Source organism: Eublepharis macularius, chromosome 4 (assembly GCF_028583425.1).
Source record: "Eublepharis macularius isolate TG4126 chromosome 4, MPM_Emac_v1.0, whole genome shotgun sequence".
Classification (NCBI taxonomy): Eukaryota; Metazoa; Chordata; class Lepidosauria; order Squamata; family Eublepharidae; genus Eublepharis; species Eublepharis macularius.
This window is the reverse complement of record NC_072793.1, coordinates 183,850,586-183,993,776: the sequence shown is the minus strand read 5'-3', so window position 1 is coordinate 183,993,776 and position 143,191 is coordinate 183,850,586. Positions and strand designations below refer to the sequence as shown.

The 143,191-nt window shown below is 45.7% G+C and overlaps 6 protein-coding genes across 7 annotated transcripts; all 6 read right to left on the bottom strand.

The window, feature by feature from the left end:
• Positions 1-20,866: 20,866 nt before the first annotated feature.
• On the bottom strand, positions 20,867-30,028 carry LOC129328173 (zinc finger protein 664-like). 2 transcript variants are annotated; one of them, XM_054977028.1, is made up of 5 exons: positions 29,889-30,028; positions 28,455-28,538; positions 26,364-26,490; positions 26,043-26,147; positions 20,867-23,284 (listed from the first exon to the last, which is right to left on the bottom strand). In XM_054977028.1, exons 2-5 carry the CDS (start codon positions 28,467-28,469, stop codon positions 22,074-22,076), a joined length of 1,458 nt encoding a protein of 485 aa, XP_054833003.1. In that variant the 5' UTR covers positions 28,470-28,538; positions 29,889-30,028; the 3' UTR covers positions 20,867-22,073. The 2 variants fall into 2 exon arrangements, with proteins under 2 accessions (XP_054833003.1, XP_054833004.1); XM_054977029.1 differs by having other exon boundaries at positions 26,055-26,147.
• A 10,396-nt stretch (positions 30,029-40,424) lies between these two features.
• On the bottom strand, positions 40,425-47,611 carry LOC129328171 (zinc finger protein 665-like). The gene is made up of 4 exons (XM_054977027.1): positions 47,571-47,611; positions 45,925-46,051; positions 45,142-45,234; positions 40,425-43,867 (listed from the first exon to the last, which is right to left on the bottom strand). Exons 2-4 carry the CDS (start codon positions 45,956-45,958, stop codon positions 41,892-41,894), a joined length of 2,103 nt encoding a protein of 700 aa, XP_054833002.1. The 5' UTR covers positions 45,959-46,051; positions 47,571-47,611; the 3' UTR covers positions 40,425-41,891.
• A 4,765-nt stretch (positions 47,612-52,376) lies between these two features.
• On the bottom strand, positions 52,377-54,663 carry LOC129328094 (zinc finger protein 239-like). The gene has a single exon (XM_054976854.1). The coding sequence runs from the start codon at positions 54,637-54,639 to the stop codon at positions 53,548-53,550; it is 1,092 nt and encodes a 363-aa protein (XP_054832829.1). The 5' UTR covers positions 54,640-54,663; the 3' UTR covers positions 52,377-53,547.
• Positions 54,664-72,045: 17,382 nt separating this feature from the next.
• LOC129328016 (zinc finger protein 420-like) lies at positions 72,046-115,078 on the bottom strand. Its single transcript, XM_054976757.1, has 9 exons — positions 115,068-115,078; positions 111,533-111,584; positions 110,504-110,587; positions 106,810-106,936; positions 89,800-89,904; positions 87,202-88,511; positions 86,763-87,061; positions 73,110-73,265; positions 72,046-72,941 (listed from the first exon to the last, which is right to left on the bottom strand). Exons 1-9 carry the CDS (start codon positions 115,076-115,078, stop codon positions 72,086-72,088), a joined length of 3,000 nt encoding a protein of 999 aa, XP_054832732.1. The 3' UTR covers positions 72,046-72,085.
• LOC129328093 (zinc finger protein 501-like) lies at positions 101,890-110,602 on the bottom strand. Its single transcript, XM_054976853.1, has 2 exons — positions 110,504-110,602; positions 101,890-103,259 (listed from the first exon to the last, which is right to left on the bottom strand). The coding sequence occupies exon 2, from the start codon at positions 103,222-103,224 to the stop codon at positions 101,920-101,922; it is 1,305 nt and encodes a 434-aa protein (XP_054832828.1). The 5' UTR covers positions 103,225-103,259; positions 110,504-110,602; the 3' UTR covers positions 101,890-101,919.
• A 13,719-nt stretch (positions 115,079-128,797) lies between the features above and the next one.
• On the bottom strand, positions 128,798-137,117 carry LOC129326967 (zinc finger protein 420-like). The gene is made up of 4 exons (XM_054975312.1): positions 137,077-137,117; positions 134,168-134,294; positions 133,263-133,367; positions 128,798-131,947 (listed from the first exon to the last, which is right to left on the bottom strand). Exons 1-4 carry the CDS (start codon positions 137,089-137,091, stop codon positions 129,942-129,944), a joined length of 2,253 nt encoding a protein of 750 aa, XP_054831287.1. The 5' UTR covers positions 137,092-137,117; the 3' UTR covers positions 128,798-129,941.
• Between the last annotated feature and the right edge of the window lie 6,074 nt (positions 137,118-143,191).

Sequence of the window (143,191 nt, the reverse complement as noted above, 5' to 3'; positions counted from 1 at the left end):
GCCAAATTGGGAGAAGTAGCAAACACCCAAGAAGATAGAATTAAAATTCAACAGGACCTGAATACTCTGGAGAAGTGGGCAGCTGCGAATAGGATGCAATTCAACAAAGACAAGTGAACAGTATTACATCCAGGCCACAAAAATGGGAAGCACGAATACTGGATGAGGGATACACTTCTGGGCAGTAGTATATGTGAAAGGGATCTTGGGGTAAGAGTGGACTGTAAACTGAATATGAGCAGTCAGTGTGATGCGGTGGCAAAAAAGGCTAATTCAATCCTGGGTTGTATCAAAGGGGCCATAGTGTCAAAATCACAGGAGGTCATAGCCCCTCTTTATACTGCCTTGGTCAGGCTGCACTTAAGAGTATTATGTGCAGTTCTGGAGGCCTCACTTCAAAAAGGATGTGAACAAAATTGAGAGGGTGCAGAGGAGAGCGACGAGGATGATCAGGGGTCTGGAGACTGAGCCCTACGATGAAAGGCTGAGGAGGGCCTTGGGAATGTTTAGTTTGGATGAGGTTGAGAGGGGACATGATTGCTCTCTTTAAATATTTGAAAGGCTTTCATTTGGAGGAGGGCAAGGAGCTGTTCCAGTTGGCAGCAGAGGGTAGGACCCGAAGCAACGGGCTTAAATTACATGCACAAAGGTACCGGCTGGATATTAGGAAGAACTTTTTCACGGTCAGAGTAGTTCAAAAGTGAAATCAGCTGCCTAGGGAAGCGGTGAGCTCCCCCTCACTGGCAGTTTTCAAGAAGAGGCTGGATGAATACTTGTCAGAGATGCTCTAGGCTGATCCTGTATTGGGCAGGGGGTTGGACTAGATGGTCTGTAGGGCCCCTTCCAACTCTATGATTCTATGATTAGGTGGCAATGCCCATCCCCCACTTTAACACAGTGTATATTAGGAGTGTAACAGGTAGCAATGTCCATCCCCACCGTAACCCAGTTGTATTAGAAGTGGAGCAGGGGGCAATGCCCATCCCTCACCTTAATCCAGCTGGCATTAGGAGTGAAGCTGGTGCCAATGCCCACCCCCCTTCACCCAGCTGGGATCACAAGTAGCAAACCAACAGTGGAAACCAGACTGGAGGGTCCAAATCAATAATTATCACACTAAAGTAAATATTTGTTTGTATATTCAGGCTCTATACATGCTGAAGAGATGCAAAGTTTGCAGTTTAAGATTGAATTGTTGATGGTGGTTCTGACGAGGGACTCCTGATGAAGCAGAGGGAAACAAGTTGGACATCAGCCGGCCCTTTGTTGAGTCCACGCCAGACACAGGCTTTGATACCTTCTCAGCTACCTGAAACATACAACTAGACTTTATGAATAGCCTTGTGTACACCAACAAGAATTATTAGCCTTGTGTGCCAAATATTCAGTTTTGTGCAAAATATTCAGATATTGCTATTATAGCTGTGTTAAAATTGTCCTTGTCAAAATTACTAAAGTGTGTATTATTCACTGTATGGAATGTAAATTATTGTTCTGTATTTTGGAATAGATTGTTTAATATTTATATTGAGGTTCACTGAGCGCAGAATATATGAACAAATATTTTCTTTAGTGTGGTAATTATTTATTTGGACCCATTGTATTTTTTCCCCACAACAGGCTTTGTTTCTAGTAAAATCATAAAAAGTAAAAATTACATTTGATTTTGTTGTATTGTGCCAATTACCCATAATCAACCCTATTTGATGTTAGTCTCTGGAGGGCCTGGAAGCCTCCTAGAATTACAGCTGATATCCAGGCCATAGAGATCAGTGCCCTTGAACAAAATGGCTGCCTTGGAGGGTGGACTCTACGGCATTATGCCCTGATGAGGCCCCTCCTCTTCCCTCCCCATATCCTGCCCGCTCCAGGCTCCACCCCTCAACTCTCCAGGAATTTCCCAACTTGGAACTGGCAGCTCTCAGCAGGACACTGACCCCTGAATGCCACTCCATTCAGCCCTAAGAAGCATCGAGGCAACAGTGGCTACTGGAGCCTCCGCCCAGTGACTCACCCCCTCCCAGCCTACTCAACCCTCAGAGGGGTTTTAGCACTCTCTGGCCTCTGTTAGTCTCTTGCCTTTAAACCTTCCAGCAGGGGTCTCTATAAGACAGCTATGACTTGACGGCACTTTCCACCCCCACCCGGTTTGAAGTTCAAAAGGCTGCTCTGGAGGTAAAAAGTTTTCTACTTCTGAAAGGAAATGCATTCTGAACCAGAAGCAGAGGCTGGATCTCAATGTCTTTTCCATGCTGACACTAACAGCAGCCCAGAAATGGCTGCCTTGCTTACTGTGGGGAAGGAAGGAGGCTGAGAGGGGGAAGATGCAAGAGAAACCCTTACCCACCTCCATCGCTCTCCTGTGTGGACCCCCAGAAGAGCGGCCTCTGCCTCAGATCGGAGTGCCCCTTTTCTGCCTCGTAGAAACCAGCAGCCTCTTCTGACAGCCCCTGGAAGAGGAGAGAAGGAAGGGGGAGAGGAATTAGGAACGGAAGAGGAAGCATCTGGGAAGGGGTGGAGAAGGGAAGATTGGCAGGCTGATTTCTTTAAAAGCTGGGCATTTGAGCAGGGGGGATTTTTAGGACAGATTATTCCATATTTTGCAGTTGTGCATGAAAGTATCTCACCTGCTGGCCGTGATTCTCACTCTCTGCCTGGCTCAGCAGGAAGCCTTCTGCCAGGGCCACTGCCTGGGAACTGGTCTGCGGATGGCATTCCCTGACCCAGCTCTCCATCTCTGGGGGAACGACGGCCAGGAACTGCTCTAGGACCACCAGGTCCAAGATCTCCATCTTGCTGTGCCTTTCTGGCTTCAGCCACTGGTGGGAAAGATGATGAAGGCGGCTGCAAAGCTCTCGGGGCCCCTCGGCCTCCTGGTAGCGGGCGTGCTGGAAGTGATGGGCCTCCCCTGCTGAGCTGGTGGCATCCTCATCCGGAATATTTTGCACAGACCTTTCCCAGAATTCCCCACTGATCGCTGCCTCTGTGGCCTCAGGGCCCCGTCCTGCTTTTGACCCAGCTGAATTCTTTGTTTCCATCTTGGCTCTGGAGCTGTGGAGGCAGAAGGACCTCTGTGCTCCGGTGCCACAAAGTTCCTTTTGAGTGACAAGACCGGCCAGAGGGGCCCCGAAGTCCTGCAAAGGCACGAAGAGACCTTGCTACTAAAGGCAAGGAAACTCTGAAATAGCCTGCTCTCCCTCCTCTGTTAATTTACGTATCCCCTTTTTAATCTAGCAAATGACAAGAAGGGATGTACTTTAATTTATGATCTGAAAATAGTAACTGGATTCACAATTTGAGAAAAATAAAAGGTGGCAAGTGGACAGTACAAATGTATAATATATCAAAAAGGAGTTAAATCACGTAACAGACAGATTGCCAGCCCAAGTCCATTTTTATTGAATCTTCATCAGAACATTTCTGTTTTGTCCTGTTTATTCAAACCACTTCTGTTTTAAAGACAGACCCATAAAGCAAAGGCCAGAAATTAGTCAGCAAACACAAAAGCTCTCATTTTAAAGGACACGTTTAAAAGATTTCACAACAGAAACTATTAACTTGAAAAAGTCCCCCACCCAAAACATGACTTATTAATACATATATAAATATAAAAGGTATACACTTACGCCATACCCTCAAATTAAAAGAAAAAAAACTTACATACAAGAAGAAAACAGCCCAGTTCAAATCAAGGAGCCAAAAAAGGTCTCTTGCTTCTGGTGTAGGATAACATCAGCCTGGCCTCAAACGAGGACTCGGCTTTTTGTATAGGAGCTCTCCTCATCTATGCTGAGCTTATAGAATCATAGGGTTGGAAGGGACCTCTAGGGCCATCTAGTCCAACCCCCTGCACAATGTGGGAAATTCACAACTATCCTCCCCCTGACTGCCCCAGTGACCCTGCTCCGTACCCAGAAGATGGCAAAACCCCTCCAAGATCCCTAGCCAAACTGGCCTGTGCAGAATTGCTACCTGAACCCAAGGTGGCGATCAGCCTTACCCTGGGCATGTAAGAAGGTCCACGAGAACTAAGCACTGCTGTAGCCCTTCCTGCCCTCCCTCTCGTGATCTGCCTAGGTTCACAGAATTCGCATTGTGGCTAGATGGCCATTTAGCCTTGTTGTAGAAATTGTCGCTCTGCAACTGGGGACTAGTCCACCAGTTGCTGTCGGATCGTTGCTTGGGTTTGCCTCTTACCGTAGGCATGTAAAGAGTGCAACCTCACTTGATCTTGCCCTAGTACTAAACTGATGTCTCTGCAAAGAATAATATGCTAGCAGCAGGAAGGTCTTTAAGCAAAACTGGAAGTTTTTATTTAAAAAGGCAAAAGAGAATACAAGCAGAGAAACAAGGCACCAAGATCAGGGCCTCATCTCTGCTGAACACTAGAACACTACAGAGATAGATACAGAGTACAAAATCATTAGTTAGACATAACAATAATGCAAAACAATTAAGATATCTTCCCCCCCAATCAAGGGCCCTTGAGACCCCCCCCCATCGCAGAGAGTGGAGACCCTTTGAGGTCTCTGTCCTCCAACAAGAGAAGGGTCCCGAGTATCTGGTTCGTCCCTCTTTTATAGGGAGATATCAAAGGCTTGCTTCATTAACATCCCAATCAATTACATTGTCTTTGTTCTTGAAAGACAGTTCCGTTGAGGGTCTTTCATGTAAACACCAGTCTACACATCCTTTACCTCTTAAGATAGACTGCATCTTTGATATGCATTGTAAGTTACAAAGGAATGTTTACACACCACTAGATATAGTTTTGGAATATGTTTGTCCTGGTGTCCTCTTAGTGATTTACATGCAATGGCCAGAAGACCCTTCAAAGGTCTCAAACAATTAACTTTTATGGCCTTATCTGTTCCCTGTCACAGAGGGTCACCTCTCAGTCGTCTCCCCTCCAGGCTAAACATCCAGAGCTCCTGAATGCTGAAGCAGAACGTGGAAGTTGTGTTTTGGGTACTTATCAGGGACTCCATCCTTGCTCGCTTTGCAGACCAACCCCGGAGCTTTCTGCGCTCGCCATATTTAACGGTAGTTGGAAGGAGCAGCTTTGTGGATACCCTGGAGGGCCCAAAAGACCAATAAGCGGGTTCCTGATCAAATCAAGCCTGAATTCTCCCTAGAAGCTAAAATGACCAAACTGAGGCTATCCTACTTTGGTCACATCATGAGAAATCCAGATTCTGTGGAAAAGTCAATCATGCTGGGGGAAAAGGAAGACCTAAAGCCAGATGACCGGACTGGCTAAAGGAAGCCACACACACACACACACACGTTTGCAAGATCTGAGCAAGTCATTTCCTCAACAAGTCTTGAGCATGCCCTTTAGGGCTCGCTGGGAAGCTGCTGGACAGGGCAGCCCTGCCGTTGCCAACCTCCAGGTGGCGCCTGGACATCTCCCAGAATGACAGCTGAGCTCCAGGGGGCAGAAACCAGCTCCCGGGAGTCTCTGGGAACTGCTCAATCCAGCCTTTGCAACACCAGGCAGCCCCCCGTTAAGGAGCTGGGGAGGGGCTTTTAAATCCGGCTCCCCAAGACACGCCTGATATCCCTGATCTGCGAGCGGGAGGCGCAGGATCCGGCCTTGGGAAGCAACACCCAGGCGGGACTTCTGCCCCCTCTCTGGGGCGTCCTGTTTGCAACGGAAGAAATGCAGCCCGTGCAAGGCTGCGCGCCCCAAGCCCACCGCCCGGGCCGCATTTTTCACGGCTCCGACCCGCTTCCCCGCCCCCCGCCGCCGCCAATACATTCGCAGCTCACCGGCTCTGCGCTCGGGCTGCTCCACTTCCTTGCAAGAAAACTGCAGACTCTTTGCAAAAAAAGGGGAAGGGGAGGAGAGGGGGAGGAAGCGCCTGACCCGCCTCCAGCCGCCGCCGCCGCCGCCGCCGCCCCCCCTTACAAGGGCGGACCAGATCGCCCATCGCCGGCCAGGCGAAGCTCGAGGCGGCGCTCGGCTCGGCGCGGCTGCAAGTTTTATTGCCTTTCCAAAACTCCCCAGCAGCGCAGCAGTGGAGACAATGAAATGCTAAGAAGAAAGGGAAGAGCGCGCACGCACACACGCACGCACCCTGGTCTTTTAATAAGTCAACCCGGCGAGCCGCCGGGCTTCCTTCCTGCGGAAGATCGACGGGGGGCCGCCCTCTCTGCAAAAGGGGCTTTGCGTTGACTTTGGCAGGAGGAAATGCGGGTTCCGTTTTTCTAGCCAGAGGCCTGGCCGAGCCTTTGGCGAACTCAGGGCGGCTCCTAACTGAAGACCAACGCCATTGGTGGCACAATGAGGTGTCGAGAGTCCGCCCAGCCCTTCAGAGAGGCGGAGGGGAGATCAAATCCCTCTTCTGGGGAAGGTTTCCAGGTGGGGAGGAGCGAGGCAGAGGGGTTGGAGGGAGGGGTGCCAACCTCCGGGGGGGGGGGCTGGAGGTCTCCCAGAATTGCCGCTGATCTCCGGGACAGAGGGAGCAATCCCCCTGGGCTGCTTTGCAGGGTAGGCTCTCAGGCATTGTACACTGCTGAGGGCCCTTCCCTCCCCAAACCCCACCCTGTCCAGGCTCTACCCCACGAATCTCCCGGGATTTCCCCACCTGGAGCTGGCAACCCCAGTTTTTGAGGTGAATTCCATCATGACTCTTTCCGGAGTAAATTCTCTGTGTGAAGGAGAAAGATAAAAGTTGAGTTAGGAAGGCCAAGGCATCTGTCTGCCAAAGGGAAAATTCGTTGTAAGGGGCAGAAACAGAAATGAGCATTTAGACAGAAGGGGGGGATGGAAGCGGCCATCAGTTCAAACAAATAAGTGAAGTAATGAAATAGAATGGAATAAAAAGTGCTCAATGAGAAGTAGTCTAATTTACAGATAATTAAGTGACAAGTGATAATTAAAAGATGTTATAATTAACTGATAGGGCACAAAGTTGATAGTCTGATAAAACACATTAAAAACGGCCAATTAAAACTTCTTAAAAGAGGGTTCTGTAGGCCTGTTAGCAATTAGAGAGAGTAAAGAAATCCAAGTCTTTGTTTAGGCCAGGCTCACATGGAAGTGGTTAATTTTGTCATGAGTTCAAATTTACCACTTTCATGTCACATATTTCCTTCAAATCTGTGTATGTTCAGGGATATTTAAAAAGTTCCCCTACCGGATAATATGATTTCTCACGTCAGATTTGTGTCCATTGATTTTCTCAAGCAGAGACTGAAATGTTTGCCCAATGCAGACAGGGTCCATCGCAAGGTTTGGTTCCTGGGTTTATGTTGCTGTGGGGTGGTGCACGGTTGCTGCTGAGGAACCATTTATGTTGCCTGTAAACAAGGAAAGACCTACCTGAAAGGCTTGTGAAAGAGAAATATCCCTGTGCAGGAGAGGTTAAAGGTCATTGATAGTGCATTGACGTGGTTTCAGCTGTGAGCTGTAGGTGACAAACGGTGGTGTTCAGTTGTTGGCTCCTTTGGGCCTAACTGAGCCTGCAAAAGCGGGGAGGGCGGAATACAAATGTAATAAATTAAAATTAAATTAAATTAACTTGTAGCACTGTGTAGTCCACAGGCCAAGAGACAAAAATTGACATATCAGTATCTGCTAAGTGGGCAAAATTTCTTCACGTGTTTCTGGAAGGGGTATATCTAGGGATTCTGTTTTCATGATTGGTATCGTAAGCTTTTATGATATCATCAAGGTGGCCAGCACCCCTTTCCCCTGCCTTTTCTAGTTTGAGCGGTAACTCACGAACCAAGTGACCAATTTCAAGTTTTAAAGAAGCTGGAAAACTACTAAATCCCCCTGTAAATAACCAACACTAATAATGCCTCCATCCATTTCCATTTTCATAAGAGAGAAATCAATTCAATTTCCACCCACATTTTTGGACAATTAAGTGTATATGATGCTTGGCCTAATCAAGAGCAAGACAGAACAGAGTTTCACTAAAGGCCGAGCGAAGATGGCACTGCTGCTCCAGTTGTGGACTCCAATCCCAGATGTTGTTGACTCTGGTTCCATTTGGGAGATTGGTGTATGTGTGTGGGGGGTTGTTACTGGTGCAGAATTGGTCACTGGCTTCAGAATGAAGGTGGGAGTTGCCATGCAAAACACAAAAGGAAATGGAACAGCACCTTAGCCCCATAACCCCCTACTCATCGCTGCTTTTTGCACTGGAAGCAATGCTTGTCTGGGGCAGGGATAACACTTTTTGATAACTGATTAAAGTATTAAGTAAGAGTACATTTACAGCAACAAACGGTATCCAGTAACACAGTCTACAGTCCCTATCCTGGGATCAATGCTTCTTTCTTAGATAATTCTTACAGCACGGCCGTAATACCTGCGTAAGAAAGCCCTCCTGAATAGTTCAGTATTGCACAGGTAGTTGAAAACCATGAGAGCAAGAGCTTTGCTGACCTCTTCAAGCAGACCCTTCCATAAGGTAGGGGTGAAACAGAGAATGCAACGGTTTGCTGTTGAATTTGTCCCTTTGAATGGTGGTGCCTGTAGAAGGTCCTGTTCTGACGAGTGAAGCTGCTATAGTGGAGCAGAGGGAGAGAGGCTGTCCTACTGATAGGAAGAGCTTTGTATGGGATTGCCAAAACCTTGAATTGAGCCCAGTAACTTATAAGTAGACAACCAAGTGACTGTAGGATGGCAGTAATTTACATGTTCTGCCTAGAGATCTGCAGGGTCCAGCTCCAATTGGAGTCTCTGAGTTGACTTCGAGGGGAAGTGATGTAGAATACATTATAGGAATCAAATCTCCATGTCCCCAGGCCATGGATCCAGGTGCTGGAGTCTGCTGCTCTAGGAAGCCAGCTGCGGGGATTTGCAGAGACTGGAACTATCATTGAACCTCCCGGCAACATCACCTGAAACAACCAAGAAGGAGACTGGGATTGATGCCAGCCGAATCCAGCTGCATCCTGCACCCAGTGAGTGAGATGCCAACCTGCCTGGGTAGAAACCCTGCAGCAACAAGAGCAGGGAAACCCCAGGTAGTCAGAAACTGGAAAAGGAATGCCGGGAATATACAATCAACAAGGTCTTCAAAATTTATAACCAAATTTTTAGTGCAAAGCGTGCAAAAGTGCAGTGTGTCAATCAAATAAATATAATTTATACATACAAGTAATAAATAGGAACATTCATTAGTCCGTATTATTCATAAGCGAGCAAATAGATGGGAGCTGCAATAATGCTCCCGCTGGAAATAAGCGGAGAGTCTTCAAAGAGAGGGAAAAGTGATCACAGTCCAAATCAAGATGAAAAACTGACGTGCCGACGGGATTATGCCTGCATATTATACCATTCCCGTTTCGTATTGACAACTTCCTCCTGGGCACAATTATTGGACTGAAATCGATTTAAAGTCAGTTATTAGTTATTAATTACATTGTCTTTAAATCAGTAGTAAATGAACATTGCTTAGTAAAAAACTTACAGATCACCGTCCTGATAGTCTCCAGCTTAAACAGCTCACCATAAAGTATTCACATTGCTGGCTTAAATTACCCTTTATCACGGACATGTGTTACAAAGGGAGAGGGCTCTGGTATATATACAAACACTGGCATCATTGGCTCATTATGAACATCATCCTGTCATTTAAAGAAACATGGACCAGTACATTGATACAAACTGCTTCACATAAAAATACATACACGTACATTTACAAACCTACACATACAACAAGAGGTCAGGTTAACCATAGGAACAAAATATAACCATATGTGAGGAATACGGAAAGCAAACGGTGCTGCTCTAACTCATAGGCCCTACTACCCCAAAAAACACGAATAATCTATCTCATTATTCAACCCGTGTGGTGCCAAACTTCCCAATTGGAATATCCATTTTGTTTCTAGTTGGAGCAACCTCTTAGGGCTATCTAGAGTGTAGGGTTCCTGGATCATGTCCACTACTGTGACTTTAAATTCCTGAATCCTGTGGTGACGTTCCATGTAGTGTTGTACCAATGGTGCCTCAGTAATTCTATTCCTGATCCTTGAGAGATGTTCTTGGATTCTGGTTTTAAGGGGCGTGTAGTGCTACCCACATATATAAGAGGACAACTACATTGGATTACATAAACCACATGTGATGTTTTACATGTAGAAAACCATTTGGTCTACCTGGTCCATCCCTATTTCTTCAAATTTTGCCATGTGGCTGCACACATTGCAGTCTCCACATTGGAAATGACCCCTAGGGACTGGTCTATTCAGTCCACTAGTATCACTCTCCTTTTTAAACTCAGATGTAGTCAACATCTCTTTAAGGCACCTCGTGCGGCAAAAGCCGATGGCTGGGCTGTCCTCACATCCCACAATATCATTAAGTAAATGCCAGTGGCTGCGCACAATTTTGCAAATCGGAGTTGCTAGTGGTGTATAGTCAATTGCCCACTTCATTTGCCTATTGCCCATATTGGTCTTGGGGGAGAGTAATTCTTCATGTGGGGTTCTGATTGCTCTTTCTCTAGCAGCAGAGATTGCAGGGAGCGGATAGCCTCTGCTTGCGAGAGTGTTTCCAAGTTGAGTACTGCTCTCACAAAAATCCCTAGGGTTAGAGGAGTTACATTTAAGCTTTAGGAACTGGCTGACCAGAATATTAAATTTTAATCGTTTGGGATGGAACGATGAATAATGAAGGTAGGAACACCTATCCGTGGTCTTTTTAAAGGGACGTACACCTAATTTACGCTCATTGATTCTGTATATTGTCACATCCAGGTAGTTGACATTTTCTGCACTACCTCGCCAGGTGAACTTAATGTCCTCACTAATGGTATTAATCCACTGGCCAAAGTTCTTTGCCATGTCTGGAGTTTCCACAATTGTGATAATACCGTCAATATAGCGCTGATAATACACAATCTGGTCCCTATATGGATTAAAATCCCTATTTAGGATATAGTCCTTCTCCAACTGTGCCATATAGAGGATGGCGATACTGGGTGCAGCAGCGCAGCCCATCGCCACCCCTTTAACTTGATAGTAATAGTCTCCATTGAATTTGAAATAGTTATATTCTAATATAGTATCTAAGAAGAAAAGGGGTGGTAGGGCACTGAGATGTTCTAGATAATAAAGCTGACTGCACCACTGTCCTCGCCCCCTCATGGGGGATCGAGGTGTATAATGACGTTACATCAAGTGTCATCATAAAGACTGAGCGGGAGATGACCAGTGGTTCTAATGTAGAGATCAGATACATGGTATCTCTTAGGTAAGCATCAGTTTGGACCACCAATGGCTGGAGAAAATAATCTATGTAATTAGATAGGGGTTCCAGTATGGAATTGGAGCCCGAGATAATAGGCCTCCCAGGTGGTGGGAAACCAGTCTTATGAATTTTTGGCAGCAGGTAAAATACTGGGGTCCGTGGGCTCCTATTCTGCAAAGCCTCATACTTTTTTTATCTATTTCATGGCTCATTAAACCCTCATCCAGAACAATCTTAATTATTTGCTGGATATGGGATAAAGGATTGGCAGCAATTTTCTTATAGTCCGTGGTGACAGATAGCTGTCTGGTGGCCTCCTGAATATAATGAGCAGTATCCAATATAACAATGCCCCCGCCCTTAATCTGCCGCTTTATTTACAATATTTTTATCTGTTCTAAGTGAATTCAATGCTTGCCATTCACATTTATTCAGATTATTGGTCCTAAACCTACCTACCCTTTCTAGATGGGTAGAAACCCTGAGCAATATAGCCCACTGTGGTACCCTAGGAAAAGCATAGGCTACAGCCGCTGTTGCTCCCTCTTCCTTTTCCCTTTCTGTCTTTTAAAGCTGCTCATGGTGACCAGCGCCCACTTTGCTACCTCTGGATTTTTGGGGGGATGCTGTTCCTTTAAACCCTAGTGTGGCTTGAGCACCAGATGCTTCCAGTCAGCTCAGATCGCTCTGCTTCTTACCCCACTAACCTGACATTTCTGTTTCCAAAAGACTTGCAGGCAAGAAGCCGCAGCCCCATGCACTGTACCCCGAGATGAGCAGCAGCAGACTCCTCTTCCAATGACACCACCTGCCCCCCTGATGCCTGCCCTTGCTGTGCTGACCCGATGTGCCATTTGTGCCTGATGCAAGCCCTCTAGAACCTGGTAGCCACACCCATCAAGAGCCCCATGCCTCTTATCCCAGATACCTGGAGTGAAGCAAATATATCATTGATCCCCAAAGAAGGACAGAACTTGACCAATGTTAAAAACTACAGACCTATCTCTTTACTTAATAATGACTACAAGATTTTCGCAAAGATCTTGGCGGAGAGAATAAAGGGATGGCTAGCCGAAGTTATTGGAGAAGAACAAGCAGGCTTTTTACCAAATAGACAAATCAGAGACAACCTAAGGACAGTCATAAACGCTATAGAATACTATGACAGGCGATGTGATAAGGAGGTTGGTTTCTTTTTTGTAGACGCTGAAAAAGCATTTGACAATTTGAACTGGGACTTTATGTTTGCCACCATGGAACAGCTACAAATGGGGGAAAGGTTCATAAGAGCAGTGAGAGAAATTTATAGAGACCAGAGTGCAGCAATTGTGGTGAATGACGAGCTGACTAAAAAACTGATTATTGGAAAGGGTACAAGACAAGGTTGCCCGCTATCCCCATTGTTGTTTATTTTGGTTCTTGAAATTTTGATGATGCAGATTAGAGAAGATAATGCAATCCGTGGTATAAAGATAAAAGACTTTTCCTATAAGGTCAGAGCGTTTGCAGATGATATAATGTTAATTGTGGAAGATCCAATCGAAAACATGCCTAAGGTAATAGAAAAAATAAAAGAGTTTGGAGACTTGGCAGGTTTCTATGTAAACAAAAAGAAATCAAAGATTTTATGTAAGAATATGATTAAACAAAAGCAACAGTTATTAACGGAAATAACAGACTGTGAGGTAACAAGTAAGGTGAAGTACTTGGGAATTGAATTGACTGCAAAAAATATAGATCTATTTAAGAATAACTATGAGAAATTATGGACTCAAATAGAGCATGATTTGATCAAATGGAATAGGCTGAACTTGTCATGGTTGGGAAGAATTGCAGTAATCAAGATGAACGTGTTACCAAGAGTTATGTTTCTGTTACAGACGATACCAATCATTAGGGACTCCAAGCAATTTGATAAATGGCAGAGGAAAATATCAGAGTTTGTGTGGGCAGGCAGGAAGCCTCGAGTGAAAATGAAAGTGTTACAGGATGCAAAAGAAAGAGGGGGAATGCAACTGCCCAACTTGAGACTTTATTATGATGCAATCTGTCTGGTATGGTTGAAGGATTGGATCACATTGAAAAATCGCAAACTGCTGGCCTTAGAGGGATACAAAAAATTATTTGGATGGCATGCATACCTATGGTATGATAAAGTAAAAGCAGATTCTATGTTCCTGCATCACTATATTCGGAGAAGCCTCTTCACAATTTGGAAGAAGTACAAAGAATACCTACAAGAAGGAATTCCCTCCTGGGTGGTTCCATATGAAGTAATAGATCCAAGAACGGTCGATAATGAACAACAGTGTTTAACGTATAAGGAGATAACTCAAATAGAATCCTTTAAAATAAGAATAAGAACGCAACAAGAGATGTCTCCAAACTACGACTGGTTTCAATATAGACAAGTTAGAGATCTTTATTACTCAGACTGTGCGAAGGGAGGGATAAGGATGGAAGACTCAGAATTAGAGAAAGTAATTTTACAAGAAGACCAAAAGGAAATTTCTAAGGTCTACAAAGTGTTGTTAAAATGGTATACTGAAGATGAGACAGTCAAAGTGCAAATGGTGAAGTGGGCTATAAACTTTAACAAAGAAATAACAATGGAGGCGTGGGAATACTTGTGGAAACATACATTGAAAATCACGACATGTACCAATATTAAAGAGAATATTTACAAAATGATTTACCGTTGGTATCTGACGCCAAAGAAGATTGCGCTAGGGAACTCGAATATGTCTAATAAATGCTGGAAATGTAAAAAACATGAGGGATCAATGTATCATATGTGGTGGACTTGCGAGGTAGCTAGGCAGTACTGGGGGGAAATAATAAGAGTAATGAGTGAGATTTTACAATTTCAAGTTAACAAGAACCCAGAACTCCTGCTACTGAACTTGGGAATGGAAGACATCCCAGCACAACATAGGACATTGATATTCAATATGACGGCAGCAGCCAGACTTTTGTATGCGCAGAAGTGGAAAGTACAAGAAGTGCCAACTACTGAGGACTGGATTTACAAATTGCTGTACATGGCGGAGATGGACAAAATGACAAGAAAACTGAGAGACCTTGATCCAGGGCAGTTTAACACGGACTGGGGAAAGCTGAAACAATATTTGGTGAAAAAATGGGAGGTGGGAGGAGAACTGTGGCAGTTTGAAAATTATTGAGGTACACAGGAGGAGAGAAGTGACTATACCGAGGGGGTGGAGAGTTAATGGAAAAATTCTAAGCAACTTTATATGATTTTTAAGTATTATATTAAGTAGCAATAGCGTTGATACTATGTGAATTAATGGGATAGAAATTAACTAATCTATATTTTTTGGAAAGATAACCATATAACATAGAGTGAATATATACATACATACGTAAATTCAAAGATAGGTCTAATTGTTAGACTTATGGTATATGTATAGATAAAGAACAACATATAGAACAGAAGCCTAAGTAAATGACAATAAGTGTGTATAATAAGTATGTGTATAGAAGTATTGGAATTGATGTATAAAGGGGGGCAAATTGTTTGTCCCATATTGAAGAGAATAGAAGGAGTAAGATAAAACACAGGTTATCAAAATGAATATTATTAGTAGTTTTAATGAAGAAGATAGATTAAGAGGATTTTATTTATATGACAATTTATATGACAATTTATATGTGAAAGGAAGTGGAAATAGTGCTTAGAAGAATCTGAAAGTATATTATAATAAACAAATAAAATAAATATGAAGGAGTAGAGCGAAAGTGGATAGGGGGTTGGAAAACTGTTGGAAGTCAATAAAAAGGGGGGGAAAGGGAGGGGGTTAGAATTAGAAAAAATTAAAGAATGTGATTATAATTGTTATTGTATGTTTCTAAGCCAATAAAAATTCTTTTTTTTAAAAAAAAAAGAGCCCCATGCCTCTCCAAGAGGGCCCAACAAAGCCGACCGCTGGCTGGCCCCACTGTCTTTCCAAGCCTGCTGCTGTTCCAGCCCCGCTGCCTCGCAAAGCCCTGCGGCTCTTGCCAAACTGCTCTTTCAACCACCTGCCTCATGAACTCTTTGCCTGAGCTGCAATTTGGCTGAGCGGCAATTAGGAAAGTGAGTCTGCCTTGCAGCTGCAGTGCCTTAAATTGCCTGGAGAGCATTTGGACTCTGTTGTTGCTGGAAGCTACAAGCCACCCTTCCCCATTTTGGTACCAAGTGTGTGTGGGGGGGTGCCTTGACAAACTCCTTTGCTGTTTGAGGTTGCCGGCTCCGAAGATTTACAGCTCAAGTTATTGAGCTCTTGAACGGCATGGCTTTTTGAACAATTTTTGCTCTGGACTATCTCCATTTATTAGTGGGGGCGGGATTTAAAAACTCTCCATCTTCCTGCTTGTACAAAGTTGTATTTTCTGCCTGTTTCACTGTTGTGTGTGTTTAATGATTGCCTTATTGTTACCTTGCCTTTTTGTTTTGAAATTGTTTCATTTACTGCTTTATCGAATTTGATTTAGCCGTATTTGCCCGTTTTAAGTCAAAATAGTTTTTCTTGCTTTGCCTTAGATTTAGAATGTTTATGTTGCTGATTTTAGGTTAGACCCTTTGTTTAAGTTGCTCTTCGACCTTCGTCCACAGACCCCATTCTCTCACTTTTTGATTGGATCTTTTTTTCCCCCAGGTACCAAAAAGATGTTTGTTTAATGTGGCTTTCCAAGTCGCCCCCTTTTCCTTACAGTGACAGCTGACGGTTCCTTTCCCTAATGCTCTTCCTGGTTTCTTCTTTCCCTTGATTTTGGACCCGAGACCTTGAGTTCAGCTGCTGCCGGGAGCACTGCAAAGATGGAGTTGATGGGGTTTTTGATGGGGTTGATGGGGTTTTTGAATCATCTCAACAACATCCACCTGAACATACAATTCACAATGGAGAAAGAAATTGAGGGAAAACTCCCATTTCTGGATACCTTGGTCATTCGCAAAGCAAACTTTCAGTTAGGTCACAAGGTCTACAGGAAACCAACTCACACTGATCGGTACTTACACAAAAACTCCAATCACCACTCCCGACAGAAAAGAGGCATAATGAAAACATTAGTGGATCGTGCAAGACGGATATGTGAGCCACACTTTCTCAATGAGGAAATTAATCATCTAAACCACGCACTTCAGGCAAATGGCTACTCCAGAAATGAAATCCGAAGAGCAATCAAACCCAGGATGAATCAAACAACCAAGGAAAAACAGTCTCCTACAGGAAAAGTGTTTTTGCCATATATCAAAGGAATTACTGATCAGATGGGAAAGCTTATGAAAAAGCATAACCTCCAAGCAGTATTCAGACCCACCCGAAAAATACAACAGATGCTACAATCAGCAAAAAACAGTAGAGACCCCCTCACCTCTGCAGGAGTATACCATATACCCTGCAGCTGTGGACAAGTTTACATCGGGACCACAAAGCGTAGCATCCAGACAAGAATAAAAGAACATGAAAGACACTGCAGACTTGGACAACCGGAAAAATCAGCAGTGGCTGAACATAGCCTAACTCAAACAGGGCACAGTATCTTATTCCAGGACACCAAAATACTGGACAACACTTCCAACTACTTTGTCAGACTGCACAGGGAAGCCATTGAAATTCACAAGCATAAGCAAAACTTCAACAGGAAAGAAGAAACCTTAAGAATGAACAGAGCATGGTTTCCAGTTCTGAAAAACACCAGGCTAACAAAACACTCTACACCCGACAATAGCTCTGCAGAGAAGATTAGCACATCAAGCACCAATCCATATGCAAAAGAACCTCCTCAGGATACAGTGAAGCCTCCAGCCATTAGCATTCCACACCCTGGGAAACTCTTACAGGATGACTCAGCTCAATCTCACCCCTCCTGAATAGATATAAATGACCTGCCACATCTTTTCCACACTGTGACACTGAGAGATCTCTATCTTTTGGTGCTACACCTCTGAAGATGCCAGCCACAGCTGCTGGCAAAACGTCAGGAACTACAATGCCAAGACCACGGCAATACAGCCCGGAAAACCCACAACAACCATCGTTCTCCGGCCGTGAAAGCCTTCGACAATACATTAAACAATCATATATTGCTTCATTCTACAGGATTCCGTGGTGTGTGTGTCTCTTATTGTGATTGGTGAGAGGGACACCTAAGGCACAAGTTTGTGCATAATACCTTAACCTAGCTGGTATTAGGAACGGGGCAGATAGCAATACCTGCCCCCCTTCAGGCTTCAGGTGGCAAAATTGACAAATAGAATATACAGCAGTAAACGCTGACTTATTTAAATCGACCCTGAGTTCGCGCAATAAACATATGAATACACAAATTAGCAACAGAACAAAATGTATTGGAGCTAGAACATCCTAGCTCAGTCATACAAACATATGTACACTAATTACAATTTGCAACAAAAGTTGCCAATTAGCAGATATCCAAGTGTAAAGTCTTTGCAAAAATATATGAACGGCTTAGCTCAAGAAGAGATATCTGAATACAAAGTCTGTCTCCCGCTGTATCGACAGCTGGAAAAGGGGGGGATTCCCAACTTCTCCCTGGGAAATCCTTTGTTGATTAAAGCTTCCAACAAGATTCCAGTTGTTGTCCTGTTTTGTAATCCTCTTTATCACAGGAAATTAGGTCATTTCTGCAAAGTAGTATTGTGTAAGAAATCTGCCAAATTCATAAACATAAGTATTGTATGGCATAATAGTCTCATGTACTCACTGCGTCCCAGCACTCAGAATCATGACCACAAATAATGCTTGGTCACTGGCTGGTGACGCCCACCTTCACACTGAACCCTTTTAACTAACTGGAGCCACTTCCCGTGGATACATTTAAAGGTACAGTGTGCCCCTGCCTGTTTCATGCCTCTAACAAATAGAGTATTAATTGGGAAACATTCCCTGCAAGGACAGGATCCAACATATACAGTTCACAAGAGACATGAATAATCTATACTGGTATTCAGGCCACCTGAACCCGTACACTCTAATTCATATGCCCAGTACGCTTCCCTTCTCAACAGTTCTTTGTTAAAGTCCACAGATCGATCCGCTTGCAAAATTTCTACAATTGAAAACCTGAACTGTCTCTCATTATCATGATGGTCCATAAAGTGCTGAGTGAGAGGTGCCTCAAGAGATCTAGTCCTGATCCTAGAGATGTGTTCTTGAATACGGATCTTGACTGCAGTGGCTAGTACTGCCTATATAAATACGGGGGCAACTGCATTCAATTATGTAGACAACTCCTGTGGTGCAACATGTGGAAAAATGCCTCAGAGTGATTTCCCTTTGGGTGGAACTGACCCTGAAGGTCAGTCCGGTAGATGCCAGTTCACAAATATTGCACTTACCACACCTAAAGTACCCCACTGGTCTCACATCCGCTGTCAAACTGTAATCAAAGCGGGAATGGACCAATCTGTCCTTGACATTAGAGGTGCAGCGAAAACCCACTGAAGGTGGAAGACTACACCTTAAATTCTGTCTCAAGTAGTGTGGATGATGAGAAAAGTAAATACAATTTCCGGTCTGTTGCCTTCTTAAAGGGACACAGCCTATGGTCAGTCATATTCCAGGGTGTAGTATTCCACCTTCAGTGGGTTATGGTGGGTTATGGTAAATTATGTGGTGGGTTATGTGGTGACAAAAAAGAATGACTGCTCCTTTCCCTACCGAGGTGTAAATGAACAGAAGAGGAAATGGCTGTAACAGTTTTGGCGGGCTCTGAGTGCCCCAGGAACTAAAACTTGTGGGGTCAGGCACTATAATTCCCAAGATGAACTTCTGTTAAACCATTCTAAGTTCTAGCACATACTGATTAACTGAGTAATATATTCAGCTTGCTATGTTTTTTGCTGATAAGCAAGAGCTGAACTGTCTGAAGCTTCTCCTACACAACAGAAAATTATATGGTTTCTCCATGTGTGGATTCTTTGATGGCAACTGTGGCAGAACGGGTGCTGGCTCTCAGTCCGGGCAACTGAGCCACCGTCAATGGCCTGCTAGCCCCGCTATCCGCCTCCCACCATCCCTGGTGAGCGTGGCTCACCTTCTTCATTGCTGCCACCACTCACTGATTTGTACACCGCCTGACTGAGGGGCAGTGAGACCCCTCTGGCTGAATTTCCCTACTGGGAAGTGAATTTCCCAATCTTTGGGTGGGCCCTGGAGAATTGGCAACCCATCAAGGTCTGGCCTGATCAGTTTCTCCTGGGCTCCCTCCCTTTCTGTATTGTGCCAAGTGGGGGAGCTTACGTAGTCAGAGCACCACAAGGTCCTTTATATTCCAAAAAAGTATAATTTATTAACTATATACAGAACACTATATACAAAGCAGGTAAAGGCACAACATACAGGGGTAGACCCCCCCCGTTCAGAACTCATAGGGCAGAAAATCAAACTGAAGAGAACCGCAGTCTGCTTTCCCTACCACACTGTTCCCTACTCTACCTTAAGGGGCTGGTGGTCTGAGGGAAAGTTCACCTTTTATTTCCCTTCTGCTGCCTCCCAGGCCCTCCACACTTAGGGCCCAGGCACCCGGGTTTCACCCAGCAGCAGGAGCCTCTCCTTCTTCAACCAAGAAGGAGCCTAACTGACGTTTTTCCCCTCAGGATCGGCTGAGTCTCCCCATTCAGGCTCCACCCCTTATTTTTCCCGCCCTTTCTTGGCCCGGGGCAGCTGGGAGTTGTAGTCCAGGAAGAAGGGTGTCCCGCACCAAGACTCCTGCAGGCCTCTCCCTGGCCCCACAGCCCATCAAGCCTCAGGGGGAACGTTTCCTCCCCTTTCTTTAAAGACAGATTAACAGCAACTGGCACTCATTTCACCCCTGGTAACCATTTCGTTACAGCAACCAAGTTGATGCTTCTTTTTAAAGCCTTTGTCACACTCCAGGCATTTATATTTTTTTTCCACTTTGTGAATTCTTTGATGGGAAAGAAGGGCTGAACATCAACCGAAACTTTTTCCACACTCAAGGTATTTATATGGTTTCTCCCCAAGTTAATATGGTGGTGTTTAGCAAGCTTGCTTTTCAGAGAGAGAGAAGCTCTTTCTACACTCCAGGCACTTTTATGGTTTCTCCCCTATATGGATTCTATGATGCAAAAAAAGACCAAAAGTGTGTCTGAAGCTTTTTCTACACTGCATGCATTTATATGGTTTCTCCTGTGTGAAGAGAAGCTCTTGCCACACTCTAGGTATTTCTATGGTTTCTACCTTGTATGAATCCGGTGATGTTTAGTAAGGTTGCTATTTGAAGAGAAGCTCTTTCCACACTCTAGGTATTTCTATGGTTTCTCCCCTCTGTGAATTCATTGATGGTAAGAAAGACCCGAATTGTTTCTGAAACTTTTTACATACTGCAAGCATTTATATGGTTTCTCCCCTATGTGAATCCTATCGTGGTTAGTAAGATCACTGTTTGAAAGGAAGCTTTTCCCACACTCCAGCACTTATATGGTTTCTCCCCTGTGTGAATTCTTTCATGGTAAGACAGACCTGAACTGTGTCTGAAACTTTTTCCACACTCCAGGCAAAAAGAAAAAATAACATGCTCTGTAATGTTTTCTGAAAAAAACTTTTAAAAACAAATTTTATTTGTTTAAACTATAACTAATAAACATAAATGATAAAAAACACAACAATCTAAAAAGAATCACACTAACAATACAGGTCAACACAAAATAACACGCAAGACAAGCAGCTAATAATAAAAGAAAAGTACAGTTTAGAAAGATAAGAAAAAGAAAGGGACAAAAACTAAACTACAAACTGAGTTCCAATTTTCTCCACAACAAATATATACTTTCAAAAACTTGCTTATTCTATGTTAAGCATAAGAGCCCTCTTTTTTATTGTTCATGAGTCTTAATCCATAAATCCAGATAGCATCAAATCATTACTATTAATTTCATGTAAAAAGTCTGTAAACGGCTCCATTCAGCCTAAAATGTAGATGTTTTTTCTCTAATAAATGAAGTAAGTTTTGCCATTGACGCAAACTCCAAAACTTTTATCCACCATTGTGAGCAATGTTGGGGGTTTCCATTTTTGTGTGTACAATACTCTTGCTGCTGTGATCATATATAAGAACAAAGCTCCAAAACTTCTTTCCAATGGGCTATCCATCATTCCCAACAAAAAAGTCTCAGGTTTCAACTTGAATTTTTTTTTTATTATAATACTTTGATCTAATAGTGCCAAGTACTAGATTTAAAGGAAATAGCATTTCAATTTTTTTCTTCTATGAATCTGAATGTTAACATTTTGATTTTAATTGGCTAAATTAATAAACGATGGCTCAAAGTACATGGTGAAAATACTCCCTGGATCATTCACTAGCTCCAGATATGATTCAAAAGATGGGTGATGCTCTTTGCAGTTAATTCGACTTGCTGGAGAATAAAATGCCAAAAGATTTCATGGATTTGAAAGCAGAGATGATTTGTGAACTATTTTTTGATGGGCAGTAAGGGCTGGACTTTGACTGAAGCTTCTCCCACACACCAGACATTTATATGGTTTCTCGTCTGCGTGACTCCTCTGATGTTTAGCAAGTTCGCTGTTCGAAGAGTAGCTCTTTTCACACTCAAGGCATTTATATGGATTCTCCATTGTATGGATTCTATGATGGGAAGAAAGTGCTGCACTGTATCTGAAGCTTTTCCCACACTCCAGGCCCTGATATGGTTTCAACCCTGTGTGGATTCTTTGATGGTAAGAAAGATCCGTACTGTGTTTGAAACTTTTTCCACACTGCAGGCATTTATATTTTTCTCTCCTGCGGAGAGTAAGTTTTGCATTCTGACTGAGCTTTTCCCCACAATCCAGGCATTTGTATGGTTCTCTCATCTGTGAACTATTTTTAGATGGGTAGTAAGGGCTGGCCTGCGACTGAACCTTATCCCACACTGCAGGCATGTATATGGTTTCTCCCCTGTGTGGATTCTTTCATGGGAAGCTAGTTCATATCTCCGTTTAAAGCCCTTTCCACATTTTAGACACGTATATGGCTTCTCCCCTGTATGAATTCTTCGGTGGGTAGTAAGGCTTCCACCGTCACTGAAGCTTTTTCCACACTCCAGGCATTTATATGGTTTCTCCCCTGTATGAATTCTTCGGTGGGCAGTAAGGTTCCCATTGTGAGTGAAGCCTTTTCCACACTCCAGGCATTTGTATGGTTTCTCCCCTGTATGAATTCTTCGGTGGGCAGTAAGGTGTTCACTCCGTCTGAAGCTTTTTCCACACTCCAGGCATTTGTATGGTTTCTCCCCTGTGTGGATTTTTACATGAGAATCTAGATTACTGTTCCATTTAAAGCCTTTCCCACATTCTAGACACTTATATGGCTTCTCCCCTGTGTGAATTCTTCGGTGGACAGTAAGTTCTCCACTCCAAATGAAGCATTTTCCACACTCCAGGCATTTATAAGGTTTCTCCCCTGTGTGAATTCTACGGTGGGCAGTAAGGTTTCCATTCTGAGTGAAGCCTTTTCCACACTCCAGGCATTTGTATGGTTTCTCCCCTGTGTGAATTCTTCGGTGGGTAGTAAGCTTTCCACTCTCACTGAAGTTTTTTCCACACTGCAGGCATTTGTATGGTTTCTCCCCTGTGTGAATTCTTTGGTGGACAGTTAGGTGTCCACTCAGACTGAAGCATTTTCCACAATCCAGGCATTTATATGGGTTCTCCCCTGTGTGAATTCTTTGATGGGAAGTTAGAGTTTGTTTCCATCCAAAGGTTTTTCCACATTCTAGGCATTTAAATGCTCTCTTTGTATTATGGGTGTTCCAACGCATAGTCGTATCTGCTGTTTCAGAAAGTTCTTCTGCACTTCCAGGGTGCTCTTCTCTATTGTCTCCTTTGGATATTTTCTGAAGGGGTAGGATTTCTTGAAAACTGTCCCCTTGGAAGACATCACAATTTTCCTTCTCGTTAAGTGGGTTTGTTCCCTCCACCGCACTCAATGTATCACAATATTCAATGTTCTCTTCCACATCTGAATACGTGTGTTCTCTCTCCATCACTGGATATTCAGTTGCTGACTTCCACACACCATCTGCAGAAAGAAATAGAAACCTGGTATTAACATAAACACAAAAAAGAGATCCTAGAACTAAATGGTTATATGATAACTTATATAGTTGTCAGTCCTTGGCAAGTAGTTCCCCAAGTTCTCCACAGCAAACACTCTGGTGTTTTGGTTGAAATAACTTTATTAGAGATCCATCAGGTTCAAGGTGCTCATACAGAGGTATTGGCAGAAGTGATATGAATGGGAAGAGCAGTGTTAGTTATAGGATAGCTTGCCGTCCTCAGGACAGGGACTGTTAGGATTTGGATGTAAAGATGCCCAAGGGGGGGGGACACGAAGATGGGTTTAGGCGAGACAGCAAAAGAATGAAATCATTTTCGTTCCCAAGACTGATACATTTCAAACCAGTTCCAGCCAGCCTTCAAGGACAGTTGCTACACTCGGCTGGGAAAGTGAAAGTAAGTATTTGTGAGATAACCTGCTAGTGTAGTACCCCTAAGAAACATCCACCCGGCCCCAAGGGTCATACAGAACACGTATTTCATTCATGGCTCAGCACAGAACATACAATTGCATTCATGGCAGATATGCAGTCAAGAATTAGCCTTGGAAAGCAGTTTCTCAGGAACCTTCTATGCTCCTTTGCAAGAAGTATGACTCCAGACATTTAACATATTTATACTGAGCATGTATTGTCCGAGAAGGCTGTAAATTCTAAAGAAATATTTGCATTAGCTCTAAAGAATGTGTATAAACTGTGTGCTGACCTCTGATCTTCTGTTCTGTAAACTATTAAGATTTAAGGGCCTATAATAGTCTCTGCTGTGATTATGTGGTACGCATATGTTCTAATGAGGGCATCTGCCTCTGGTTTTATTAATAAATTAATAAATAAAGCTCATAGGTCTTTATGCATCACTATTTGGTGTCAGGAAAATCCTGTTTTCCATTTAACTGTCACAAAGAAGAGATCTGTCAGCACTCAATACCATCCAGCATTCCCAGTGTTAGGGAAAATTTTTTAGAGTACACTGCTTTTCAAATTACATTTCCCTTAAAGCCAACTTCCTCAAGTAATCACCTCCAAGCTGGTCTCTCTTCATCCAACATCCTGCCTTGTTATCTGGACCTAGAGAGCTCTTGCTTCCCTTCTCAGGTGCTGAAACTACACCCACCCAAGACCCCTAGAAACAGGTATTATGGACACCAAAAGTAAAAGATATTTTAGCTTTATTAAGCAAGTCCAGTTATAACGAGCATATACTCCACAAGAACCACATACACTGAACATGAGTCAGCAGCGTGATGTGGTAGCTAAGAAGGCAAATGCGATTCTGGCTGTCGCAACAGAAGCAGAGTGTCCAGATCACACAAAGGGATGGTATCACTCTACTCTGCTCCGGTTGCACCTCACCTAGAGTATTGTGTTCAGGTTGGGGCACCACAATTTAGGAAGGATATAAACAAGATGAAACATGTTCAGAGGAGGACAACTGAGATGGTGAGGGGTCTGGAGATCAAGACCTATGAGGAAAGGTTGAAGGAGCTCGGTATGTTTAGCCTGGGGAGGAGACAACTGAGAAGTGATATGATAACCAAGTACTTGAAGGGCTGCCATATAGAGGATGGCACAGAACAGTTTTCCGTTGCCACAGAAGGTTGGACCAGATCCAACGGGATGAAATGAAATCAAAAGTGTTTTCGGCTAAACATTAGGAAGATCGTCCTGACAGTTATTGAGGTCCTTCAGTGGAACAGGCTTCCTCGGGAGGGGGTGGGCTCTCCTTAGAGGTTTTTAAACAGAGGCTAGATGGCCACCTGACAGCAATGCTGAGTCTCAGATCCTGGACAGATCAGGAAAGGGAGGGCAGGAAGGATTACATCAGTGCTTGGTTTTCGTGGCCCCTGATTACTCACTCAGGGAAATGTCAATCGCCTCTCTGGGGTCAGGAAGCAATTTTCCCCAGGCCAGTTTAGCTAGAGATCCTGGCATTGTTTTGCCAACTTCTGGGCATGGAGCAGGGGTCACTGGGGGTGTGGGTGGGAGGTAGTTGTAATTTCCTGTATTATGCAAAGGGTTGGACTAGATGACCCTGGCTGTACCTCCCAGCCCTGAGAGTCTATGATTCGATAAGCACATGCCATAGGAAAATAAAAGAATAACATTCTGGCTAGAGGCTAACTAACACTTTAAACACTTGCTACCTATTTCTCTACAATTATTGTTTGGCATAGTATGCTTACCCACCAGCTAAAGGAACTCCAGTCTGCCCCAGAGGGTTCTCATCAAGTTGGCACAAAGGCAGGGAAGCAACAGCCCTCTCGCACGCTGAGCTGAGTTGCAAAGGTCCGCAACGGGCCCTCTTTTCTGGCCTCATTGCATCTCTGAATAACCCTGTTAGCCAATCTGGACATGCTTGCTTAATTAGCAGTGCTAGAATGAAGAAATCAAGAAGGATGAACAAGGGCTGTTTCCACTAAACTCTCAAGGATAATTCTCCTGAGAAGAACAAAATTCAACAGGGGCATGTAGTCTTGCTGTATCTAAGGAACACGGCTGGGAAATGGACTCGCCAGAGAGCCTCTGTCTGAAGAAACAGCTTTAAAAATGGATCAGAAAGGGTAGAAGGAGGAAGATTCCGATTTTCATGATCTACACACACCTCTCAGCCTTCACAAGCCATCTAAGTGTTTCTGAGGAGAAGCAACTGTGAAGATAAAAACTTGGAAATATACCAGCCCATGGAAAGAACCACAAGCAACACAAAGACCCACTACAAACCTAGGCAGCTACCTGCAAATTCCTCTTCTTCATCAGAGAACCCGATAAGCAGCTCCTCCTCTTCCTCCAACCTGGATACGAGGTCCGGTTTGGGAATCACAAGTCCTTTCATCAGAAAAAGAAAAAGATGCCCTTTCAGGTGGTCCAAAGACTGCTAAGCAGGGGCTCCCTCTCGGTAAGGAGAATGCAGAACCCCCCACGCATCAGAGGAAGCTTCAGGGAGGGGGGCAGCGATCAGACATCGGACACAGCACAAACCAGCCCACCTCCTTCCTCTTTAAGGAGCATGAAGGAGGCAGCCCGGGAGAAAAGGACCCTCACCCAGAGATGCCACGTTCCCAAAATTCTCCAGCATGACTTCCTTGTACAGGGCTCTCTGGGCCGGGCTCAGCAGGCTCCACTCCCCCTTGGAGAAATACACGGCCACCTCTTCGAAGGAAACGCAACCCTGAAGAAGAAAAGGGAAAAAATTAAAAATAAGAGGAGGGAGGAGGTGTTAGCAATGTATGGCTAAATCCTAACTCTAAAGTAGACATTTTTGGAAGTTTTGGGCTTTGCTTCCCACCTTTGTTTAAGGCTCCCTGGGCCTGAACTGCAGGCTGTTCACATGTATAGGCCTTGCTTCGCCCAAAGCAAAGTCAGCTCTTCAAGAGGACACCTTGGCTCAGAGACACGAGTCCTACCTGGCTGCCAAAAGTCACACGAATAGGGTTGGTTTAACCGGGCAAAATATTTACTCTGAATAATGTCAAAATGCCCCAAAGACAGCATTGGACTGGAACATGGATTTGGAATCCACCCAGAAGCTGGGTGGCTTTGACGAATTAAAATGTTTTCTTTTTCTTTAATCATGGCAAGCAAACCAGGAAACCTTAAAGAGCTAAAGATGCAAATTATATCTGTAAAGGTAAATGTTAAAAGGGTAAATCTTGTCATGTATTTTGAAGCTCACCTGCCAGGTTTCTAACTGTTCCAGGGGGTCTCATTTTAGTTCAAATGGTTAAGTGGGCAATAAACTGTAATAGAGTAATAACGATGGGGGCATGGGAACATTTATGGAAGAATACGTTAAAAATTTCAACCTGTATTTCTATAAGAGAAAATGTTTATAAAATGATCTATAAATGGTATTTGACCCCCAAGAAATTAGCGTTTAATAACAATCAAATGTCAGACAAGTGTTGGAAATGCAAAAGGCATGAAGGTGCTTTCTATCCTATGTGGTAGACATGTGACAAAGCTAAGGCCTTTTGGTCGACAATAGTAGAAGTAACGTCAGAAATTTTGCAGAAGAAAATTAATCAAAATCCGGAAATGGTATTGTTATGTCTGAATCTAGAAAAGAATGATTGTAAAGACAGAGCCTTGATTTTCTACATGGTGACTGCAGCAAGAATATTATTTGCACAATATTGGAAGAAAGAAGAAATACCCAAAGCAGAAGACTGGATACAAAAGTTATTGTACATGGCTGAAATGGATAAGTTGACACGTAAATTGAGAGAACAAGATCTTAAGGAATATATAATGGACTGGGGGAAATTTAAAAATTACTTGGAGAAAAAGTGGGCCCTAAAGGGAGAGTTATGGTCTTTTGACATTTATTGAAATGAAAGGACTAATTATATCTTTACCTATAGATAATTTAGAAGATTATGCAAAGTAGTTAAGTAAGTTACTAGGGATATAAAGAAGTAAGATACGAGGAAGTTTAATGATGGATGGGGGGTTACAATGCTGTTGGAAGTCGAACAAGAAAAGGAGGGGTGGGAAGGGGTGGGTGAAGAAGAATATAAGGGGAAAGAGATACTAGGATCGACTATCTATGTATGTATTAATATAGTAGCCAGTTTGGTGTCGTGGTTAAGACCACCGGACTCTAATCTGGAGAGCTGGGTTTGATTCCCCACTCCTCCACGAAGCCAGCTGGGTGACCTTGGGCGAGTCACAGTTCTCTGGAGCTCTCTCAGCCCCACCCACCTCACAGGGTGATTGTTGTGGGGTAATAATAACACTTTGTAAACTGCTCTGAGTGGGCATTAATTTGTCACGTGTGGCTTGGCTCTGTGTCTCCCTTTGTACTTAACCACTTCCTTTGTTAGCAACTTAGAAGGCAACCACAAGAAACATCTTCGAGAAGAAACTGGCTGATCGCCAAATGTATCCGCAGGCGTCCAGCCACCATCTAAAGTGCCCCAAAGAATCCATTGTCCACAGACAAGCTCTACACTACAGCCACATCCATTCCAGTCCCTCTGACAGACACACTCACCGGCAGGATCTACAACAGGTATTTTTGGGATTACTGATATAGGAAGGAAGGAAGCAGATGCAGAAAGCCAGAACGATATCCACAGAAAGCCTGCTAGTGGAACGCCTGCCCTCCGGTACAGGTGTCCTCTTCCCTCTTACCTGAGCTGGCTTCATGGCAGCTCTTTTCACCAGATGGAGGAGTGTTGGGAAGGCGTCAAGAGTGTTTCTTGGCTGCCTGGAAAGCTGAGAAAAACAGATGATTGAAAACCCTTTAGGCTACACAAACATCTTCTGCGCCTGCGTCTTCAGTGAGGCTCTATCTGGATTTGTGTCACAACAGAATTCAACGTCCTGATGTATTGTCGAAGGCTTTCACAGCCAGAGAATGATGGTTGTTGTGGATTTTCCGGGCTGTATAGCCGTGGTCTTGGCATTGTAGGTCCTGACGTTTCGCCAGCAGCTGTGGCTGGCATCTTCAGAGGTGTAGCACGAAAATCCACACCAACCATCAACGTACTGAGTTTGTGCAAGGAAGGCTCCAGAGTCTCTACCCTATCATCTTACCTCTGAGCCACCCCTTTTGTTTGGGGAAAGGCCCCATGTTCCTCACCTATCCATCCCCTCCCCTCCTGGTCACGTTACCTTACAAGCCTGCTAAATCTATTTCTGGGCACTGAAGAATCCCTGCCAGAAGTAGGGGCTGGAATGGGACTGCTGGACTGAAGGTGGCAAGGAGAGACAGCAGCCCTGGGCGTGGCAATTAAACATTTTCCTTTCAATCATGAGAGAACTCCTCCCCCCAGACCGAAATGTAGCCCTACAGGGTGAAACTTTTGGACATTGTCTCTGCTTGTCTAAATTAGGTCAGAGACTGACATCTTCGAGGCATGCTGGATGGGGCCTGGTCTCTTTTCTTCTGTCCAGTTCCTCAAACAGCTGGCCCTGAAAAGATCTTGCAACTCTGGTTCATAATCATGGGAAACCATGCCCCCCCCCCCCAAATCTCCATGCCCCCCCCAATCTCCCACCCTTCCTGCTGCTCTGCCGCTTTCACCCCTCACCCCCTTCCCCAGCCCAAAAGGGCAAGCAGGACCCTTTTCTATTCGTGCCTCTCGCAGGTCTTTATTCCCCTGCTGTTCTTGGGGATTGCATAGAGTGGCTCTGAGGCTGCAGGGGGACCCCAGGGCAGCGGAAGGAGTAAATGCAAGGGAGGGGATTCCCCCCCAAATTAATAGCTTCCCCGTTAACCCCATATTCTCCCTTTCCCATGTTTCCTGAGTCTTGTGTGGACTCTCTAACCTGGGTTTGGGATGCTCACCCAGAACCACAACCAATTTGAGGAATTAAGCTCTGCTAGCCTGGAAAACTGACACACTTGCCAACGGGGAGGGGGGGGGGGAGCAGAACGTACTATTTTGGGATCTTTTACCTGGATAGTTGGAAGGCGAGCACAAAGGGCCTCTAATAACCCCAAAACAACCTGATCTTTCCCCAAGAAAGGATCAAAATGTATTGAGGCAAATGGAGGAGTAGAGGAATTCAAAAGACACTCGAGCGGAGGAACTCTTAAGGGAGAAGCGTATGGAGACTTACAGGAAAGGAGAGAAAGGAGGCAGGGTCAGTGCCAGGAAGGGAGCCCCTCTGGCTGCTTCAGAGAAATCAGATTTTGTGCTCAGGAAGACATCCGCGACTCCCTCTCCCGTCCAAAGCTATGGCCCTTCATCAGCATTGCCGGCTCCTGCAATGGCTGCCACAGTGAATCTGGCCAGGACGGAGTCCGAGCAGACAGCACGCACGGGAGGGGGGGGGGGGATGACACCTCTCCTTTTCCTCCGCCTTGGCTCTTGCATTGCATCCACCCCCACCCCCATTTCTCCTCCCTGCAAAGCCCCTTTGAGCTCACCCGATCCCCTTCCAGCCGTGCAAGCAGCAGAAGGGACTTTTGCACATTGGGAGGGCAGGAAACTCTGCACAAACACACCCCTATGTCAAAAAGAGTCCAGTAGCACCTTTAAGACTAACCAATTTTATTATAGCATAAGCTTTCGAGAATCAAGTTCTCTTCGTCCCAGTTTTGATCAGGCATCTGACGAAGAGAACTTGATTCTCGAAAGCTTATGCTATAATAAAATTGGTTAGTCTTAAAGGTGCTACTGGACTCTTTTTGATTTTGCTACTACAGACTAACACGGCTAACTCCTCTGGATCTATAACACCCCTATGTGCCTCTCTAGGGCTGCAGACTCTCTTGTTTTAACCCTTGGAGAGGGGCTCCCTACTCAAAAACTGACCAAGGGGAGAGAGAGGAAAGGGCAGAGAAATGAAATATGGTATCAGGTACATTGGATATCCTACATGGAAGGTTCAGGTGATGCTGTGCCTATTCGAACAGGACAGCGGAAGGTAAGAAATTTTGTTTTCCCTGCAAATTCGTGGCCTGTTCTGCCTCAGGCCCAATCCAGAAGAAGAAGACAGAGGAGAGGAAACTGAGTTACATTATTCCAGTAGAGGGAAGATGTGGATACAAGAACAATAAAAGTCCAGTGAAACCAATCGTTCTTCAGAGAGATGAAAAACATTACATAAATTTTTATCACCTTGGGTTATTTATGTATTCAGTAAGTTATTGGTTGAGTTAGTTACGTGTACATATGACTTAGCATCATTCCATTGGTTTAGCATAATTAGGGGTTGTCCCCTTACTCAATTAACACTGTAAAAGTTGTTTATCATTTCAAAGAACAAACACCCTTTCTGTGGCAACTCTGATATCGGTTCAAGTATCCATTGGGCAGATGTGTGCCATTTTCACAACTAGCCCGGATCTGTTCCCATCCTTGATGTAACTAGCAGGACAACTACCCGTTGTTAATTCATTCCATTACATGATATAGGTGCTGGGCAAAGGACATTTCCCAGCATTCCTGAAACAGGCTTTAATACAAGTGCCCCAATCTATGGCAGGATGATAATAATAATAATATTCGATTTATATACTGCCCTTCAGGACAACTTAATGCCCACTCAGAGCGGTTTACAAAGTGTTATTATTATGTATTGTCGAAGGCTTTCACGGCCAGAGAACGATGGTTGTTGTGGGTTTTCCGGGCTGTATTGCCGTGGTCTTGGCATTGTAGTTCCTGATGTTTCGCCAGCAGCTGTGGCTGGCATCTTCAGAGGTGCAGCCCCAAAAGACTTTTGGGGCTACACCTCTGAAGATGCCAGCCACAGCTGCTGGCGAAACGTCAGGAACTACAATGCCAAGACCACGGCAATACAGCCTGGAAAACCCACAACAACCATGTTATTATTATGTTATTATTATGACCAAAGTGTTAGTATGATGACTATCTATCTCTTGCAGTGTTGCCAATGAGGGGACTAAGATTCTACAGGCCTGGATCTTAATTGTTTTGTTCTCACAGATTCTAGAAATGCAGTTTCATTTTCTACTGTCAGCACTTTTGTTAGCTTGCAAGGACAAAAGAAAGATGAGAAAGGGGCTTTTCTTAGTGTGGCTGTGTAAAGACAAAAATTATAAAACATGATTACATTTACATTCATATAGTCATATTTCTGATACATGTTTGTGCTATATCTAGAGTTGCATAAAATATCACTCAGGGACTCTGAGGGACTCTGCTTATTAAGAATTTAGGAGGGGGGCCAGGGCTGCATACCACATCCCCTTTCTAGCACTGAGCAGTTCCAAATTATAAGGATTCATTTATTCATTCATCCTATTATATAATTGAGTAAACGTGTTTCAGACAACTCGCTTTATACCCTGGTGCACCACCAGAGGGCGCAACCACAGAGGGAAGCCCAGGCAAGGCACCGTGTCCCTCCAGAAAACGTGCCATGGCAGGAAGGTCAGGCTGGTATTAGGAGCAAAACAGGCGGCAATACTCACCCCCCACCTTAACCCAGCTAAAATTAGGAGCGGAGCAGGTGGCAATATCCACCCCTGCCTTAACCCAGCTGATATTAGGAGCGGAGCAGGTGGTAATGCCCAACCAATGCCTTATCCTAGCTGGTATTAGGAGCAGAGCAGATCGTAATGCCCACCCCCACCTTAGGTCAGCTGGTATTAGGAGCGGGACAGGTGGCAATGCCCATCCCCAGCACTTTCCACAACCCACAGCAACCCAGCTAATATTAGGAGCAGAGCAGGCAGCAATGCCCAACCCCACCTTAATCCGCTGCCCTCTCTGGCTGCCATATCAGGACCAACTGGAGAATGGGCACTCAAAGCATTATGAAGATTATTTCTGAGGCTTGAGAAATTTGGATGCATTTCACCACACAATAGTTTTACGTCTGGAAAGGGCAACTTGATCTAGTTGGAAATGAAAGATCCAATCTCAGAATTGGACAGAGAGTTTCCAAATCAATATTTACATATCCCCAAACATAATCCTCATATTCATGTTCAAAATTCCTGTTTAATAAGATACATTCTTCTCTTGATCCGTCACCCCCCACTCAGATTCCACCAATGTATATGTGGAATTAGGATTTCCTTTTTGGCTTTGCTCCAGTGTGTATCACTTTGCACTTCCTTATGCTGAATTTCTCCTCTCATTGTGCTGCCCAGTCACCCACTGGGAAGAAGTCCTTGCGTCCCTCCTTCCTTTCCACTTGTGTTTTCACAATGAGGAATTTTCCAATCATCCAGCCATTCCTTATGAAGCAAGATCCCCCCCTTCCTTATCCCTCCCTTCCTGGCCACATTTCTTCCCAGCCTTCTGGTCAAATCCATCCCTGGGTGCTGAGCAATCCCTGGTCCTGCCAGAAGCCCCCCACTCCCTCCTCCCCTCTGAGGGAGGCCCAGATCCTCTAGATGCCCCACCCCATGAAGAGAGGCCATGAGACAGGGAGGCCCTGAATTTGGCAACTCCACATTGTTTCTCTGCATCATGGGAAAACTCCTCCCTGCACAAAGAAATCTAACTCTGCAAGGAGAATCTGTGATTTGTGGGAAATGGGGCAGAGACTGGCATCTTCCATGGGATTGGGGCCTGGTCTCTCCCCTATAGCCCCCAGCCTTGCTGCTGGACCTGAGGAGACCCTGTCCCTCTGGATCCAGATCTGGGGGGGTTGGCTGGACGTGACCCCCATCGCCTCCCCACACACCCAGAGGAGCAGAAAAGCCACCCAGAAACTGAAAGGAGAAGGAGCTCCACACGGAGGATGGGACATAGGGCCCCCTGCCTCCTGATTGGCCCCCTATGTTTTCAGCCTCCTCCCATTGGCTCTCTCCAGTGCTTGTCTGAGGCTCATGTACCGACTACCTGCTTTCCACTCAGGATTTTCCCTCCAAAACCATAGAAGGTGGGGCTTACAGGCTTCAGTTTCCTGACTGGCTCTCTCACTTCTCAGCATCATCCTATTGGCTCACTCCACTGCCAGTCCTAAAACAAAAAGAGGCTCCTTCCCCTCCAGCCTAAATTTAATTCTCTGAAATGTTCCCTGAGAGAGAGAGAGGCTGGGGGTGTGGCCTTGATTCCCATGGGAATGGAAGCATTTTAGGAGAGCTCTGTCTTCCTTAACCCCCAATCCCCTGTAAAATAAATACTCCTGAACTCAAAAAATTCTTACTATGATAAAACAAGCCTCTAAGAAAAAGAAGTTACAGTCTAAGATTGTTAAAGACTTAGAGCGCTGTTTTTCTGTCACGAGAGACTCCAAGCTGGTGAGGAACAACAGTGAAGAACAACATAAAATGGTGGCTGAGAGAACACAGATCACTGAGAGCGGAAGCACAAGTGACGCCTGACACAGGTTGGACACTTGTCAGCTTCCCTCCAGGTTTGAGGGGAAACGTAGGCAGCTTGGCGGAATGTTGGACAAGTGACAGTTGAAAAGTCCATTGGACAGCAGTCAGAGAGCCAAGCTGCAAGACCAGGACACCTACATTTCCCATCAAAACTTGAGGGAAGCTGACAAGCGTCCAACCTGTGTCAGGCGTCACTTGTGGTTCAGCTCTGAGGCACAGGTAACTCCCTCAGAAATTACTCTCGATCCCCAGTTGCAGTATTTGGAACAAAGATTATTGAATCAAATGGCCAAACTGATACAACCTCTAGCAACTCATTTATCAGAAATAAGAATAGAACTGAATAAAACAAACCAGAAATCAGAATTGGCTCTAAATTTGTGTCAGGAATCTCAAAGTGATATAAAAGATCTTCAACACCTGACTGAGTCTTACCAGGAAAGAATTCTCAGTCTTGAGATAAAGGCCCAGCAGAGGAACTTAAAGCTAAGGGGGGTGGAAGACACATTTGCCACCAATGAAAATCTGAAGGCAGCCCTGACAATGTGGCTAGTCAAACACTTCAAGCTGGGAGAGAAGGCCCCCCCTTCATTAACAAAGCCTACAGGGTTGGCTCAGAGAGGCTCTTCAGAAACAAGCTGAGCCCAAGGGACATTATAATCGAGATTACAGAAAACTCAATGTGACTGAAATTATTGCAAGAAGCCAGAAGTAAGGGTTTTATCCCTCTTAAAGGAGCTTCAATACTCATTTTGAAGACCTGCCTAAAGAAACCTTGACAAAACGAAAAGAACTGAAACCTATAACTGAAGCTCTTAGACAATCTAACATACGCTACAAGTGGCTGAATTACTGCAAAGTGTTAGTGATTATTCAAGGCAAGCAATACACAGCATCGGACTTAGAAACGGGGGTGGAGCTTCTGACTGCTTTGGGAATAGAAACACCCATGGAGGTCAGCAGGAACAGCAACAAGAGGAAGCAGACGTTAACTCCATCACCCCTAAAAGGGAGCAAGATCCCAATACGAGACAATTAAAACAAGCTTTAAATATCTATATATAAAGAATGAGAGACTTATAGTTGTGATTTAATAGAAGTCAGGAATAGTCAAATATTGAAACGGGTATGATCACCGGGGTGGGGTGGGGGAGGGTAAAGTTCTGCTAAGACAGCTCTGGGGTTTTTTTTGTTTTGTTTTTTTTAATAGCTCAAGGCTTGGGGATCCCCCCCCCCCAAAGCTAGAGTCTAACTCTAGCTTAAGAGCTATTCTTGGGGAAACTGGGTAGTTTTTTGTTCTTAAGTTTTTAAAAGTTTTATTAAGTAATTTATAACTAAAGATCTCAAATTAATATAAGGGAAAGGGAGGGTGGGGGGAGTTAACGTTTGCACCTTGCAAGGCTTTGAATAAGTTTTCCAGGTTACACAGGTTTACAACTAATTATTTTTAATACTGATCAATTGTTATTGATTGCTATCTAAGTAATTGCAGAATTTAATAATTTGATTAATAATTACATAACTATTGGTTTAAATATATTGATTAAGAAATTGATTAATATTTATTTATCTATTGAATTAATTATAGTGACTAATTACTTGATTATTATATAACTGTTTGAGTAACTACAGTGTTATTTATATTACCAAAGTACATTTCTTCCATATTATAATATTATATTATATATAGATATATTTCTAATATTTAAATAGTAACCAATTAATTTAATACACTATTTAATTGTTATATAGTTATCAATTGTTGTAACAGGAAACGTTTTAAGGGTTGTTAACTACAAGTTAGAAGTTAGAACTGTATGAATATCCCTAGTACTTAATATTAACTTCTAATAAATGTATACATAGAAAAACAGTCATACAGAGTATATACATAGTAAGACAAAAGATTCAGTGAAATACAAAGAGCTTTGCTGATTTTTGACTTTATTATTAGAGAGGATCATTTTTAAATAAGTTGGGTTAGGGTAATTAATTTGGACAAAGCAAGACAACACTACTGCCTCAGTTTACAATCGTTAGGGTTGTAAAAAAAGAAACAATTGTTATCACAGTTAGGTAGTTTTTCATTAGACAAATTTGAATATTTAAATAAGGGAAATAGTTGAAAATTTAAAAAAAGTTAAGCTAATAGAATAACTGCCGATAAGTAAAAATAGTGATAATTTACAGCTAATTTTGATTGCAGCAAAAATATATATTTTAAGTGTAGTAGTTGAACAATACTTTAATACATTCCAAGTATAATAATGTATTGCACTTTTAAATTTATTTAGGAATAAGTATCACAGTGGGGGGAAAGAAGATAAGGAGGGGGGAAAGGAAATGTAACAGGTAATACATTACCCTATTAATCTAAACAAAATTAGCCATACACAATGCAACCAGCATTAAAAGTCACTTCCCAAAATGTGAGAGGATTGGGAAATCCAATAAAAAGAAGGAGAATAATTTCCAATTTGGCACAAACGAAATCACACATCATAATGATGCAAGAAACCCATATGAACCCTAAAAAGTTTGAAGAACTAAAAGCAAAATGGATACAAAACCAATACCATGCAATGGGAAATTCCAAATCACAAGGAGTTGCCATATTAATTTCTAAAGAAATAACTTTCAAATTAAAGAATATGATGAAAGACCCAAGAGGACGATATATATTTGTGAAAGGATTAATAGCAGACCAAATGGTAACCATAGCATCATTATATGCCCCAAATGAAAAACAACTAGAATTTATAGAAAATACATTACAAAAGCTCTCTAACTTTTAAGAAGGAATTACTTTAGTGGGAGGAGATCTGAACTACATAGTAGACCATAAGTTAGATAGGTCACACTTTAACATCGGTGTAAAAAAAATGGAAATTTAATAAAACCAAATTGGCAACTATATTAAACAAAAACCACCTGACAGACACGTGGAGATTTCTCCACAACAGGGAGAAAAGTTATACCTATTACTCGGCAAGACACAACATATATACAAGAATAGATTTTGTACTGGTATCTGAATCGCTAAGCTCCAGATTAGACCATTCTGAAATTAGCCCTATAATTATATCTGATCATGCAAAAGTCTCATGTACAATAGTTAATAACTCTGATAAAAAAGAAGGAACTAATTGGACTTTGAATAGAGCATTAATTACCAACGAAGCTACAGCGAAGGAAATTGAAAATATATTAAAAACCATAATAGATGAAAATAATAAACCTAACACCAAACCACACATACTTTGGGACATGATCAAAGTAGTAGCAAGAGGACACATAATGGCACTATCCTCAAGGACTAATAAGAAAAAAAGAGAACAAAAAAGAGAAATTGAAAATAAAATAAAAATTTTAGAAGAAAGACATAAGGCTACAGGTAATAAGAAAGTTTATCAAAACTTAACAAACCAACGGAGACTATTGGAATCCCTAGAAACGGATAAAATATGAAAAAATCTCATTTATGTAAAACAAAAATATTGGCTGAACACCCTCAAATCTTTAAAACTACTCTCATACAAAGTCAAAGAGAAAAATGCAAAAACGAATATCGAGATAGTAAAGGAAGATCCCTTATAAAATCTAATGACAATTAATTCTTTTGAAACTTACTACAAACAACTATATTTGACAAAGGAACCAAAACTACAGGATATAGATACGTTTATAGCCTCAATAGACAAACTCAAAAAACTATCAGAAGAACACTGAAATTATCTAGATAGTCCTATCACGTGTCAAGAGATCTCAGCAGTCATTAAAAATATAAAAAATAATAAATCCCCGGGACCAGATGGATATCCGCTGGAATTTTATAAAAGGTATTGTAATTTAATTGAACAACATCTTCAGAATGCATGCAATAACTTTAGAGAACATGGTTTGTTGCCCCCAACGTGGAATATGGACTTAATAACAGTAATCCCCAAGCAAGGAAAGGACAGTACAAAAACTTCATCATATCGACCTATATCGCTCCTTAATCAGGATTATAAAATTTTCATGGCTGTAATGGTACATAGAATAAACTCATTTATACGTATATCCATCCAAATCAGACAGGATTCATACCCAGAAGAGATATGACAGACAACATTCACAGGACGAAGAAGGCGATTGAAACCTGGAAAAGCAGCTGTGAGGGAGCTAGATAAGGTCCTTTAAGATAAATATGTCTCTCTGGGGACCAAGATCAAGATAATCCAAACAATGGTATTCCCCATTCTGATATATGAATGAGAAAGTTTGATGGTGAAGAAAGTGGACAGGAAGAAAATTGATTCATTTGAAATGAAGTGCTGGAGGAGAGATCTGCAGATACCAAGGACGGCCAAAAAGACAAATTAGCGGATGCTAGATCAAATCAAGCTTGAATTCTCCCTAGATGCTAAAATGACGAAACTGAGGCTATTGTACTTTGGTCAAATCATGAGAAGAAAAGATTCTTTGGAAAAATCAATAATGCTAGGGAAAGTAGAAGGCAGCAGGAAGAGAAAGATCTAAAATGAGATTCATAAAAGAAGCTGCATCCTCCAATTAGCAGAATCTGAGCAGGTCTGTTAATGATAGGACAGGAGGTTTTTCCTTCATAGGGTCACCATAAATCAGAGGTGACTTGACGGTACATAACAATGACAATCACCTAACCCTTCCATGAAGGATATGCAATTTAATACCATTTGAGAATTCTCTGCCTTGGAGGTGCCCTTTCTATGATCCCCCCCCCCCGTCATTTTTCAAGTGAGATCTTCTCCAGGGGTTAAAACAAGACAATCTGCAGTCCTAGAGAGGAACATGGGGTGTGTTTGCAGAGAGCCATTTTCTGCCCTCCCCTTGCAGAAGTCCCTTCTTTGTTTCTCTGGCTGCTGCTTGCATGGCTGGAAGAGAATCGGGTGAGCTCAAAGGGGCTTTGTGGAGAGGAGATATGGGGTGTGTGCGTGTGCAATGCAAGAACCAAGGCAGAGGAAGAAGAGGGCTGTTATCAGCCACCCCCCAGATGTGTGCTGTCTGCTTGGAATCCATCCTGGCCAGATTCTCTGTGGCAGCTATTTCAGGAGCTAGCAATGCTAATAAATGGCCATAGCTTTGGACAGGAGATGGAGTCACTCGTATCGTTCCTGAGCAGAATCTGCTCCATAGAAGGTGCCAAGGGCAGAAGCAGATGCCTGGCAGGATTCCCCACCCCCAGGGACTCTAGATGGCTCTAGGATTGCCAACCTCTAGGTGGGGGCTGGAGTTCCCCTGGAATTATAATTAATCTATAGGCTACAGACATCATTTCCCGAGTTGAAAAGGCCTACCATTGAAGATGCATTCAACAGGGTTGTACTTACCTTTAACCATTGATCATCAAGTTCTTCTGTGCTGGTCCCCTAACGGAGCTTTAGAAGAGGGACAGAAATGGCTCAGGTCAGTTGGCCTGCACATACTGCCTCATCTGAGAGCCAGGATGGCAGAGCGTGTAGAGCATCAGGCTGGGATGTGGGAAGCACAGATTTGAATCCCCCTCTGCTGCTGCAGCCACGCCAATGGTGCCCCTCCTGGGCCTCTGCAGGCAAGAGATAAGCCCCAAAGGGCCTCCAGCCACACCCTGCCTCTTCAGGACGACCCGGGGCTTACTGGTGGCCCTCCTCCCGCCCTCACTCACCTTCCCAGATCTGATGAGAGTGAGCTAGTAGGGCCAGGCAATTCTGGGCAGGGCCAGTGACATGCAATTAAATGAGCCTACCTCACAGGATAAATGGAGGAGAACTGCTTTGGGTTCCCATGGGGGAGAAAGTCGGAGTATAAATGCAGCCACCTGTCTGTTATCCAGCAAGGGCACTGCATCCCAAAATCTGCACAAAATAAAACTTCGTTCAGACATGGGCATGGTACCAACCGTTAGGGGAGATTTTTGCAATATTACTCTGCTTCCAATTTATAACTCCCACTTACCCACTTATATTTCAAGACACCAAACACAATGATTACAGAAGAAAAATGGGCTTATTCTTTGTTTGATAATCCTATGACACTGCCTCCGCAACAAGTATATGTCGTTTTCAAAAACTCGCTTATTCTGTTATAAAAAGAGCCCTCATTTTTCTATTGTTCATGATTCTTAATCCATAAATCCGGATCCCATCAAATCATTATTATATATTTTATGTAAAAAGTCTATAAATGGCTTCCATTCAGCCAAAAATGTAGATAATATCTTTTCTCTAATCAGTGAAGTAAGTTTTGCCATTGAGGAAAACTCCAAAACTTTTATCCACCATTCCCCCATTGTGGGTAAAGCTGGGGGTTTCCATTTTTGTGTATACAATACTCTTGCTGCTGTGATCATATATAAACACAAAGTTCTAAAACTTCTTTCCAACTGGCAATCCATCATTCCCAACAAAAAAGTCAGATTTCAACAGAAAACTCATTATAAAACTTTGATCTTGTATCATTCACCACCTATAGATTTAAGGGAAATAGCAACTCAATTTTTTCCCATGAATCTGAATCTTAAAAATTTTGATTTTAATTGGCTAAATTACTAAAAAATGGTTCAAGGTACATGGCGAAAACGATCCCTGGATCATTCACTAGCTCCAGATGTGATTCAAAAGATGTGTGATCCTCTTAGCAGTAAATTGGACTTACTGGGGAATAAAATGCCAAAAGATTTCATGGATTTGAAAGCAGAACTGTTCTGTGAACTATTTTTTGATGGGCAGTAAGGGCTGGATTTTGACTGAAGCTTCTCCCACACTCCAGACATTGATATGCTTTCTCATCTGCATGAATCCTCTGTTGTTTAGCAAGTTCGCTGTTCGAACTGGAGGGCCCAGTGGCTGGTGTTTGGGGTCTGATATGGGCCTGGGCCTGGGCCTGTCATAAGCATTTGAGAGCCAGTTTGGTGTAGTGGTTAAGAGCACGGGACTCTAATCTGGAGAGCCGGGTTTGATTCCCCACTCCTCCACGAAGCCAGCTGGGTGTCCTTGGGCAAGTCACAGTTCTCTGGAGCTCTCTCAGCCCCACCCACTTCACAGGGTGATTGTTGTGGGGTAATAATAACACTTTGTAAACTGCTCTGAGTGGGCATTAAGTTGTCCTGAAGAGCGGTATATAAATCGAATGTTATTAATATTATTATTATTATTATTAATTCTTCGGTGGGCAGTAAGTTGTTCACTCTTTCTGAAGCTTTTCCCACACTCCAGGCCTTTATATGATTTCTCCCCTCTATGAATACTTCAGTGGGCAGTAAGGCTTCTACTCTGACTGAACCTTTTCCCACACTCCAGGCATTTGTATGGTTTCTCCCTTGTGTGGATTCTTACATGGGTACTTAGATCATACTTCCATTTAAAGCCTTGCCCACATTCTAGACACCTATATGGTTTCTCCCCCGTGTGAAATCTACGATGGGAAATAAGGTTTCCATTCAGAGTAAAGCCTTTTCCACACTCCAGGCATTTGTATGGTTTCTCCCCTGTGTGTATGTGTGTGGGTGTGGGTGTGTATAAATACTGTGACACTGAGAGATCGCTGTCTTTTGGTGCTACACCTCTGAAGATGCCAGCCACAGCTGCTGGCGAAACGTCAGGAACTACAATGCCAAGACCACAGCAATACATCCCGGAAAACCCACAACAACCATCGATGGGGAAAAACTTCAATTGGGGAAACCCACAAGGGAATTCTCTCATAAAAAGTAGATCTTATTCTTTCCCAGACCAGTACTAGTGCTTTCCTTATCCAGTGATTTTTAAAATATTTATGATTTCCCCATTTTTTATACCAGAGATATGAGTACCAGCTCATCAATGGGTCATGTCCTTCCAGGTTGTGTGAATTCTTCGGTGGGCAGTAAGGTTTCCATTCTTAGTGAAGCCTTTTCCACACTCCAGGCATTTATACGGTTTCTCCCCTGTATGGATTCTTACATGGCTACTTAGATCATACTTCCTTTTAAAGCCTTGGCCACATTCTAGACAATTATATGGCTTCTCCCCTGTGTGAATGGTTTGATGAGCAGTAAGGCTTCCACTCCAACTGAAGCATTTTCCACACTCCAGGCATTTATAAGGTTTCTCCCCTGTGTGAATTCTATGGTGAACAGTAAGTTTTCCACTCTCACTGAAGCATTTCCCACACTCCAGGCATTTATAAGGTTTCTCCCCTGTGTGAGTTCTTCGGTGGGCAGTAAGGTTTCCGTTCTGAGTGAAGCATTTTCCACACTCCAGGCATTTATAAGGTTTCTCCCCTGTGTGAATTCTTCGGTGGTCAGTAAGGTTTCCATTCTGAGTGAAGCCTCTTCCACACTCCAAGCATTTGTAAGGTTTCTCCCTTGTGTGGATTCTTACATGGGTAGTTAGATCACCCTTTGATTTAAAGCCTTTTCCACACTCCAGGCATTTGTAAGGTTTCTCCCCTGTGTGAATTCTTCGGTGGTCAGAAAGTTGTCCACTCCAACTGAAGCATTTTCCACACTCTAGGCATTTATAAGGTTTCTCCCCTGTGTGAATTCTTCGGTGGACAGCAAGTTTTCCACTCTCACTGAAGCATTTCCCACACTCGAGACATTTATAAGGTTTCTCCCCTGTGTGAGTTCTTCGGTGGGCAGTAAAGTTTCCATTCTGAGTGAAGCATTTTCCACACTCCAGGCATTTATAAGGTTTCTCCCCTGTATGAATTCTTCGGTGGTCAGTGAGGTTTCCATTCTGAGTGAAGCCTTTTCCACACTCCAAGCATTTGTAAGGTTTCTCCCCTGTGTGAATTCTATGGTGGACAGTAAGTTTTCCACTCTCACTGAAGCATTTTCCACACTCCAGGCATTTATAAGCTTTCTCCCTTGTGTGGATTCTTACATGAGTAGTTAGAGCACCCTTCGATTTAAAGCCTTGCCCACATTCTAGACACTTATATGGTTTCTCCCCTATGTGATTTCTTCGGTGGACAGTAAGATTTCCACTCTCACTGAAGCATTTTCCACACTCCAGGCATTTATAAGGTTTCTCCCCAGTGTGAATTCTACGATGGGCAGTAAGGTTTCCATTCTGAGTGAAGCATTTTCCACACTCCAGGCATTTATAAGGTTTCTCCCTTGTGTGGATTCTTACATGGGTAGTTAGAGCACACTTCCTTTTAAAGCATTGCCCACATTCTAGACACTTAAATGGCTTCTCCCCTGTATGACTTCTTTGGTGGACAGTAAGTATTCCACTCTGACTGAAGCACTTTCCACACTCCAGGCATTTATAAGGTTTCTCCCCTGTGTGAATTCTATGATGGGCAGTAAGGTTTCCACGCTTAGTGAAGCCTTTTCCACACTCAGGGCATTTATAAGGTTTCTCCCCTGTGTGAATTCTTCGGTGGGCAGTAAGGTGTTTACTCCATCTGAAGTTTTTCCCACTCTCTACGCATTTATAAGGTTTCTCCCCTGTGTGAATTGTTTGATGGGAAGTTAGAGTATGTTTCTGTCCAAAGGTTTGTCCACACTCCCAGTATTTAAATGTTCCCCTTGTATTATGGGTGTTCCAATGCAAAGTCGGATCTCTTGTTTCAGAAAATCCTTCCACACTTCCTGGGCACTTGTCTCCTTTCTTTATTTTTCGAGAGGGTGGGATTTCTTGAGAATTATCACCTTGGAAAACATCACAGATTTCCCTCTCTTTTACTTGGCTTGTTCTGTCCACCATGATCCATGTATCACTATATTCAAAGCTCTCTTCTGCATCTGAATACTTAAATTCTCTTTCCATCACTGGATAGTCAGTTGCCACCTCCCACACACCATCTGCAGAAAGAAAGAGAAACCTGGCATGAACACACAGGATAAAAAAAGAGAGCCCAGAACTAAACCAGCAGACATAGAGAAAGGAAGAGTTCAAAGGATTGATTTCTGGACACTATCAAGTCTAAGTTGGGAATGCAAGATGGTATTGACCGATCTCTTGTTTGTGACACTTAAATAGAATTAGGATTTCACGGGGACTGTGATTGGTGCAGAGATCCTTCTTTGACATGAGCTGCAAGTCAAAGGATACCGACCAAGAAAAGCAACACAGGAAGGTCACAGACTGACATGAGTCTTGGCCCTCTGACAGCAATGCTGGTTCTGAGAACCTGGACAGATCACAAAAGGGAGGGCAGGAAGGATTACATCAGTGCTTGGTTTTTGTGGCCCCTGATTACTCACTCAGGGAAATGTCAGTCGCCACTGTGGGGTCTGGAAGCAATTTTTCCCAGGCCAGTTTAGCTAGAGATCCTGGCATTGTTTTGCCAACTTCTGGGCATGGAGTAGGGGTCACTGGGGGTGTGGGTGGGAGGCAGCTGTAATTTCCTGTATTATGCAGGGGGTTGGAATAGATGACCTTCGATGTACCTTCCAGCCCTAAGAGTCCATGATTCTATAAGCACATGACATAGGAAAATAAAAGAATAACATTCTGGCTAGAGGATAACTAACTAACACTTGCTACCTATTTCTCTACAATTATTCTTTGGCATAGTATGCTCACCCACCAGCTAAAGGAAGTCCGTTCCACCCCAGAGGGTTCTCATCAAGTTGGCACAAAGGCACGGAAGCCACAGCTCTCTCGCACGCTGAGCTGAGCTGCAAAGGTCCACAACGGGCCCTCTTTTCTGGCCTCACTGCATCTCTGAATAAGCCCGTTAGCCAATCTGGGCATGCTTGCTTAATTAGCAGTGCTAGAATGAAGAAATCAAGAGGGATGAACCAGGGGTGTTTCCACTAAACTCTCAAGGATAATTCTCCTCAGAAGAACAAAACCCAACAGGGGCATGTAGTCTTGCCGTATCTAAGTAACACGGCTGGGAAATGGACTCGCCAGAGAGCCACTGCCTGAAGAAACAGCTTTAAAAAATGGATCCGAGAGGGCAGAAGGAGGAAGATTCCGATTTTCATGATCTACACACACCTCTCCGCCTTCACAAGCCACCTAAGTGTTTCAAGGGAGAAGCAACTGTGGAGATAAAAACTCAGAAATACACCAGTCTGGGGAAAGAACCACAGCAACACAAAGACCCACTACAAACCGAGGCAGCTACCTGCAAATTCCTCTTCTTCATCAGAGAACCCGATAAGCAGCTCCTCCTCTTCCTCCAACCTGGATACGAGGTCCGGTTTGGGAATCACAGGTCCTTTCATCGGAAAAAGAGCCCCAGACAATTATTGTTGCTCCTTGTGTGCATCAGTTCAGCAATTTCCATGCAGGTTCACTCCATTCCTCCAGAAATACACAACAGGCAAGTAACAGGGTTGGGGGGGGGACACACAATGGGCCTAGAGTCACCTGTTCACCCCCTGTTGGCACTTCTGCACCTGCTCCCAGCCCAGCTGAGATGGAAAAGCCAGTGGAGAACTCAGTCAGAGGCAAAGAAGCCAGCAGTCTTTCCTCCACAGCCATAACTCGGCACAGGAAAGGCAGGCCTGCCCACACCTAGATGGCCCAGGTTAGCCTGCCTTCTCTAAGCAGGTTTGGCACAGGTTACTAGCTAGTTGGGAAATCTTCCAAGAAGTCCAGAGTCGATTTGCACAGGCAAGCAATGATAAACCATGTCTTGCCTTAAAAGCCCCCTGTTGCTATCTTAAGTCAGTTCTGACTTGACAGCAACTTATACACAGAGACACACACACACACAAAGCCACACACAAAGCAAGGCCCAGCCTGGAGGGAAGGCCTGCTTAGATATTCCCATTTTCCCCAAACCTGGCATCCCTTGGCATCTCATGTGGTCCAAAGACTGCTAAGCAGGGGCTGCCCACGTCCTTCCTCTTTAAGGACCTCCTCAGAGCATGAAGGAGACAGCCCAGGAGAAATGGATCCTTACCCACAGAGGCCACGTTCCCAAAATTCTCCAGCATGACTTCCTTGTACAGGGCTCTCTGCGCTGGGCTCAGCAGGCTCCACTCCCCCTTGGAGAAATACACAGCCACCTCTTCGAAGGACACGCGACCCTGAAGAAGAAAAGGGAAAAAATTAAAAATAAGAGGAGGAGGGAAAAGCTGTTAGCAATGTATGGACCAATGTACGGCTAAATCCAAACTGTAAGACTGGACATTTTTGAAAAGTTTTGGGTTCTCTTCCCACCCTCCTTTTAGGCTCTCTGGGCCTGAACTGCAGGCTGTTCGAGTGTATAGGCCTTGCTAGGCCCTAAGCAAAATCAGCTCTTCAAGAGGACACATCTTGGCTCAGAGAGAGAGAGAGAGAGTCCTGCTCCTGGCTGTCAAATTCACACAAATAGAGGTGGTTTGACCGGGCAGAATATTTACTCTGAATAAGAGGGGTAAGCTGCACTCGCTCCCTCTCCCCATTAAAAGGCCCCAGTCCTTCACACCCCCTCAAAAGCCATGACAAGGAAGCCAGACTTGCAGCGCCACCTGAAAATCTCTGAGGAGGGGGCTCCCCTCCCCCATCAGGGAGCCCAGTCCACGGAGCAGGAGCCACTGTGGAAAAGGTCCAGGCCCTGGTTGATGATTTTTATCTGTATTTTGCCTTTTTCATTACCCTTCTATTGTTTCTTTTAAGGGCGCTAGTCGGATTCGTTTTATATTTTCCCACTTTCACTGTGTCTCCCTTTGTACTTAACTACTTCATTTGTTGGCAGCTTGGAAGGAAACTCCCCCCACCCTTTCCCCACAATATGCCAGCAGTTTCATGGCTGCCTTGGAGCAGCGCTTCCTCATCTTCACGCACTGAGATCCCTCTTACACCTGATGTATATTGATAACATTTTTATAGCCTGGACCCATGGGAAAGAAGCACTACAGAAATTCCATTGCGGCTTTAGCAACATCCAAAGTACCACCACTCAATCCTCATGAGAAGCACATTTTCTAGACCTCACTGTACAAGTACAGGATGGAAGTGCAAGGAACATCTTAGGGAAGAAACTGGCTGATCGCCAAATGTATCTGCAGGCCTCCAGTAACTATACAAAGTGCACCAAAGAATCCATCATCCACAGACAAGCTCTACCCTACAGCCACATCCGTTCCAGTCCCTCTGACTCCAGCAGGATCTACAACAGGTATTTTTAAATTATTGATGTAGGAAGGAAGGAAGGAAACAGATGCAGAAAGCCAGAATGATATCAACAGATAAGCTGCTAAAAGATGGGCCCAGAACCAAACAGAGAGAATCACGGAAGAACAAGGTAAGAAAAGCTCACAGAGCACAGTGGTATGCTAACTAGCCACAATGAAACACAAATAAAGAGAATGAAAATTCATTAGTGCAAGCAAAACATTGTAATACAGCTGCAGCTGCCAGTACAGACAATAAAGTGCAAAAATACAGTAAATGCAATTTAAAGTGACTGTGCCAAGTACAAATACATGAAAATGCAACCGTCAAAATAGAGATGTTCACAAAGTCCACTCAGGGTGCAAATGAAGGTAAGTAGAAGAACATTGAAGCGAATGAAGGTAAGTAGAAGAACACTGAAGCAATGCAAATAACAATGATGGCAGTAACCCCGACGGAGGTACCGGTGTGTCCACCCGTTTCCTGTTCTCTTCTTCCTGGCAGTTACCACTCTATAAACATTAAAGTAAACAATTAACAACAATATCTTTTCTTACAAACCCATACAAATGACCTGAAGTAAATAAAAACTTACACGTAGCAGTTCTATTCAAAGTATATAGCATAACACATCATCTCCAAATAGTAAAGAATAAAGAGGCAGCCCTGCCAGGACAAGCCCCAAACATTAATAAAGAGCTTCAGCTGTAGAGCTGATGGGGAAAAAAAGTTCAGCAGTTAAAGAGACAGTGCCAGCTATACAAAACTTAAGTAAGGTTGCAGGTTAAATCCATATTTATATTAAGTCCATAAAAATCCACCTGGCTTCCCTCCTAAGTAAATCTCTTTTTGTAAATTCAGGATTTGCAGCTCTATTTACATACAAGACAGTAAATGTCAAATCCCTTACCATCATGTCCCGCTTGAGAAAAATGAGGCACTAAAGGAGCATCTGTAACTCCCTGTCGAATGCGTGAGAGGTGCTCCTGTATTCTCAACCTGATGATCCGGGTGGTACCACCAACGTACAATAAATTGCAGGGACATTTAATAAGATAGACTACCTTGTCTGTGTTACATGTAGCAAAGTCACTCAACCGGATCCCCGCTTCATTAACCCCATGGTTGTCCATCATCAAATTGCAAACGGAACAATGGCCACACGGAAAGCAACCAGTATGCGTAGTGATCCGTGGGAAGGACGATTCACGAATGTTCAAATGTACTAATATGTCTTTAAGGTTACGCGTCCTTCTGAAAGCTATTCTAGGACGTGAGGAGCACCCACGCAGATATTGTAAGAGTGGCCAATATTTCAACACTGCCTTTTTGATCGTATTGGACATAGGTGTATAGTCCAACACAAACGTAATATTATTAGTCAGGTCCGGATACCCTCTCCTGTGAAAATCTATGTGCATTTGTTCAGCGTTTGTTTGAAAATCCGTGGAGTTTTGTATGATCCTCAAAAATTGGCCGTAAGACGGGCCCACACAAAACATGAACAGAACGCCCGCTGGTGGCCACACAGAATTCTTGGCTCAAACCAGTTCAGTGCATCATTACTGACCTGCAACCTATGCTGCACAATGACACTCCTCTACCACAGCTCTTCGGAGTCAAGCTTTGTCTTGCCCACAGAAAGCCCTAAACCTTAAACAAATTCTCACCCACAGTAATGGACTTCCTAACGTGGACTTCCTAACTCTTGCAACAAACCAAGATGCCACCTCTGTCCCTATATTTCATGCACCTTAAGAAAACAGTCAGTAGACCTCACAACACCAGCCACAGCATCTCTGGGCCACTCATCGTTTACCTTCACATGTTATCTATGGCACCAAGTGACAACAACGCCCTTCCTCTCTCTAGAACAGACAAACAGGTCAGTCTCTCTGTAAAAGAATAAATGGAGCTAAATCTGACATGAAAAACTGCAACACTCACAAATCAGCAGGAGGACTTTTTAACCTTTCAACACCTTCCACCGCTGACCTGAAAGTGGATGGCAGTCCTCGAACAGAGAAATGTCAAGGGAGGAGGATTGCAAGGTGAGATTGCAGAAACTGAGTTCCTTCACAAATTCAGAACGACGGAGCCGCCAGGGCTGAACCACAGAGGCTAATTTTCTGCCTTACATTACACATTGGACCTCTATATCCCATCGCCCTTCTTTGCAACACCCTCCAAACCTTCTGACAGGGCTATAAAGACTCAGGGATCTCCACGCCTACTTGTATCTGAAGAAGGGAGACTGGAGTCAGGAAAGCTTATACTGTAGAAAGTCTTATTGGTCTCCGAGGTGCTACTGGACTCCAGCCTTAGTTGTCCAGTGCAGAACAACATGGCCACCCACCTGGAACTATCACTCAATCCAGCTTCCTTTAAGTGTTTGACATTTTTGCACCTGGCCCTCAACACTGTAAAATGAGCTTTTGCCAGGCCTCCTAAGAAGAATCTCTCTCTCTCTTATACTCGCAACTTTATAAATTATTCGACATCTAGCCCTTCCCTTACCTGAGCTGGCTTCATGGCGGCTCCATCCACTTCACCACATGGAGGAGAGGGTGGAGAAGGCATCAGGCGTACTTCTTGGCTGCCTGGGAAGGTGAGAAAGAAAGATGGTTGAAACCCTTTAGGCTACACAAACATCTTCTGCACCAGCATCCCTCAATGAGGCTGTCTCTGGATTTCCCTCAGAAGAGAATTCAACGTACTGGGTTGGCTCAAAGGGGGCTCCAGATTCTTTACCTATTTCCCCTCGGCCACCCATTTTGTATGGGGGAAGGTCCAACACTCCTTCTCTGTCCATCCCCCTCCCCTCCTGGCCATGTTTCCTTCCAAACTTGCCAATTCCGTCACTCAGAGATGATGACTTCCTGCCAGAAGCCCCCCCCCACTCCCTCCTCCTTTCCTGGGGAGGCTCAAGTCTTCCAGTCTGACCCACCCCTTGAGGACAGGCCAGGAGGGGGGAGGCCCTGAGGGGTGGACTGAAGGTGGCAAGGAGAGACAGCAGCCCTGGGCTTGGCAATTATACACGTTCCTTTCAGTCATGAGAAAACTCCTCCCTGCAGACAGAAATGTAGCCCTACAGGGAGAAATGTTGTGCCCAGTGTCTCTGCTTGTCTGAATTAGGTCAGAGACCTAAAGATGTGCTGGATGGGGCCTGGTCTCTTTTCTTCCGACCAGCCCCTCGAACTGCTAGATCTGAAAAGATTCTGCTACTCTGGTTCATAGTTTTTGGAACCCCTCCCCTCAAATCACCCACCCTTCCTGCTGCTCTGAAGTCTTGACCCGTGCCCCCCTTCCCCAGCCCAAAACAGCAAGCGGGACCCTTTTCTATTCATGCCTCTCGCAGGTCTTTATTCCCCTGCTCTTCTTTGGGGACTGCAGAGTGGCTCTTTCCGAGGCTGCAGAGGGGACCCAGGGCAGGAGGGGGGGCATGAATGGAAGGGAGGGGCTCTCCCCCCAAATCAATAGCCCCCCTTCCGTTTGCTCGGCCTTGGCTCTTGCATTGCAACCCCCGCCCTCCTATCTCCTCCCGGCAAAGCCCCTCTAAGCTCGGGAGAAGCTATGGAGACTTACAGGAAAGGAGAGAAAGGAGGCAGGGTCGGTGCCGGGAAGGGAGCCCCTCTGGCCGCTTCGGAGAACTCGGATTTTGTGCTCAGGAAGACATCCGTAACTCAGGGCCAAGCTACAAGTGACGAATGACACTTGAACGGGCAAGTGGATCAAGTGGAGGGCAAGTGAACAGGGAGGGATACGCTTGCCGTTCAAGTGTCATTCGTCACTTGTAGCTCGGCCCTCAGTCTCCTGTCCAAAGCTAGGGCCCTTCATCAGCACTGCCGGATCCTGCAATGGCTGCCACCGTGAATCCGGCCAGGACGGAGTCCGAGCACACATCTGGGGGGGGGGGGGGGGAGGATAACAGCCCTCCTTTTGCTCGGCCTGGGCTCTTGCATTGCAACCCGCCTCCCCCCCCCCGCCCCCCCATAACTCCTCCCCGCAAAGCCCCTCGGAGCTCACCCGATTCCCTCCCAGCCATGCAAGCAGCGGCCGGGAAACAACGGCAGGAGTCCTGCAAGGGGGAGGGCAGGAAACGACTCTGCACAAACACACAAATACAAAAACCCCAATGTGCCTCTCTAGGGCTGCAGACTCGCTTGCTTCAACCCTTGGGGAGGCGCTCCCCTCTTGAGCAGTGACCAGAGACCGCCCCGTGTCGCTGCTGCCTCCCGCCCGTGCCTCTGGCCTTTGCTTGCACCAGACGCGGCGTGTTTCTCTTCTTCGCCCGGGGGTCGTGGGAAAGGCGCCCGGAACTCAGGTTGCCCCTCTCGGTCTCCCTGGCCCCGCCGCTCTGTTGGGTCAGGAAAAGGTTCATGTCCCGGTTCTTGCAGCTCAGGCTTCTCTTAGAGGCACAGGAGCTCAGCAAGCCTCTCCCGGGATAAGTTGGCAGCCCCCCCCCCGGGACTCCCATGTCCTTGAGGCGCCGACCCACATCTCCTCCTTCCTGGGGCTCATCTCGCCCCCCTCCCCCACTGGAGCCTGAAGAGATGGCTGGGCTTGCCAACTTCCAGGAAGCATCTGGAGTTCTGCTGGCATTTAAACTGAGCTCCAGACCCGAACTGACCTCCTGCCCGTCGATTTCCAGGATCTCGTCTCTTATCAGAATTCCCTATATGGATTCTGTGATGCAAAAAAAGACCAAAAGTGTGTCTGAAGCTTTTTCTACACTGCTCGCATTTATATGGTTTCTCCTGTGTGAATCCTATGATATTTAGTAAGTTCACTGTTTGAAGAGAAGCTCTTTCCACACTCTAGGTATTTCTATGGTTTCTCCTCTCTGTGGTAAGAAAGACCCGAATTGTGGTAAGAAAGACCTGAATCTTACCATTGATGGTAAGAAAGACCCGAATTGTTTCTGAAACTTTTTACATACGGCAAGCATTTATATGGTTTCTCCCCTATGTGAATCCTATGATGGTTAGTAAGATAGCTGTTCGAAGGGAAGCTTTCCCCACACTCCAGCACTTTTATGGTTTCTCCCCTGTGTGAATTCTTTCATGGTAAGACAGACCTGAACTGTGTCTGAAACTTTTTCCACACTCCAGGCAAAAAGAAAAAATAACATGCTCTGTAATGTGTTCTGAAAAAAACTTTTAAAAATAAATTTTATTTATTTAAACTATAACTAATAAACATAAATGATAAAAAACACAAGACTCTAAAAAGAATCACACTAACAATACATATCAACACAAAATAACACATAACAAGCAGCTAATAAAAAAAGAAAAGTACAGTTTAGAAAGATAAGGAAAAGAAAGGGACAAAAACTAAACTACAAACTGAATTCCAATTTTCTCCACAACAAATATATACTGTTTTCAAAAACTCTCTTATTCTATGTTAAGCATAAGTGCCCCCTTTTTATCGTTCATGAGTCTTAATCCATAAATCCAGATATCATCAAATCATTATTATTAATTTCATGTAAAAAGTCTGTAAATGGCTCCATTCAGCCTAAAATGTAGATAATGTTTTTTCTCTAATCAATGAAGTGAGTTTTGCCATTGATGCAAACTCCAAAACTTTTATCCACCATTGTGAGCAATGTTGGAGTTTTCCATTTTTGTGCGTACAATACTCTTGCTGCTGTGATCATATATAAGAACAAAGCTCCAAAACTTCTTTCCAATGGGCTATCCATTGGGCTATCCATCATTCCCAAGTCTCAGGTTTCAACTTGAATTTTTTTTATTATAATACTTTGATCTAATAGTGCCAAGTACTGCGTTTCAATTATTTTTCTTCTATGAATCTGAATGTTAAAATTTTGATTTTAATTGGCTAAATTAATAAAAGATGGGTCAAGGTACACGGCGAAAATACTCCCTGGATCATTCACTAGCACCAGATATGATTCAAAAGATGTGCGATGCTCTTTGCAGTAAATTGGACTTGCTGGAGAATAAAATGACAAAAGATTTCATGGATTTGAAAGCAGAGATGATTTGTGAACTATTTTTTGATGGCCAGTAAGGGCTGGACTTTGACTGAAGCTTCTCCCACACTCCAGCCATTTATATGATTTCTCATCTGTGTGACTCCTCTGATGTTTAGCAAGTTCGCTGTTCGAAGAGTAGCTCTTTTCACACTCAAGGCATTTATATATCTTTCCCCCTGTATGGATTCTATGATGGGAAGAAAGTGCTGCACTGTATCTGAAGCTTTTCCCACACTCCAGGCACTGACATGGTTTCTCCCCTGTGTGGATTCTTTGATGGTAAGAAAGAACCAAACTGAGTCTGAAACTTTTTCCCCACTGCAGGCATTTATATTTTTCTCTCCTGTGTGACTTCTTTGATGGAGAGTAAGTTTTGCATTCTGACTTTTTCCCCACAATCCAGGCATTTGTATGGTTCTCTCATCTGTGAACTATTTTTTGATGGGTAGTAAGGGCTGGCTTGCGACTGAACCTGCTCCCACACTGCAGGCATGTATATGGTTTCTCCCTTGTGTGGATTCTTTCATGGGAAGCTAGTTCATTTCTCCGTTTAAAGCCTTTCCCACATTTTAGACATGTGTATGGCTTCTCCCCTGTATGAATTCTTCGGTGGGTAGTAAGGCTTCCACCATCACTGAAGCTTTTTCCACACTCCAGGCATTTATATGGTTTCTCCCCTGTATGAATTCTTCGGTGGGCAGTAAGATTTCCATTGTTAGTGAAGCTTTTTCCACACTCCAGGCATTTGTATGGTTTCTCCCCTGTATGAATTCTTCGGTGGGCGGTAAGATGTTCACTCCGTCTGAAGCTTTTTCCACACTCCAGGCATTTGTATGGTTTCTCCCCTGTGTGGATTTTCACATGGGTTAATAGATTACTGTTCCATTTAAAGCCTTTCCCACATTCTAGACACTTATATGGCTTCTCCCCTGTGTGAATTCTTCGGTGGACAGTAAGTTCTCCACTCGAATTGAAACATTTTCCACACTCCTGGCATTTATAAGGTTTCTCCCCTGTGTGAATTCTACGGTGGGCAGTAAGGCTTCCATTCTGAGTGAAGCCTTTTCCACACTCCAGGCATTTGTATGGTTTCTCCCCTGTGTGAATTCTTCGGTGGGCAGTAAGCTGTCCACTCTCGCTGAAGTTTTTTCCACACTCCAGGCATTTGTAGGGTTTCTCCCCTGTGTGAATTCTTTGATGGGAAGTTAGAGTTTGTTTCCATCCAAAGGTTTTTCCACATTCCAGGCATTTAAATGCTCTCTTTGTATTATGGGTGTTCCAATGCATAGTCGTATCTGCTGTTTCAGAAAGTCCTTCTGCACTTCCAGGGCACTCTTCTCTATTGTCTCCTTTGGATATTTTCTGAAGGGGTAGGATTTCTTGAAAACTGTCCCTTTGGAAGACATCACAATTTTCCCTCTCATTAAGTGGGTTTGTTCCCTCCACCGCGCTCAATGTATCACAATATTCAATGTTCTCTTCCACATCTGAATACGTGTGTTCTCTCTCCATCACTGGATATTCAGTTGCCGACTTCCACACACCATCTGCAGAAAGAAATAGAAACCTGATATTAACACACATACAAAAAAGAGATCCTAGAACTAAACCAACTTATATAGTTGGTTATATGATAACTTATATAGTTGCCAGTCCTTGGCAAGAAGATCCCCAAGTCCTCCACAGCAAACACTCAGGTGTTTTGGTTGATATAACTTTATTAGAGACTAGAAACAAAGCCCGTTGGGGGGGGGGATACAACGGGCTCTAGAAAGGGGAGAGCGAGCAGGCAGGCATTCCCTCCTCCTCCGTCACTGATCCTGGCCAGTGAAGGAAGGGGGTGGACATTGCCACCTGCTCCACACCTGATCTCAGCAACGTGAAGGGGTGGTGGGCTTTGCTCCCTGCTGCACACCTGATATAGGTTGGGTAAAGGGGGACAGGCATTGTCACCTGCTCCGCTCCTGATCCCAGCCAGGTGAAGGGAAAACGGGCATTGCCTTCTGCTCTGCGCCTGATTACGGCTGGGTGAAAGGAGGCAGGCATTGCTGCCTGCTCCAAGCCTGTTCCTAGCTGGGTGAAGGGGAGTGGGCATTGCCACCTGTTCCCTGCTGGGTGAAGGGAGGAGCAGGCATTACTTCCTGCTCCTCACCTGATCCCGACAGGGGAAGGAGGGCAGTGGGCTTTGCTACGTGCAAGGGGGGCAGGCATTGCTGCTTGCTCTAAGCCTGATCTTAGCTGAGTGAGGGGTGTGTGAGCATTGCCACCTTCTCTCCTCCTGATTCCGGCAAGTTGAAAGGGGGCAGAGATTGCTGCCTCCTTGGCGCCTGATTCTGACAGGGTAAGATGGGGGTGGGCATTGCTGCCTGCTCAGTGCCTTATTCCAGTAGGCTGAAGGGGGCGGGCATCTGCTCTGCTTCTAATACCAGTTGGGTAAGGAGGGGGGCATGCATTGCCACCTTCTCCGTTCCTGATCCCAGCTGGATGAAGGGGGTGGGCATGGCCCCCTGCTCTGATCCTAATACCAGCTGGGTTAAGGCAGAGAGTAGGCATAACCACCTGCTCTGCTCCTGATCCCAGCTGGCTTAAGGGGGTGGGCATTGCCTCCTGCTCCACTCCTAATCCCAGTTGTGATAAAGCGTGGGTGGGCATTTCTACCTGCTTTGCTCCTAATACCAGCTGGGTTAAGGTGGGGACGGGCACTTCCACCTGCTCCACGCCTGTTACCAACTGGCTGAAGGGGGTGGGCACTTCCACCTGCTCCACTCCTAACAGCAGCTCGGATAAGGTGGAGTGGGCATTGCCACATCCTCTGCTCCTAATAACAGCCGGGTTAAGGCAGGGGTGGACATTGTCACCTGTTATGCTCTTAATATCCACTGAGTTAAGGTGGGGGATGGGAATTGCCACCTGCTCCACTCCTAATACTGGAAAAGAAAAAACAGACCAACGTCCCCGTATATCGAACCAATAGCAAAAGTTCACAACTTATACACCATTTATCTGCCTAAGAAATTAGGTGTCCATAATTATGTAACAAAAATAATTAGGGCTCAATTCATAAATTGATTACTCGGGCTTCGTTTGACTTGTTTGCACATGCTAATGGGATAAGGACTATATGGTTCTTGTGACTGAGGAGTTGGGGAGCTTTAAGACTCCATTGCCTAGGATCCTTAAATACTCAGTAATTAGGATACTTGTTAACAGCTGTTGACCAACCAGGGAATGCGGTCGGGAACTTTTGTCAAGCTGTAAAGGAGTGAGTATCTTTGGGGGCAAGAATGCAATGGTTGATGAGAATATAGAGATTGCTATATCACGTATGTGGTTTTTTGCAGTTAATTCCCGTGATCAAGAAACTCATGAAACAGGAGGATACCCGGAATCCTGTTGGGAAAATTACTGGCTATTTGTTCATTCCGCTGTTGTGGGGACCCCTTTCTTTGCTATTTTTGGACACATATATGATATGGATTTTTCCAGTTGAAAATTCTTCATGTCTTTGGCAATATATTACCATCATCACATGGACTCTTTTCATATTCATGACCAGGAGTTACAGTGTATTATAAAGCTCTGGTCTGGACTTCTTTAGCAATTACAATAGCAAACATTGTGTAGGCTCCAGTGTATTGTGAGGAGCCAATTATTTTGTCTAGCTCCTTTGTCCCTTATTGGTATTATTTTTGTTACATAATTATGGACGCCTAATTTCTTAGGCAGATAAATGGTGTATAAGTTGTGAACTTTTGCTATTGGTTTGATATACGGGGACGTTGGTCTGTTTTTTCTTATCTTACCCACATCAGCCCTTTGCTGGTTCCACTCCTAATACCAGCTAGGTGAAGGTGCGGGATGGGCATTACTACCTGCTTTACTCCTAATACCAGCTGAGTAAGGTGGGGTGGGCATTGCCATCTGCTCTGATCCTAAAAACAACCAGGTTAAGCCAGAGGGTGGCCATTGCCACCTGCTCCACTCCTGATTCCAGCTCGCTGAAGGGGGTGGGTATTGTCACCTGCTCCGCTCCTAATATCAGCTGGGTTAATGCAGGGGGCAGGCATTGCACCCTATTCAACTGCTAATACCAGCTGGCTGAAGGGGGTGTGGGCATTGCCACCTGCTCCACTTCTAATACCGTGTGGGTTAAGGTGGGGGTGGGGATTGCCACCTGCTCTTCACCTAATGCCAGACAGGTTAAGGAGCGAGGAAGGCATTGCCACCTCCTCTGCTCCTGTTCCTGGCATGGGCTTTTCACCATGGTATTTTTTCTGGAGCGATATGGTAAGTTGCTTGGGCTTTCCTCTACAGCAGCACCCTATGGTAGTGCATCAGGGTACAAAGTGAGTCGTCTGAAACACGCTTACTCAATTATATGGTAGGATCCATCAGGTTCAAGGTGCTCATACATAGGTATTGGCAGAACTGATATGAATGGCAAGGGCAGTGTTAGTTATAGGATAGCTTGCCGTCTTCAGGACAGGGACTGTTAGGATTTGGGTGCAAAGATGCCCAAGGTAGGGGGGGAGGACATGAAGATGGGTTTATCCTAGACAGCAAAAGAATGAAATTATTTTCGTTCCCAAGACTGATACATTTCAAACCAGTTCCAGCCAGCCTTCAAGGACAGTTGCTACACTCGGCTGGGAAAGTGAAAGTAAGTATTTGTGAGATAACCTGCTAGTATAGTACCCCTAAGAAACTTCCCCCAGGCCCCAAGGGTCATACAGAACACGTATTTCATTCATGGCTCAGCACAGAACATACAATTGCATTCATGGCAGATATGCAGTCAAGAATTAGCCTTGGAAAGCAGTTTCTCAGGAACCTTCTATGCTCCTTTGCAAGAAGTAGGACTCCAGACATTTAACATATTTATACTGAGCATGTATTGTCCGAGAAGGCTGTAAATTCTAAAGAAATATTTGCATTAGCTCTAAAGAATGTGTATAAACTGTGTGCTGACCTCTGATCTTTTATTCTGTAAACTATTAAGATTTAAGGGCCTATAATAGTCTCTGCTGTGATTATGTGGTACGCATATGTTCTAATGAGGGCATCTGCCTCTGGTTTTATTAATAAATTAATAAATAAAGCTCATAGTTCTTTATGCATCACTATTTAGTGTCTTGATTACTTGAGGAAGTTGGCTTTAAGGGAAATATAATTTGAAAAGCAGTGCAGTCTAAAAAAATTTCCCTAACACTGGGAATGCTGGATGGAACTGAGTACTGACCGATCTCTTGTTTGGGACAGTTAAATGGAAAACATTATTTTCCTGGGACAGTGATTGGCGCAGAGATCCTTCTTCGCCATGAACTTCAAGTCGGACTGACCCAGAATGCAGCCAGAAGACACTAAGTTTGTACCCAGACTGCCCAATGGTGGATTATTTATTCTTTCCATGTCATTGGGGGGTGGGAGGGGGGTGATGGGATTGGGGCAGTGCTAAAGGCTGTGTGGATTTTCTGCTTGAGGTGCCCAACCTACAAAGTTCTCTCTGGCCATAACTGGAAAGACGTGTCCTGCTATCCTCAGAAGGGTACCCCACAATTTCAGAACAAAATCTTCATCACTCTCTTTCTTTCCTTTCAGTATAACAAAGGAGCAGAACAGATCATGCGAAGTGATGGTATTGCCCTACTCTGCTCTGTGTTGTGTTCAGTTTTGGGCACCACAACTAAAGAAGGATATAGACAAGTTGGAACATGTCCAGAGGAGGACAACTGAGATGGGGAGGGGGCTGGAGACCAAGTCCTATGAAGAAAAGTTGAAGGAACTCAGTATGTTTAGCCTGGAGAGGAAACGACTGAGAGGTGATATGATAACCATCTTCAAGTACTTGAAGGGCTGCCATATAGAGGATGGCGCAGAACCATTTTCTGTTGCCCCAGAAGGTCGTACCAGAACCAACGGGATGAAATGAAATCAAAAGTGTTTTCGGCTAAAGATTAGGAAGATCGTCCTGACAGTTAGAGCGGTCCTTCAGTGGAACAGGCTTCCTCGGGAGGGGGTGGGCTCTCCTTCCTTGGAGCCTTTTAAGCAAAGGCTAGATGGCCACCTGACAGCAATGCTGATTCTGAGAACCTGGATAGATCATGAAAGGGAGGGCAGGAAGGATTACATCAGTGCTTGGTTTTCGTGGCCCGATTACACACCCACGCAACATCTGGGCATGAGCAGGGGTCACTCGGGGTGTGCGTGGGAGGTAAATGTAATTTCCTGCATTATGAAGGGGTTGGACTAGATTACCCTGGATGTACCTTCCAGCCTTAAGAGTCTATGATTCTATAAGCACATGCCATCGGCAAATGAAAAAAAATAACATTCTGGCTAGAGGTTAACTAACTAAAACTTTAAACACTTGCTACCTATTTCTCTACAATTATTCTTTGGCATAGTATGCTTACCCACCAGCTAAAGGAAGTCCGTTCCACCCCAGAGGGTTCTCATCAATTTGGTACAAAGGCACGGAAGCCACAGCCCTCTCGCATGCGGAGCTGAGCTGAAAAGGTCCACAACGGGCCCTCTTTTCTGGCCTCATTGCATCTCTGAATAAGCCCTCTTCTTCTTCAGAGATAAGCAGCTCCTCCTCTTCCTCCAGCCTGGATACGAGGTCCGGTTTGGGAATCACAGGTCCTTTCATCAGAAAAAGAACCCCAGAAAATTATTATTGCTTTTTGAGTGCATCAATTCAGCAATTTCAATGTAGGTTCACTCCAGACCTCCAGAAATACACAACAGGCAAGTAAGAGGGGCCCATGGAGGGCAGAGAACACGATGGGCCGAGAACCTTCCATCCAGTATTGGCAGTTCTGCTCCTGCTCCCAGCCCAGCTGAGACATAAAAGCTAGCTGAGAACTCAGTCAGAGGCAAAGAAGCCGGAAGACTCCTCTCCTCTGCCACATCTCAGCACAGGTAAGGCAAGACTTGCCCACACCCAGATGGCCCATGTTAGCCTGATCTCCTCAGATCTAAGCAGGGCGGGTGCTGGTTAGTTGCTGGGTGGGAAATCATCCAAGAAATCCAGGGTAGCTATGCACAGGCAGGCACTGATAAACCATGTCTTGCCTGGAACTCCCTCTGGGGTTGTCTTAAGCCAGTTGTGTCTCCTTGACACCAAATTAGACACGTACACAGCCACACCCAAGGCAAGGCTCAGCCTAGAAGGAAGCCCTGCTTTGACCTTCCCACTTTCCCAAAACCTGGCCTCTCTTGGCACCTCTCCTGCTGCAACAGGGTTGGGGAGGGGGGGCAGAGAACACAATGGACTGAGAACCGTCCATCCAGTATTGGCCGTTCTGTTCCTGCTCCTAGCCCAGCTGAGACGGAAAAGCCAGCTCCGAACTCAGTGGCACAGAAGCCGGCAGACTTCCCTCTGTAGCTATATCTCAGCACAGGTAAGGCAGGCCTGCCCAGACCTAGATGGCCCAGGTGAGCCCGATCTTCTCAGATCTAAGCAGGTTTGGTGCTGGTTAGTAGCTGGATGGGAAACCATCCAAGAAGTCCTGGGTCGCTATGCACAGGCAGACACGGATCAACCATGTCTTGCCTTGAAAGCCTCCTGTCGTTGTCTTAAGTCAGTTCTGACTTGACAGCAACTTATACACACAGAGAGAGACACAAACAGCCACTCCCAAGGCAAGGACCAGCCTGGGGGGAAGCCCCTGTTTAGACCCCCCCACTTTCCCCAAACCTGGCATCTCTTGGCCCCTCTTCTGATGCACTCCCATGTGGTCCAAAGACTGCTAAGCAGGGGCTCCCTCTCTGTAAGGAAAACCCAGACCCCCACACATACACTTCAGTCGAAGCCTCATGGAGGGGGGCAGCAATCAGACATTGGACACAGCACAAACCAGCCCTCCTCGTTCCTCTTTAAGGAGCATGAAGGAGACAGCCCAGGAGAAAAGGACCCTCACCCAGAGAGGCCACGTTCCAAAAATTCTCCAGCATGACTTCCTTGTACAGGGCTCTCTGGGCTGGGCTCAGTAGGCTCCACTCCCCCTTGGAGAAATACACGGCCACCTCTTCGAAGGACACGCGACCCTAATGGAAAAAAAGAAAAAAATAGTAAGAGGAGAAGGCAGAAGATGTTAGCAATGTATGGACCAACGGATGGCTAAATCCTAAGTGTAAGGTTGGACCTTTAGGAAAGTTTTTGGGTTCGTTTCCCACCCTCTTTTAGGGCTCCCTGGGCCTGAACTGCAGGCTTTTGGAATGTATAGCCCTTGCTAGGCCCAAAGCAAAGTCAGCTCTTCAAAATTGGCTCAGAGAGGGAATACTGTACCAGGCTGCCAAAAGTCAGGTGAATAAATTTTGTTTGACCGGGCAGAACATTTACTCTCAATAATGTCAAAATGCCCAAAAAACAGCATTGGACTGGAACATGGATTTAGAATCAACCCAGAAGCTGAGTGGCTTTGACCAATTAAAATGTTTTCTTTTTCTTTAATCATGGCGAGCCAACCAGGAAAACCTTATAGAGCTAAAGTTGCAAATTATATCTGTAAAGGTAAATGTTAAAAGGGTAAATCTTGTCACATTTTTTGAACGACTTCAGGAAGAGTTTTGCTGAAGCTCCCCTGTTGGGTTTCTGACTGTTCCAGATGGTCTCATTTTAAGAGTTTTTCTATACAGGGGTTGTTATTAAGGAGACGGAAAAGGAACATAATTTTGATTGGAAGAATGTTGTGTGTCGTTTCAACTGGTTAGCCAACGTCATTCTATTCCACTTCATTTTCATTCCTTCCTTCCTATTTAGGATCTCACTATAGATGGTGACGGAAGCCATTCTGCCAATTTTTGAATTGTTATAATGCATGAATAGTGAATGTGATTCATTTATTTACTCACTGACATATTTATATGCCACCTTTCCACATAGTTCCAAGTATCTATCAAAATTAAAAACTTTCCAAACAAAGACCAAAACTAAAGTCCCTCCCCTTCACCATTAAAATAAGCCTGCCCTTCACACCCCCTCAAAAGCCACAATAAATAAGCAAGACTTGCCGTGCCTCCTGAAGATCTCCAAAGAGGGGGCTCCCCCTCCCCTCCATAGGGATCCCAGTCCATGAGCAGGAGCCACAATGGAAAAGGCCCTGTCTCTGGTTGATGTCTTTTATCTGTATTTTGCATTTTTATTGTTTGTTATGGGTGCTAGTTGGATTCATTTTATATTTTTCCACTTTCACTGTGTCTCCCTTTATACTTAAGTACTACCTTTGTTGGCACCTTAGGAGGCAACCATTTTTTTCCTTCACTACAATATACCAGCATTTTCATGGCTGCCTTGGAGCAGCGCTTCCTCAGTTCCACGCACTGAGATCCCTCTTACACCTGAGATGTATAGACAACATTTTTATAGGCTGGACATGTACGAAGGAAGCACTACAGAAATTTCACCAGGATCTCAGCAACTTCTACTCTACCATCACTGAATTCTCACAAATAGCACATTTTCTGGACACCAATGTAAAATGTACAATGGTAAACTTCCTAACTCTTGCAATAAACCAAGATGCCAACACTGTCCCTATATTCGCCTTAAGAAAACAATCATTGGACCTAAAAACACCAGCCACAGCATCTCTGGGCCATTCATAGTTTACCTTCGCATGTTATCTATGCCACCAAGTGACAACAACGCCCTTCCACTCTCTAGAAAACACAAACACAAATTCAGAACAACGGAGCCCCCAGGGCTAAACAGAGACATGGGATTCTTATCTCACAAGAGAGGCTAATTTTCTGCCTTACATTACACATTGGACCTCTACATCCCATTTCCCTACTTTGCAACACCCTCTAAACCTTCTGAATGGGATATAAAGGCTCAGGGATCTCCATGCCTACTAGTATCTGAAGAAGGGATATTTGTCCCTTGGAAGCTTATTCTGAGGAAAGTCTTATTGGTCTCTGAGGCGCTACTGGACTCCAGCCTTGGTTGTCTACTGCAGAACAACAGGGCCACCCACCTGGAACTGTCAATCAATCCAGCTTCATATATTTATATATTTACAGGTATTTGGCATTTTTGCACCTGGCCCTCAACACTGAAAAATGGGCTTTTCCCAGGCCTTCTAAGAAGAATTGCTCTCTCTCTTTTGCTCTCTCTCATGCATGCACACATAAACAAAACCCTTTCATAAATTATTCAACATTTAGCCCTCCACCAGGGCTGCTAGTTCTAGCATGGGGAATTTCTGGAGATTTAAAGGCAAAGTCTGGAAATGGTGCTCAGCGGGGACACGATACCATGGGCTCTGCCCTGATCACTGCATTTGGGAGACCAGTTGTGATTCCAGGAGAAATCCAGGCCCCACCTGGAGGCTGGCAACCAGTAGGGTTTCATTGTCTCAGCTGGGGCTTCTTTGCAGGTGTCACCTGAGACAGGCTGTGGCCAGAAGTAAAGGCAAAGAGCCTCGTCCTCAGAAGGAACCGTTCCTTCCCTCCGGCACAGCTGTCCTCTCCCGCCTTACCGGAGCTGGCTTCATGGTGGCTCCATCCACTTCATCAGATGGAAGGAAGGGTGGAGAAGGCATCAGAGGTACTTCTGGGTTGCCTGGGAAGGTGAGAAAGAAAGATGATTGAAAACCCTTCAGGCTACACAAACATCTTCTGTGCCAGCATCCCTCAGTGAGGCTCTCTCTGGATTTGCCTCAGAAGAGAATTCAACGTACTGGGTTGGATCAAAGGGGGCTCCAGATTCTTTACCGATTTCCCCTCGGCCACCCATTCTGTATGGGGGAAGGTCCAACACTCCTTCTCTGCCCACCCCCCTCCCCTCCTGGCCAGGTCTCCTTCCAAACTTGCCAGTCTGGCTGCTTCAGAGAACTCAGATTTTGTGCTCAGGAAGAGATCCGCGACTCCGTCTCCCGTCCAAAGCTATGGCCCTTCATCAGCATTGCCAGCTCCTGCAATGGCTGCCACAGTGAATCCGGCCAGGACGGAGTCCGAGCAGACAACACACATATTTGGGGGGGGGGGGGGGTGTTGATAACAGCCCTCCTTTTGCTCCGCCTTGGCTCTTGCATTGCCGCCGCCCACCCATATCTTCTCCCCGCAAAGCCCCTTGGAGCTGACCCGATTCACTTGCAGCAATGCAAGCAGCAGCCGGGAAACAAAGACCGGACTTTTGCACATGGGGAGGGCAGGAAACGGCTCTGCACAAATACCCCCCCCCCCACCCCCCAATGTGCCTCTCAAGGACTGCAGACTCTCTTGTTTTAACCCTTGGAGAGGAGCTCCCCACTTAAGGAATGCCCCAGGAGAGAGGAAGGAAAGCCCCCCCCCCCCGAAGCAGAAACACGTCAAATGGTATCAAGTACATTGGATTTCCTGCATGGAAAGGTCAGGCGATGCTGTGCCTACGTGAACGGGACAGGGGAAGATACGAAATTTTCTTTTCCCTTTTCCTGCAAACATCTGACAGACAACATGGTGATAGGGGGAAGTCAGCGTGGATTTGTCTCCAACAGGTCTTGCCAGGCCAACTTCATCTCCTGTGATGGAGTGACAGGCTTCCTGGATCCCGGGAATGATCTGCTGGGTCGACTGGGTTCCTCTTTAACTGTGCAGATGTCACCAAACGGGAAGGAGTAGCAAACACCTTTGCAGGCAGGGATAGAATTCCACACCAGAAAAGTGGGCGGATTTGAGTAAGATGCGGTTTAACATGGGTAAGAGCCAGGTTCTCCACCTGAGTAACAAAATGATGGATACGCTTCTGGGTAGCAGCATCTGTGAACAAGACCTTGGGATATGGGTGGATGGGAAGTTAAAGATGAGGAGTCAGTGTAATGCAGCAGCAAAATAGGCAAACGTAATCTCGGGATGTGTCATGAAAGGCACAACATCCAAATCACAGGATGTTATTGTCCCTCGGTACACCTGATTGGTCAGGCCCCACCTGGAGTATTGTGTGCAGTTCTGGAGGCCTCACTTCAAAAAAGGATGTGGACAAATTGGAACGGGTGCAGAGGAGAGCGACGAGGATGATCAGGGGCCTGGAGACTGAGCCCTGCGAGGAAAGACTGAGGGACCCGGGAATGTTCAGTGTGGAGGAGGTTGAGGGGAGACATGATGGCTCTCTTGAAGTATTTAAAAGGCTGTCACTTAGGGGAGGGGAGGGAGCTGTTCCTGTTGGCAACAGTACAGGAATTTTAAAAAAATGAATTACAGGATGGAAGGTACCAGGTGGACATTAGGGGGGGTGGAATCTTCACATTAAGAGTAATCCAGCAGCGGAATCGGCTGCCTGGGATGTCGTGGGCTCTCCCTCATTGGCAGTCTTCAAGGAATGGCTGGAGGAATCCTTGTCAGGGATGCTTTAGGCTGTTCCTGCCTTGGGCAGAGGGTTGGACTAGATGTCTGTAAGGCCCCTTCCAACTCTGTGATTCTATGGTATAAACTGGCTTTGGCTTAAAACTTAAATGTCTACAGGGGACTCACCTGGACAAGGAAACCCACCCCAACCCACCCTCACCTCCATCAATTGATCCCCCTCACCTTTCACTGCCCCCCAGCTCTGGGGCCCTGGACAAAAGACAAGATTGAGATCCCACACATGCCTAGTGCCGCTCTTCGCAAAGGGGCAGTGACTGGGCTGTTGCTAAGTCAAGCGCTCTCTCCATTGCCTGACAGACGTGGGGCAAATCTCACATATCAGTCGCACAACAGACTGAGTGTGGGAGCCCAGCCTAGCAGACTCAGGTTTGGGAGGGACTCAATCGACAATACTCCGCTAAGACTCTGGGACTCCCTCCCCCAGTGATTTTGTTAAGCCCCTTCTTGCAGGTCTTCATTTCTTGAAAAAATTGAGAAGGCCTTTCCATAGAAAAGTAACCAAACTTTCCCCCTGAGGCTCAAGTTTCAGTAAATCACTGTGTTTTACAGTCGCTCTCCTTTTTACATTAAAGCTGCTTTGGGCAGTGCAGAGGGAAGGCAGTGAATGATAATGGTTAGAGTGTGAGAACGGGAGTGGGGGGAGAGCAGGCTCAAATCTCTTGGCAGAGAGGAGGGACATGGTGGTCATCACACAAACTGATTAGGAATTGGAGAACTCTTCAAGAACTACCGTGCTGGGCACATATAATAAGCAACCGAAAACATTATCACTGAAGCAGTCCCAAATTATAAGAATTTATTTATTTATTTATTTAATTGTAGTCCACCCTTCTCGTTATGATTTAAGGCAGATTACAACAGCGTGAGTAGAAGTCCAATATAATCGACAGCTGGGACATTCACTGAGCAAAGCAGAATCAGGCTCCTGCTATCCTCCAAGGGTCTCAGAGCAGCGTGCGGAGTTCCCCCTTCCTGGCAGTAGGCTTGTGGCTTCCCAGCAGAGAGGAGATTCGAACCTGGCTCTCTCAGATCCTTTTCCCACCCATTAACCACTGCCCTCTCTGGCTGCCCTATCAGGACCAACTGGAGAATGGACACTCAAAGCATTATGAAGATTATTTTTGAGGCTTGAGAAATTTGGATACATTTCACCAAGAATTTATGTTTGGAACGGGATCTCGATCTAGTTGGAGATGTAAGATCCAATCACAGAACTTGTGGTATGTGACACCAGAAAAATTAGCAAAGATGTACACTGTACACTGTACAAAGATGAAATACCCAATAAATGCTGGAAGTGCAAAGAAAAAGGGGACACCTTTTTCCATATACATGAGCTGTTGCAAGAGGTGCTAGAAATAAACATACCCTATAAACCAGAAATCCTCCTGTTAAATATAATACCTGTTGCCAGTGACCCACCCCGCCTCTGCAATTGAGCCTGCTCCATGAACTGTGCCAGTGTCCTGCCATGCTGTTGTTGCGCTTAGCCCAAGAACTCTGTTTCTTAGCCCACACCTGCTTCCTGCCTTGCTGTTCTCCTGTGTATGGACCGTGTATGACAATACCTCATGCCCTCATGGACTCCTACCCCACCTGGGCCCAGTGCCACGCCGCTAGCAGCTCAGTGCCAGCCAGAGGAGCCCTCCTTGAGCCTGGCCAGGCGCCCCCTGGTCAGTCCCACAGGGAGTCCCTCGCAGGACGGTCACTGAATCTGCCCTCACTACCAGGCAGCCAGCTAGCCAGCCTTCAAGACATGCCCAGGAGGAAGCCATGTTCTAAAGCAGCAAAGAGCCATCAGGGACAGTTTACTGTGAGGCTGCCTTTTCGAGACCCAGCTGGCTCCCATCACGTTCACGGTGTCCAGCCTCACCCTGCTATGCATATCTCTGGAAGCCGCCCTGAGATGGAAGCTACGTGCCGGCTGTCCAGAACACCTAAGGGACTCTTGACAATGCAGCCACCACATTCCAGAGAAGATCCCATCAAGACAATTTCTGTTTCCTGAGGAGATCTAATCAACCCACCTGGTACTCCTTCCCCTCCTTTGTCCCCTCGCCCCGAGGTGTCACCATCATACATTCAGACCCTAAAGTGGCCCATTAGTTAGAGAAATAAAGCAATCAAGTCTTTTGTCTCCCCACCTGAGAACTACTAGGAACGCTTCCGCCTCAGGGTATGTTTTTGGGTATTTAAGCAGGCTCTGCCTACCATGAGCTGTGAGTGCCATTCCTCTCCTGATCCCCGTCCATCGCCCTGCGCGCACCATTCCTATCCTGACCCCCGACCATCACTCTGCGTGTCTACTTCGCCATGCTTCGCTGCTGCTTCTCCACTTCTCGCTGTGACCAGGTGCGCATCGCTCCGCTTCTTCAATCTCAAGTGGGTCCCTGCTCATGCAAACAGCACTATTTTTCCTACTCTGTATTTCTTAGTCCTTGTGCGTCCTCTGCTTGTGTTATTGTAGGCTTACACAAACACCTTTAGTAAACACTATTTGCTTTAACTAGTCGTCTCTTCTTTATTGCACGAGTAATCCGGAATTGGTGGACTCTGGTATACATTGGTTAAGATCCGCACTAATTTTAAACCCAGACTGCGGGCTAATTCCCCCATAAAATAGTAGTTCTGGTAACATACCGGAGGAGCTAAATAGGGAAAGTAGATATTTGATAATACATATAACAACAGCAGCAAGAATAGTATACTCCAGCTACTAGAAAAACACAGATATACCAACAAAAGAATTAATAGAGAAAATCTTAGAGACGGCAGAAATGGACACACTGACAGAATTAATAAAAGAAATAAATGGTTATGATGGAAAACAAAAACGGACCCCATTTTATAGATGGGTTAAACGGAAGCATAAAATAGAGACGTAACTATATGTTATACAATCAAATGAATGAGAAGAGTAAAGAAGTACTAGAATTAAAGAATGCAGACTTATAGTGATAACAGCGTCGTGAAAATAGTATAAGTATGATGGAACTGTAGAGATGAAATGGAATGTATGACTTATAACTTGTATCCAAAGAATGTAATTCTTTGATTAATTTTGTTATTAGAATAACAGTGCAAATCCTAAGAAGGGAGATGGGATGTAGAGGTCCAATGTGTAATGTAAGGCAGAAAATTAGCCTCTGTGGTGAGCTAAGAACCCTATGTCTCTGTTCAGCCCTGGGGGCTCCGTTGTTCTGAATTTGTGAATGAACTCAGTTTCAGTAATTCCACATTGTAATGGGCTTAGATTGGAGTAACTCTGCTTAGGATTGCACTGTAAAATGGAACTAAAACAAATTAATTATTTTTTTTAAAGAGAGAGAGAAATTTTGATACGTTTCACCAAGAATTTATGTCTGGAACGGGATCTCGATCTAGTTGGAGATGTTAAGATCCAGTCACAGAACTGGAAAGAGTGTTTCCAAATCAGTATTTACATATCCCTAAACATAATCCTCATATTTGTGTTCAAAATCCCTATTAAACAAGATACATTCTTCTCTTGATCCATCACCACCAGCTCAGATCCCAGAAGTGTACATGTGGAATTAGGATTTCCTTTTTTGTTTTATTCTAGTGTGTATCACTTTGCACTTCCTTATGCTGAATTTCACCTCCCATTGTGCTGCCCAGTGACCCACTGGGAAGAAGTCCGTGCGTACCAACTTCCTTTCCACTTCTGTTTTCACCATCCTGGACAATTTGGTGCCATCAATTTGGTGTTCACCCCCCAGTTAGGAATAAACTGAAGAGCGGCGACCCCAAGAACTGCCTGCTCATTTCTCTCCACCAACTGTAAGTTTAAGGCGAGCGGGATTCAAAGGTATACAGTTGTATTCTGGAGCAAGAGTGGAGTTTTCCCATATTGGTGCATTTTAAAATCTATACATATATAGAAAGTTTGTACTGAATCCAACATTGACTCTAGAGAAGCAAGTTAAGGCAGCTACAAAAAAGGCCCCTCCCTTGCCGCTGCTGGCATCCCCCCCAGGGCAATGTCGAGGCTGGACTGGACTCTAAATAGGTCTCCCGTATAGACGATGTACGGACTCCAGCTGTTGCAGAACGCCTCAGCTCAGTTGGGGGCTGGGAGGAGCATCCTATGACTGCAGTTGCGCCGTTAGCTACATAGCAGTTTCCGGGCCGGGTTTTGGGACGATTAAGTCTATATGATGCTTTGCCTAACCAAGGGCAAGGCAGAACAGAGTTTAACTAAAGGCCGAGCGAAGGCAGCACAGCTGCTCCTGTGGTGGACTTCAATCCCAGAGGTTGACGACTCTGGTTCCATTTGAGGAACGATTTGTGTGCGGGGGGTTGTTACTGCTGCAAAATTGGCCACTGGCTTCAGAATGAAGATGGGAGTTGCCATGCTAAACAAAAAAGGAACTGGAACACCACCTTAGCCCCGTAAGTTTAGTTTAGTTTATTCGGTGTTTAACCCGCCCTCCCCATGAAAGCCATGAGAGGGGAGAGCTTTGCTTTGCTTTACTTTACTTTAATTGAATTTTTATACCGCCCATCTCCCGAAGGACTCAGGGCCATGTACAGCAAAAGTAAAACATACAAATATAAAACAATAAGAATATAAAATATAAACATATTAAATAATTTAACTAAAAACAGGACAATTCACTTGCTGACCTCTCCCTTCCATAAGGTGGGGGTGAGACAGAGGATGCCCGTACAGGGGTGGCTGTTGATTTTCCCCCTTTGAAGGGGGGCACCTGTAGAAGGCCCTGTTCAGACGAGCGAAGCTGCCATGGTGGAGCAGAAGGAGAGAGGCTGTCCCACAGACAGGAAGGGCTTTGTATGAGATTTCCAAAACCTTGAATTATGAGACAACCAACTGATGAGACAACCAAGTGACTGCAGTAATATGCACACTCTGTTTAGTGAGCTTTGGGTTCTGCACCAACTGGAGTCTCTGAGTTGACTCTGAGGGGAGACCAGGGCTCATTTCGAGGGGGAACGTGCAGGAACGCAGTTCTGGCAGTTCCCCAAAGAGGTCACATGTCAGGTGGCCCTGCCCACCTGACTCTCAGCCATTTTGGGCCCGTTTCAGCCTGGATTGGGGCCGAAACGGCCCAGATCGGGCCTCTGGCGGGTGGTGGATCACTCTTCCACTCAGCAGCGGCCCGATCCTGACCATTTTGGGCCCCTTTTCAGCCCCTTTTTGCCATTTTGGGCCTAATTTCGGCCCTGAATGGTCAGGACTGGGTCCAAAGCAGCCAGGGTAGGTGATGTCAGGGGATGCAGCATATGCAAATCAGTCATGCTAATGACACACGTCTGGTGATGTCAAGGGGCGTGGCATATGCTAATGAGTTATGCTGATATGCTTATGAGTTCCTCCCGCTCTTTTTCTACGAAATGACCCCTGGGGGAGACTATAATGTAGGATGAATGACAGTAGGCAAGTCTCCACGTTCCCAGGCCATGGATCCAGGTGCGGGAGTCTGCTGCCCTAGGCAGCCAGCTGCGGAGATTCTGGAACTATCATCGAACCTCCCGGCAACATCAGCTGAAACAACCAAGAAAGACCGGCATTGAGACCAGCCGAATCCAGCTGCATCCTGCCCGTCTAGATCCCACAGGGCCTCTTCACTCAAAGTGATCTGCTAAATCAGCTTCGCTCACCTGAGCAGAGCTCGGGACGGATGCAAGCCACATTCCAGCTGCATCAGCTCGTGCCTAGCAAGCCATCTTCAGAGGGATGGATTGGAAGCGTTCAGGTGAGCTGGCTGATCTCATCTCCCCCCTCCCCACAGGAAAATGCTGGATATCCTGCTAACACCCTAAGGAAGCTCTCTTTCTGAACTGCTAAAACATGGCAAGTATTTTTGATCAGCTGTATTTGGTGCTCTCAAAGCTTGAATTAAACAGTTCCTTTACAGATTTTCCAGCTTCAGAGCAAAAACAATCACAACAGCAGAACCAATTTATCTCTCTCTGCTTCTATGCATGCGGGATGGCTCTTTAACGTCACCTGCCCATCTGGCCGTGTGAATAGCCAGAGTAATGAAGTGGCCAGACTACTGTAACACACTCTTCATGGATCTGCCCTTGGAGATGGAAATGCCAGCAGCTGCAGAATGTCAGAATGTGATTATTGTTAAAACTGAGGCAAAGAATACATATTATAAGTACTGTTTAGTTTTCAGATTCTATTCCAGGTGCCGGTTGATACCACAAAATATTTCAGGGTCTCGGTCCCACATTCTCTCTTGAGGACCCTGCTGAGTGGAATAGGCTTCCTGTTGAGGTCAGAAAGGCTCCCACAACTGCATTCATTCCATAAATACAATTTATAAAATGGAAAGAGTGGTATTCTTTGTAAAGCTACCCTCTTAAGGAGAAAAGGGATGGAGTTTTAATCTGAAAACCATTTTGTCCGTTTATTCTGCATTATATATTGTGCCCATATTATTGACTTCACTTCTAATTTTCTGATGCAATTTGTTTTGATGCAATGTGTTTCTACACTATAGAAATCTCTAGGTTTTTTCACTGGGATGAGTTATTTTAAAGGGACGTATGGTATCTGCTTTGAATATCTCAACTCTTCAGGTTGTTTCCTGTGTGTGAATTCGTTGATAGGAATTCAGTCTATCCTTCCTCCCAAAGCTTTTCTTACACTCCAGGCATTTATATTTTTCTCCCTTGAATGAATTTTTTGATGGGTAGTAAGGTTTCCACTCTGACTGAAGCTTTTTCCACACTCCAGGCATTTATATGGTTTCTCCCCTGTGTGAATTCTTTTATGAGAAGAAAGTGCTGTGCTGTATCTGAAACTTTTTCCACACTCCAGACATTTGTACTTTTTCTCCCCTGTGTGAATTCTTTTGTGGAGACTAAGACATCCACTCTGGCTGAAGCTTTTCCCACACTCCATACATATATATGGCTTCTCCCCTTGGTGAATTCTTTCATGGGTAGTAAGACTTCGAAGCTGACTGTAGCTTTTCTCACACTTCAGACATTTGTATTTTTTCACCCCTGTGTGATTTGCTTGATGGAGAGTAAGGGCTGAACCACGTCTGAAGCTTCTCCCACATTCCAAGCATTGATATGGTTTCTCCCCTGTGTGAATTCTTTGATGGGAATAAAGGCTTCCACTCTCCCTGAAGCATTTTCCACACTCTAGGCATTTATAAGGTTTCTCCCCTGTGTGAATTCTTTGGTGGACAGTTAGGTGTTCACTCCGACTGAAGCTTTTCCCACAATCAAGGCATTTATATGGTTTCTCCCCTGTGTGAATTCTTCTGTGGGCAGTAAGTGGTCCACTCCGTCTGAAGCTTTTTCCACACTCCAGGCATTTATATGGTTTCTCCCCTGTGTGAATTCTTTGGTGAGTAGTAAGACTTTGATAATGACTGAAGCTTTTCCCACACTCCAGACATTTGTATGGTTTCTCCCCTGTGTGAATTCTTTGATGGGCAGTCAGCTGTCCGCTCCGTCTGAAGCTTTTTCTACACTCCAGGCATTTGTATGGTTTCTCCCACATGTGAATTCTTTGATGGGAAAAAAGGGTTCCCCTCTGATTGAAACATTCTCCACACTCCAGGCATTTATAAACCTTCTCCCCTGTGTGAATTCTTTGATGGGAAAAAAGGGTTCCTCTCTGCTTGAAGCATTCTCCACACTCCAGGCATTTATATGGTTTCTCCCCTGTGTGAATTCTTTGGTGGACAGTAAGGTGTCCTCTCTGTCTGAAGCTTTTTCCACATTCCAGGCATTTATATGGTTTCTCCCCTGTGTGAATTGTTTGATGGGCAGTTAAAGTATGTTTCCATCCAAATGTTTTTCCACACTCCAGGCATTTAAATATTCTCCTTGTATTATAGGTGTTCCCATGCACAGTCATATCTGATGTTTCAGAAAATCCTTCTGCACTTTTTGGGCACTCACTATCACCTTTAGATATTTTTTGAAGGGGTGGGATTTTTTGAGAATTCTCACTTTGGAAAACATCACAATTTTCCCTCTTATTAAGTGGGTTTGTTCCCTCCACCACGCTCACTGCATCACAATATTCAATGTTCTCTTCCACATCTGAATACATGAGTTCTCTCTCCATCAATGGATATTCAGTTGCCACCTCCCACACACCATCTGTGGAAAGAAAGAGAAACCTGGCATCAACACACATACGTAGAAGTAAACAACACACATACAAAAAACAGATCCAAGAAGTAAACCAACTGACATTCAGAAGGGAAGAGTTCAAAGGACTGATGTCTGGACACTTTCAAGCCTATGTTGGGAATGCTAGATGGTGTTGACCAATCTCTTGTTTGTGACAATGAAATAGAAAATTGCATTTCACTGGGAGAATGATTGGCGCAGAGATCCTTCTTTGATGTGAACTGCAAGAGGGACTGACTCAAAATGCACCAAGAAGACACTAAGTTTGTACTCCGATAATGGGCTGGTTGATTCTTTGCTCTTCCCAGTGGGGGATTATGGAATTGGGGCAGTGCTAAAAGCCATGTGGATTTTCTGCCTGAGGTGTTTGACCCACAAACTTCTCTCTGGCCACAACTGGAAAGACATGTCCAGCTATCCTCAGAAGGGAACCCCTCAAGTTCAGAACAAAATCTTCATCACCTTCTCTGTCAGTACAACAAAGGGGCAGCTGTCCAATCAAAATCTTCCATTCCAGCACCTCTTTTTTTAGCAATAAATCATAAGAAGCAGGAATTCAGAGAAAAATAAACGCTCCTGCATACACTCAAGAAGACATTCAGGTCAGACCTCCCCTGCTAACTCTGCGGCACTTCCACTGAGCACCCCAGGGGGCTCCTGTACTCCCAGATGAGAGAAACGGCCCTCGAGAGAGAGACTCAGCCCTGCTCAGAAACCAGGACAGAAGTCAATATGGTGGGTGAAGGAGATTCGCTCATCTCAGCTGAAATCCTTCACAGCTCCCAAACCTTCTGCCAGAACTGGGTAACTTTTGCAATGTGAGCAAAAAGCAAGGCTCCTGGGGAGGAAACCAAGCAATGTGTTCCAGCTAATGAGCTTTTTCATTACAGGCACAACTCTGGAGGAAATATAGTTTCAGGCCTCACATAATACAGACTCAGGAAAGGAACACAGAAAGGCCGCTGAATAACTTGAATCTTACAAACCCCGGGCCTCTGATGAATGAATCCAGTCCTTGAGCTCTGGAGCAAAGAGTCAGTTAGAACCAGCTCAGCCAATAGAGAGGGGTTAACAGAAAAAAAGACATGACCTGGGCCGATTCCGCATGGGGAACCTGAAGCCGGAACGTTGCAGGACATGCTAGCAAAAAAGCAAAAGATCGCATTTTCTCAAGTGAGTTTTGCGTGATGTCGCGCAAAACTAGCGCAAGAAAACATGATCTTCCACACTTTTGCCAGCATGTTCCGCAACGTCCCGGCTTCGGTTAAGCCGTGAGAAATCAGCCCTGTTATCCTGCCCGTCTCTCAAACCAAGGCTAACTAACAAGATAAAAGTTTCTCAGCCCCAAAGCTGGTCACTCATCATAAAACATCCTGACTTATCTGTCCTTGTCCATCACAAACATGACTTCTGCACCTTGGCTGGGGGACTCCAGCAGCGTCCTGACTCCCTGCTCCAAACAATCAGAAGAGGGGAAGCCTACTTAGGGGCGAATAGATGCTTGGAAAGCCACCATTGCCTCTGCAAGATGCTGGATTTTCCTTTGGATGCTGGATTTTCCTCAGGCAAATATTTACAGTTCAGGCCCCTCAGAATCACTTACAAGATTGCTTTGTGGTGGGGGACGGGGGAGGAGGGAAGGTGTGTGTATGAGCACATTGTCTGGAGTTGCTTTGCGTAATTTCTCTGTGGTAAAGCTCACGCTTTCCAAGCGCAAGGTCTGCGCTTCAATCCATGGTAGTTCTAATTACATGCATCTCAGGGTTAGAAGGGCTGGGAAATGGCTTTGCCAGAAAGCCACTGCTGGAAGAAACGGAGCTCGGCCTTTAAGTGCTTCTGAGCACAAAAAAATGTGACGGTAAGAACCCGGAAACCCACCAGCCCTTGCAAGAAACCACAAGCAACACGGAGACGCACAACAGACCTCGGCAGCTTCCAGCCGCTCCCTCCTCTTCATCAGAGATAAGCAGCTCCTCCTCTTCCTCCAGTCTGGATACGAGGCCCGGTTTGGCCATCAGAAATCCTTTTATCAGAAAAAGAAGCCGAGAAAATTATTGTTGTTTCTTGTGGACCTCACTTCAGCAATTCCAAAGCAAGTTCACGCCATACCTCCAGAAATACACAACAGGCAAGAAACAGGGCTGGGGACGGGGGAGGCGGAGAACATGATGGGCCGAGAACCACTTAATCAGTATTGGCCGTTCTGCTCCTGCTCCCAGCCCTGCTGAGACAGAAATGCCAGCTGAGAACTCAGAGGCACAGAAGCCGGCAGACTTTCCTCTACAGCCACATCTCAGCACAGGTAAGGCACACCTGCCCAGACCTAGATGGCCCAGGTTAGCCTGATCTTCTCAGATCTAACCATGTCTTGCCTTGAAAATCCCCTGGGATATCTTAAGTCAGTTGCAATTTGATGGCACCTTACACACACACACTCAGACACACAGCCACACCTAAGGCAAGGCCTGGAGGGGAGCCCCTGCTTAGACCCTCCCCCTTTCCCCAAACCTGGCATCTCTTGGCACCTCTCCTGCTGCCCTCTCGGGTGGTCCAATGACTGCTAAGCAGGGGCTCCCTCTCTGTAAGGAGAACCCAGAATCCCTCATACTTCAGAAGAAGCATTAGCCGGGGGGGGGGGGCAGCAATCAGCCATCGGACCCAGAGCACAAAGCTGCCCATGTCCTTCCTCTTTAAGGACCCCTCCTCAGCCCCTCCTTAGGGCATGACAGAGACAGCCTGGGAAAAGAGATCCTCACCCAGAGAGGCCACGTTCCCAAAATTCTCCAGCATGACTTCCTTGTACAGGGCTCTCTGGGCTGGGCTCAGCAGGCTCCACTCCCCCTTGGAGAAATACACAGCCACCTCTTCAAAGGACACACGACCCTGAAGAAGAAAAGGGAAAAAATTAAAAATAAGAGGACAAGGGAGGAGGTGTTAGCAATGTATCGACCAGCGTATGGCTAAATCCTAACTGTAAGATTGGACCTTTTTGGAAGTTTTTGGGTCCACTCTACACAACAGGTACACTTCCTGGACACCACTGTACAACTACATAATGGACGAATAAATACCACCTTATACCGGAAACCAACAGACCGATACTCATATCTACATGCCTCCAGCTTCCACCCTAAACATACCACTCGGTCTATTGTCTACAGCCAAGCCTTACGTTACAACCGTATCTGCTCCAATGCTCTCGACCGAGACTCACACTTAAGAGATTTACAACAAGCATTTTTGGGACTACAGTACCCACCAAATGAAGTGAAGAAACAAATCAACAGGGCCAGACTAGTACCCAGAAACAGTCTGCTCCAGGACATACCTAAAGGAACTAACAACAGAACACCACTGGTTGTCACCTATAGCTCCCAGCTCAAACCCCTCCAACGTATCATCAGGGAGCTACAACCCATCCTGGAAAATGATACCTCTCTCTCAGAAGCCCTGGGTGGAAGACCTTTCCTTGCCTACAGACAGCCCCCCAATCTTAAACGACTTCTCACTTACAATCATGAATCGGCCAGCAGGGCCACCAGCACAGGTACCAGGCCCTGCAACAGACCCAGATGCCAGCTCTGCCCCTATATCTACCCAGGGAATACAATTACAGGACCCAATGGCATCAACTACACTGTCTCTGGCTCTTACAGCTGCTCATCCTCCAATCTGATATATGCCCTCATGTGCCAACAATGTCCTTCTGCTCTGTACATTGGACAAACCAGCCAACCTCTACGCAAAAGAATAAATGGACACAAATCTGACATTAGAAATGGAAACGTCCAAAAACCAGTGGGAGAACACTTCAATCTACCAGGACATTCCACCAAAGACTTAAAAGTCGCTGTGGTTCAACAGAAACCCTTCAAAAACAAACTCCAACGGGAGGCTGCTGAATTGGAATTCATATGCAAATTTGACTCTGTCAAGCTGGGACTGAATAGAGACTATGAATGGTTATCACATTATCACAGGTAACAGATTTCCTTCACAGAGGCGTGGTCTGGGGGAGCCCAGAGACGCCTGGTGTGGGCTTTGTTTGTCAATTATCTCAGCCTGAGTGCCTGTGGGCTTTCGGGGACCACAGTTCTCTTTGTCAGATGCAGCTGGCAGGGAGAGCTGTGGTTATCGAGGGCTTATACTACATAGGAATTGGATACCTTCACTGCGGCAAACTGACTCCACACCAAAAGGAGATGTTTACATTTACAAGCAAAGGAATGTTTTGATTGCCTTCACACTAATTGCATTCTGTCTTCTTGTGATATATGTCCTGTTCTTTCCTCTCCCCTCCTCTTCTGTATTTGACCAGTTCGGATCAGGCATCTGATGAAGAGAACTTGATTCTCGAAAGCTTATGCTACAATAAAATAAAATTGGTTAGTCTTAAAGGTGCTACTGGACTCTTTTTGATTTTGCTACTACAGACTAACACGGCTAACTCCTCTGGATCTATACCCTCCTTTAAGGCTCTCTGGACTTGAACAGCTGACTGCTTGCATGTCTAGGCCTTGCTAGGCCCAAAGCAAAGTCAAGTCTTCAAAATGACACTTAGTTCAGAGACAGAGTTCTGCGCCTGGCTGCCAAATGTCAGACCAGGTTTGACCAGGCAGAATATTTACTCTGAAAAATGTCAAAATGCCCAAAAGATGCATTGGACTGGAACATGGGTTGGGAATCCACCCAGAAGCTGGGGAGCTTTGACCAACTAAAATGTTTTTTTTCATCATTTGAATTTGTATTTCCCATATTATATTATTCAAGTTTTCAGAAGGAAGAAGGTGGCAAGAAAACCAGGAAAAGCTTAAAGAGCTAAAGATGTAGATAATATCTGTCAGGGTGAATGTTAAAAAGGTAAAACTTTTCATGTATTCTTTATTACTTTGGGAAGAGTTTTGCTGAAGCTCACCTGTTGAGTATCTGACAGTTCCAAGTGGTCTCATTTTAAGAGTTTTTCTATACAGGAGATGTTATTAAGAAGACAGAAAAGGAACAAGTTTTGGATCGGAGGAAGATTATGCGTCGAAACAACTGGATAGACGTCATTCTATTCCGCTTCATTTTTGTCCCACTCTGTCAATTTTTGTTGTTATAATGTATGAATGTATTGCTATTATATGACTTGTTATAATGCATGTATTGTGATTATGATGTGTGCATAGTGAGTTACTGGATATCTGCGCAATTCATATATTTATTTAGTCACTGAAATATTTATAGCTCACCTTTCCACATAGTTCCAAGCATCTGTCAAAATGATTAAAAAATTTCCAAACGAAGATCAAGATCAAAGTCCCTTCCTCTCACCCTTAAAAGATGCCTGTCCTTCACACCCCCTCAAAAGCCATGACAAATAGAATGTGTTGACCCGTCCCCCTCCTGTTGTATATGCATCTAAAAACCAATAAAATCATTTTTTTTAAAAAGCCACGACAAATAAGTCAGCCTTGCAGCGCCTCCTGAAGATTGCTGAGGAGGGGGCTCCCCTCCCCTCCCACTTCAGGGAGCCCAGTCCACAGAGCAGGAGCCACGACAGAAAAGGCCCCGTCTCTGGTTGATGTCTCTTATCTGTATTTTGCATTTTTCTTTACCCTTCAATTGTTTCTGTTAAGGTGGCTAGTTGGATTCATTTTATCTCTTTCCATTTTCACTGTGTCTCCACACACTGAGATCCCTCTTTCACCTAAGATATATTCAGAGGAGTTAGCCATGTTAGTCTGTCGAGGCAAATAGTAAAGAGTCCAGTAGCACCTTTAAGACTAACCAACTTCAATGCAACATTAGCTTTCAAGAACCACATCTCTTTTTGTCAGATGCATCTGACGAAGAGAGCTGTGGTTTTCGAAAGCTTATGCTGCAATAAAGTTGCTTAGTCTTAAAGATGCTACTGGACTCTTTACTCTCTGAGATATATTGTGACACTATTATAGCCTAGACATGTGGGAAGGAAGGACTACAGAAATCCCACCACGACATCAGCGACTTCCTCTCTACCACCCATCAATCCACACAAGAAGCACATTTTCTAGACCTCACTGTACAAATACAGGATGGAGGCACAAGAATCATATCAGAGCAGAAACCTGCTGATCGCCAAATGTATCTGCATGTCTCCAGCCACCATCCTAAGCAACCAAAGAATCCATCATCCACAACCAAGCTCTACGCTACAGTCACATCCGTTCCAATCCCAGTGACAGAGAGGCCCACCAGCAGCACCTACAACGGATATTTTTGGGATTACTGATGTCGTTAGGAAACAGATTGAAAAAGCCAGAAGGATACCAACAGATAACCTGTTAGAAGATGGGCCCCCAGAAAACCCGAAAAACAGAACACTGCAGGTGGCCACATGCAGCTCTCAGCTGAAACCAGTTGAAAGCCTCATTAATGACCCGCAATCTATGCTGGACGATGATGTTCCTCTCTCACAGGCATCGGGAGGCAAACCTTTAGTTGCTCATAAAACCCCCATAAACCTTAAACAACTTTTCACTCACAACAATGGACTCCCTAACATGGACACGGACTCTGGGACCAGGGCCTGCCAATAAACCAAGATCCGAACTCTGTCCCTATATTCTCCCTAACAACACAATCTCTGGACCTCATAACACCAGCCACAGCATCTCTGGTCCATTCATTGTTTGCCTTTCAATTTTACCTATGCCATCAAGTGGCAACAATGCCCTTCCACTCTCTAGATCAGACAAACAGGTCAGTCCATGTGCAGAGGAATAAATGGACATAAATCTGACAGGAAAAACTGCAACACTCAGAAATCAACAGGGGAACATTTAGATCTTTCAGCACATTCCACTGCTAACCCAAGAGTGGGTGGCTGTGCACAAATAGAGAAACTTTAAAGGGGAGGGGGGAAGACAATGTGAGATTGCAGAAACTGAGTTCATTCACAAATTCAGAACAATGGAGCCTCCAGGACTGAACAGAGACATAAGATTCCTGTCTCAACACAGAGGATAATTTTTTATCTTACATTTCCAATTGCACCTCTGTTACCCAAGGGTAAGGCCGATTGCCACCTTGAGGTCAGGTAGCAATTCTCCCCAGGCCAGTTTGGCCTGAGATCCTGACCGTGTTTTATCACCTTCTGGTCATCATGGAGTAAGGGTCACTGGGTGTGTGTAGGGTGGGCAAGAGGTATTTGTGCATTTCTTGCATCTTGCAGTGGGTTGGACTAGATGGCCCTAGAGGTCTCTTCCAACCATATGATTCTACATCCCTCCTCCCTTCTTTGCAACACCCCTCTAAACTGTCTGAGTAGGATCGGGGATCTCCATGCCTGCTTGGAGCCATTCCTTCCCCCTGACCCACACTTCCTCCCCTGCCCTTACCTGAGCTGGCTTCATAGCAGCTCTTTCCTCTTCGCCACGTGGAGGAGAGGGTGGAGAAGGCATCAGGGGGGCTTCTTGGCCTCCTGCAAAGGTGAGAAAGAAAAGATGGAAAACCCTTTATGCTGTGCCCACATCTTCTGCATCAGCGTCCTCAGTGAGGCTCTCTCTGGATTTGCTTCAGAACAGAATTCAACGTACTGGGTTGGCTCAAGGAAGGCTCCGAGTCTTCACCCAGAAATCTTTCCCCCCAGCCACCCCTTTTGTTTGGGGAAGGTCCTCCCTTCCTCATCTCTCCGTCCCCCTCCCCTCCTGGCCATGATTCCTTCCAAGCTTGCCAAATCTATTCCTCGGCACTGAGGAATCCCTGGCATTTGAAACGGTACCGCATAGGAAGAGTGCGATTGTTGTACTCAGAAGGACGAGTGTGTATGGAGAGTTACAGGAAAGGACACAAAGTGAGAGGAAAGCCAAGCCTCTGGTGAGAGGGAACTCTGCACCTGGGAATGGCCACAAGGAGAAGTGAGAGTGGAGGAGAAAGAGATTTAAAGAAGGGGGAAAGAAAGGAGAGAACAGCAGTTCACCTGTCCTCAGTCTCTGCTGAGCTGCGGAGAGTTCCTTGTCCCCCTTTACGGCCCAGAGGCTAGGGGCCAAGCTACACATGACGAATGACACTTGAACGGCAAGTGTATTTCTCCCTGTTCACTTGCCCTCCGCTAAATCCACTTGCCGTTCAAGTGTCATTCGTCATGTGTAGCTTGGCCCTGAGAGAGGAGGGCCTCCAGCGGGGCTTCTGCAGGTCCCCAGGAGAAGGCTGGAGAAGAGTGGGGTGGGCAGGCTGTGAGCCACGGAGCGGCTTAGGCTGCCTGCCTTTAGGTATAGGAGCCTGCAGAAAAGAACGTCTAAGAAATAACTGTAACATTCAGGGATTCTGGGTGAGCCCTGGGTGCAAATCTGTCCATTTCCTGAACTTGACTGAGCCAGGAAGGGGGTTTCCCAGAAAGGGAACCAAAAGGCGACTGTCTCTAGGTGGCGGGGGGGGGGGGCGCTTCTCCCATGCTGTAGCTTCTTGACAGGAAACATCCAGACAGCGTCAGTCAGTACCCATCTGGCTCAGGAAGACTCCTCCTTGCAATGAGATTACATTGACAGGTCTACTTGGGTGCAAGCCCCTGAGGCAACGGGCAGGCAAGCAGATGCCCCATCAGTCAATCTTTCTCCAGTTATGGCCCTTCCTTAGCATGCCTGAGGAGAGCCTTGGCGTTTCCTTCTCTAAGTATTGCATTGCGGGCTCCTGAAACTCCAGCCACAGTGAATCCAGCCAGGACGGAGTCCGAGCACACGCCCGGGGGGGGGGGGGGTGATAACAGCCCTCCTTTTCCTCTGCCCTTGGCTCTTGCATTGCACCCCCCCCCCCCCCAATATCTCCTCTCCCCAAAGCCCCTCTGAGCTCACCCGATTCCCTTCCAGCCATGCAAGCGGCAGCGGGGAAACAAAGACCGGACTTTTGCACATGGGGAGGGCAGGAAACAGCTCAGAACAACCCCCCCCCCCTGCATGTGCCTCTCTAGGACTGCGGATTCGCTTGTTTTAACCCTTGGAGAGGAGTTCCAATCTTTAACGGGACTGAGGCTAGAGAAAGGAAAGGGGCCTTTAAGGCAGAGAGATGCCGAATGGTATAAAAATAAATAAATTGGGCGTCCTACGTGGAAAGTTCAAGGGATGCTGTGCCTATCTGAACGGGATACTGGAAGATTAGAACTTTTCCCTTTTCCAAGTCTTGGTTTTTGGGGTCTCTAAGAAGCCCTGAAATTGATCCCATCATTAAAGGAAAGAGGTTGCTTCTGTTTCTCCTTCCCTTTTCCCAGTTCGAACCTGGGTTTCCCCTTTCCTTTCAAACGTCCCTCAAGACTTCTGGCAAATGACAGCCACGTTTTGCCAAGAAAGAATCCTGAGGAGCACATTTCTAAAACAAGCATTTTAATCCCCCCCCCCCCCTTGTAGAAATGCAACACCTCCTTAAAGGTCTGCTGGCATTCCCTGGTGCAGCCTGGCCTCTGTCCCAGGCAAGATACTGGAGCAGATATTAAAGGTGTCATCCTGCAAGCATCAGAGGGACAAAGTGGTGATACGGGGAGGTCAGCCTGGATTGGTCCCCAACAGGCCCTGCCAGGCCCGCCTCATCTCCTTCTAGGACTGAGGGACAGGCTTCCTGGGTCATGGGAGGAATGCTGTTGATGTCGTTTATCTGGATTTCAGTAAAGCTTCTGACAAGGTTCCTCGTGATGTTCTGATGGGTAAACTGGTGGACGGTGGACTGGATTCTGGGATAGTTAGACGGATGGGGACCTGGCTGGATAACTGCACCCAAAGAGTAGTGGCCAATGGCATCACATCTGATGGTGAGGGAGGTGTCCAGTGCCACAGGGCTTGGTCCTTTTTTGTGCTTTTTAATATTTTAATAAATGATCTGGACGAAGGTGTGAAGGGATTCCTCATTAAATTTGCAGAATGTCACCAAACTGGGAGGAGCACCAAACACCCTTTAAGGCAGAGATAGAATTCAGGGGGATAGGAACAGTATGGGAAAGTGGGAAGATTTGAGAGTCAGTTTGGTGTAGTGATTGTTAATAGTGCAGGACTCTATTCTGGAGAACCAGGTTCGATTCCGCACTCCTGCCGTTGAAGCCAGCTGGGTGACCTTGGGCCAGTCACAGCTTTCTCAGAGCTCTCTCAGCCCCACCCACCTCACAGGGTGATTGTTGTGAGGATAAAAATAACACACTTTGTAAACTGCTCTCAGTGGGTGTTAAGTTGTCCTGAAGGGTGGTATATAAATCAAATGTTATCATCATCATCATCATCATCATCATCATCATCATCATCATCATCATCATCATCATCATCATCATCATCATCTAATGTGATTTAACATGGACAAGTGCCCGGTTCACGTGGTTAACAAAAATGGAAAGCATGAATACTGGGGCAGGGATACACTTCTGGGCAGTAGTGTGTGTGAACAAGATCTTCAGGCCTGGAGCAGCAAAAACGGCCAACGTAATCTTGGGATGCGTCAACAAAGGCATAACAGCCAAATCACACAATGTCATTGTCCCACTACATACCACGTTGGTCAGGCCCCACCTGGAGTATTGTGTGCAGTTCTGGAGGCCTCACTTCAAAAAGGACATGGACAAATTGGAACGGGTGCTGAGGAGAGCAACCAGGATGCTCACGGGCCTGGGGAGAGAGCCCTATGAGGAAAGACTGAGGGACCGGGAATGTTCAGTTTGGAGAAGAGGAGGTTGAAAGGAGACATGATGGCTCTCTTGCAGTATTTAAAAGGCTGCCACTTAGGGGAGGGAAAAGAGCTGTTCCTGTTGGCAACAGAGTACAGGAATCAGAAAAGATACTAGTTGGACATTAGAAAAAGCTTCTTCACGTTAAGAGTAATCCAGCAGTAGAATCAGCTACCTAGGGGTGTGGTGGGTTCCCCCTCACCAGCAGTCTTCAAGGAGTGGCTGGAGGAATCCTTGTTGGGGATGCTTTAGGCTGTTTCTGCATTGGGTAGGAGGTTGGACTAGATGGTCTGATATATTCTGCATGTGAGACGGTGGGGGCCAGTCTGGCAGATACAGGTTTGGTAAGAACTCATGCAAAGGTACGCTGCTAAGACTCTTGGACTCCCTCCCCTCGTGAGTTTGTTTAGCTTCTTATTGCTGGCCTTCATTTCTTAAAAAAAAATTGGAAGGCCTTTTCATACAAGTATAAGCAAACTTTTAACCTTGGTTTCAAGATTCAATAAATTCCGCTGTTTTACAGACTCCTTTTAAAATTAAATTTTAATTAAAACTGCTTTGGGCAGTGCATAGCTAAGGCAGTGAAGAGTAATGGTTAGAGTGTAAGATTGCGCGTGGGGAGAGCAGGCTCAAATCTCTTGGTGGGAGGGGGGGCACAATGACTATCACGCAAACTGACTTGGGATCAGAGAACTCTTCGAGAACTACCATGCTGGACACATTTGATAAATGACCAAAAAAATAGCATTGAGATAGTCCCAAATTATAAGGATTCATTCATTCATAGTCTGCATTACTTACTGAGATCCAAGGTGGATTACAACGTGAGTAAAAATGTCATATAATCAACAGCTAGGACAAGCACTGAGCAAAGTACAATAATGAACAACAGACAGGACATTCAGGTTAAGACATACAATAGGGAATGGCTGCAGAAAAAAAATTATAGACATAAAGCCAGGCACAGAGAAGAAATCCATCTGAACAAATTCATAACTAATTTCCATGACACGTTCAGCAGCATGGAAACTCCCTGGTAGGTGCATATCTATGTCAGCAGACAGTGCCCAGTAGGAGAGCATTTAGTCCTTGTCCCTACTAAGGCATGTCTTTGGACTATTTCTTATGACACAGACCTGTAATCTGGGTAGAGATCCCTCTTCAGTAATTCAGTTGCAGAAAGCCAGGACGGTGGGGGCTTTCCTGACAGCCTTAGCAGACCTTTCCACAAGGCCTTCTAGATCCCACAGGGCCTCTTCACTCAAAGTGATCTGCTAAATCAGCTTCGCTCACCTGAGCAGAGCTCGGGACGGATGCAAGCCACATTCCAGCCGCATCAGCTCTTACCTAGCAATCTGTCTTTGGAGGGATCGACGGGAAGCGTTCAGGTGAGCTGGCTGATCTCATCTCCCCCTCCCCACTGGAAAATGCTGGATATCCTGCTAACGCCCTAAGAGAGCTCTCTTTCCAAACTGCTAAAACACGGCAAGTATCTTTCATCAGCTGTATTTGGTGCTCTCAAAGCTTGAATTAACCTGTTCCTTTACAGATTTTCCAGCCTCAGAGAAAAAAATAATCACAACAGCAGACCCAATTTATATCTCTCTCTGCTTCTATAACATGCAGGATGGTTCTTTACCTTGACCTGTCAATTTGGACATTTGGATCCAGCCATAGTAATGAAGTGGCCAGACTACTGTAACACACTCTTCATGGATCTGTCCTTGAAGATGGAAATGCCAGCAGCTGCAGAATGGCAAAACGTAATTACGATTGAAATTTAGGCAAAGAATACATATTATACTTGCTGTTTAGTTTTCAGGTTCTATTCCAGGGGCCGGTTGATACCACAAAATATTTCCCAGTCTCAGTCCCACATTCTCTCTTGAGGCCCCAGCGGAGTGGAATAGGCTGCCTGTTGAAATCCAAACGGTTTCCGCAACTGCATTCATTCCATAAACACAATTTATAAAATGGAATCCGTGGTATCCTGTGTGCAAAACTACCCTCTTAAGGAGAAAAGGGATGTAGTTTTAATCTGCAAAGCATTTAGTCAGTTTTTTCTAAATTCTAAATTGTGCACATATTATATTATATTATATTATATTATATTATATTATATTATATTATATTATATTATATTATATTATATTATATTATATTATATTATATTATATTATATTATATTATATTATATTATATTATATTATATTATATTATATTATATTATATTATATTATATTATATTATATTATTGAATTCACTTCTACTTTTCTGATGCAATTTGTTTTGATGCCATGTGTTTCTACACTACAGAAATCTCTAGTTTTTTTCCACTGGGATGAGTTATTTTAAAGGAAAGTAACGTTTCTACTTTGAATGAAGATATCTCAGCACTTTGGTGGGAATTCAGTTTATCCCTCCTTATTTATGTTTTTCTCCCTTGCATGAATTTTTTTGATGAAAAGGAAGTTATGAACTCTGACTGAAGCTTTTTCCACACTCCAGGCATTTATATGGTTTCTCTCCAGTGTGAATTCTTTGATGGTCAGTAAGATTTCGACTACGAATGAAGCATTTTCCACACTTCAGACATTTATATGGTTTCTCTCCACTGTGAATTCTTTGATGGTCAGTAAGATTTCCACTACGACTGAAACATTTTCCACACTCCAGACATTTATATGGTTTCTCCCCAGTGTGAATGGCTTGATGGGCAGTAAGGATTCCACTACGACTGAAGCTTTTTCCACATGACAGGCATTTATAAGGTTTCTCCCCTGTGTAGAGGATGCAGAGGAGTTAGCCGTGTTAGTCTGTGGTAGCAAAATCAAAAAGAGTCCAGTAGCACCTTTAAGACTAACCCAATTTTATTGTAGCATAAGCTTTTGAGAATCAAGTTCTCTTCGTCAGATGCATGTGTGAATTCTATGGTGGGCAGTAAGCTGTCCACTCTGACTGAAGCCTTTTCCACACTCCAGGCATTTATATTTTTTATCCTTATATAATTTCTCGCCCGTATGAATTCTGAGATGGGTAGTTAGAATACCTTTCCGTCCAAAGGCTTTCCCACATTCCAAGCATTTATAAGGTTTCTCCCCTGTGTGACTTCTATGGTGGGCAGTAAGACTTCCACTCTGTCTGAAGCCTTTTCCACACTCCAGGCATTTATAAGGTTTCTCCCCTGTATGAATTCTTCGGTGGGCAGTAAGACTTTTACTCTCACAGAAGCTTTTTCCACACTCTAGGCATTTATATGGCTTCTCCCCTGTATGAATTCTTTTGTGGTTAGTAAGACTTTGGCACAGACTGAAGCTTCTCCCACACTCCAAGCATTGATATGGTTTCTCCCCTGTGTGAATTCTTTGATGGACAGTAAGGCTTCCCTTCTGCCTGAAGCTTTTCCCGCAATGTAGGCATTTGTATGGTTTCTTTCCCATGTGAATGCTTTGATGGGAAGAAAGGGTTGAACTCTGACGGAAGCTTTTTCCACACTCTGGGCATTGATATGGTTTCTCTTCTGTGTGAATCCTTCGGTGGACATTAAGGTGTCCCCACTTAGTGAAGCATTTTCCACATTCCAGGCACTTATAAGGTTTCTCCCCTGTGTGAATTCTTTGATGGGAAGAAAGGGTTCCACTGTAATTAAAGCATTTCCCACATTCCTGGCATTTATATGGCAACTCCCCCGTGTGAATCCTTTGGTGGACAGTAAGCTTTTCACTCCGTCTGAAGCTTTTCCCACACTCCAGGCATGTATATGGTTTCTCCCCTGTGTGAATCCTTTGGTGGAGAGTAAGGTGTCCACTCCGTCTGAAGCTTTTCCCACACTCCACACATTTATAAGATTTCTCCTCTGTGTGAATCCTTCGGTGGGCAGTTAGAGTATTTTTCCGTCCAAAAGTTTTTCCACACTCCAGGCATTTAAATGTTCCCCTTGCGTTATGGGAGTTCCAATACATAGTTGTATCTGTTGTTTCAGAAAATCCTCCCGCACTCCCAGGGCACTCTTCTCTATTGTCTCCTTTGGATATACTTTGAAGAAGTGAGATTTCTTGAGAACGATCACTTTGGAAAACATCAGAGTTTTCCCTCTCATTAAGTGGGTTTGTTCCCTCCACCACGCCCAATGTATCACAATATTCAATGTTCTCTTCCACATCTGAATACGTGTGTTCTCTCTCCATCACTGGATATTCAGTTGCCACCTCCCAAACAGCATCTGCGGAAAGAAAGAGAAACCTGGCATCAGCACACATACAAAAAAGCCTAGAACTAAACCAACTGACATCGAGAAGGGAAGAGTTCAAAGGACTGATGTCTGGACACTTTCATGCCTATGTTGGGAATGCGAGATGGTGTTGACCAATCTCTTGTTTGTGACAATGAAATAGAAAATTGCATTTCATGGGGACAATGATTGGTGCAGAGATCCTTTGATGTGAACTTCAAGTCAGAGGGACTGACTCGAAATGCAGCAAGAAGACACTAAGTTTGTACTCAGATAATGGACTGGTTGATTCTTTGCTCTTCCCAGGTCAATGCGGGATGATGGAATTGGGGCAGTGCTAAAGGCTGTGTGGATTTTCTGCCTGAGTTTTCTCATTTTCTCTCTGGCCATAACTGGAAAGACATGTCCTGCTATCCTAAGCAGGGCACCCCTCAAGTTCAGAACAAAATCTTTTTCTTTAGAAAATAACAATAATAATATTTATTTATTTAAATCAATTTGTATTCCACCCTCCCCGCACCAGCAGGCTCAGGACAACTTATATACTGCCCTTCAGGACAACTTAATGCCCACTCGAGCGGTTTACAAAGTATGTCATTATTATCCCCACAACACCCTGTGAGGTGGGTGGGGCTGAGAGAGCTCTGAGGGAGCTGTGACTAGCCCTAGGTCACCCAGCTGGCTTCAAGTGGAGGAGTGGGGAATCAAACTCAGTTCTCCAGATTAGAGTCCCTACGCTCTTATCCACTACATCAAACTGGCTCTCAAAAGAACAATTGATAGTGCATAGAAACTTATACAGAAAGCTATTAAATAAATTTAACAGAATATAGGTAAAGTAAAGGTAGTCCCCTGTGCAAGCACCGAGTCATGATTGACCCATGGGGGACGTTGCATCACCACGTTTTCTTGGCAGACTTTTTACGGGGTGGTTTGCCATTGCCTTCCCCAGTCATCTATGCTGTGAAATACACTGAATCATAATAGTAATACATTGCAGTATAAGTAAAATATATGAACCATTTTTCTGTCACACCCCTTCCTAAATTCCAAGCAGATAGTCCACAGCAATACAGAACAAAATCTTGATCACCTTCTCTCTCAGTACAATGAAGGGGCAGCGGTCCAATCAAAGACACTGTGTATTTTCAAGATCGACAGACACCATTTGAGCCTTCATAAGCCTTTAAGTGCATCTGAGCAGAAATAAGTTTGAAGAACTAAGAACCCCCCCAGCCCTTGGAAGGAACCCCAAGAAACACAGAGACCCACAACAGACCTAGGCTGCTACCAGTCACTCCCTCTTCTTCATCAGAGAACCCGATAAGCAGCTCCTCCTCTTCCTCCAGCCTGGATACGAGGTCCGGTTTGGAAATCAGAGGTCCTTCCATCAGAAAAAGAACCCCAGAAAATTATTGTTGCTTCTTGTGCGCATCAATTCAGAAATTCCAATACAGGTTCACTCCATACCTCCCGAAATGCACAACAGGCAAGCAACAGGGCTTCATGGAAGGGGGAGAACACGATGGGCTGAGAACCTTCCATCCAGTATTGGCAGTTCTGCTCCTGATCCCAGCCGAGAAGGAAAAGCCAGCTGAGAAATCAGTTAGCAGCACAGAAGCCAGCAGACTTCCCTCTGTAGCCACATCTCAGCACAGGTAAGGCAGGCCCGCCCAGACCTAGATGGCCCAGGTGAGCCCGATCTTCTCAGATTTAAGCAGGTTTGGTGTTGGTTAGTAGCTGGATGGGAAACCATCCAACAAGTCCAGGGTTGCTATGCACAGGCAGGCACTGATAAACCATGTCTTGCCTTGAAAACACCCTGTTGTTGTCTGAAGACACTTGCGACTTGACAGTACCATACACATACACACTCAGACACACAGACACATACAAGGCAAGGCCCAGCCTGGAGGGAAGTCCTGCTTTGACCTTCCTACTTTCCCCAAAAGTGACACCTCTTGGCCCCTCTTCTGATGCCCTCTCAGGTGGTCCACTGACTGCTTAGCAGGGGCTCCCTCTCTGTAAGGAGAACCCAGAACCCTGCACACTTCAGAGGAAGGCTCAGGGAGGGGGGCAGTGATCAGCCATTGGACCCAGAGCACAAAGCTGCCCATATCCTTCCTCTTTAAGGACCCCTCCTCAGAGCATGATGGAGACAGCCCAGGAGAAAAGGACCCTCACCCAGAGAGGCCACATTCCCAAAATTCTCCAGCATGACTTCCTTGTACAGAGCTCTCTGGGCCGGGCTCAGCAGGCTCCACTCCCCCTTGGAGAAATACACAGCCACCTCCTCGAAGGACACCCGGCCCTGAAGAAAAAAAATAATAATAGTAAGAAGTGTCAGGTTTGTCATCGACAGTCCTTCTATCTTTCTTGTTTTGCTGTCATTATTCAGTGTATGTGCGTGTGTAGTTTTTCACACAGGCCTCTTCTCTCCTGGGAAGACAGCGTGCTTATCTCGAATGGCTCACCACAGCGGCCTTGGGACGGTTCTCTCCTATTCTCCCACTGACTGACTATGCCCAGCTGGGTCCTGCGGGTGGGGGGGCGGGTGGGGGGGTCCCAGGGAAGGACTGGAACTTTGTAGCAAGCCTCCCCTACATCATTCTCAGCAAGAGATCTATGTACAGCCAGTCGCTTATATTGTTTCTGTAGAATCTATGGACATATATACACTTTAGTTTTGATTTTCCAATAAACAACCTTGACTCAAGAGAGCTTGGATTTCTTGTTGCAAGGAGGGAAGTCAGCTACCACGTATCCTGTTTTCCATAGCCTGACAAGAGGAGGAAGGAGGTGTTAGCAATGTATGGATTAATATATGGCTAAATGCTGTTAGTCTGGATCTTTTTGAAAGTTTTTGGGTTCCCTTCCCACCCTCCTTTAAGGCCCCCTGGGCCTGAACTGCAGGCTGATCACATGTCTAGGCCTTGCTAGGCCCAAAGCAAAGTCAGCTCTTCCAAAGGGCACCCTGGCTCAGAGACAGAGTCCTGCAGCTGGCTGCCAAACGTCAGAAGAATAGAGCTGGTTTGACCGGGCAGAATATTTACTCTGAAAAATGTCAAAATAACCAAAGGCAGCATCGGACTGGAACATGGATTTGGAATCAACACAGAAGCTGTGAGGCTTTGACGAATTAAATTTTTTAAATTTTTAATCATTTGAATTTGTATTTCCCATATTATATTATTCAAGTTTTCAGAAGGAAGAAGGTGGCAAGAAAACCAGGAAAAGCTTAAAGAGCTAAAGATGTAGGTTATATCTTTCAGGGTATATGTTAAAAGGGTAAATCTTGTCACATATTTTGAACTGCTTCAGGAAGAGCTTTGCTGAAGCTCACCTGTTGAGTATCTGACTGTTCCAGGTGGTCTGTTTAAGAGTTTTTCTATACAGGGGTTGTTACTAAGGAGACGGAACAAGAATATAATTCGGATAAGAGGAAGATTATGCGTTGGAAGAGCTGTCTAACCAACGCCATTCTGAAGCCATTCTGTCAATTTTTGTTGTTATAATGTATTAAATTATTGTTATTATAATGTACAAAATAGTTTTAATGCATGTATTGTACTGTGTGAATAGTGAGTTACTGAACAGCTATGGGGTTCGTTTATTTATTTACTGAAATATTTATTTATTTTCTTAAATATTTATAAGCCGCTTTTCCAAAAACTTGCAATGATCTAAAATGACTAAAAGATTTCCAAACAAAGATCAAAATTAAAGTCCCTCCCTCTCACCCTTAAAAGATGCCTGCCCTTCACACCCCCTCAAAAGCCACGACAAATAGGCCAGGCTTGCCGTGCCCCCTGAAGATTGCCGAGGAGGGGACTCCCTCACTGCCCCTCCCCTCCTCAGGAAGCCCAGTCCGTGGAGCAGGAGCCATGACGGAAAAGGCCCCGTCTCTGGTTGACGTCTTGCGTTTTTCATTCAGCTTCAATTTTTTCTTTTAAGGGCACTAGTTGGATTCATTTTATATTTTTCCACTTTCACTGTGTCTCCCTTTGTATTTATGTATTTCATTTGTTGGCAACTTGGAAGGCAACCTTTTTTTTTTTCTTTCCCCACAATACGCCAACATTTTCATGGCTGACTTGGAGCAGTGCTTCCTCATCTCCACCCATTGAGATCCCTCTTACACCTGAGATATGTTGGTGACACTTTTATAGCCTAGATACGTGGGAAGGAAGGACTGCAGAAATTCCACCACAACATCAGCGACTTCCTCTCTACCACCCATCAATCCACACAAGAAGCACATTTTCTAGACCCCCCACTGTACAAATATAGGCTGGAGACACAAGAATCATCTTAGAGCAGAAACCTGCTGATCGCCAAATGTATCTGCATCCCTCCAGCCACCATCCTAAGCAACCAAAGAATCCATCGTCCACACCAAGCTCTACGCTACAACCACTTCTGTTCAAATCCCTCTGACAGAGATGCTCACTGGCAAGATCTATAACAGATGTTTTTGGGATTACTGATGTAGTAAGGAAACAGATTGAAAAAGCCAGAAGGATACCAACAGATAACCTGTTAGAAGAGGAGCCCAAACAAAACAAAGACTGATCGCCAGTGATGGCCACATGCAGCTCTCAGCTGAAACCAGTTGAACGCCTCATTAATGACCCGCAATCTATGCTGGACAATGATGTTCCTCTCTCACAGGCATCGGGAGGCAAACCTTTCCTTGCCCATAGAAACCCCCTAAACCTTAAACAACTTCTCACTCACAACAATGGCCTCCCTAACATGGACACGGACTCTGGGACCAGGGCCTGCCATAAACCAAGATCCCAACTCTGTCCCTGTATTCCCCCTAACAACACAATCTCTGGACCTAATAACATCAGCCACAGCATCTCTCATCCATTCACTGTTTCCTTCCCATGTTATTTATACCATCAAGTGACAACAACGCCCTTCCACTCTCTAGAAAACATAAACACAAATTCAGAACAACGGAGCCCCCAGGGCTAAACAGAGACATGGGATTCTTATCTCACAAGAGAGGCTAATTTTCTGCCTTACATTACACATTGGACCTCTACATCCCATTTCCCTACTTTGCAACACCCTCTAAACCTTCTGAATGGGATATGAAGGCTCGGGGATCTCCATGCCTACTAGTATCTGAAGAAGGGATATTTGTCCCTTGGAAGCTTATTCTGAGGAAAGTCTTATTGGTCTCCGAGGCGCTACTGGACTCCAGCCTTGGTTGTCTACTGGGGAACAATATGGCCAGCCACCTGAAATCAGCTTCCTATATTTATTTATTTACAGGAGTTTGACCTTTTTGCACCTGGCCCTCAAAACTGTAAAATGGGCTTCTGCTGGGCAGCGAAGAAGAATCTCTCTTTCTACTTCTCTCTCTTTCAAACACGCGCATTTTCTGAATCATTCAACAGTCCTCAATTAGGGTTACCAATTCCAGCATGGGAAATTCCTGGAGATTTATGGACAATGCCTGGGGATGGAGCTCCGTGGGTACACGATAACATAGAACTACCAAGCAATCCAGCTTCTTATATTTATTTATTGACAAGAGTTTGACATATTTGCTCCTGGCCCTCCACACTGTAAAATGGACTTCTGCCGGGCAGCTAAGAAGAATTTCTCTCTCTCTCTCTCTCTCTGTCTCACAGACACACACACACACATACACAGACAGTTTTTCTGAATTATTCAACCCTTTACTAGGGTTGCCAGTCCCAGCATGAGAAATTCCTGGAGATTTAAGGGCACTGTCAGTGGGGGCACGATACCATGGGCTCTGCCCTAATCACTGCATTTGGGAGACCAGTTTTGATTCCAGGAGAAATCCAGGCCCCACCTGGAGGCTGGCAACCAGTAGGGTTTCATTGTCTCTGCTGGGGCTTCTTTGCGGATGTCACCTGAGACAGGCTGTGGCCAGAAGTAAAGGCAAAGAGCCTCATCCTCAGAAGGAACCATTCCTTCCCTCCGGCACAGCTGTCCTCTCCCGCATTACCTGAGCTGGCTTCATGGCGGCTCCATCCACTTCACCAGATGGAGGAGACGGTGGAGAAGGCATCAGGGGTACTTCTGGGTTGCCTGTAGGGAGAGAAACAAAGAGGACGGAAAACTTTTTCTGCTACACACAGGTCTTCTATGCCAGTGTCCACGATGAGGCTCTTGTTGGATTTACTCCAGAACACAATTCAGTGTCCTGAATCCAGAGCCTTTACCCTGACATCTTTCCTCAAAGCCACCCTTTTTGTTTGGAGGAAGGTCCAACTTCTCTTATCTATCCCTGCCCCAGCCATGTTTCCTTCCAAGCTTGCCAAATCCACTCCTGGGCACGGAGGAAGCCCCCCAGTCCCTCTCCCCTCTAAAGGAGGCCCAGATCCTCCAGCCTGCCCCGCCCCTTCAGGAGAGGCCAGGAAGGGGAGGCCCTGAGGGGCTGGGGTGGGACTGCAGGAGTCAAGGTGGGGGGGGGAGTCTCTAGCTCTGGGTTTGGGAACTGGACATGTTCCTTTGCATCATGGGAAAACTCCTCCCTGCAGACAGAAATCTAGCTTTGCAAGGAGAAACTTTGTGCCCTCTTTCCCTGCTTGTCTGATTTAGGTCAGAGATTGATATCTTCGAGGCCTGCCGAATGGGGGCCTTTTCTCTTTCCTTCGGACCAGTGCCTCAAACTGCTGGCCCTGAAGAGATCTGGCAACTCTGGATCATAACCCTAGGAAACCACTCGTCCCCTTCCCTGATCTCCCACCCCTCCAGCTGCTCTGCAGCCTTGACTTGTTGCCCCTTTAATCAGCCCCAAAGGGCAAGCAGGACCCTTCCTATTCATGCCTCCTGCGGGTCTTTAATCTCCTGCTCTTCTTTGGGGGCTGCAGAGTGGAGCAAAGGAAATCCAGGGCAGGGGGAGGTGTAAACTGGAGGGTCTCCTCACAAATTAATCACGCCCTCACCTTTTCCTCTGCATTGGCTCTTGCTTTGCCCCCCCCCCATCTCCTCCCCACAAAGCCCCTTTGAGCTCACCTGATTCATCAGTCTCCTCTGAGGGAAGCTGAGTCCCTCCGGCCCACCTCAGCCCTTTTGGGGAAAGGGGGGGGGAGTCCCCAAGGGGCTGGGAGTGCTGGACTCAGGGAGGCCAGGGGAGACTCCAGCCCTGGACCTGGCAACTCAACATGTTCCTTTGTACCATGGGAAAAACAGACAGAAAACTAGCTCACAAAGGAGAATTTATGCCTTTGCACTTATGGATGAGGTCAGAGACTGACCTCTTCAAGGCATGCCGGGTGGGGCTTTGTCTCATTTTTTCTGACCAGCTCCTCAAACTGCTGTCCCTTAAGAGATCCCGCAACTCTGGTTGATGATCTTGGGAATCCACCCCCCTTCCAATCTCCCCCGCCCCTGCTGCCGCCCTTGATCCGTCGCCCCCATCATCACTCCAAGACCTTTTCCTATTCGTGCCTCTTGCGGGTCTTTAATCCGCTGCTCTTCTTTGGGGATTGCACAGAGTGGCTCTTTCTGAGGCTGCAGGGGGGACCCAGGGCAGGGGGAGGTGAAAACGGGAGGAAGGGGCTCTCCCCCCAAATTAATAGCCCCCTCCTTTTGCTCTGCCTCGGCTCTTGCATTGCAACCCCCCCCCCCCCCCCCAAATATCTCCTCCCGCAAAGCCCCTCTGAGCTCACCCGATTCCCTTCCAGCCGTGCAAGCGGCAGCCGGGAAACAAAGGCGGGACTCCTGCAAGGAGGGAGGGCAGGAAACGGCTATGTATGACTCCCACCCCGCCATGTGCCTCTCTAGGACGGCAGACTCTCTTGTTTTAAGCCTTGAAGAGGCACTTTAAAACCTTAAAAACTTTAAAGCTTAAGGAGTGACCCGGGGGGGAGAGAGGAAAGGGCAGAGAAATGATCCTCTTTGAACGGGATACTGGAAGATCAGAAATTTTGTTTTTCCCCTTCCAAGTCTTGGTTTTTGGAGTCTAAGATGCCCTGAACCATCAGCAGCCCGTACACAGACTTTCTCTGTGGTGGCCCCTACCCTGTGGAACGAACTGCCTGAGGAGGTCAGGGGAGCCCCCACTCTCCTGGCTTTCTGCGAACGATGCAAAACCGAATTATTCAAAGAGGCTTTTTATGCAGATAGTATTGTAGGGAGGGGGGGTCTCAGATGCTTCGCTAATGAGTTAGGGAACCATAGACTTCAGCACTATGTTACCTTGCATATTATCTCTTTCTTTGAACATGTACTCCGATATACTACCAGTGCTTCATGTTATCTAATGTCAGTCTTAGAACTGATTTATGTTCTCTTTCAGCAATTCTTCAACTTTGTATTGGATCCTTGCTAAAGCTGTGTCTTTGTCAAATCCTGTGACATTGTTTATGGAAATGTCCTTATCACTATGGAAATGTCCTTGCTACTGATTGTATTAATCTCACGCTATATAAATCCACCTTGAGTCTCAGTGAGAAAGGCAGACTAGAAATGACATAGGCCCTTTCCGTATGCTAAAGAAATGGGCTATTTAGTAAGTGCTGGCATTTTTTTCCACAGATTCCAGACGCCTCCGATTTCAAAGCGGAAGCAGGCAGTTTGGCTTTCGTTCCTTCAGTGTCTTTTCTGAGATCAGGATTTCCCACTCTTTCCTGTGCCGGGTCGAGCTCCAAAAAATGTGCCATGGCAGGAAGGCCAAGCTGGGATGGAGAGAGGAACAGGTAGTAATACTCACCCCCGCCTTAACCCACACGGTATTAGGAGCAGGTGGCAATGCCCATCCAATGTCTTAACCCAGCTGGTATTAGGAGTGGAACAGGTGGCAATACCCACCCCCACCTTAACCCAGCTAATATTAGGAGCGGAGCAGGTGGCAATGCCCTCCCCACCTTAAACTAGCTGGTATTAGGAGGGGAGCATAAGGCAATGCCCGTCCATTGCCTTATCCCAGCAAGTATTAGGAGCGGAGAAGGTGGTAATGCCCACCCTTCAGCCAGTTGGGATCAGGAGCAGAGCAGGTGGCAATGCTCGCACCCCCTTCACCCAGCTAGGATCATGCTTGGAGCAGACAGCAATACCTGCCCACCTTTGCACGTAGCAAAGCCCACTGCCCACCTTCACCTGTCAGGATTAGGCGAGGAGCGGGAAGTAATGCCTGCTTCTCCCTTCACCCAGCAGGGAACAGGTAGCAATGCCCACTCCCCTTCACCCAGCCATAATCAGGTACAGAGCAGAAGGCAATGCCTGTTTTCCCTTCACCCGGCTGGGATCAGGAGTGGAGCAGGTGGCAATGCCTGCCTCCATTTACCTGACCTGTATCAGGCATGCTGCAGGTAGAAAAGCCCACCACCCCTTCATGTTGCTGAGATCAGGTGTGGAGCAGGTGGCAATGTCCACCCCCTCCCTTCACTGGCCAGGGTCAGTGATGGAGGAGGGAATGCCTGCCTGCTGTCCCCTTTCTAGAACCTGTTGTATTTTCCCCCCACAACGGGCTTTGTTTCTAGTCTATAATATAAGGCATGCATCCACTGCCTCTGTGCTGAAGGAAATCCTTTCTTTCCCCCACTTTTCAGCCTTGCACCCTCCATCTCTCCGAGTAGAAGCCCTGCCTGCCTCGCTGCCCTTCTAGGAGGAGTCCCGACTGTATTCCTTTAACCCTTACATAGCATGCCCCATTGGACAGCCTCTTTCTCACCTGGCAAGAGAGGTGGACCGTCGGGGGCAGGAGACGGGGGGGGGGGGAGTGGTCCCCCCTGCCTTAGCAGCAAGCACTGCAAAAGAGGATTTTCTCTTTCTGGTGTTTTCTGTCTTCCTGGTACTCATTTACCCCACTTTTCAAAAAAACATGCAATACAGCTAGATGCAGAAGTGCAACAATTTGAAGCACTCAGAAAAAAGAAGAAATACATTCTAGAAAGGGGGTGGAGGTCCCTTTCCTTCCTCCCTGACCTCCTCCATCCATACATCCATCCATCCATCCTCCACTGCAAAATGGATTCTGCAAGTTCTTTGGGCAAAGTTCATGCTTTTCCTCTGCTGCAAAGCCCATGAGGTAATCGTGCAAGTTGAGCGAAAAGGGGAGAGAAAATTGCTTGGGGAGACGCCAGAGGGCTTGGCCAACAAAGAGATCCCCAACCAGTCCAGGAGGGGCTCCCTTCCCCTCCCTTCCTGGATGCCTCTCGGGGCAGGTCTTTCCAAGCAGGGTCCAAAAGGGGGGGGGGGGCTGATGCTCAGGGTCCATCTCCCCCCATGCAATTTAACATCTGCATGGAAGAGCTGGGAGGGGTCATGCAGGGGTTTGGAGATGAAACTCGGCTCTCCACCTGCATAGCAGTGGAGTCTGTTGGGTCTGTGGGACTCCTGAAAAGAAGGTGATGGGGTGGATGAGGGCCAATAAACTGAACCTCAATCCAGACACGACTGAGGTGGGTTGGTCAAGGGTGAAGCGTAGTGCAGCAAGATAGTTAGAGCCGTCAAAAGCTCACACCCTGGAAATCTAGTTGGTCTTTAAGGTGCTACTGGAACCAAATCTTGCTCTTCTACTACAGACTAACATGGTTTCCCTACCTGAAACTGCCTCTACATAGTGACCCAAGACTGTCTGTCATGGCCCAGTCTGAGAGCGAGGTCTCCTCTGGGGAAGAGGAGCCTCGTGTAGCCAGCCAGGACTCCTCAGGAGAAGAGGAGCCCTGTGTAGCCAGCCCTAGCCCTGATTCAGCAGAAGCCAGCAATCAGGAGCAACAGCTGCTGGCTGATCAGAGCTTGCAGCCAGCGGCTGAGACACCAGCACCCTCTAGCCCCTACACCACAGGGGAAGCTCAGCCAGGGACTTCTACAGGTGCAGCACAGTCAAGAGCCTCCACCCCCCCAGGTTCACCCACGCCCAAGGAACGCTGCAGGCAGCACCAGAGACTGGAACTGCAGGAGAGACGGCGCAGCGCTCGCCTCTGGAGCCAACACCAGCTGCTGGAGAGTGATGATGAGCAGCGTCAGGATGGAGCCCCAGCAGCTGGCTGAAAACCACGCCTGGCTATAAGAGCCAGTCTGGAGGAACTGCCGGGCGTGGAAGCAATGTGTTTATTGCCTGCAACTGCTCTGTGTTCTGTGGACCTTGCCCGTGCCTGTTTTTGGACCTGATGCTATTGGTGACTGACCTTGGACTGTGCCTGACCTCGCTCTTGGACTCTGGACTCACTCCTGGCTTTATCTCGTGCTCTGACCACCGGTTTGACTTGGCTTTCGCTCTTGGAGCTCCCCTTTGACTTTGGCCTTAAGGTTTGGACTTGAGCCACCCTGCTTGGGCTAGCCCAGCCCGTGACACTGTCTTTGTGGTCTCCCATCCAAGCACTAACCAAGGCTGACCCTGCCTAGTTTTCAGCTCTGACAAGGCAACCCTGGGCCATCCCAGTCAGGGCACGTAGCCATTAAAACCGAGGACAGCAAGTTTAATTCTTTTAAGTTTAAAGAATTATTTTTCTTTTTTAAAAACAATGTGCAAGTTTAGGCATTCATTTGGAAATGATCTATTGTTGCAGGGAATATTGTGGTGAGATTGGAGTTTTGGCTCCACTTAGCAGAAGGGAGTCCCCTACGATCAAAGGTTCCAGATCTAGAAGCCCCATTTCAGCATTCTCTTTTTTATTAAAAAAATTTTTATTGGATGAGGCAATATATTCAATTGTAACATACATATTATTAATTTCATTCCCCATATATATATATCCTCCCCTCCTCCCCTCTCCCTTTTCAACCTTGACTTCCAACAACACTTCAACCCCCCGTCATTATTAGTACATTATTACCATACTATAATTGTTCTTAAATTGTTATTGGTAAAAACCTTAACAAATTCTTACTACTAAATTCTTATCTTAATTAGTAGCCTTAGAACCCTTCAAAAGACCATAATTGTCCTGTAACATCCCATTTCTTTTCCAAATATTTTTTCAGCTTTTTCCAATCTTCCATAAATGCATCCGGATCTCGCTCCTTCAAATTTCTAGTTAGCTTGTCCATTTCAGCCATATACAATAATTTCCTTGTCCATTCTTCAATTTCAGGTGTTTCTTCTTTTTTCCAATATTGAGCGTATAAAATTCTTGCTGCTACTATCATATAATATATCAATATCTTATCATTTCTATGGAAAGATAAACCCATTTCAGCATTCTCAGCCCAGCCACAAGAAGAGAATATTTCTGTCATTTAGTCATATGTTTGGGGGGGGGGGCGTGGAACAGATGCCAGTGGCCCAAATTGTGGAAGTTAAGTTCATTTTGGTACCCTGGGACTTCCTTCAGAGAAAAAGAGACAGAGGAGGTGAGAATATGTCTCTCTGTAGCCATTTGTATTTAGCTCTGTGTGTCTGTCCATGTGTAGAGGGGAGAGACGTACAGCTGGTTCCTCACATGTAGAAAAGGCGGTGATTCTGCTGTCCTGGACCCGCCTTCAGCCAAACACAGGCTCCCCTATTTTCAGTCCGGTGTATCTGAGAAGCCAAGACTTATTCTGTATTCTGAGACAGAGGTGGACATTCATACAAGTTTCCAGTATGTGAGCAATGTAATAGTTCTGTCTGTCCTTTACAACTCTTCAGAGATATAATCATACATTTGTTTAAATTGTTTTAATTCATTGAAAGCAACAAACCCATGGTTTCTTTCGCAAAGATAATCAATTCACAGGATTAAAAGCAGTCCTGTCCTTTTTCTGACCAGCTCCTGAAGTTTGAAGGTTATGAAACTAGGTTAGTGCTGACTGAAGCTTTTTCCACACTCCAGGCATTTATATGGTTTCTCCCCAGTATGAATTCTTTGATGGTCAGTAAGATTTCCACTACGACTGAAGCATTTTCCACACTCCAGACATTTATATGGTTTCTCCCCAGTATGAATTCTTTGATGGTCAGTAAGATTTCCACTACGACTGAAGCATTTTCCACACTCCAGACATTTATATGGTTTCTCCCCAGTGTGAATGGTTTGATGGGCAGTAAGGATTCCACTACGACTGAAGCTTTTTCCACATGACAGGCATTTATAAGGTTTCTCCCCTGTGTGAATTCTATGGTGCAACCAACAACCAACCCAGGAAGTGTATCCAGGCACAAGAGATAAAGAATTATGTTGTAACTTTTATCACATGCAACTCATTCAAAAGTAATCATCCAAAAGTAATTTTTATCAGTTAACTAACAATAGGAACTCTACAATCAGTAGGAGGAACAATTCCCACAGTCCAACCGGGACGCAATAAGTCTCTCGGAAGAACAAGTACAAACAATAATAGCTATAACAGCTATGGATAGTATGCCAATTACTTTTGAATGAGACGATTACTTTTGAATGAGTTGCATGTGATAAAAGTTACAACATAATTCTTTATCTCTTGTGCCTGGATACACTTCCTGGGTTGGTCGTTGGTTGCATTTCTATAGGGAAGTGGGTACCCCCTTACACCCCTTTTTTTTGTGAATTCTATGGTGGGCAGTAAGCTGTCCACTCTGACTGAAGCCTTTTCCACACTCCAGGCATTTATATTTTTTATCATTATATAATTTCTCCCCCGTATGAATTCTGAGATGGGTAGTTAGAATACCTTTCCGTCCAAAGGCTTTCCCACATTCCAAGCATTTATAAGGTTTCTCCCCTATGTGAATTCTATGGTGGGCAGTAAGGTTTCCACTCCGACTGAAGCCTTTTCCACACTCCAGGCATTTATAAGGTTTCTCCCCCGTATGAATTCTTCGGTGGGCAGTAAGACTTCCACTCTCACAGAAGCTTTTTCCACACTCTAGGCATTTATATGGCTTCTCCCCTGTATGAATTCTTTTGTGGTTAGTAAGACTTTGGCACCGATTGAAGCTTCTCCCACACTCCAAGCATTGATATGGTTTCTCCCCTGTGTGAATTCTTTGATGGACAGTAAGGCTTCCCTTCCGCCTGAAGCTTTTCCCACAATGTAGGCATTTGTATGGTTTCTTTCCCATGTGAATGCTTTGATGGGAAGAAAGGGTTGAACTCTGACGGAAGCTTTTTCCACACTCTGGGCATTGATATGGTTTCTCTTCTGTGTGAATCCTTCGGTGGACATTAAGGTGACCCCACTTAGTGAAACATTTTCCACATTCCCGGCACTTATAAGGTTTCTCCCCTGTGTGAATTCTTTGATGGGAAGAAAGGGTTCCACTGTAATTAAAGCATTTCCCACATTCCTGGCATTTATATGGCTTGTCCCCCGTGTGAATCCTTTGGTGGACAGTAAGCTTTTCACTCCGTCTGAAGCTTTTCCCACACTCCAGGCATGTATATGGTTTCTCCCCTGTGTGAATCCTTTGGTGGAGAGTAAGCTGATTACTCCGTCTGAAGCTTTTCCCACACTCCGCACATTTATAAGATTTCTCCTCTGTGTGAATCCTTCGGTGGGCAGTTAGATTATTTTTCCGTCCAAAAGTTTTTCCACACTCCAGGCATTTAAATGTGCCCCTTGCAATATGAGAGTTCCAATACATAGTTGTATCTGTTGTTTCAGAAAATCCTCCCGCACTCCCAGGGCACTCTTCTCTATTGTCTCCTTTGGATATATTTTGAAGAAGTGAGATTTCTTGAGAACGATCACTTTGGAAAACATCAAAGTTTTCCCTTTCATTAAGTGGGTTTGTTCCCTCCACCACGCCCAATGTATCACAATATTCAATGTTCTCTTCCACATCTGAATACGTGTGTTCTCTCTCCATCACTGGATATTCAGTTGCCACCTCCCAAACAGCATCTGTGGAAAGAAAGAGAAACCTGGCATCAGCACACATACAAAAAAGCCTAGAGCTAAACCAACTGACATCGAGAAGGGAAGAGTTCAAAGGACTGATGTCTGGACACTTTCAAGCCTATGTTGGGAATGCGAGATGGTGTTGACCAATCTCTTGTTTGTGACAATGAAATAGAAAATTGCATTTCATGGGGACAATGATTGGTGCAGAGATCCTTTGCTGTGAACTTCAAGTCAGAGGGACTGACTCAAAATGCAGCAAGAAGACACTAAGTTTGTACTCAGATAATGGACTGGTTGATTCTTTGCTCTTCCCAGGTCAATGCGGGATGAGGGAACTGGGGCAGTGCTGAAGGCCGTGTGGATTTTCTGCCTGAGGTGTCTGACCCACAAACTTCTCTCTGGCCACAACTGGAAAGACATGTCCTGCTATCCTAAGAAGGGAACCCCTCAAGTTCAGAACAAAATCTTCATCAACTTCTGTCAGTACAACAAAGGGGCAGCGGTCCAATCAAACTCTTCCATTCCAGCACCTCTTTTTTTAGCAATAAATCATAAGAAGCAGGAATTCAGAGAAAAATAAAGGTCCATCGTACATTCAACGAGGGAACCCAACCTGGGGAAGGGCTTCACTCTCCCTTCACCTCCAGTTCCACCCCTGGCAGGCCCAGGCCCCCTGCGGATCCTCAACCTGGGCTACCTCCAGCTCAGCTCAGAGCTCCCCTGCTAACTCTGTGGCTCTTTCATACAACACCCCAGGAGGCTCCTGCACTCCCCTGTGAGGGAAATGGCCCTTGAGAGAGACCCAGCCGTGCTCGGAAACCAGGACAGAAGTCGTTCCAGTGATGGAGATCCGCTCATCTCAGCTGAAATCCCTCATTTTTTTTTATTTATTTTTTTTAAACATCTAAAACAGTAAACTACAAAAAACTACAATAGTACAAGGGGAGGAAAAGAAGGAAAAAAAGAGAGAGGGGGAAGGAGGGGGTGGAAAAAAGGGGAAGGCAGCATACAAACACTAAACACTACACTTCAATGCTTTCCCTTCATACTGCCATAATTGAAAAAAAGCTTAATAAAGTAATGATGGAATGGTTAATCTTACAAAATACATATTACAGTTCAAATTAAATCTCCCCCCCCCCCCCGGGCCTCGGACGCAGTTCTCTCTGAGCAGCTGCAGCCGCAGCGCTCATTGCCTCCCCCTTCCTTCAGGCTTCGAATCTTCTTCTTTTTGCTTGGTGTCGTGCCCAAACTCTTGATTTTTGTCCACAAAATCCCTTAGCTGATCTTCCGAATTAATCTTGTAAGCTTGATCTTTATAACTAAACCCGATTCCTTCTGGAAAAAGCCATTTGTACTTTATGCCACGTTCCCTCAAAAGAGCTGCCAGCCTCTTATACTTAATTCTTCTCTTCCGAACTAAAAATGGAACATCCTTCAGTATCTTGACTTTATTTCCCAGAAAGTCCAAGTCCGCATTATATGAGTTATATAGGATGATGTCCCTGACCCTCCTAGATGAAAACTCAATAACAATCTCGCGAGGCAGCTGCCGCTTCATTGCATATTTTGAAGACGCCCGACGGGCTCCCAAAATGGTGCTTTTTACTTCTTCTTTAGTTGCCCTCGCGGGTGTCGCTAAAAGTTCCGAGGCAAGATCCCTTAAATCCTCGTTTTCCTCCTCTTTAACATTCTGGAGACGCAAAATGGTCTGTGCTCGCTCCACTTGCAGCCCAATCAGCTGGTTTTCCACCAACTTTAGCTCCTTGTTCGTTGCTCTCATGAGTGACGCATTTTCCCGAGCAGACTTCTCTGCCCCCCCCCCGCTACTTCCTTGATGGCTTTCACATCGCTCTCAATTAAGCCCACCCTTTGATCTGTAGCATTCAGCTTGTCAACAAAGGGTTTTATGGCTTCGATAACCGATCTTTTCACCAATTCCTCGAGCGACTCGCCTCTTCCCTTCAGGGCAGCCGAAACTGACTTGCCCAGAGCAGGACTCTGCTTTTTCGCTGCCATTTTAGGGGGGGGGGGGGACTGCCAATCTTCCGAGACTCTGCGAGGGGGGAAAAATCCGAATCTTCTAAACTTCAGATCCCACCACTCCTTCACATACGCTTGTAGTGACAGAAGGGATTCGCTTACTTACAGGCTTCCGCCTAGTCCTGTTCTTTGCCGTTTTCCGTGGCCCGGCAGCACGCGAGGTGCCGCGCACGTCTGCCGGCCTCCATAGGGACAAACGGGTAATTTACCCCCTGCCTCGATTTGCCAGAGGGCTCTTCCCGCCACGTCCCGGACCCAGACTCCTTGCCTGGGAGCCCTGGGGGCTAACCTTTGCAGATCAGCCGCCTGGTCAGGCTGCTCGGCCGCTTCTTCTCGGACCTGCCAAGAGGAGCGTCCGACATGGCCGCGAAAACGAAAACGAATCCAGCTGAAATCCCTCATGACTCCACCCATCCCTGCACCCAGTTACCTGCTCCCTCCTCCGTATTTCAGAAGCCAGAAGCAGCTGCCAGAACTGGGTAATATTTGCAGTGTGAGCAAGAGGCACGGCCCGTGGGGAGGAAACCAAGCAATGTGTTCCAACTAATGATCTTTTTCAGTACAGGAACAACTTTAGAGTCGATACAGTTTCAGGACTCACATAGGGGCTGAGAAAAGGAACACAGAAAGGCCGCTGACTGACTTGATTCTTACAAACCCCGTGCCTCTGATGAATGAATCCCGTCCTTGAGTTTTGGAGCTGAGAGTCGGCTAGAACCAGCTCGGCCAATACAGAGGCTATCCAACAAGATAAAGGTTTTTCAGCCCCAAAGCTGGTCACTCGTCATAAAACATCCTGCCCTGTCTGTCCTCACCTACGACAAACATGACTTCTGCACCTTGGTTGGGGGACTCCACCAGCTTTCTGACTCCCTGCTCCAAACCATTGGAAGAGAAGAGTCATACTTGGGGGTGAAAAGATGCTTGGAAAGCGAGGGCTGTGAACTCAGAGGCACAGAAGCCAACAGACATACAGCAATATGTCTCAGCGCAGGTAAGGCACACCTGCCCAGACCTAGATGGCCCAGGTGAGCCTGATCTCCTCAGTTCTAAGCAAGTCTGGTGCCGGTTAGCTGCTGGATGGGAAACCATCCAAGAAGTCCTGGGTCGCTATGCACAGGCAGGCACTGATAAACCATGTCTTGCCTTGAAAACTCCTGTTGTTATCTTAAGTCAGTTGCGACTTGATGGCAGCATACACACACACACAGCCCCACACAAGGCAAGGCCCAGACTAGGAGGGAAGGCCCTGCTTAGACCCTCCCCCTTTCCCCAAACCTGGCATCCCTTGGCACCTCTTCTGATGCCCTCTCATGTGGTCCAAGAACTGTTAAGCAGGGGCTCCCTCTCTGTAAGAACCCAGACCACCCCCCGATCATAGGAAGCCTCATGGAGGGGGCAGCAATCAGGCATCAGACCCAGGGATCACAGCTTGCCCACGTCCTTCCTCTTTAAGGACCCCTCCTCTGAGCAAGATGGAGAAAGCCCAGGAGAAAAGGATCCTCACCCAGAGAGGCCACGTTCCCAAAATTCTCCAGCATGACGTCCTTGTACAGGGCTCTCTGGGCCGGGCTCAGCAGGCTCCACTCCCCCTTGGAGAAATACACAGCCACCTCTTCGAAGGACACCCGGCCCTGAAGAAGAAAAAGTGAAACAAATATAACAAGAGGAGGAAGGAGGTGTTTGCAATGCATGGTCTATCATATGGCTAAATCCTAAGTGTAAGACTGGACCTTTTTGAAAGTTTTTGAGTTCACTGCCCACCTTCCTTTAAGGCTCCCTGGGCCTGAACAGCTGGCTGTTCGAATGTCTAGGCCTTGCTAGGTCCAAAGCAAAGTCAGCTCTTCAAGAGGACACCCTGGCTCAGAGACAGAGTCCTGCACCTGGCTGCCAAATATCAGATAAATAGAGTTGGTTTGATCAGGCAGAACATTTACTCTGAAAAATGTCAAAATAACCAAAAGGCAGCATTGGACTAGAACACGGATTTGGAATCAATGCAGAAGCTGGGAGGCTTTGACGAATTAAAATTTTTTGATTTCTTTTTTAATCATTTGAATTTGTATTTCCCATATTGTATTATTCAAGTTTTCAGAGGGAAGAAGGTGGAAAGAAAACCAGGAAAAGCTTAAAGAGCTAAAAATGTAGATTATATTCATAAGGGTGAATGATAAAAGGGTAGATCTTGTCACGTATTTTGAACTGCTTCAGGAAGAGTTTTGCTGAAGCTCACCTGTTGGGTTTCTGACTGTTCCAGGTGGTCTCATTTTAAGAGTTTGTCTATACAGGAGTTGTTATTAAGGAGATGGAAAAGGAACATGATTTGGGTCGGAGGAAGATTATGCGTTGAAACGACTGGTTAGCCAACGCCATTCTGAAGCCATTCTGTCAATTTGTGTTGTTATAATGTATTAAATTATTGTTATTATAATGTATGAAATCGTTATAACGCATGTATCATTGTTATACTGTGTGAATAGTGAGTTATTGGACAGCTATGGGGTTTATTTATTTACTGAAATATTTATTTATTTACTTAAATATTTATAAGCCACCTTTCCAAAAACTTCCAATCATCTAAAATGACTAAAAACTTTCCAAACAAAGATCAAGATGAAAGTCCCTCCCTCTCACCCTTAAAAGATGCCTGCCCTTCACACCCCCTCAAAAGCCACGACAAATAAGCCCGCCTTGAAGCGCCTCCTGAAGGTTGCTGAGGAGGGGGCTCCCCTCCCCTTCCACTTCAGGGAGCCCAGTCCACAGAGCAGGAGCCACGACGGAAAAGGCCCCGCCTCTGGTTGATGTCTCTTATATATTGCATTCTTCATTACCCTTCAATTGTTTCTGTTATGGTTGCTAGTGAGATTCATATTATATCTTTCCACTTTCACTGTTTCTCCCTTTGTACATAACTACTTCATTTGTTGACTACTTGGAAGGCAATCTTTTTTTCCCCTTTCACCACAATCTGCCAACATTTTCATGGCTGACTTGGAACAGCGCTTACTCATCCCCACGCACTGAGATCCCACTTAACCTGAGATATACGGATGACATTTTTATAGTCTAACCTGAGATATACGGATGACATTTTTATAGTCTGGACAGGTGGGAAAGAAGGACTATGTCAGACAGGGGTTTACTCGTCTGGCATAGAAGGCAGAAGTTACATGGTTGCCGTTGAATGTCTGACAGGAGTTAGCCTGTCAGTTATAGAAGGTAGGGCAGTTACATAGTTAACACAGTCGAGTTTTCTAGCGTTGAAAGGCTGTCCAAGCCAAGAGTTCGTTCCACAGGAAAAGGGAGGGGAAAGGCGTATATAGCCAGCATTGTTATAGTTAAACAGTCATTCTCGGCAATTGCCTTATGTTAGTTGGTTGTACTGTGATTCCTGAATTTTAAAAATCCATTTACTGAATCAGTCTCTGCCTGATCTGATCGGTGCGGATATTTGGGGGAAGATCCACGGAACAGACACTGACAGACTACAGAAATTCCACCAGGACTTCAGCGATTTCCTCTCTGCCACCCATCAATCCACACAAGAAGCACATTTTCTAGACCCCCCACTGTACAAATACTGGATGGAAACACAAGAACCATCTTAGAGCAGAAACCTGCTGATCGCCAAATGTATCTGCATGTCTCCAGCCACCATCCTAAGCAACCAAAGAATCCATCGTCCACAGCCAAGCTCTACGCTACAGTCATGTTTGTTCCAATCCCTCTACCAGAGATGCTCACTGGCAGCATCTACAATGGATATTTTTGGGATTACTGACATAGTAAGGAAAGAGATTGAAAAAGTCAGGAAGATACCAACAGATAACCTGCTAGAAGAGGGGCCCTAAACAAAAGAACAACAGAATGCCCCCGGGTGGTCACAAGCCGCTCTCCGCTCCAACCAGTTCAAAGCATGACTACTGACCTGCAGTCTACGCTGGATGATGATGTTCCTCTCTCACAGGCATTGGGAGGCAAACCTTTAGTTGCTCATAGAAACCCCATAAACCTTAAACAACTGCTCACTCACAACAATGGCCTCCCAAACATGGACACGGACTCTCGGACCTGGGCCTGCCATAAACGAAGACCCCAACTCTGTCCCTGTATTCACCCTAACAACACAATCGCTGGACCTCACAACACCAGCCCCAGCATCTCTGGTCCATTCACTGTTTGCCTTCCAATGTTATCTATGCCACCAAGTGACAACAAAGTGCTTTCACTCTCCAGATCAAACAGGTCAGTCTGTATGCAGAAGAATAAATGGACAGAAATCTGACAGGAAAAACTGCAACACTCAAAAATCAATGGGAGAACATTCCTCAAACAGAAAAACTTCAAATGGTGGGGGGGAGGGATTACAACATGAAACTGCAGAAACGGAGTTCATTCACAAATTCAGAACAATGGAGCCTCCAGGGCTGAACAGAGACATGGGATTCTTATCTCACCACAGAGGCTAATTTTCTGCCTTACATTACACATTGGACCTCCAGCTCTTATCTCCCTTCTTTGCAACACCCTGTAAACCTTCTGAATGGGATATAAAGGCTCAGGGATCTCCATGCCTACTAGTATCTGAAGAAGGGATATTTGTCCCTTGGAAGCTTATTCTGAGGAAAGTCTTATTGGTCTCTGAGGTGCTACTGGACTCCAGCCTTGGTTGTCTACTGCAGAACAACAGGGCCACCCACCTGGAACTATCAATCAATCCAGCTTCATATATTTATATATTTACAGGTATTTGGCATTTTTGCTCCTGGCCCTCAACATTGTAAAATAGGCTTCTGCCGGGCAGCTAAGAAAAATCTCTCTTTCTCTCTCTCTCTCACACACACATACACGGTTTTTTCCAAATCATTCAACCCTTTACTAGGGTTGCCAGTTCCAGCATGACAAATTCCTGGAGATTTAAGGGCAATGATTGAGGACGGAGCTCAGAGGGGACACGATACCACAGAGTCTGCCTTGATCACTCTATTTGGGAGATCAGTTTTGATTCCAGAAGAAATCCAGGCCCCACCTGGTAGATCATAACCAGTACTGTTTTATTGTCCCTGTTGGGCCTTCTCTGCAGATGTAATCCGAGACAGGCTGTGACCAGAACTGAAGGCAAAGAGCTCCATCCTCTCAGCCTGGGAACTCAAAAGGAACCGTTCCTGCCCTCTGACACACACTTCCTCCCCTGCCCTTACCTGAGCTGGCTTCATGGTGGCTCTTTTCACTTCACCATGTGGAGGAGAGGGTGGAGGAGGCATCAGGGGTTGCCTCTGGGCTGCCTGGGAGGGAGAAAAACAAAGTGGTTGGAAAGCTCTTTATGCTACACATGCGAATTATGCATCAGTGTCCTCATTGAGGCTATTGCTGGATTTACTCCAGAACACAATTCAGTGTCGTGAATCCAGAGCCTTTACCATGACATCTTTCCTCACAGCCACCCCTTTGGTTTGGAGGAAGTCCAACTTTCCTTATCTATCCATCCCCCTCCCCTCCTGGCCATCTTCCTCCCAACCTTGACAAATCCATTCCTGGGCACGGACGAATCCCTGGCCCTGCTGGCAGCCCCCCAGCCCCCCTCTCCCCTCTAAGGGAGCCCCAGATCCTCCAGCCTGCCCCACCCCTTCAGGAGTGGGAGAAGGTCCTCAGAGCCTGCGGTGGGACAGGATTCAAGGCAATGGGGAAGGACTCCAGCCCTGGGCTTGGGAACTAGACATGTTCCTTTGCATCTTGGGAAAACTCCTCCCTGCAGACAGAAAACTAGCTCTGCAAGGAGAAATGTTGTGCCCACTGTCTCTGCTCGTATGGATTAGGTCAGAGACTGACCTCTTCAAGGCCTGCCGGATGGGGGCCATTTCGCTTTCCTTCCGACCAGCACCTCCAACTGCCGGCCCTGAAGAGATCCTGCAACTCTGGATCATAACCCTGGGAAACCACTCCTCCCTCCCCCTTCTCCCTCCCCTCCTGCTGCTCTGCCGCATTGACCCCTCGCCCCCTTCCCCAGCCCAAAAGGGCAAGCAGGACCCTTTCTTATTCGTGCCCCCTGCAGGTTTTTACTCCCCTGCTCTTCGTTGGAGACTGCAGAGTGAAGCCGGGGGGGGGGGATAAACTGAAGGGAGGGGCTCTCCCCCCAAACTAATAATTTCCTGTCCTTTGCCTCTGCCTTGGCTCTTGCATTGCCCCCCCCCCAATATCTCCTCCCCCTCCCAAAGCCCCTCTGAGCTCACCCGGTCCCCTTCCAGCCGTGCAAGCAGCAGCCGGGAAACAAAGGCGGGACTCCTGCAAGCGGGGAGGGCAGGAAACGGGTCTGCACAAACACCGCCCCCCCCATGTGCCTCTCTAGGACTGCAGGCTTGTTTTAACCCTTGGAGAGGGACTCCCCACTTGAGTCACCCGGGAGAGAGAAAGGAAAGGGCAGAGAAATGAAATATGGTATCAAATACATTGGATACCCTACGTGGAAAGCTCAAGGGATGCTGTGCCTATCTGAACGGGATAGTGGAAGATTAGAAGTTTTCCCTTTTCCAAGTCTTGGTTTTTGAGGTCCAAGAAGCCCTGAAATTGATCCCATTATTAAAAGCAGGACAACCTGGGCTTCCCCATTATTTTCAAAGGTCCCTGGAGACTTCTGACAAATGACATTTTGGCAACATTTTGCCAAGAAAGAATCATGAGGAGCAAATTTTTAAAGCAAGCATTTAACCCACCCACCCCCCTGTAGAAATGCATCCCCTCCTCAAAGGCCTGCTGATGTTCCCCGGGGTCAGCCTGGCCTCCGTCCCAGGCAAGATACTGGAGCAGATATTAAAGGTGTCAGCCTGCAAGCATCAGATGGACAAGTGGTGATATGGGGAAGTCAGCCTGGATTGGTCCCCACCAGGCCCTGCCAGGCCCGCCTCATCTCCTTCTAGGACTGAGGGACAGGCTTCCTGGGTCACAGGAGGAATGCTGTTGATGTCGTTTATCTGGATTTCGGTGAAGCTTTTGAGAATGTTCCTTGTGATGTTCTGATGATGTTGCTTATGATGTTCTGGACTGGAGTCTAGGATGGCGAGATGGGTGGGGACCTGGCTGGAAAACCTCACCCAAAGAGTAGATGAAAATGGCGTCACTTCTGATTGGAGGGAGGTGTCCAGTGGAGTGCCGCAGGGCTCGGTCCTGGGCCCAGGGCTTTTCAATCATTTTATCAATGATCCGAACGAGGGTGTTGAAGGGATTATTCCCTTTTTCCCCTGGGCTCAAGTTTCAGTAAATTCCTGTGTTTTACAATCTCTCTCCTTTTTAAATTGAAGCTGCTTTGGGCAGTGCAGAGGGAAGGCAGTGAAGGGTAATGGTTAAGAGTGTGAGAATTGGACTGGGGAGTCCAGATTCAAAGTACAAAGCTCTTCATGGCCTTTGTCCGGCATACCTATGGGATCATCTCCCTCCCTATGTCCCTCCATGGCAGCTTTGCTCATCTGAACAGAGTCTCTTGCAGCTCCCAGCCTGTACGTTGGCAAAATCAACACGGGCTTTCTCTGTGGTGGCCCCTACCCTGTGGAATGGCCTGTCTGAGGTCAGGAGAGACCCCACTCTCCTGGCTTTCCGCAAACGACGCAAAACTGAATTATTCAAAAAGGCTCTATTGTAGGGACGGGGTCTCAAATGCTTCACTAATGAATTAGGGACCGTAGACTTCACCACTATGTTGCCTTACATATTATCAGTTGCTTTAAATATGTATGTACTACCTCTGCTTTATGTTGTCTAATGTCAATCCTAGAAGTGATTAGGTTCCGTTTTAGTATTTTTTTCCTACTTTGTATTGGATTCTTACTAACGCTATGTTTTTTAAACTTGCATCTATTTACCCTATGGCATTGTTTATGGAAACATTCTTGATGCTGTATGGAAATGTACTTGATATGGCTTATACTAATCTCATACTGTGTAATCTGCCTTGAGTCTCAGTAAGAAAGGTGGACTATAAATGACACAAATAAATAAATAAATAAAATAATAATCAAGACACAATGTTGCCATGGTTGGATTTAGGTGCTCAAGTCTGCTACCCTATGAAGCCATGGATCAGAAGCACCCATGGTTGCTGGGTGGTCTAATCTTCCCCCACTCCCAAGCTACGTAAGAGTTGAGACTCCTTCACCCCTGTTAACACTGCCCATGAACAATGTCTCTACTTAAAACCTTTTCTAACATCTTCGAAACCTTCCAGTGCGACGATCCACCTGAGTATCAGCATGGAGACCCAGCCCCTTCTCAAGGGAAGACGTAGAAAATGCTGAATATGCTAGCAACTGGTAAAGAGAGCCCTCTTTCCTAACTGCTAAAATACTGGAATACTGGTGCTCTCAGAGCTTGACTTCTTAACCCACAGAGGAACGAAGTCCGACAACAGCAGTAACTTAGAGTGGGACCACAAGTGACGCCTGACACAGGTTGGACACTTGTCAGCTTCCCTCAAGTTTTGATGGGAAATGTAGGCAGCTTGGCGGAATGTTGGACAAGTGACAGTTGAAAAGTCCATTGGACAGCAGTCAGAGAGCCAAGCTGCAAGACCAGGATGCCTACATTTCCCATCAGAACTTGAGGGAAGCTGACTAGTGTCCAACCTGTGTCAGGCGTCACTTGTCGTCCCGCTCTTAGTCAGAAGTAATGCTGGATATACTGAACAGATATTCCAAAGGGAAGCTCTGAAGCCTGTGGCAGCCGTGTGGATTACAACCGTACCTGACCCAAGCAGTGGAGGAGGTTCATGCCACTTATTCTCCAGCATCACAAGATTGGTTTGAACATCTGCTTGTTTAACGGCTACGTACCAGAACTCTAATCTGGAGAACCTGGTTTGTTTCCCCACTCCCCAACTTGAAGCCAGCTGGGTGACCTTGGGTCAGTCACAGCTCTCTCAGAACTCTCTCAGCCCCACCCACCTCACAGGGTGATTATTGTTGTGGGGATAATAATAACATGCTTTGTAAATCACTCTGAGTGGGTGTTAAGTTGCCCTGAAAGGTGGTATATAAATCGAATGTTTTTGTTATTATTCAAATTATCCAAAAATCAATCAACAATAAGCAGAGGTCACATGTTATTATTGATTGGCCTTGCTAAGTTGATACAAGTTTCCACCAGAGACTAAGTATCAACCAGATATCGGCGTAATACGTACGCTGTTCCAAGTAGCACTGTCTTTTGCAGTTCTGTAGGTGTTATGTCAGAAAGCTGCAGTTTTTCCATATGAATCGCAACGTTTTTTGAGATGGTTCCAAGTGCTCCGATGACAATGGGGACTACTGTTGCATTCTTCTTCCATAGTCAGGTGTTTCTATTATCAGATTTCTATATTTAATCATTTTGTCTTGTTCTTTTTCTTCGACTCTGGCATCCCCTGGAATTGCAATGTCTATTATCCAGACTTCTTGATTTTCCATGAGTGTAATGTCTGGTGTATTATGTTCAAGGTGCCAATCAGGATAGGATTTCTTGAGAATTGCCACCTTGGAAACCATCACGTTTTCCCTCTCATTAAGTGGCTTTGTTCCCTCCACCACGCTCAGTGCATCACAATATTCAATGTTCTCTTCCGCATCTGAATACGTGTGTTTTCTCTGGTGTTGAGCTCAGCCCTAAGCTGCCCTCCTTAAACTTTCACATGTTGAAATCCTAATTAAGGAACTGAGCCCTGACTGGTTCTCAGCAAGTGGGCTGAGGCCCCCCTAGCTCTCAAGAAGCCTCATTGTATCTAGGCAGGATACCAACCTTTACCTTTCAGCCATTGCTGACCATCTGTACTGTGAGAGAGAACTTCTCAGCTCCAACGCCACTCCATCAGGATGCCCAGAGTTAGCTGGCATGGATGGACTCCTTGCTAAGCCTTTGGTAAGATCAACCAGCCTTGGAAACAAGTCAGAGAAAGCCTTCGACAATATAATGTTTAAACAGTTAGCCTGCAGTATTTTAGTTAGCCAGAAGTTATTTAGATCAAGGCCGATTCCGGATGGCCTACCTTTCCCCGGAACGTCGTGCGTTGTTACGCTGAAAATGCGAAATATTGCATTTTCTCGCATGAGTTTTGTGCGACGCCGCGTGGCATCGCACAAAACTCGCGCAAGAAAATGCGATATTTTGCATTTTCGGTGCAACAACGTGCGACGTTCCAGGGAAAGGTAGGCCATCTGGAATTGGCCCAGAAAGTCTTTGTTTTCACGCCTTGCCTAAATAGCTTTTAAGAGTGATTCCTGCTTAACGCTCCTATGTTCTTCCTTTAATAAACTCCCATAATATATTTTACCTTTCTGTGTCCAGTACTGCTTGCCGAAGAGGTACATGCGCTCAAACAAGCCCAAGAAGCTGGGGAGCTTCCCAAATCAGCGGCCAGTGCTCTTAGAGGCTCCTAGGGGTCTTGAGAGGCTTGGTACAGCCTTCAGGAGTGGGGTGAGAGTCTCTAGGTCACAACACACACATACGAAAAACAGAGCTTAGAACTAATGGAAGAGTTCAAAGAACTGATGTCTGAACACTCAGGTCTATATAGAGAATGCTAGATGTTACTGACTGATCTTTTTTTGTGACAGTTAAATGGGACAGTGATTGGAGCAGAAATCCTTCTTCGACATGAACTGCAAATCAGAAGAGCCGACCCAGAATGAAGCAAGAAGACATTAAGTTTGTATTCAGATGACCGCTTGGTTGATTCTTTGCTCTTCTCAGGTCAATGGGGGATGATGGAATTGGGGCAGTGCTAACGGCTGTGTAATTATTTTAAATGTGTGTTTCTTTAAATGCTTGAAGGGATAAAGATGAAGAGTGGGGTTGAAAGAGAGGAATGAGTGAGTGAGATGATTGGTTGATGACTGAGAGCGTGGGTGGAGTTGAGAAGTGTGACTGGAGTGAAATCCAATTGGACAGTAGCAGGGCGCTAGGGGCAGAGTGAACTGCAGTTTTTAGTTACTGAACAGAGACAAAAGAGGCAGTCTGGTTTAGGCAGGCAAGCTGTGTGCAACCTGGGAGTGTCTATGCACTTCTGAGAGAAATACAACCTGTGTGGAAGCTGGAACTGTGCACGCATCTGTGAGAGAATATTCACTCTGTCTAAAGCAGGCAAAATGTGTGTGTGCCTGAAAAAGAAAGTTTATAAACAGCTGTGTGACTGAGCCTTTGTAAAGAAACTTTAAGAACCGATAACTATCTTTGAAACCATCAAGCTTAAGTAAAGTGTGAAACTGATATGCTTCTTGTAAAAATAAAACCTAACTACATGACAGAAAGGAGGTTATAACAGGCCGTGTGGATTTTCTGCTTGAGGTGTCTGCACCACAAAGGGAGCCAGAAGCAGCTGCCAAAACTGGGTGACACAGGCAGCGCAAGAAGCAAGGCCTATGGGGAGGAAGCCAGGGAATAAGTTCTTAACTCACCAGCTTTTTAGCTACAGGCACAACTCTAGAGTAAATATAGTTTCACGACTTGGATAATGACCAAGGAAAGAACACAGAAAGGTCGCTGGACGACTTGAGTCTCACAAACCCCGTGCCTCCGATGAATGAATCCAGTCCTTTCGTTTTGGAGCAACAAGTCTGTTAGAACCAGCTGGGCCAACGGAGAGGTGTTAACAGAAAAAGGACAAGATGTGTTATCCTGCCCACCTCCAAAATCAAGGCTAACCAACAAGATAAAGATTTGTCAGCCTTAGCATCACCCCAAAGCTGGTCACACGTCATCAAACATCCCACCCTCTCTCTCCTCACCCATCACAAACATCACTTCCGCACCTTGGTTGGGGGACTCCAGCACTTTCCTTACTCTCTGCTCCAAACAACCAGAAGAGGGGAATCCTACTTAGGGGCGAAAAGATGCTTAGAAAGCCAGGACTGCCTATCCGAGATGCTGGATTTTACTTAGGCAAATATCTATGGCCCAGGGCCTTCAGAGTCACTTACAAGATTGCTTTGTGATGGGGGACGGGGGAGAAGGGAAGGGGTGTGCATGAGCACATTGTCTGGAGTTGCTTTGCATAATTTCTCTATGGTAAAACTCTTGCTTTCCAAATGAAGGTTTCTTGTTCAATTCCTGGCAGGTGTAATTAAAGGAGACTCAGGGGTAACAGGGCTGGGAAACGGCCTTGCCAGAGACCCACTGCCTGGAAGAAACCAGAGCTCAGCTTTCAAAAATGGATCAGAGAGGGTAGATGAAGGATGCGGCATATTTTCACAATCTACAGGCACCATTTAGCCTTTATAAAATTGTAAGTGCTTCTGAGCAGAAATAAGTGTGAAGAACCCAGAAACCCCCCCAGCCCTTGGAAGGAACCCCAAGAAACACAGAGACCCACGACAGACCACGGCTGCTACGAGACACTCCCTTCTCTTCATCAGAAAGAAGCAGCTCCTCCTCTTCCTCCAGCCTGGAGGAAGGTCCGGTTTGGCAATCAGAGGTCCTTTCATTAGGAACCCCCCCCCACACACACACACAAAATTATAACTATTCCTGGTGAGCGTCAGTTCAGCAGTTCCAATACAGGTTCACTCCATGCCTCCAATAACACACAATGGACAAGTAACAGAGGCTAGAGAGGGGCGAAGAACATGACGGGCAGAGAATCATCCATCCACTATTGGCAGTTCTGCTCCCGCTCCCTGCCCAACTGAGACGGAAATGCCAGCTGAGAACTCAGAGGAAAATAAGCCAACAGACTTCTCTCCGTAGCCACACCTCAGGCAGGCCTGCCCAGACCTAGATGGCACAGGCTAGCTGGATCTCGTTCAGCTTGGCTGAGAAATCACCACGGAAGTTCAGGACGGCTACCCATCTCTGTTCATCTCTCGCCTTGAAAATCCTCTGGAGTTGTGTTAAGTCAGCTGAGACGTGTCCGCATCTTACACACACACAGAGCCACACCTAAAGCAAGGCCCAGCCTGGAAGGAAGCCCTGCTTAGACCTTCCCACTTTCCCCAAACCCGGCATCTCTTGGCATGATGTCCTCTCACGAGGTCCAATCACTACTAAGCAGGGCCTTCCTGTCCGTAGGACAATACAGAACCCCTCATACATCAGAAGAAGGATCATGGAGGGGGGCAGCGATCAGCCATCGGACCCAGAGCACCAAGCCTAACCAAGTCCTTCCTTTTTTAGGACCTCCTCAGAGCACGATGGAGGCAGCCCAGGAAAAAAGCACCCTCACCCAGAGAGGCCACGTTCCCAATATTCTCCTGCATGACCTCCTTGTACAGGGCTCTCTGGGCTGGGCTCAGCAGGCTCCACTCCCCCTTGGAGAAATACACAGCCACCTCTTCGAAGGACACCTGACCCTGAAGAAGAAAAGGGGGGGGGAAATAAGAGGAAGGAGAAGGTGTTACCAATGTATGGCTAAATCCTAACTCTAAAGTAGAAGTTTTTGAAAGTTTTTGGGTTTGCTTCCCACCCTCCTTTAAGGCTCCCTGGGCCTGAATAGCAGGCTGTTTGAGTGTTTAGGCCTTGCTAGGCCCAAAGAAAAACCAGCTCTTCAAAATGACACCTTGGCTCAGAGAGAGTGAGAGAAAGAGAGTTCTGCACCTAAGAGTGGATGACCTAAGAATGGGTGGCTGTCCTCAAACAGAGAATCTTTGGGGGGGGGGGGGTTACAATGAGAGATTGCTTAAACTGAGCTCATTCACAAATTCAGAACAATGGCTCCCCAGGGCTGAACAGAGACATGGGATTCTTATCTCACAACAGAGGCTAGTTTTCTCTCTTACATTTCACATTGGACCTCTACCTCCTACCTCCCTTCTTTGCAACACCCCTCTAAAGCTTCTAAAAGAGATAGACTCAGGGATCGCCACACCTACTCATACCTGAAGAAGGAAAATTTGACTCTCGAAAGAAACTATGGAAAGTCTTACTGGTCTTCAAGATGATACTGGATTCCAAATCATGGTTGTCTACAGCAGAACATTATGGCCAACCACCTGAAATCAGCTTCCTGTATTTATTTATTTACAAGAGTTTGACCTTTTTGCACCTGGCCTTCAAAACTGTAAAATGGGCTTCTGCTGGGCAGCTAAGAAGAATCTCTCTTTCTCTTTCTCTCTCTTTCACACACGTACATTTTCTGAATCATTCAACAGTCCTCCATTAGGGTTACCAATTCCAGCATGGGAAATTCCTGGAGATTTATGGACAATGTCTGGGGATGGAGCTCCGTGGGTACACAATACCATAGACTCTGCCCTGATCATTGCATGTGGAAGATGAGTTGTGATTCTAAGAGAAATCCAGGCCCCACCTGGGAGATCATAACTAGTAAGAATTTAATGACCCTGTTTGAGCTTCTCAGCAGATGTAATCCAAGACAAACTGTGGCCAGAACGAAAGGCAAACAGCCCCATCCTCTGAGCCTGGGAACTCACAAGGAACCATTCCTGCCGTCTAGTACAAGTCTCTCTTCCCCCCCCTTACATGAGCTGGCTTCATGGCAGCTCTTTTCACTTCACCACATGGAGGACAGGGTGGAGAAGGCAATAGGGATTGTTGTATTCCTGTATAATGAAGCCAACCTATCAATCTTGAAACCATTTTGATCATGGAAAATGCCATTTTAACAGAAAATCATATTTTAGACCCAGACTGTGTCTCCTTCTAACAGATCCAGAATGCTGTGCCCTTTGGTCGAAAAACAGTGTATTGTTTGCTTACGGCCTGTTTGCTTATAGCATGTGGACAGAGACAAAATCAATAATGGGAAGAGGGTCCGTGTTTTTGAAAACTGTCCAAAATGTGGTAACTATCTAAACATGTTACAAACAGCTATTGAAGGAGGGGCTGATGACTCAAGCCACAGGTTTAAAACTATTTTCCTTTTCTGGCTTTTAAGATTCAAGACACTAAAAACAGGAACTGCTGCACCAGACCACCTGTTTCTTAAAGGAAAAACCTGCACATATATTCATAGCTAAGGGAGAACTGAACATAAGAAACCAGAGATTTAAAGTTCCTTTTTTTTAATCTCTCTGGAGAAAAACCCATCTGCCTCTCTGTAAAACTAACCAAAGTCATCTAGAATGCTGTCTTGTCATTATCATCTTACTAACAGTGATTACATGATTGCTTTTGCTGAATAATACATAGTACATGCACATATACTCATATATTTACATAGGCTACTACAATGTACACAGAATAACTTAGCAATCACCATACATATATCATCATATATAGTTCCAATCACATAGTTATAAGGAACTTGGGATATACTGAACCAAACAAAATGGAGTCTAAATGAACCTTTGGACAACTACATGGCATAATGGGCATGGTTGGAATGGGCTAGAACAACCTAGGGGCTTTTTGTTGACGCACGTTGTCATAATTTGAGCAATGATAGTAAATATTGGGGAATCAAAGTGACCTGGCTGTTTTGCAGACCTCATGATTTTTAGGTGGTTTCCCTGCCAGAGGTGACTCTGAGGGATCTCATTGGTGGAGAAGAGGGGAGAAGCTATTCCGAAAACATATAAATGAGCAGTGAAGATGATGGAATCAATAAGAAGAGAGAAGAAAGGAATTGCTTTCCTTCCTGTCTCTCTCCCTTCCTTTTCAGATCTGGTGAAGCTCTTCCCCTCTCCTCATCAATACAGACCTCTTGGGACATCTTCAGGATTGGTAAGATCAGGGCTTTTTTTCTAGGAAAAGAGGCGGTGGAACTCAGTGGGTTGCCCCCGGAGAAAATGGTCACATGGCTGGTGGCACCACCCCCTGATCTCCAGACATAGGAGAGTTGAGATTGCCCTCCGCGCCGCTCCAGCGCGGAGGGCCATCTCAACTCCCCTCTGTCTGGAGATCAGGGGGCGGGGCCACCAGCCATGTGACCATTTTCAAGAGGTTCTGGAACTCCGTTCCCCCGCGTTCCCCCTGAAAAAAAGCCCTGGGCAAGATACCTCATTATACTTTATTGTATTGCTAGTATCTTTTTTTAGCTATGCCGTCGTTGGCCTGCCAGGTTTTTGTATTATGATTTCTAAAAATTTTCCTGTAACCTATACAAGTTGATTTGAATAAAATTACTAAATTTATGTCTTTGGGCTTGTGTTGTATCCTTGCTCTCTTCATTTGGGGAAATTCTCTTCAGTCCAAGATATGCAAAGATCCCTCTCTCGCATATTAACATGGTTTAGCTAAAAGATAAAGCGAACAGGATGCTTCTTGGCTGCCTGGGAAGATGAGAAAGGAAGGGTGGAAAGCCACGTGCACATCTTCAGCTTCAGCGTCCTCAGTGAGGCTATGGATTTTGCGTCAGAACACAACTCAATTACTGGATTTGCTCAAGGAAGCCTCCAGAGTCTTTGCCCAGCCATCTTTCCTCCCAGCCACCCCTTTTGTTTGGAGGAAGGTCCGGCTTTCCTCATCTGGCCCTCCCCTCACAGCCACGTTTCTTTCCAAGCTTGCCAAATCCATTCCTGGGCACTGGGGAATCCCTGGACCAGTGCCTCCTCCCATATGAGGATTTAATGACCCACCGATGGTCGGTGCCATCAACCGCTGTTAGTGAAGCAGCCAATCAGACCGCGGTCCACCACATCCTTCTTGGCGTGATAGGAAGGGACTGAGGTGGGGGCGGGCTTCACAGAGGAGGCGTGGCAGGCTTGCCTCTTGGCAAGGGGCCAAGGCCGGTTCTGGCCTACCCAAGTTTGGGCGGAAGTGTGGCTGAGCTGCTCTTGGAGCTGGCTCCTCTGCCAGGCCGAGTCACTTCCGGCTCCCTTCTCTGCCCTTGTGGGGGCGACTCTGCCCCACCCCTTTTCAACTCAAGGGGCGTCCCACACTCAGTCTTCCTACAGCCTTGATGTGGTGTAGTGGTTAGAGCATTATCCCAAGATCCAGGGGCTGTGCATTCGAATACCAGATCGGCGTGGGGAAGGTGGCCGGTTGGGTGTCCCTGGGCTGATCGGTGGCTTTCATAGAAGGGGCAATCGCAGGCGCATCCTCGCTGTGCAGGAGATAAGCTGTGAGCCCTAACGTTATAATCTGAGACTTCCTTTCTGGTCCCCCATCCAAATTCTGAAGAGAGCTTGCTTGGGCTAGGCAGGTTGGGGCAGCTTTTTACTTCTTTCCCTTCCACCCGCCTTCTTTGTGGTGGCTCCTCAACTGTAGACTTTCTCTCTTCTTGGGATTGCCTGTTACTTAGACTGTTGAATTTTAGGCACCACAGTGTTTCTTTTCTCCTGTGAAATTTAAAGATTTTTTTTCTTTCCCCTTACAGTGGCTGTTTATTGACTTTATTGTTAAAATAAACAATAAACACAAATTCAACCGCTGCTCTGCCAGCTGCACCGGCTCCAGGTGGAGTACCGGATCTGTTTCAAGGTTACGGTATTAACTTTTAAGGCCCTTCGTGGTCTGAGACCGACATGTCACTCGTCATCCCTGGCCCAAAAGATGTCCGGCTGTCCTTGACTGGACCCAGGGCTTTTTCCGCTGTGGCACTTGCCTGGCGGAGCGCTCTGCCTGGTGACATCCACGCCCTGTGGGACCTACTACAGTTCCGTAGGGCGTATAAGACAGAGATGTTCCACCAGGCTTATGGTTGAGGTCAGCAATGCCATATCCAGTAAAAGGCAAGTTCTGTCCCCTTATGGAGGGCAGAAATATTTTGGACTATTTTAGTGCTTTTATTCTGACTCTGACTTAATTTATACTTGTCTGTGCGTTACATTATGTATATTTTATGCAATTATACTTGTATTAGAAATGTTGTACACTGCCCTGCGTCCAATTAAGGGGGAGGGTGGTTTAGAAATCTAATAAAATAAAATAAAAATAAAATAAATAAAACAAAATTAATTGGGGGAGGGGGGGGCTGCTCAGCCCTTGAACCAGGATCTGGTCTTGAGGACACCATAGGAGGGCTGTCTTTGGAAACTTCTGAGGGCTTCTGTAGGAAGAGCGCCCCGCTAGGGTTGCTACCTCCAGGTCAGGAAATTCCTGGAGATAGAATGAGGGGAGGGGAGGCAACTCGGCAGGGAGGGGCTCCCTTCCCCTCCCTTCCTGGATGCCTCTCTCGGGGCGGGTCTTTCCAAGTTGGTCTTTAAGGTGCTATTGGACCCAAATCTTGCTCTTCTACTGCAGACCAACATGGCTATCCTACCTGAAAGTGCCTCTGCATAGTGACCCAAGACTGTCCTTGTGGTCTTCCATCCAAGCACTAACCAAGGCCGACCCTGCTTAGCTTCCCAGCTCTGGCAAGGCAAGGCAACCCTGGGCTATCTCAGTCAGGGCACATAGGAGGTGAAAATATGTCTCTGTGGTGATTTTTATTTATCTCTGTGTGTCTGTACATGTGTAGAGGGGAGAGGCGTACAGCTGGTTCCTCACACGTAGAAAAGGCGGTGATTCTGCTGTCCTGGACCCGCCTTCAGCCAAACATAGGCTCCCCTATATTCAGTCCGGTGTATCTGAGAAGCCAGGACTTATTCTCTATTCTGAGACAGAGGTGGAGATTCATGTAAGTATCCAGTATGTGAGCAACATAATAGTTCTGTCTGTCCTTTACAACTCTTCAGAGATATAATCATACATTTAATTGTTTTAATTCATGTGACAAAGCCCCCTCCCCCTCTGCTTTTTGCATTGGCTGTCTGTGGCAGAGGGGAGGGAAAAGGGGCTCCCCCCAGTCTTGAAGCACGCCTCCCTTAACTGTTCTTTAGGCCTTTCAAGGCCTCCCCAAAGCTCCTCCAAGCTCTCTAGATCCCCGAGGGAGAGAGACCCTTTCCAGCCTCTATCCATCCCCTCCAAACACCCACTATTGCCACCCGCCTGTGCTATTTGCGTGGGAAGAGGAAGACCATGGCAAGAAGAACTCAGAAAATAAAGCGAGGAGCCTCCAAATTGGAGTCTCAAAATTAAATGAATCAGAGTGTCCTGGCAGAAATGAGCTCCACAATGTCCTTCTGCATTTTGGAAGGGAAGCAGAGAGTTTACTGTGCAGGACGCACAGATGGGGAGGGTGGAAAGTATCTCCTCTGAGGAAAACCAAAAATGTTTAACCACTTCCCTGACCTATAAGAGCCTGTGTGGAGCAGAGGTTACAATGTCAGAGTAGAGTAAAGCAAATCCCGGTTCAAAGATTGATTCTGCGACAGGAAGTTGCTGTCTGGCTTTGGCCTACCTCACAGGGTTCTTGCAAGGGAGGGAGAAGAAGAAGGGAGGACACTTTGGCTCCCCACAGGAGAAAAAGCCAGAGTGTGACCTTTTGTTATAAATCTATTATGGCCTACAGTTTGTTTGGAAGGGATGATCTCAGAAGCTGTTGCTTCATCTAGTGTTGCTGTGATGAGTCAGAGCTAGGGTTGCCAGTTCTGGGGTGGGAGATTCCTGGATATTTGGGGGTGGAGCCTAGAGAGGGCAAGGTTTTGGGGAGGGAGGGACCTCAGCAGGGAATCCTGCCATAGAGTCCGGATTACCAAGGAGCTGCTTTCTCCACTGGAACTGCAGTCAGGAGATGGAGAGTGGGAAGGGCAGCCATGGAGGAACGAGAAAAGATCCTCAGGGATAAGAAAGTGGCGCCGGGGATGAAGATCAAGATAATGTTGTTCTCATCTTTCTTCAAGGAATCTCACTTTCGTGGAAGGGGACATGTACAGAATCTGAGGCCATTTGTCTCAGATTCCACCTGGCCCTGTGTATTAAGGGCTGGTGATGGATAAAAACACTATGGTGTGTCTGGGGAGACGTCTGAGGGACTAAAGAAGTCACGCTCTGCTCTGGTGTTCCTCCATAATGAGTCACATGACCTAAAAATGCTGCTCTGGCCACTAGCTGCTAAAGTATCTGAGCCATTTTCTAAAACCCAAATATTCTATAAATGTTTACCCTTTTAATCAGAAAAGCTTTTCTCAATTTCAGTTCCGAGGTTGAGGAGATACGTTTCATTTTCTGATACGCTTGCTGAAAAAGTTCACACAACCCCCTTCCATTGTTGGGCACCACATGAGACAAATTCTCAAATCCATCTACTATTTAGGCGTCTGCTGCACCATTCAACCCTGTGAGAATTTTTGAATTAACTAGATTGTGGAGACTCCTTGTCAGATTTATGAAAGATACATTCCCTTAAGAGAGACCTGTCTTTCGAGCGCAAAATTGAGGAATCTAGGCACCAGATCTTTAACCCACAAAACAAGGAAAAATCTTCAAGTTGATGTTTTATTTAAAATAAAATATATCTCATTTCTTTAGGCAAGAACTCACATGCTACTTAATCTTATGATCACAAAAAACTTGCATGCAATAAAAATAATTTCTTAAACTTTGCTAACTACATGAAGTTTAAGATAAAAATGACGCTTTAACTGACTGGCAGAAGGCTAGGCAATATCCAGATTCCTTCCACACATGAAGCTCTCTCACCCACCATCTTCTCTGATTGGAAGCAGACGCCCTTTACGTGACACTTTCCCATTATTTTATTACACACTTGGAAAACATCTCTAGAACACATTCGATTTCTCAAAGCAAAGCTGACAGGTTAAAGTTGGCACTTCACTGAAAGCAACAAACCCATGGTTTCTTCTGCAAGAGTAATCAACGCACAGGATTAAAAGCTGTCCTGTCCTTTTTCTGACCAGCTCCTGATGTTTGAAGGTTATGAAACTAGGTTAGTGCATAAATATCTCTGCTCAACATCACAGATATGCAAGACTGTTCAGTGGACCACAGCTGGAAGGAAGGAGGTGGAGCACAAAGACGGCGGGATGTCAGGCATCCCCTATGGGCTTTGTAAGATCCTGTGTGAAGGATCTGTACTCTGATGTTTGTACTCTGGTGTTAGGAGCTGCTGGGACGTTCAGTAAACCATGCAATAGGGTGAGATAGCTGAAATTTGAAGGGCAAAACAAAAAGCAACGCTGAAACCAAGCAGAAGTCCACTGCAGTGCTGGGGAAAGAACAAGACTGAAACACAACATAAACAGACTGATAACTGATTAAACTATTAAGTAGGAGCACACAGCAACAGATGGTACCCAGTAGCACAGTCTACAGACCCTAATGCTTCCCTCTTAGGTTGTTGAAAGCCACGAGAGCAAGAGCTTTGCTGACCTCTTCAGGCAGGCCCTTCCATCAGGTGGGGGCTGAGACAGAGGATGCCCATACAGGGGTAGCTGTTGATTTTGCTGCTTTGAAGGCTGGCACCTGCAGAAGGCCCTGTTCAGACGAGCAAAGCTGCCATGGTGAAGCAGGAGAGAGGCTGTCACACAGACAGGAAGTGCTTTGTATGAGATTGCCAAAACCTTGAACTGAGCTCAGTAATGTCGAAGGCTTTCACGGCAGGAGAACGATGGTTGTTGGGGGTTTTCCGGGCTGTATTGCCGTGGTCTTGGCATTGTAGTTCCTGACGTTTCGCCAGCAGCTGTGGCTGGCATCTTCAGAGGTGTAGCACCAAAAGACAGAGATCTCTCAGTGTCACAGTGTGGAAAAGATGTAGGTCATTTGTATCTACTCAGGAGGGGTGGGGTTGAGCTGAGTCATTCTGTAAGAGTTTCCCAGGGTGTGGAATGCTAATGGCGGGAGGCTTCACTGTATCCTGAGGAGGTTCTTTTGCATATGGATTGGTGCTTGATGTGCTAATCTTCTCTGCAGGGCTATTGTCGGGTGTGGAGTGTTTTGTTGGCCTGGTGTTTTTCAGAACTGGAGCCCATGCTCTGTTCATTCTTAAGGTTTCTTCTTTCCTGTTGAAGTTTTGCTTATGCTTGTGAATTTCAATGGCTTCCCTGTGCAGTCTGACAAAGTAGTTGGAAGTGTTGTCCAGTATTTTGGTGTCCTGGAATAAGATACTGTGCCCTGTTTGAGTTAGGCTATGTTCAGCCACTGCTGATTTTTCAGGCTGTCCAAGTCTGCAGTGTCTTTCATGTTCTTTTATTCTTGTCTGGATGCTACGCTTTGTGGTCCCGATGTAAACTTGTCCACAGCTGCAGGGTATACGGTATACTCCTGCAGAGGTGAGGGGGTCTCTGCTGTCTTTTGCTGATCGTAGCATCTGTTGTATCAAGGTTCCAGTAAAAGACACTGTTGCACTGATTAATCAGATTTTCCCAGAGGATGTAACAGCCTTATTCCATCATTGTCTGACAACCAGTTACTTCCAATGGGACAACGAATTCTATGAACAGATGGATGGGGTGGCCATGGGGAGCCCACTCAGCCCAGTTATAGCAAACTTCTACATGGAACATTTTGAAAAAACAGCTCTAGAATCAGCACCCCACAAACCCAGTGTATGGTTCCGGTTTGTGGATGATACATTCATCATTTGGAGCCATGGGGAGGAAGAATTGAGGGAGTTTTTGAATCATCTCAACAACATCCACCTGAACATACAATTCACAATGGAGAAAGAAAGTGAGGGAAAACTCTCATTCCTGGATACCTTGGTCATCCGCAAAGCAAACTTTCAGTTAGGTCACAAGGTCTACAGGAAACCAACTCACACTGATCGGTACTTACACAAAAACTCCAATCACCACCCCCGACAGAAAAGAGGCATAATGAAAACATTAGTGGATCGTGCAAGACGGATATGTGAGCCGCGCTTTCTCAATGAGGAAATTAATCATCTAAACCACGCACTTCAGGCAAATGGCTACTCCAGAAATGAAATCCGAAGAGCAATCAAACCCAGGATGAATCAAACAACCAAGGAAAAACAGTCACCTACAGGAAAAGTGTTTTTGCCATATATCAAAGGAATTACTGATCAGATGGGAAAGCTTATGGAAAAGCATAACCTTCAAGCAGTATTCAGACCCACCCGAAAAATACAACAGATGCTACGATCAGCAAAAGACAGCAGAGACCCCCTCACCTCTGCAGGAGTATACCGTATACCCTGCAGCTGTGGACAAGTTTACATCGGGACCACAAAGCGTAGCATCCAGACAAGAATAAAAGAACATGAAAGACACTGCAGACTTGGACAGCCTGAAAAATCAGCAGTGGCTGAACATAGCCTAACTCAAACAGGGCACAGTATCTTATTCCAGGACACCAAAATACTGGACAACACTTCCAACTACTTTGTCAGACTGCACAGGGAAGCCATTGAAATTCACAAGCATAAGCAAAACTTCAACAGGAAAGAAGAAACCTTAAGAATGAACAGAGCATGGGCTCCAGTTCTGAAAAACACCAGGCCAACAAAACACTCCACACCCGACAATAGCCCTGCAGAGAAGATTAGCACATCAAGCACCAATCCATATGCAAAAGAACCTCCTCAGGATACAGTGAAGCCTCCCGCCATTAGCATTCCACACCCTGGGAAACTCTTACAGAATGACTCAGCTCAACCCCACCCCTCCTGAGTAGATACAAATGACCTACATCTTTTCCACACTGTGACACTGAGAGATCTCTGTCTTTTGGTGCTACACCTTTGAAGATGCCAGCCACAGCTGCTGGCGAAACGTCAGGAACTACAATGCCAAGACCACGGCAATACAGCCCGGAAAACCCCCAACAACCATTGAGCTCAGTAACTTATGAGTAGCCAACGAAGTGACTGCAGAGTAGGAGTAATATTCACCCTCTGCCTAGCGAGCTGTGGGGTTAAGCACCGACTGGAGTCTCCGAGTTGACTCAGAGGGGAGACTACAGAGCATGCAGTACAGTAGTCAAGTCTCCATGTCCCCATGCCATGGATCCAGGTGCGGGAGTCTGCTGCCCAAGGAAGCCAGCTGCGGGGATTTGCAGATACTGGAACTATCATAGAACCTCCTGGCAACATCATCTGAAGCAACCAAGAAAGGGACCGGTGTTGATGCCACCCGAATCCAGCTGCATCCTCCTACCTGTCCAGGTCCCACAAATCCACAGGGCCTCTTCACTCAGCATGAGCTGCTAAATCAGCTTCGCTCACCTGAGCAGAGCTCGGGACGGATGCAAGCCACATTCCAGCTGCATCAGCTCTTACCTAGCAATCTGTCTTTGGAGGGATCGACGGGAAGCGTTCAGGTGAGCTGGGTGATCTCATCTCCCCCTCCCCACAGGAAAATGCTGGATATTCTGCTAACACCCTAAGAGAGCTCTCTTTCCAAACTGCTAAAACATGGTAAGTATCTTTCATCAGCTGTATTTGGTGCTCTCAAAGCTTGAATTAACCAGTTCCTTTACAGATTTTCCAGCCTCAGAGAAAAAATAATCACAACAGCAGACCCAATTTATATCTCTCTCTGCTTCTATAACATGCAGGATGGCTCCTTAACTTGACCTGCCAATTTGGACATGTGGATCCAGCCAGAATAATCAACTGGCCAGACTACTGTAACACACTCTTCATGGATCTGCCCTTGAAGATGGAAATGCCAGCAGCTGCAGAATGGCAGAACGGGATTACTATTGAAATTTAGGCAAAGAATACATATTATACTTGTTTAGTTTTCAGGTTCTATTCCAGGGGCCAGTTGATACCACAAAATATTATATTATTGAATTCACTTCTACTTTTCTGATGCAATTTGTTTTGATGCCATGTGTTTCTACACTACAGAAATCTCTAGGTTTTTTCACTGGGATGAGTTATTTTAAAGGGAAGTAATGTTTCTACTTTGAATGAAGATATCTCAACACTTCAGGCTGTCTGTCTCCTGTGTGTGAATTCTTTGATGAGAATTCAGTTTATCCCTCCTTATTTATATTTTTCTCCCTTGCATGAATTTTTTGATGAGAAGGAAGGTATGAACTCTGACTGAAGCTTTTTCCACACTCCAGGCATTTATATGGTTTCTCCCCTGTGTGAATTCTTTGATGGGAAGAAAGTGATGTACTATGTCTGAAACTTTTTCCACACTCCAGACATTTATACTTTTTCTCCCCTGTGTGAATTCTTTGGTGGATAGTAAGGTATCCAATCTGGCTGAAGCTTTTCCCACACTCCATACATTTATATGGCTTCTCCCCTGTGTGAATTCTTTTGTGGATAGTAAGACTCCGAAGCTGACTGAAGCTTTTCCCACACTCCAGACATTTGTACTTTTTCACCCCTGTGTGATTTGCTTGATGGAGAGTAAGGGCTGAACTGCGTCTGAAGCTTCTCCCACACTCCAAGCATTTATATGGTTTCTCCCCTGTGTGAATTTTTTGATGGGAATAAAGGCTTCCACTCTGCCTGAAGCATTTTCCACACTCCAGGCATTTATATGGTTTCTCCCCTGTGTGAATGGTTTGATGGGCAGTAAGGTGTCGACTCGCACTGAAGCTTTTTCCACACTCCAGGCATTTATATGGTTTCTCCCCTGTGTGAATGGTTTGATGGGCAGTAAGGTGTCCACTCTGACTGAAGCCTTTTCCACACTCCAGGCATTTATATTTTTTATCCTTATATAATTTCTCCCCCGTATGAATTCTGTGATGGGTATTTAGAATATCTTTCCGTCCAAAGGCTTTTCCACATTCCAAGCATTTATAAGGTTTTTCCCCCGTATGAATTCTTTGGTGGGCAGTAAGCCTTCCACTGTCACGGAAGCTTTTTCCACACTCTGGGCATTTGTATGGTTTCTCTCCTGTGTGAATTCTTTGGTGGATGGTAAAGTGTGCACTCTGGCTGAAGCTTTTCCCACACTCTATACATTTATACGGTTTCTCCCCTGTATGGATTCTTTTGTGGGTAGTAAGACTTTGACGCAGACTGAAGCTTTTCCCACACTCCAGACATTTGTACTTTTTCAACCCTGTGTGATTTGCTTGATGGAGAGTAAGGGCTGAACTGCGCCTGAAGTTTCTCCCACACTCCAAGCATTTATATGGTTTGTCCCCTGTGTGAATTCTTTGATGGACAGTAAGACTTCCCTTCTGCCTGAAGCTTTTCCCACAATGTAGGCATTTGTATGGTTTCTTTCCCATGTGAATGTTTTGATGGGAAGAAAGGGACGTACTCTGACGGAAGCTTTTTCCACACTCTGGGCATTGATATGGTTTCTCTTCTGTGTGAATCCTTCGGTGGACATTAAGGTGTCCACACTCAGTGAAGCTTTTTCCACACTCTGGGCATTTATATGGTTTCTCCCCTGTGTGAATTCTGTGATGGGAAGTTAGAGATTCTTTCCTTCCAAAGGCTTTTCCACATTCCAGGCATTTATAAGGTTTCTCCCCCGTGTGAATTCTTTGATGGGAAGACAAGGCTCCACTCTGATTAAAGCATTTCCCACACTCCTGGCATTTATATGGCTTGTCCCCTGTATAAATCCTTTGGTGGACAGTAAGCTGTTCACTCCGTCTGAAGCTTTTCCCACACTCCATGCATTTATATGGTTTCTTCCCTGTGTGAATTCTGTGATGGGAAGTTAGACCATGTTTCCGTCCAAAAGTTTTTCCACACTCCAGGCATTTAAATGTTCCCCTTGTATTATGGGTGTTCCAATGCATAGTTGTATCTGTTGTTTCAGAAAATCCTTCCGCACTCCCAGGGCACTCTTCTCTATCGTCTCCTTCGGATATATTTTGAAGAAGTGAGATTTCTTGAGAATGATCACTTTGGAAAACATCAGAGTTTTCCCTTTCATTAAGTGGGTTTGTTCCCTCCACCACGCCCAATGTATCACAATATTCAATGTTCTCTTCCACATCTGAATACATGTGTTCTCTCTCCATCACTGGATATTCAGTTGCCACCTCCCACACAACATCTGCAGAAAGAAAGAGAAAACCGGCATCAACACACATTCAAAGAACAGAGCCTAGAACTAAACGAACTGACAGTGTGAAGGGAAGAGTTCAAAGGACTGATGTCTGGACACTTTCAAGCCTATGTTGGGAATGCTAGATGATGTTGACCAATCTCTTGTTTGTGACAATGAAACAGAAGATTGCATTTCATGGGGACAATGATTGATGCAGAGATCCTTTGATGCGAACTTCAAGTCAGAGGGACTGACTCAAAATGCAGCAAGAAGACACTAAGTTTGTACTCAGATAATGGACTGGTTGATTCTTTGCTCTTCCCAGGTCAGTGGGGGATGATGGAATTGGGGCAATGCTAAAGGCTGTGTGGATTTTCTGCCTGAGTTTTCTCATTTTCTCTCTGGCCATAACTGGAAAGACATGTCCTGCTATCCTAAGCAGGGCACCCCTCAAGTTCAGAACAGAATCTTTTTCTTTTTTAAATTTTATTTAAGAAATAGAAAATAACAATAATAATATTTATTTATTTAAATCCATTTGTGTTCCACCCTCCCTGCACCAGCAGGCTCAGGACAACTTATATACTGCCCTTCAGGACAACTTAATGCCCACTCAGAGTGGTTTACAAAATATGTCATTATTATCCCCACAACAAAACACCCTGTGAGGTGGGTGGGGCTGAGAGAGCTCTGAGGGAGCTGTGACTAGCCCTAGGTCGCCCAGCTGGCTTCAAATGGAGGAGTGGGGAATCAACTGGCTCTCCAGATTAGAGTCCCGCGCTCTTAACCACTACATCAAACTGGATCTCAAAAGAATAACTGATAGTTCATAGAAACTTATACAGAAAGCTATTAAATAAATTTAACATAATATAGGTAAAGTAAAGGTAGTCCCCTGTGCGAGCACCGAGTCATTATTGACCCATGGGGGATGTTGCATCACAACATTTTCTTGGCAGACTTTTCACGTGGTGGTTTGCCATTGCCTTCCCAGTCATCTACGCTGTGAAATACACTGAATCATAATAGTAATACATTGCAGTATAAGTAAAATATATGAACCATTTTTCTGTCACACCCCTTCCTAAATTCCAAGCAGATAGTCCACAGCAATACAGAACAAAATCTTGATCACCTTCTCTCTCAGTACAATGAAGGGGCAGCGGTCCAATCAAAGACACTGTGTATTTTCAAGATCGACAGACACCATTTGAGCCTTCATAAGCCTTTAAGTGCATCTGAGCAGAAATAAGTTTGAAGAACTAAGAACCCCCCCAGCCCTTGGAAGGAACCCCAAGAAACACAGAGACCCACAACAGACCTAGGCTGCTACCAGTCACTCCCTCTTCTTCATCAGAGAACCCGATAAGCAGCTCCTCCTCTTCCTCCAGCCTGGATACGAGGTCCGGTTTGGAAATCAGAGGTCCTTCCATCAGAAAAAGAACCCCAGAAAATTATTGTTGCTTCTTGTGCGCATCAATTCAGAAATTCCAATACAGGTTCACTCCATACCTCCCGAAATGCACAACAGGCAAGCAACAGGGCTTCATGGAAGGGGGAGAACACGATGGGCTGAGAACCTTCCATCCAGTATTGGCAGTTCTGCTCCTGATCCCAGCCGAGAAGGAAAAGCCAGCTGAGAACTCAGTAAGAAGCACAGAAGCCAGCAGACTTCCCTCCGCAGCCACATCTCAGCACAGGTAAGGCAGGTCTGCCCAGACCTAGATGGCCCAGGTGAGCCCGATCTTCTCAGATTTAAGCAGGTTTGGTGTTGGTTAGTAGCTGGATGGGAAACCGTCCAACAAGTCCAGGGTTGCTATGCACAGGCAGGCACTGATAAACCATGTCTTGCCTTGAAAACACCCTGTTGTTGGCTGAAGACACTTGCGACTTGACAGTACCATACACATACACACTCAGACACACAACCTCACCCAAGGCAAGGCCCAGCCTGGACGGAAGTCCTGCTTTGACCTTCCTACTTTCCCCAAAAGTGACACCTCTTGGCCCCTCTTCTGATGCCCTCTCAGGTGGTCCACTGACTGCTTAGCAGGGGCTCCCTCTCTGTAAGGAGAACCCAGAACCCTGCACACTTCAGAGGAAGGCTCAGGGAGGGGGGCAGTGATCAGCCATTGGACCCAGGGCACAAACCAGCCCACGTCCTTCCTCTTTAAGGACCCCTCCTCAGAGCATGATGGAGACAGCCCAGGAGAAAAGGATTCTCACCCAGCGAGGCCACGTTCCCAAAATTCTCCAGCATGACTTCCTTGTACAGAGCTCTCTGGGCCGGGCTCAGCAGGCTCCACTCTGCCTTGGAGAAATACACAGCCACCTCTTCGAAGGACACCTGGCCCTGAAGAAGAAAAAGAGAAACAATAATAATAAGAGGTGTCAGGTCTGTCATCGACAGTCCTTCCATCTTTCTTGTTTTGCTGTAATTGTTCAGTGTATGTGCGTGTGTAGTTTTTCACACAGGCCTCTTCGCTCCTGGGAAGACAGCGTGCTTATCTCGAATGGCTCACCACAGCGGCCTTGGGACGGTTCTCTCCTATTCTCCCACTGACTGACTATGCCCAGCTGGGTCCTGCGGGTGGGGGGGGGGGGCGGGTCCCAGGGAAGGACTGGAACTTTGTAGCAAGCCTCCCCTACGTCATTCTCAGCAAGAGATCTATGTACAGCCAGTCGCTTATATTTTTTCTGTAGAATCTATGGACATATATACACTTTAGTTTTGATTTTCCAATAAACAACCTTGATTCAAGAGAGCTTGGATTTCTTGTTGCAAGGAGGGAAGTCAGCTACCACGTATCCTGTTTTCCATAGCCTGACAAGAGGAGGAAGGAGGTGTTAGCAATGTATGGATTAATATATGGCTAAATGCTGTTAGTCTGGATCTTTCTGAAAGTTTTTGGGTTCCCTTCCCACCCTCCTTTAAGCCCCCCTGGGCCTGAACTGCAGGCTGATCACATGTATAGGCCTTGCTAGGCCCAAAGCAAAGTCAGCTCTTCCAAAGGGCACCCTGGCTCAGAGACAAGAGTCCTGCACCTGGCTGCCAAACGTCAGAAGAATAGAGCTGGTTTGACCGGGCAGAATATTTACTCTGAAAAATGTCAAAATAACCAAAAGACAGCATCGGACTGGAACATGGATTTGGAATCAACACAGAAGCTGTGAGGCTTTGACGAATTAAATTTTTTTAATTTTTAATCATTTGAATTTCCCATATTATATTATTCAAGTTTTCAGAGGGAAGAAGGTGGCAAGAAAACCAGGAAAAGCTTAAAGAGCTAAAGATGTAGATTATATCTGTCAGGGTATATGTTAAAAGGGTAAATCTTGTCACATATTTTGAACTACTTCAGGAAGAGCTTTGCTGAAGCTCACCTGTTGAGCATCTGACTGTTCCAGGTGGTCTGTTTAAGAGTTTTTCTATACAGGGGTTGTTACTAAGGAGACGGAACAAGAATATAATTCTGATAAGAGGAAGATTATGCGTTGGAAGAGCTGTCTAACCAACGTCATTCTGAAGCCATTCTGTCAATTTTTGTTGTTATAATGTATTAAATTATTGTTATTATAATGTACAAAATAGTTTTAATGCATGTATTATACTGTGTGAATAGTGAGTTACTGAACAGCTATGGGGTTTGTTTATTTATTTACTGAAATATTTATTTATAAGCCGCTTTATATTTATATATATTTTTATATATATTTAATATATATTTATAAGCCGCTTTTCCAAAAACTTCCAACGATCTAAAATGACTAAAAGATTTCCAAACAAAGATCAAAATTAAAGTCCCTCCCTCTCACAGTTAAAAGATGCCTGCCCTTCATACCCTCTCAAAAGCCACGACAAAGAAGCCAGGCTTGCCGTGCCCCCTGAAGATTGCCGAGGAGGGGACTCCCTCACTGCCCCTCCCCTCCTCAGGAAGCCCAGTCCACGGAGCAGCAAATTGTTCAGCAAATTCCACCGCTATGAGTGGCTGGCAGTCCTCAAACAGAAAAACTTCAAACGGTGGGGGGGATTACAACATGAAACTGCAGAAACGGATTTCATTCACAAATTCAGAACAATGGAGCCTCCAGGGCTGAACAGAGACATGGGATTCTTATCTCACCACAGAGGCTAATTTTCTGCCTTACATTTCACATTGGACCTCTAGCTCTTATCTCCCTTCTTTGCAACAACCCTCCAAGCCTTCCTTCCGAGTGCGATAGAAAGACTCAAGGGTCTCCATGCCTACTTGTATCTGAAGAAGGGAGACTTCTCGGTGGAAAGCTTATTCTGAGGAAAGTCTTATTGGTCTCCGAGGTGCTGCTGGACTCCAGCCTTGGTTGTCTACTGGAGAACAATATGGCCAGCCACCTGAAATCAGCTTCCTATATTTATTTATAAGAGTTTGTCCTTTTTGCACCTGGCCTTCAAAACTGCAAAATGGGCTTCTGCTGGGCAGCTAAGAAGAATCTCTCTCTTTCCCTCTCTCTCACACACGTACATTTTCTGAATCATTCAACAGTCCTCCATTAGGGTCACCAATTCCAGCATGGGAAATTCCTGGAGATTTATGGACAATGTCTGGGGACGGAGCTCCGTGGGTACACGATACCATAGAACAACATGGCCATCCCCTTGAGACTACCAAGCAATCCAGCTTCCTATACCAATTTATTTACAAGCGTTTGACATTTTTGCTCCTGGCCCTCAACATTGTAAAATGGGCTTCTGCCGGGCAGCTAAGAATCTCTCTCTCTCTCTCTCACACACACACACACACACACACATACACACAGACAGTTTTTCTGAATCATTCAACCCTTTACTAGGGTTGCCAGTTCCAGAAGGGAAAATTCTTGGGAGATTTAAGGGCAATGTCTGGGAATGGAGCTCCAGCAGGGACACGATACCATGGGCTCTGCCTCGGTCACTGCATTTGGGAGATCAGTTGTGATTCCAGGAGAAATCCAGGCCCCACCTGGAAGCTGGCAACCAGTAGGGTTTCATTGTCTCTGCTGAGGCTTCTTTGCGGATGTCACCTGAGACAGGCTGTGGCCAGGACTAAAGGCAAAGAGCCCCGTCCTCAGAAGGAACCGTTCCTTCCCTCCGGCACAGCTGTCCTCTCCCGCCTTACCTGAGCCGGCTTCATGGCGGCTCCACCCACTTCACCAGATGAAGGAGACAGTGGAGAATGCATCAGGGCTGCTTCTGGGTTGCCTGTAGGGAGAGAAACAAAGAGGACGGAAAGCTCTTTATGCTACACACACAGGTCTCCTACGCCAGTGTCCACAATGAGGCTCTTGCTGGATTTACTCCAGAACACAATTCAATGTCCTGAATCCAGAGCCTTTACCCTGACATCTTTCCTCACAGCCACGCTTTTTGTTTGGAGGAAGGTCCAACTTCCCTCATCTATCCCCGCCCCAGCCATGTTTCCTTCCAAGCTTGCCAAATCCACTCCTGGGCACGGAGGAAGCCCCCCAGTCCCTCTCCCCTCTAAAGGAGGCCCAGATCCTCCAGCCTGCCCCGCCCCTTCAGGAGAGGCCAGGAAGGGGAGGCCCTGAGGGGCTGGGGTGGGACTGCAGGAGTCAAGGCAGTGTGTGTGTGGGGGGGAGTCTCTAGCTCTGGGTTTGGGAACTGGACATGTTCCTTTGCATCATGGGAAAACTCTTCCCTGCAGATTGAAATCTAGCCTTGCCAGGAGAAACTTTGTGCCCTTTCCCTGCTTGTCTGATTTAGGTCAGAGATTGATATCTTCGAGGCCTGCCGGATGGGGGCCTTTTCTCTTTCCTTCAGACCAGCACCTAAAACTGCTGGCCCTGAAGAGATCTGGCAACTCTGGATCATAACCCTAGGAAACCACTCGTCCCCTTCCCCGATCTCCCACCCCTCCCGCTGCTCTGCAGCCTTGACTTGTTGCCCCTTTAATCAGCCCCAAAGGGCAAGCAGGACCCTTCCTATTCATGCCTCCTGCGGGTCTTTAATCTCCTGCTCTTCTTTGGGGGCTGCAGAGTGGAGCAAAGGAAACCCAGGGCAGGGGGAGGTGTAAACTGGAGGGTCTCCTCACAAATTAATCACGCCCTCACCTTTTCCTCTGCATTGGCTCTTGCATTGCCCCCCATGTCCTCCCCACAAAGCCCCTTTGAGCTCACCTGATTCATCAGTCTCCTCTGAGGGAAGCTGAGTCCCTCCAGCCCACCTAAGCCCTTTTAAGGGAAAGGTGGTGGGGGGGGAGCCCCCAAGGGGCTGGGAGTGCTGGACTCAGGGAGGCCAGGGGAGACTCCAGCCCTGGACCTGGCAAGGCATGCCGGGTGGGGCTTTGTCTCATTTTTTCTGAGCAGCTCCTCAAACTGCTGTCCCTTAAGAGATCCTGCAACTCTGGTTGATGATCTTGGGAATCCACCCCCCCTTCCAATCTCCCCCCACCCCTGCTGCCGCCCTTGATCCGTCACCCCCATCATCACTCCAAGACCTTTTCCTATTCGTGCCTCTTGCGGGTCTTTAATCCGCTGCTCTTCTTTGGGGATTGCACAGAGTGGCTCTTTCTGAGGCTGCAGGGGGGACCCAGGGCAGGGGGAGGTGAAAACGGGAGGGAGGGCCTCTCCCCCCAAATTAATAGCCCCCTCCTTTTGCTCTGCCTCGGCTCTTGTACTGCGCGCGCGCGCGCACACACACACACACACACACCCATATCTTCTCCCCGCGAAGCCCTTCTCAGCTCACCCGATTCCCTTCCAGCCGTGCAAGCAGCAGCCGGGAAACAAAGGCGGGACTCCTGCAAGCGGGGAGGGCAGGAAACGGGTCTGCACAAACACCGCCCCGCCATGTGCCTCTCTAGGACTGCAGGCTTGTTTTAACCCTTGGAGAGGGACTCCCCACTTGAGTGACCCGAGAGAGAGAAAGGAAAGGGCAGAGAAATGAAATATGGTATCAAATACATTGGATACCCTACGTGGAAAGCTCAAGGGATGCTGTGCCTATTTGAACGGGATAGTGGAAGATTAGAACTTTTCCCTTTTCCAAGTCTTAGTTTTTGGGGTCTCTAAGAAGCCCTGAAATTGATCCCATTATTAAAAACAGGACAACCTGGGCTTCCCCATTATTTTCAAAGGTCCCTGGAGACTTCTGACAAATGACATTTTGGCAACATTTTGCCAAGAAAGAATCATGAGGAGCAAATTTTTAAAGCAAGCATGTAACCCACCCACCCTCTGTAGAAATGCATCCCCTCCTCAAAGGCCTGCTGATGTTCCCTGGGTCAGCCTGGCCTCTGTCCCAGGCAAGATACTGGAGCAGATATTAAAGGTGTCATCCTGCAAGCATCAGAGGGACAAAGTGGTGATACGGGGAGGTCAGCCTGGATTGGTCCCCAACAGGCCCTGCCAGGCCCGCCTCATCTCCTTCTAGGACTGAGGGACAGGCTTCCTCTAGATGTCATTTATCTGGATTTTGGTAAAGCTTTTGAGAATGTTCCTTGTGATGTTCTGATGATGTTGCTTATGATGTTCTGGACTGGAGTCTAGGATGGTGAGATGGGTGGGGACCTGGCTGGATAAGCGCACCCAAAGAGTAGTTGAAAATGGCATCACTTCTGATTGGAGGGAGGTGTCCAGTAGAGTGCCACAGAGCTCGGTCCTGGGCCCAGGGCTTTTCAATCATTTTATCAATGATCCGGACGAGGGCCTAAAGGGATAATTTCTTTTTTCCCTTGGGCTTAAGTTTCAGGAAATTCCTGTGTTTTACAATCTCTCTCCTTTTTAAATTGAAGCTGCTTTGGGCAGTGCAGAGGGAAGGCAGTAAAGGGTAATGGTTAGAGTGTGAGAATGGGAGGGGGGAGACCAGATTCAAATCTCTTGGCGGGGGGGGCACTTTGACTATTAAAAGTCCAACTACCGTGCTGGGCACATATAAGTAACCAAAAACATTATCACTGAGGCAGTCCCAAATTATAAGAATTTATTTATTTGCAGCCCACCTCCCCACAGACCATGGTCTGTTGTATCCATGGGCTTTATCACAGACCTCCCTCTGAGTAAAGGGGAAACGGTAATTTTGGTAGTGGGGAACCTGTTTTCAAAACAAGTCAATTTTGTCCCTTGCTGCAAACTGCCCACAGCCAAGAAATTGGCTGCGTTGTTCATGCAGCATGTGGTGAGGCTCCATTCATTTTCTGATAAGGTGATCTTGGAACAGGGCCCCCAGTTCATTTCTAAATTTTGGAAAGAGCGGATGGAGGTAACTGGCACTACTCAAGGACTAAGCTCGGGGTATCATCCAGAGACAGACGGGCAATCTGAAAGAATTTGTCAGGTGTTGGAGCAATTCTTAAGGTGTTACATCAATTACTAGCAGGATGACTGGATGGAGTATTTCCCATTCGCCAAGTATTGCTACAACAACAGTGTTCACAGCCCTATAGGAGCATCCCCCTTCAAAGTCACCCAAGGATTTGAGGGCAAGGCACTGCCTTTAGTTACAGACTCCCTCCGAGGAAAGGGGGATAGCAGTAAGAAGAAGGATAAGCCAAGTCCGAAATCCAAGTCAATACCGAAATAATCACGAAGTAAGCAATCACTATAAAGCACGGAGCTGCGAAGCAGACGTTCCCTTCTAGCAGCGGCAAGAAGAGAACTGAGGGAAGGGGCCTTTGGTCGCCATTAGATACGTGACCGTTTGGGCGGGAAACGGTCGCTGAGGTGCGCGCTCAACGGCCCCTTCGGAGCTGAGGAAAGTGATGAAAAATCTTCCGGCAGCTGGCCTGCGCCTGCGCAGTCCCATGTGTGGAGGCACAGAAGAACAAAGATGAACAATGGGATTTGATTAAGCAAATTCTGGAAAAAGGCAAAGCGGACTACAAAAAACAGGCAGACAGAAAGTGCTCCCCCCAGTGGACTTAAAACCTGGGGACGTGGTTGATAAGATGCTAGACACTGCTACAGAACTTGAAATCAATCCTTCATTCACCAAACTCTAATTGGAGAGCTTCTTATTTCACTGAGTGATAGTGTCGTAAAGGATCTCTCAACTGATCAAGTGTATGGGTATAGAATTACACAGGCTATAAGCACAGGAGAACTTAAATCAGATCTGGCCCTTCTTGAAACTGGTCCAGTTAGCTGGTGTGCAAAAGATTGTTGACTTGAGGGGTGATGACGACACATTGGGAGATCTTTCTGTATCATCCCAGGAAGATACCTCCCATCAGTCCCAGTGCTTCTTCCCTGTTGGAGATGATAGACTGGTCTGATGGGGTATATGAACCTCCTTTGACATGCAAACTGATGACAGCGGAAGTAAAGAAGTTAATCAATGAGCCCATGCAAGCTCCACAGCGGCCCCGTCATTGTCAGTCAATAGAGAGGTGTGTGAAACAAGTCACAGAGGCAGCAGGAAGGGTGAATACACATGAGAAAAATGAGGGCTATATCAGATGTGAAGAAGCAAGCTGGCAGCTGATGTCCAACAACCAATCAAAGCAAGACTTGATGAAACTGGATGTCTGATTTTTTTTTAAATGATGTCATTACTTTCTCATCTTGTTTTATGATTACAAGGATAACTTTTATGCATATGAGGATAGGTTTTATGCAGAGAAAATAAAATTTGCATAGCATTACCTGACTTCTTCAGAAGCTAAAATTATTATATGTTGTTTTCCGAGAGCAGAATACGTGCTTTTTAATCAAAAGTAGATTTACCAAGCTAAATGTTTCCCAATCAAAATAATAATTGCAGATTTGAATTCTTGACATCTAAAAATATATTTTTAAACCCCCTAAGACATTTGCGAAAATTAATTTTCAGCTCCCAAAATGACATCCCCTAATATTTATATGGCATTTATATAGTTTGTCCACTGTGTGAATTCTTTGGTGGGTAGTAAGACTTTGATGCTGACTAAAGCTTTTCCCAGACTCCAGACATTTGTATTTTTTCATCCCTGGATGATGTGATTGATGGGAAGTAAGGGTTGAACTGTGTTTGAAGCTTCTTCCACACTCTAGGCATGTGTATGGTTTCTCCCCTGTGTGAACTCTTCGGTGGACAGTAAGGTGTCCGCTCTTACTGAAGCTTTTTCCACACTCCAGGCATTTATAAGGTTTCTCCCCCGTGTGAATTCTATGATGGGAAATTAGAGAATCTTTCCGTCCAAAGGCTTTCCCACATTCCACACATTTATAAGGGTTCTCTCCCGTGTGAATTCTTCGATGGCAAGTAAAGCTTCCACTCTGACTGAAGCTTTTCCCACACTCCAAGCATTTATAAGGTTTCTCCCCCGTATGAATTTTTTGATGGGAAGAAAGGTGTCCATTTACACTGAAACTTCTTCTACACTGCAGGCATTTATAATGTTTCTCCCTTGTGTGAATTCTGTGATGGGAAGCTAAAGTTTCTTTCCATCCAAAGGTTTTTCCACACTCCAGGCATTTAAATGTTCCCCTTGTATTATGGGTGTTCCAATGCATAGTCGTATCTGTTGTTTCAGAAAATCCTTCTGCACTTCCAGGGCACTCTTCTCTATTGTCTCCTTTGGGTATTTTCTCAAGGGATGGGATTTCTTGAGAATTGTCACCTTGGAAAACATCACAATTTCCCCTCTCATTAAGGGGGTTTGTTCCCTCCACCACTCTCAATGAATCACAGTATTCAATGTTCTCTTCCACATTTGAATACATATGTTCTCTCTCCATCACTGGATATTCAATTGTCACCTTCCGCACGCCATCTGCGGAAAGAGAAAACTGGCATCAACACACCTATGTAGAAGTAAACCAACTGACATTGAGAATGAAAGAGTTCAAATGACTGATGTCTGGACACTATCAAGTCTATGTTGCGAATGCTAGATGGTACTGACCAGTCCCTTCTTTGGGACAGTTAAATGGAAAACAGCACTTCACTGGGACAGTGATTGGCGCAGAGATCCTTCTTTGACATGAACTGCAAGTCAGAGGGACTGACTCAGAATGCAGCCAGAAGACACTAAGTTTGGACTGGTTGATGGATTTTCTCGACCAACTATGAGGGGATAATCCCCAGGGAGACCAAAAATATTCAATTACACATCTTTTTTTTTTTTAATAATTTTTTATTTTTCAATATACAAAACACTACACAAGACTATCACAAGGGAAGGGAAAAGATGGAGAAAAGGGAAAGGGGCGGGGAGAATAGGAAAAAAAAGGGAGGATAACCTACAATCAACACTACACTTCAATGTTTTCCCTTCGTACTGCCATAATAAAAAA

Coding starts and splice junctions, on each gene's coding strand:
- LOC129328173 (XM_054977028.1), bottom strand. Junction 26,148..26,363: donor TGGGAACGTGGCATCTCTGG/GTGAGGGTCCTT, acceptor TTCTGATGAAAG/GACTTGTGATTCCCAAACCG. Junction 23,285..26,042: donor ATTTGCAGGTAGCTGCCTAG/GTTTGTAGTGGG, acceptor TTCTTTCTGCAG/ATGGTGTGTGGAAGTCAGCA.
- LOC129328171 (XM_054977027.1), bottom strand. CDS start 45,958: ATGCTGGAGAATTTTGGGAACGTGGCCTCTGTGG. Junction 45,235..45,924: donor TGGGAACGTGGCCTCTGTGG/GTAAGGATCCAT, acceptor TTCCGATGAAAG/GACCTGTGATTCCCAAACCG. Junction 43,868..45,141: donor TGAAGAAGAGGAATTTGCAG/GTAGCTGCCTCG, acceptor TTCTTTCTGCAG/ATGGTGTGTGGGAGGTGGCA.
- LOC129328094 (XM_054976854.1), bottom strand. CDS start 54,639: ATGGAGAGAGAACACACGTATTCAGATGTGGAAGAGAACATTGAATAT.
- LOC129328093 (XM_054976853.1), bottom strand. CDS start 103,224: ATGGAGAGAGAACACACGTATTCAGATGTGGAAGAGAACATTGAATAT.
- LOC129328016 (XM_054976757.1), bottom strand. Junction 106,937..110,503: donor CCACCATGAAGCCAGCTCAG/GTAAGGGCAGGG, acceptor TTTCTTCTTCAG/GGCCGGGTGTCCTTCGAAGA. Junction 87,062..87,201: donor ATAGAATTCACACATGCATC/TGACGAAGAGAA, acceptor ACAGGGGAGAAA/CCTTATAAATGCCTGTCATG.
- LOC129326967 (XM_054975312.1), bottom strand. Junction 133,368..134,167: donor TGGGAACGTGGCCTCGCTGG/GTGAGAATCCTT, acceptor TTCTGATGGAAG/GACCTCTGATTTCCAAACCG. Junction 131,948..133,262: donor AGTGACTGGTAGCAGCCTAG/GTCTGTTGTGGG, acceptor TTCTTTCTGCAG/ATGTTGTGTGGGAGGTGGCA.